Genomic DNA, 144,179 nt, shown 5'->3' on the forward strand with positions numbered 1-144,179 from the left:
GGTGGTGGTACTGTGTTACTAAGAGGAGGGGTGGTTGTACTGTGTTACTAGGTGGAGGGGTGGAGGTACTGTGTTACTAAGTGGAGGGGTGGTGGTACTGTGTTACTAAGTGGAGGGGTGGTTGTGCTGTGTTACTAAGTGGTGGGGTGGTGGTACTGTGTTACTATGTGGAAGGGTGGTTGTACTGTGTTACTAAGTGGAGGGGTGGTGGTACTGTGTTACTAAGTGGAGGGGTGGTGGTACTGTGTTAGTAAGTGGAAGGGTGGTGGTACTGTGTTACTAAGTGGAGGGGTGGTGGTACTGTGTTACTAAGTGGAGGGGTGGTTGTACTATGTTACTAAGTGGAGGGGTGGTGGTACTGTGTTACTAAGTGGAGGGGTTGGTGGTACTGCTTTACTAAGTGGAGGAGTGTTGGTACTGTGTTACTAAGTAGAGGGGTGGTGGTACTCTGTTACTAAGAGGAGGGGTGGTTGTACTGTGTTACTAAGTGGAGGGGTGGTGGTACTGTGTTACTAAGTGGAGGGGTGGTTGTACTGTGTTACTAAGTGGTGGGGTGGTGCTACTGTGTTACTATGTAGAGGGGTGGTGGTACTGTGTTACTAAGTGGAGGAGTGGTGGTACTGTGTTACTAAGTAGAGGGGTGGTGGTACTGTGTTACTAAGAGGAGGGGTGGTTGTACTGTGTTACTAAGTGGAGGGGTGGTGGTACTGTGTTACTAAGTGGAGGGGTGGTGGTACTGTGTTACTAAGTGGAGGGGTGGTGGTACTGTGTTACTAAGTGGAGGGGTTGGTACTGTGTTACTATGTAGAGGGGTGGTGGTACTGTGTTACTAAGTGGAGGAGTGGTGGTACTGTGTTACTAAGTAGAGGGGTGGTGGTACTGTGTTACTAAGTGGAGGGGTGGTGGTACTGTGTTACTAAGAGGAGGGGTGTTTGTACTTTGTTACTAAGTGGAGGGGTGGTTGTACTGTGTTACTAAGTGGAGGGGTGGTTGTACTGTGTTACTAAGTGGAGGGGTGGTGGTACTGTGTTACTAAGAGGAAGGGTGTTTGTACTTTGTTACTAAGTGGAGGGGTGGTTGTACTGTGTTACTAGGTGGAGGGTTGGAGGTACTGTGTTACTAAGTGGAGGGGTGTTGGTACTGTGTTACTAAGTGGAGGGGTGGTTGTGCTGTGTTACTAAGTGGTGGGGTGGTGGTACTGTGTTACTATGTGGAAGGGTGGTTGTACTGTGTTACTAAGTGGAGGGGTGGTGGTACTGTGTTACTAAGTGGAGGGGTGGTGGTACTGTGTTAGTAAGTGGAGGGGTGGTGGTACTGTGTTACTAAGTGGAGGGGTGGTGGTACTGTGTTACTAAGTGGAGGGGTGGTTGTACTGTGTTACTAAGTGGAGGGGTGGTGGTACTGTGTTACTAAGTGGAGGAGTGGTGGTACTGTGTTACTAAGTGGAGGGGTGGTGGTACTGTGTTACTAAGTGGAGGGGTGGTGGTACTGTGTTTCTAAGTGGAGGGGTGGTTGTACTGTGTTACTAAGTGGAGGGGTGGTGTTACTGTGTTACTAAGTGGAGGAGTGGTGGTACTGTGTTAGTAAGTGGAAGGTGGTGGTACTGTGTTACTAAGTGGAGGGGTGGTGGTACTGTGTTACTAAGTGGTGGGGTGGTGGTACTGTGTTACTAAGTGGAGGGGTGGTTGTACTGTGTTACTAAGTGGAGGGGTGGTTGTACTGTGTTACTAAGTGGAGGGGTGGTGGTACTGTGTTTCTAAGTGGAGGGGTGGTGGTACTGTGTTACTAAGTGGAGGAGTGGTGGTACTGTGTTACTAAGTGGAGGGGTGGTGGTACTGTGTTAGTAAGTGGAAGGTGGTGGTACTGTGTTACTAAGAAGAGGGGTGGTTGTACTGTGTTACTAAGTGGAGAGGTGGTGGTACTGTGTTACTAAGTGGAGGAGTGGTGGTACTGTGTTAGTAAGTGGAAGGTGGTGGTACTGTGTTACTAAGAAGAGGGGTGGTTGTACTGTGTTACTAAGTGGAGAGGTGGTGGTACTGTGTTATTAGGTGGAGGCGTGGTGGTACTGTGTTACTAAGTGGAGGGGTGGTTGAACTGTGTTACAACGTGGAGGGGTGGTGGTACTTTGTTACTAATTGGAGGGGTGGTGGTACTGTGTTACTAAGTGGAGGGATGGTTGTACTGTGTTACTAGGTGGAGGGGTGGTGGTACTGTGTTACTAAGTGGAGGGGTGGTGGGACTGTGTTACTAAGTGGAGGGGTGGTGGTACTGTGTTGCTAAGTGGAGGGGTGGTGGTACTGTGTTACTAAGTGGAGGGGTGGTGGTACTGTGTTAATAAGTGGAGGGGTGGTGGTCCTGTGTTACTAAGTGGAGGGGTGGTTGTACCATGTTACTAAGTGGAGGGGTGGTGGTACTGTGTTACTAAGTGGAGGGGTGGTGGTACTGTGTTACTAAGTGGAGGGGTGGTGGTACTGTATTACTAAGTGGAGGAGTGGTGGTACTGTGTTACTAAGAGGAGGGGTGGTTGTACTGTGTTACTAAGTGGAAGGGTGGTTGTACTGTGTTACTAAGTGGAGGGGTGGTGGTACTGTGTTACTAAGTGGAGGAGTGGTGTTACTGTGTTACTAAGTGGAGGAGTGGTGGTACTGTGTTAGTAAGTGGAAGGTGGTGGTACTGTGTTACTAAGAAGAGGGGTGGTTGTACTGTGTTACTAAGTGGAGAGGTGGTGGTACTGTGTTACTAAGTGGAGGAGTGGTGGTACTGTGTTAGTAAGTGGAAGGTGGTGGTACTGTGTTACTAAGAAGAGGGGTGGTTGTACTGTGTTACTAAGTGGAGAGGTGGTGGTACTGTGTTATTAGGTGGAGGCGTGGTGGTACTGTGTTACTAAGTGGAGGGGTGGTGGTACTGTGTTATTATGTAGAGGGGTGGTGGTACTGTGTTACTAAGTGGAGTGGTGGTTGAACTGTGTTACAACGTAGAGGGGTGGTTGTACTGTGTTACTAAGTGGAGGGGTGGTGTTACTGTGTTACTAAGTGGAGGGGTGGTGGGACTGTGTTACTAAGTGGAGGGGTGGTGTTACTGTGTTACTAAGTGGAGGAGTGGTGGTACTGTGTTAGTAAGTGGAAGGTGGTGGTACTGTGTTACTAAGTGGAGGAGTGGTGGTACTGTGTTAGTAAGTGGAAGGTGGTGGTACTGTGTTACTAAGAAGAGGGGTGGTTGTACTGTGTTACTAAGTGGAGAGGTGGTGGTACTGTGTTATTAGGTGGAGGCGTGGTGGTACTGTGTTACTAAGTGGAGGGGTGGTTGAACTGTGTTACAACGTGGAGGGGTGGTGGTACTTTGTTACTAATTGGAGGGGTGGTGGTACTGTGTTACTAAGTGGAGGGATGGTTGTACTGTGTTACTAGGTGGAGGGGTGGTGGTACTGTGTTACTAAGTGGAGGGGTGGTGGGACTGTGTTACTAAGTGGAGGGGTGGTGTTACTGTGTTACTAAGTGGAGGAGTGGTGGTACTGTGTTAGTAAGTGGAAGGTGGTGGTACTGTGTTACTAAGAAGAGGGGTGGTTGTACTGTGTTACTAAGTGGAGAGGTGGTGGTACTGTGTTATTAGGTGGAGGCGTGGTGGTACTGTGTTACTAAGTGGAGGGGTGGTTGAACTGTGTTACAACGTGGAGGGGTGGTGGTACTTTGTTACTAATTGGAGGGGTGGTGGTACTGTGTTACTAAGTGGAGGGATGGTTGTACTGTGTTACTAGGTGGAGGGGTGGTGGTACTGTGTTACTAAGTGGAGGGGTGGTGGGACTGTGTTACTAAGTGGAGGGGTGGTGGTACTGTGTTGCTAAGTGGAGGGGTATTGGTACTGTGTTACTAAGTGGAGGGGTGGTGGTACTGTGTTAATAAGTGGAGGGGTGGTGGTCCTGTGTTACTAAGTGGAGGGGTGGTTGTACCATGTTACTAAGTGGAGGGGTGGTGGTACTGTGTTACTAAGTGGAGGGGTGGTGGTACTGTGTTACTAAGTGGAGGGGTGGTGGTACTGTGTTACTAAGTGGAGGAGTGGTGGTACTGTGTTACTAAGAGGAGGGGTGGTTGTACTGTGTTACTAAGTGGAAGGGTGGTTGTACTGTGTTACTAAGTGGAGGGGTGGTGGTACTGTGTTACTAAGTGGAAGGTTGTTGGTACTGTGTTAGTAAGTGGAAGGGTGGTGGTACTGTGTTACTAAGTGGAGGGGTGGTGGTACTATTTTTCTAAGTGGAGGGGTGGTTGTACTGTGTTACTAAGTGGAGGGGTGGTTGTACTGTGTTACTAAGTGGAGAGGTGGTGGTACTGTGTTATTAGGTGGAGGCATGGTGGTACTGTGTTACTAAGTGGAGGGGTGGTGGTACTGTGTTACTAAGTAGAGGGGTGGTTGTACTGTGTTAGTAAGTGGAGGGGTGGTGGTCCTATGTTACTAAGTGGAGGAGTGGTGGTACTGTGTTACTAAGTGGAGGGGTGGTGGTCCTATGTTACTAAGTGGAGGAGTGGTGGTACTGTGTTAGTAAGTGGAAGGTGGTGGTACTGTGTTACTAAGAAGAGGGGTGGTTGTACTGTGTTACTAAGTGGAGAGGTGGTGGTACTGTGTTATTAGGTGGAGGCGTGGTGGTACTGTGTTACTAAGTGGAGGGGTGGTTGAACTGTGTTACAACGAAGAGGGGTGGTGGTACTTTGTTACTAATTGGAGGGGTGGTGGTACTGTGTTACTAAGTTGAAGGGGTGGTTGTACTGTGTTACTAAGTGGAGGGGTGGTGGTACTGTGTTACTAAGTGGAGGGGTGGTGGTACTGTGTTACTAAGTGGAGGGGTGGTGGTACTGTGTTATAAGCGGAGGGGTGGTTGTACTGTGTTACTAGGTGGAGGGGTGGTGGTACTGTGTTACTAAGTGGAGGGGTGGTGGGACTGTGTTACTAAGTGGAGGGGTGGTGGTACTGTGTTAGTAAGTGGAAGGTGGTGGTACTGTGTTACTAAGTGGAGGAGTGGTGGTACTGTGTTAGTAAGTGGAAGGTGGTGGTACTGTGTTACTAAGAAGAGGGGTGGTTGTACTGTGTTACTAAGTGGAGAGGTGGTGGTACTGTGTTATTAGGTGGAGGCGTGGTGGTACTGTGTTACTAAGTGGAGGGGTGGTTGAACTGTGTTACAACGTGGAGGGGTGGTGGTACTTTGTTACTAATTGGAGGGGTGGTGGTACTGTGTTACTAAGTGGAGGGATGGTTGTACTGTGTTACTAGGTGGAGGGGTGGTGGTACTGTGTTACTAAGTGGAGGGGTGGTGGGACTGTGTTACTAAGTGGAGGGGTGGTGTTACTGTGTTACTAAGTGGAGGAGTGGTGGTACTGTGTTAGTAAGTGGAAGGTGGTGGTACTGTGTTACTAAGAAGAGGGGTGGTTGTACTGTGTTACTAAGTGGAGAGGTGGTGGTACTGTGTTATTAGGTGGAGGCGTGGTGGTACTGTGTTACTAAGTGGAGGGGTGGTTGAACTGTGTTACAACGTGGAGGGGTGGTGGTACTTTGTTACTAATTGGAGGGGTGGTGGTACTGTGTTACTAAGTGGAGGGATGGTTGTACTGTGTTACTAGGTGGAGGGGTGGTGGTACTGTGTTACTAAGTGGAGGGGTGGTGGGACTGTGTTACTAAGTGGAGGGGTGGTGGTACTGTGTTGCTAAGTGGAGGGGTATTGGTACTGTGTTACTAAGTGGAGGGGTGGTGGTACTGTGTTAATAAGTGGAGGGGTGGTGGTCCTGTGTTACTAAGTGGAGGGGTGGTTGTACCATGTTACTAAGTGGAGGGGTGGTGGTACTGTGTTACTAAGTGGAGGGGTGGTGGTACTGTGTTACTAAGTGGAGGGGTGGTGGTACTGTGTTACTAAGTGGAGGAGTGGTGGTACTGTGTTACTAAGAGGAGGGGTGGTTGTACTGTGTTACTAAGTGGAAGGGTGGTTGTACTGTGTTACTAAGTGGAGGGGTGGTGGTACTGTGTTACTAAGTGGAAGGTTGTTGGTACTGTGTTAGTAAGTGGAAGGGTGGTGGTACTGTGTTACTAAGTGGAGGGGTGGTGGTACTATTTTTCTAAGTGGAGGGGTGGTTGTACTGTGTTACTAAGTGGAGGGGTGGTTGTACTGTGTTACTAAGTGGAGAGGTGGTGGTACTGTGTTATTAGGTGGAGGCATGGTGGTACTGTGTTACTAAGTGGAGGGGTGGTGGTACTGTGTTACTAAGTAGAGGGGTGGTTGTACTGTGTTAGTAAGTGGAGGGGTGGTGGTCCTATGTTACTAAGTGGAGGAGTGGTGGTACTGTGTTACTAAGTGGAGGGGTGGTGGTCCTATGTTACTAAGTGGAGGAGTGGTGGTACTGTGTTAGTAAGTGGAAGGTGGTGGTACTGTGTTACTAAGAAGAGGGGTGGTTGTACTGTGTTACTAAGTGGAGAGGTGGTGGTACTGTGTTATTAGGTGGAGGCGTGGTGGTACTGTGTTACTAAGTGGAGGGGTGGTTGAACTGTGTTACAACGAAGAGGGGTGGTGGTACTTTGTTACTAATTGGAGGGGTGGTGGTACTGTGTTACTAAGTTGAAGGGGTGGTTGTACTGTGTTACTAAGTGGAGGGGTGGTGGTACTGTGTTACTAAGTGGAGGGGTGGTGGTACTGTGTTACTAAGTGGAGGGGTGGTGGTACTGTGTTATAAGCGGAGGGGTGGTTGTACTGTGTTACTAGGTGGAGGGGTGGTGGTACTGTGTTACTAAGTGGAGGGGTGGTGGGACTGTGTTACTAAGTGGAGGGGTGGTGGTACTGTGTTGCTAAGTGGAGGGGTGGTTGTACTATGTTACTAAGTGGAGGGGTGGTGGTACTGTGTTACTAAGTGGAGGGGTGGTGGTACTGTGTTACTAAGTGGAGGGGTGGTGGTCCTGTGTTACTAAGTGGAGGGGTGGTTGTACTATGTTACTAAGTGGAGGGGTGGTGGTACTGTGTTACTAAGTGGAGGGGTGGTGGTACTGTGTTACTAAGTGGAGGGGTGGTGGTACTGTTTTACTAAGTGGAGGAGTGTTGGAACTGTGTTACTAAGTAGAGGGGTGGTGGTACTCTGTTACTAAGAGGAGGGGTGGTTGTACTGTGTTACTAAGTGGAGGGGTGGTGGTACTGTGTTACTAAGTGGAGGGGTGGTTGTACTGTGTTACTAAGTGGTGGGGTGGTGCTACTGTGTTACTATGTAGAGGGGTGTTGGTACTGTGTTACTAAGTGGAGGAGTGGTTGTACTGTGTTACTAAGTAGAGGGGTGGTGGTACTGTGTTACTAAGAGGAGGGGTGGTTGTACTGTGTTACTAAGTGGAGAGGTGGTGGTACTGTGTTACTAAGTGGAGGGGTGGTGGTACTGAGTTACTAAGTGGAGGGGTGGTGGTACTGTGTTACTAATTGGAGGGGTGGTGGTACTGTGTTACTAAGTGGAGGGGTGGTGGTACTGTGTTACTAAGTGGAGGGGTGGTGGTACTGTGTTACTAAGCGGAGGGGTGGTTGTACTGTGTTACTAGGTGGAGGGGTGGTGGTACTGTGTTACTAAGTGGAGGGGTGGTGGGACTGTGTTACTAAGTGGAGGGGTGGTGGTACTGTGTTGCTAAGTGGAGGGGTGGTTGTACTATGTTACTAAGTGGAGGGGTGGTGATACTGTGTTACTAAGTGGAGGGGTGGTGGTACTGTGTTACTAAGTGGAGGGGTGGTTGTACTGTGTTACTAAGTGGTGGGGTGGTGCTACTGTGTTACTATGTAGAGGGGTGGTGGTACTGTGTTACTAAGTGGAGGAGTGGTGGTACTGTGTTACTAAGTAGAGGGGTGGTGGTACTGTGTTACTAAGAGGAGGGGTGGTTGTACTGTGTTACTAAGTGGAGGGGTGGTGGTACTGTGTTACTAAGTGGAGGAGTGGTGGTACTGTGTTACTAAGTAGAGGGGTGGTGGTACTGTGTTACTAAGAGGAGGGGTGGTTGTACTGTGTTACTAGGTGGAGGGGTGGAGGTACTGTGTTACTAAGTGGAGGGGTGGTGGTACTGTGTTACTAAGTGGAGGGGTGGTGGTACTGTGTTACTAAGTGGAGGGGTGGTGGTACTGTGTTACTAAGCGGAGGGGTGGTGGTACTGTGTTACTAAGTGGAAGGGTGGTTGTACTGTGTTACTAAGTGGAGGGGTGGTGGTACTGTGTTACTAAGTGGAGGGGTGGTGGTACTGTGTTACTAAGTGGAGGGGTGGTGGTACTGTGTTAGTAAGTGGAAGGGTGGTGGTACTGTGTTACTAAGTGGAGGGGTGATTGTACTGTGTTACTAAGTGGTGGGGTGGTGGTACTGTGTTACTAAGTGGAAGGGTGGTTGTACTGTGTTACTAAGTGGAGGGGTGGTGGTACTGTGTTACTAAGTGGAGGGGTGGTGGTACTGTGTTAGTAAGTGGAAGGGTGGTTGTACTGTGTTTCTAAGTGGAGGGGTGGTTGTACTGTGTTACTAAGTGGAGGGGTGGTGTTACTGTGTTACTAAGTGGAGGGGTGGTGGTACTGTGTTACAACGTAGAGGGGTGGTGGTCCTATCTTACTAAGTGGAGGGGTGGTTGTACTGTGTTACTAAGTGGAGGAGTGGTGGTACTGTGTTACTAAGTGGAGGGGTGGTTGTACTGTGTTACTAAGTGGTGGGGTGGTGCTACTGTGTTACTAAGTAGAGGGGTGGTGGTACTGTGTTACTAAGTGGAGGGGTGGTGGTACTGTGTTACTATGTAGAGGGGTGGTGGTCCTGTGTTACTAAGTGGAGAGGTGGTGGTACTGTGTTATTAGGTGGAGGCGTGGTGGTACTGTGTTACTAAGTGGAGGGGTGGTTGAACTGTGTTACAACGAAGAGGGGTGGTGGTACTTTGTTAGTAATTGGAGGGGTGGTGGTACTGTGTTACTAAGTTGAAGGGGTGGTTGTACTGTGTTACTAAGTGGAGGGGTGGTGGTACTGTGTTACTAAGTGGAGGGGTGGTGGTACTGTGTTACTAAGTGGAGGGGTGGTGGTACTGTGTTACTAAGCGGAGGGGTGGTTGTACTGTGTTACTAGGTGGAGGGGTGGTGGTACTGTGTTACTAAGTGGAGGGGTGGTGGGACTGTGTTACTAAGTGGAGGGGTGGTGGTACTGTGTTGCTAAGTGGAGGGGTGGTTGTACTATGTTACTAAGTGGAGGGGTGGTGGTACTGTGTTACTAAGTGGAGGGGTGGTGGTACTGTGTTACTAAGTGGAGGGGTGGTGGTCCTGTGTTACTAAGTGGAGGGGTGGTTGTACTATGTTACTAAGTGGAGGGGTGGTGGTACTGTGTTACTAAGTGGAGGGGTGGTGGTACTGTGTTACTAAGTGGAGGGGTGGTGGTACTGTTTTACTAAGTGGAGGAGTGTTGGAACTGTGTTACTAAGTAGAGGGGTGGTGGTACTCTGTTACTAAGAGGAGGGGTGGTTGTACTGTGTTACTAAGTGGAGGGGTGGTGGTACTGTGTTACTAAGTGGAGGGGTGGTTGTACTGTGTTACTAAGTGTTGGGGTGGTGCTACTGTGTTACTATGTAGAGGGGTGGTGGTACTGTGTTACTAAGTGGAGGAGTGGTTGTACTGTGTTACTAAGTAGAGGGGTGGTTGTACTGTGTTACTAAGAGGAGGGGTGGTTGTACTGTGTTACTAAGTGGAGAGGTGGTGGTACTGTGTTACTAAGTGGAGGGGTGGTGGTACTGAGTTACTAAGTGGAGGGGTGGTGGTACTGTGTTACTAAGTGGAGGGGTGGTGGTACTGTGTTACTAAGTGGAGGAGTGGTGGTACTGTGTTACTAAGTAGAGGGGTGGTGGTACTGTGTTACTAAGAGGAGGGGTGGTTGTACTGTGTTACTAGGTGGAGGGGTGGAGGTACTGTGTTACTAAGTGGAGGGGTGGTGGTACTGTGTTACTAAGTGGAGGGGTGGTGGTACTGTGTTACTAAGTGGAGGGGTGGTGGTACTGTGTTACTAAGCGGAGGGGTGGTGGTACTGTGTTACTAAGTGGAAGGGTGGTTGTACTGTGTTACTAAGTGGAGGGGTGGTGGTACTGTGTTACTAAGTGGAGGGGTGGTGGTACTGTGTTACTAAGTGGAGGGGTGGTGGTACTGTGTTAGTAAGTGGAAGGGTGGTGGTACTGTGTTACTAAGTGGAGGGGTGATTGTACTGTGTTACTAAGTGGTGGGGTGGTGGTACTGTGTTACTAAGTGGAAGGGTGGTTGTACTGTGTTACTAAGTGGAGGGGTGGTGGTACTGTGTTACTAAGTGGAGGGGTGGTGGTACTGTGTTAGTAAGTGGAAGGGTGGTTGTACTGTGTTTCTAAGTGGAGGGGTGGTTGTACTGTGTTACTAAGTGGAGGGGTGGTGTTACTGTGTTACTAAGTGGAGGGGTGGTGGTACTGTGTTACAACGTAGAGGGGTGGTGGTCCTATCTTACTAAGTGGAGGGGTGGTTGTACTGTGTTACTAAGTGGAGGAGTGGTGGTACTGTGTTACTAAGTGGAGGGGTGGTTGTACTGTGTTACTAAGTGGTGGGGTGGTGCTACTGTGTTACTAAGTAGAGGGGTGGTGGTACTGTGTTACTAAGTGGAGGGGTGGTGGTACTGTGTTACTATGTAGAGGGGTGGTGGTCCTGTGTTACTAAGTGGAGAGGTGGTGGTACTGTGTTATTAGGTGGAGGCGTGGTGGTACTGTGTTACTAAGTGGAGGGGTGGTTGAACTGTGTTACAACGAAGAGGGGTGGTGGTACTTTGTTAGTAATTGGAGGGGTGGTGGTACTGTGTTACTAAGTTGAAGGGGTGGTTGTACTGTGTTACTAAGTGGAGGGGTGGTGGTACTGTGTTACTAAGTGGAGGGGTGGTGGTACTGTGTTACTAAGTGGAGGGGTGGTGGTACTGTGTTACTAAGCGGAGGGGTGGTTGTACTGTGTTACTAGGTGGAGGGGTGGTGGTACTGTGTTACTAAGTGGAGGGGTGGTGGGACTGTGTTACTAAGTGGAGGGGTGGTGGTACTGTGTTGCTAAGTGGAGGGGTGGTTGTACTATGTTACTAAGTGGAGGGGTGGTGGTACTGTGTTACTAAGTGGAGGGGTGGTGGTACTGTGTTACTAAGTGGAGGGGTGGTGGTCCTGTGTTACTAAGTGGAGGGGTGGTTGTACTATGTTACTAAGTGGAGGGGTGGTGGTACTGTGTTACTAAGTGGAGGGGTGGTGGTACTGTGTTACTAAGTGGAGGGGTGGTGGTACTGTTTTACTAAGTGGAGGAGTGTTGGAACTGTGTTACTAAGTAGAGGGGTGGTGGTACTCTGTTACTAAGAGGAGGGGTGGTTGTACTGTGTTACTAAGTGGAGGGGTGGTGGTACTGTGTTACTAAGTGGAGGGGTGGTTGTACTGTGTTACTAAGTGTTGGGGTGGTGCTACTGTGTTACTATGTAGAGGGGTGGTGGTACTGTGTTACTAAGTGGAGGAGTGGTTGTACTGTGTTACTAAGTAGAGGGGTGGTTGTACTGTGTTACTAAGAGGAGGGGTGGTTGTACTGTGTTACTAAGTGGAGAGGTGGTGGTACTGTGTTACTAAGTGGAGGGGTGGTGGTACTGAGTTACTAAGTGGAGGGGTGGTGGTACTGTGTTACTAAGTGGAGGGGTGGTGGTACTGTGTTACTAAGTGGAGGGGTGGTGGTACTGTGTTACTAAGTGGAGGGGTGGTGGTACTGTGTTACTAAGCGGAGGGGTGGTTGTACTGTGTTACTAGGTGGAGGGGTGGAGGTACTGTGTTACTAAGTGGAGGGGTGGTGGGACTGTGTTACTAAGTGGAGGGGTGGTGGTACTGTGTTACTAAGCGGAGGGGTGGTGGTACTGTGTTACTAAGAGGAGGGGTGGTTGTACTGTGTTACTAAGTGGAGGGGTGGTGGTAATGTGTTACTAAGTGGAGGAGTGGTGGTACTGTGTTACTAAGTAGAGGGGTGGTGGTACTGTGTTACTAAGAGGAGGGGTGGTTGTACTGTGTTACTAGGTGGAGGGGTGGAGGTACTGTGTTACTAAGTGGAGGGGTGGTGGTACTGTGTTACTAAGTGGAGGGGTGGTGGTACTGTGTTACTAAGTGGAGGGGTGGTGGTACTGTGTTACTAAGTGGAGGAGTGGTGGTACTGTGTTACTAAGTGGAGGGGTGGTGGTACTGTGTTACTAAGTGGAGGGGTGGTGGTACTGTGTTACTAAGTGGAGGGGTGGTGGTACTGTGTTACTAAGCGGAGGGGTGGTTGTACTGTGTTACTAGGTGGAGGGGTGGTGGTACTGTGTTACTAAGTGGAGGGGTGGTGGGACTGTGTTACTAAGTGGAGGGGTGGTGGTACTGTGTTACTAAGTGGAGGGGTGGTGGTACTGTGTTACTAAGTGGAGGAGTGGTGGTACTGTGTTACTAAGTAGAGGGGTGGTGGTACTGTGTTACTAAGAGGAGGGGTGGTTGTACTGTGTTACTAGGTGGAGGGGTGGAGGTACTGTGTTACTAAGTGGAGGGGTGGTGGTACTGTGTTACTAAGTGGAGGGGTGGTGGTACTGTGTTACTAAGTGGAGGGGTGGTGGTACTGTGTTACTAAGTGGAGGAGTGGTGGTACTGTGTTACTAAGTGGAGGGGTGGTGGTACTGTGTTACTAAGTGGAGGGGTGGTGGTACTGTGTTACTAAGTGGAGGAGTGGTGGTACTGTGTTACTAAGTGGAGGGGTGGTGGTACTGTGTTACTAAGTGGAGGGGTTGTGGTACTGTGTTACTAAGTGGAGGGGTGGTGGTACTGTGTTACTAAGCGGAGGGGTGGTTGTACTGTGTTACTAGGTGGAGGGGTGGTGGTACTGTGTTACTAAGTGGAGGGGTGGTGGGACTGTGTTACTAAGTGGAGGGGTGGTGGTACTGTGTTACTAAGCGGAGGGGTGGTGGTACTGTGTTACTAAGAGGAGGGGTGGTTGTACTGTGTTACTAAGTGGAGGGGTGGTGGTACTGTGTTACTAAGTGGAGGAGTGGTGGTACTGTGTTACTAAGTAGAGGGGTGGTGGTACTGTGTTACTAAGAGGAGGGGTGGTTGTACTGTGTTACTAGGTGGAGGGGTGGAGGTACTGTGTTACTAAGTGGAGGGGTGGTGGTACTGTGTTACTAAGTGGAGGGGTGGTGGTACTGTGTTACTAAGTGGAGGGGTGGTGGTACTGTGTTACTAAGCGGAGGGGTGGTGGTACTGTGTTACTAAGTGGAAGGGTGGTTGTACTGTGTTACTAAGTGGAGGGGTGGTGGTACTGTGTTACTAAGTGGAGGGGTGGTGGTACTGTGTTAGTAAGTGGAAGGGTGGTGGTACTGTGTTACTAAGTGGAGGGGTGGTTGTACTGTGTTACTAAGTGGTGGGGTGGTGGTACTGTGTTACTAAGTGGAAGGGTGGTTGTACTGTGTTACTAAGTGGAGGGGTGGTGGTACTGTGTTACTAAGTGGAGGGGTGGTGGTACTGTGTTACTAAGTGGAGGGGTGGTTGTACTGTGTTACTAAGTGGAGGGGTGGTTGTACTGTGTTAGTAAGTGGAAGGGTGGTGGTACTGTGTTACTAAGTGGAGGGGTGGTGGTACTGTGTTTCTAAGTGGAGGGGTGGTTGTACTGTGTTACTAAGTGGAGGGGTGGTGTTACTGTGTTACTAAGTGGAGGGGTGGTTGTACTGTGTTACAACGTAGAGGGGTGGTGGTCCTATCTTACTAAGTGGAGGGGTGGTTGTACTGTGTTACTAAGTGGAGGAGTGGTGGTACTGTGTTACTAATTGGAGGGGTGGTTGTACTGTGTTACTAAGTGGTGGGGTGGTGCTACTGTGTTACTAAGTAGAGGGGTGGTGGTACTGTGTTACTAAGTGGAGGGGTGGTGGTACTGTGTTACTATGTAGAGGGGTGGTGGTCCTGTGTTACTAAGTGGAGGGGTGGTTGTACTGTGTTACTAAGTGGAGGGGTGGTGGTACTGTGTTACTAAGTGGAGGGGTGGTTGTACTGTGTTACTAAGTGGTGGGGTGGTGCTACTGTGTTACTATGTAGAGGGGTGGTGGTCCTGTGTTACTAAGTGGAGGGGTGGTTGTACTCTGTTACTAAGTGGAGGGGTGGTGGTACTGTGTTACTAAGAGGAGGCGTGGTGGTACTGTGTTACTAAGAGGAGGGGTGGTTGTACTGTGTTACTAAGAGGAGGGGTGGTTGTACTGTGTTACTAAGAGGAGGGGTGGTTGTACTGTGTTAGTAAGTGGAGGAGTGGTGGTACTGTGTTACTAAGTGGAGGGGTGGTGGTACTGTGTTACTAAGTGGAGGGGTGGTGGTACTGTGTTACTAAGTGGAGGGGTGGTGGTACTGTGTTACTAAGTGGAGGGGTGGTGGTACTGTGTTACTAAGTGGAGGGGTGGTGGTACTGTGTTACTATGTAGAGGGGTGGTGGTACTGTGTTACTAAGTGGTGGGGTGGTTGTACTGTGTTACTAAGAGGAGGGGTGGTTGTACTGTGTTACTAAGAGGAGGGGTGGTTGTACTGTGTTACTAGGTGGAGGGGTGGAGGTACTGTGTTACTAAGTGGAGGGGTGGTGGTACTGTGTTACTAAGTGGAGGGGTGGTGGTACTGTGTTACTAAGTGGAGGGGTGGTGGTACTGTGTTACTAAGCGGAGGGGTGGTGGTACTGTGTTACTAAGTGGAAGGGTGGTTGTACTGTGTTACTAAGTGGAGGGGTGGTGGTACTGTGTTACTAAGTGGAGGGGTGGTGGTACTGTGTTAGTAAGTGGAAGGGTGGTGGTACTGTGTTACTAAGTGGAGGGGTGATTGTACTGTGTTACTAAGTGGTGGGGTGGTGGTACTGTGTTACTAAGTGGAAGGGTGGTTGTACTGTGTTACTAAGTGGAGGGGTGGTGGTACTGTGTTACTAAGTGGAGGGGTGGTGGTACTGTGTTAGTAAGTGGAAGGGTGGTTGTACTGTGTTTCTAAGTGGAGGGGTGGTTGTACTGTGTTACTAAGTGGAGGGGTGGTGTTACTGTGTTACTAAGTGGAGGGGTGGTGGTACTGTGTTACAACGTAGAGGGGTGGTGGTCCTATCTTACTAAGTGGAGGGGTGGTTGTACTGTGTTACTAAGTGGAGGAGTGGTGGTACTGTGTTACTAAGTGGAGGGGTGGTTGTACTGTGTTACTAAGTGGTGGGGTGGTGCTACTGTGTTACTAAGTAGAGGGGTGGTGGTACTGTGTTACTAAGTGGAGGGGTGGTGGTACTGTGTTACTATGTAGAGGGGTGGTGGTCCTGTGTTACTAAGTGGAGAGGTGGTGGTACTGTGTTATTAGGTGGAGGCGTGGTGGTACTGTGTTACTAAGTGGAGGGGTGGTTGAACTGTGTTACAACGAAGAGGGGTGGTGGTACTTTGTTAGTAATTGGAGGGGTGGTGGTACTGTGTTACTAAGTTGAAGGGGTGGTTGTACTGTGTTACTAAGTGGAGGGGTGGTGGTACTGTGTTACTAAGTGGAGGGGTGGTGGTACTGTGTTACTAAGTGGAGGGGTGGTGGTACTGTGTTACTAAGCGGAGGGGTGGTTGTACTGTGTTACTAGGTGGAGGGGTGGTGGTACTGTGTTACTAAGTGGAGGGGTGGTGGGACTGTGTTACTAAGTGGAGGGGTGGTGGTACTGTGTTGCTAAGTGGAGGGGTGGTTGTACTATGTTACTAAGTGGAGGGGTGGTGGTACTGTGTTACTAAGTGGAGGGGTGGTGGTACTGTGTTACTAAGTGGAGGGGTGGTGGTCCTGTGTTACTAAGTGGAGGGGTGGTTGTACTATGTTACTAAGTGGAGGGGTGGTGGTACTGTGTTACTAAGTGGAGGGGTGGTGGTACTGTGTTACTAAGTGGAGGGGTGGTGGTACTGTTTTACTAAGTGGAGGAGTGTTGGAACTGTGTTACTAAGTAGAGGGGTGGTGGTACTCTGTTACTAAGAGGAGGGGTGGTTGTACTGTGTTACTAAGTGGAGGGGTGGTGGTACTGTGTTACTAAGTGGAGGGGTGGTTGTACTGTGTTACTAAGTGTTGGGGTGGTGCTACTGTGTTACTATGTAGAGGGGTGGTGGTACTGTGTTACTAAGTGGAGGAGTGGTTGTACTGTGTTACTAAGTAGAGGGGTGGTTGTACTGTGTTACTAAGAGGAGGGGTGGTTGTACTGTGTTACTAAGTGGAGAGGTGGTGGTACTGTGTTACTAAGTGGAGGGGTGGTGGTACTGAGTTACTAAGTGGAGGGGTGGTGGTACTGTGTTACTAAGTGGAGGGGTGGTGGTACTGTGTTACTAAGTGGAGGGGTGGTGGTACTGTGTTACTAAGTGGAGGGGTGGTGGTACTGTGTTACTAAGCGGAGGGGTGGTTGTACTGTGTTACTAGGTGGAGGGGTGGAGGTACTGTGTTACTAAGTGGAGGGGTGGTGGGACTGTGTTACTAAGTGGAGGGGTGGTGGTACTGTGTTACTAAGCGGAGGGGTGGTGGTACTGTGTTACTAAGAGGAGGGGTCGTTGTACTGTGTTACTAAGTGGAGGGGTGGTGGTAATGTGTTACTAAGTGGAGGAGTGGTGGTACTGTGTTACTAAGTAGAGGGGTGGTGGTACTGTGTTACTAAGAGGAGGGGTGGTTGTACTGTGTTACTAGGTGGAGGGGTGGAGGTACTGTGTTACTAAGTGGAGGGGTGGTGGTACTGTGTTACTAAGTGGAGGGGTGGTGGTACTGTGTTACTAAGTGGAGGGGTGGTGGTACTGTGTTACTAAGTGGAGGAGTGGTGGTACTGTGTTACTAAGTGGAGGGGTGGTGGTACTGTGTTACTAAGTGGAGGGGTGGTGGTACTGTGTTACTAAGTGGAGGGGTGGTGGTACTGTGTTACTAAGCGGAGGGGTGGTTGTACTGTGTTACTAGGTGGAGGGGTGGTGGTACTGTGTTACTAAGTGGAGGGGTGGTGGGACTGTGTTACTAAGTGGAGGGGTGGTGGTACTGTGTTACTAAGCGGAGGGGTGGTGGTACTGTGTTACTAAGAGGAGGGGTGGTTGTACTGTGTTACTAAGTGGAGGGGTGGTGGTACTGTGTTACTAAGTGGAGGAGTGGTGGTACTGTGTTACTAAGTGGAGGGGTGGTGGTACTGTGTTACTAAGTGGAGGGGTGGTGGTACTGTGTTACTAAGTGGAGGGGTGGTGGTACTGTGTTACTAAGCGGAGGGGTGGTGGTACTGTGTTACTAAGTGGAAGGGTGGTTGTACTGTGTTACTAAGTGGAGGGGTGGTGGTACTGTGTTACTAAGTGGAGGGGTGGTGGTACTGTGTTAGTAAGTGGAAGGGTGGTGGTACTGTGTTACTAAGTGGAGGGGTGGTTGTACTGTGTTACTAAGTGGTGGGGTGGTGGTACTGTGTTACGAAGTGGAAGGGTGGTTGTACTGTGTTACTAAGTGGAGGGGTGGTGGTACTGTGTTACTAAGTGGAGGGGTGGTGGTACTGTGTTACTAAGTGGAGGGGTGGTTGTACTGTGTTACTAAGTGGAGGGGTGGTGGTACTGTGTTACTAAGTGGAGGGGTGGTTGTACTGTGTTACTAAGTGGTGGGGTGGTGCTACTGTGTTACTATGTAGAGGGGTGTTGGTACTGTGTTACTAAGTGGAGGAGTGGTTGTACTGTGTTACTAAGTAGAGGGGTGGTGGTACTGTGTTACTAAGAGGAGGGGTGGTTGTACTGTGTTACTAAGTGGAGAGGTGGTGGTACTGTGTTACTAAGTGGAGGGGTGGTGGTACTGAGTTACTAAGTGGAGGGGTGGTGGTACTGTGTTACTAATTGGAGGGGTGGTGGTACTGTGTTACTAAGTGGAGGGGTGGTGGTACTGTGTTACTAAGTGGAGGGGTGGTGGTACTGTGTTACTAAGCGGAGGGGTGGTTGTACTGTGTTACTAGGTGGAGGGGTGGTGGTACTGTGTTACTAAGTGGAGGGGTGGTGGGACTGTGTTACTAAGTGGAGGGGTGGTGGTACTGTGTTGCTAAGTGGAGGGGTGGTTGTACTATGTTACTAAGTGGAGGGGTGGTGATACTGTGTTACTAAGTGGAGGGGTGGTGGTACTGTGTTACTAAGTGGAGGGGTGGTTGTACTGTGTTACTAAGTGGTGGGGTGGTGCTACTGTGTTACTATGTAGAGGGGTGGTGGTACTGTGTTACTAAGTGGAGGAGTGGTGGTACTGTGTTACTAAGTAGAGGGGTGGTGGTACTGTGTTACTAAGAGGAGGGGTGGTTGTACTGTGTTACTAAGTGGAGGGGTGGTGGTACTGTGTTACTAAGTGGAGGAGTGGTGGTACTGTGTTACTAAGTAGAGGGGTGGTGGTACTGTGTTACTAAGAGGAGGGGTGGTTGTACTGTGTTACTAGGTGGAGGGGTGGAGGTACTGTGTTACTAAGTGGAGGGGTGGTGGTACTGTGTTACTAAGTGGAGGGGTGGTGGTACTGTGTTACTAAGTGGAGGGGTGGTGGTACTGTGTTACTAAGCGGAGGGGTGGTGGTACTGTGTTACTAAGTGGAAGGGTGGTTGTACTGTGTTACTAAGTGGAGGGGTGGTGGTACTGTGTTACTAAGTGGAGGGGTGGTGGTACTGTGTTAGTAAGTGGAAGGGTGGTGGTACTGTGTTACTAAGTGGAGGGGTGATTGTACTGTGTTACTAAGTGGTGGGGTGGTGGTACTGTGTTACTAAGTGGAAGGGTGGTTGTACTGTGTTACTAAGTGGAGGGGTGGTGGTACTGTGTTACTAAGTGGAGGGGTGGTGGTACTGTGTTAGTAAGTGGAAGGGTGGTGGTACTGTGTTACTAAGTGGAGGGGTGGTGGTACTGTGTTTCTAAGTGGAGGGGTGGTGGTACTGTGTTACTAAGTGGAGGGGTGGTGTTACTGTGTTACTAAGTGGAGGGGTGGTGGTACTGTGTTACAACGTAGAGGGGTGGTGGTCCTATCTTACTAAGTGGAGGGGTGGTTGTACTGTGTTACTAAGTGGAGGAGTGGTGGTACTGTGTTACTAAGTGGAGGGGTGGTTGTACTGTGTTACTAAGTGGTGGGGTGGTGCTACTGTGTTACTAAGTAGAGGGGTGGTGGTACTGTGTTACTAAGTGGAGGGGTGGTGGTACTGTGTTACTATGTAGAGGGGTGGTGGTCCTGTGTTACTAAGTGGAGAGGTGGTGGTACTGTGTTATTAGGTGGAGGCGTGGTGGTACTGTGTTACTAAGTGGAGGGGTGGTTGAACTGTGTTACAACGAAGAGGGGTGGTGGTACTTTGTTAGTAATTGGAGGGGTGGTGGTACTGTGTTACTAAGTTGAAGGGGTGGTTGTACTGTGTTACTAAGTGGAGGGGTGGTGGTACTGTGTTACTAAGTGGAGGGGTGGTGGTACTGTGTTACTAAGTGGAGGGGTGGTGGTACTGTGTTACTAAGCGGAGGGGTGGTTGTACTGTGTTACTAGGTGGAGGGGTGGTGGTACTGTGTTACTAAGTGGAGGGGTGGTGGGACTGTGTTACTAAGTGGAGGGGTGGTGGTACTGTGTTGCTAAGTGGAGGGGTGGTTGTACTATGTTACTAAGTGGAGGGGTGGTGGTACTGTGTTACTAAGTGGAGGGGTGGTGGTACTGTGTTACTAAGTGGAGGGGTGGTGGTCCTGTGTTACTAAGTGGAGGGGTGGTTGTACTATGTTACTAAGTGGAGGGGTGGTGGTACTGTGTTACTAAGTGGAGGGGTGGTGGTACTGTGTTACTAAGTGGAGGGGTGGTGGTACTGTTTTACTAAGTGGAGGAGTGTTGGAACTGTGTTACTAAGTAGAGGGGTGGTGGTACTCTGTTACTAAGAGGAGGGGTGGTTGTACTGTGTTACTAAGTGGAGGGGTGGTGGTACTGTGTTACTAAGTGGAGGGGTGGTTGTACTGTGTTACTAAGTGTTGGGGTGGTGCTACTGTGTTACTATGTAGAGGGGTGGTGGTACTGTGTTACTAAGTGGAGGAGTGGTTGTACTGTGTTACTAAGTAGAGGGGTGGTGGTACTGTGTTACTAAGAGGAGGGGTGGTTGTACTGTGTTACTAAGTGGAGAGGTGGTGGTACTGTGTTACTAAGTGGAGGGGTGGTGGTACTGAGTTACTAAGTGGAGGGGTGGTGGTACTGTGTTACTAAGTGGAGGGGTGGTGGTACTGTGTTACTAAGTGGAGGGGTGGTGGTACTGTGTTACTAAGTGGAGGGGTGGTGGTACTGTGTTACTAAGCGGAGGGGTGGTTGTACTGTGTTACTAGGTGGAGGGGTGGTGGTACTGTGTTACTAAGTGGAGGGGTGGTGGGACTGTGTTACTAAGTGGAGGGGTGGTGGTACTGTGTTACTAAGCGGAGGGGTGGTGGTACTGTGTTACTAAGAGGAGGGGTGGTTGTACTGTGTTACTAAGTGGAGGGGTGGTGGTACTGTGTTACTAAGTGGAGGAGTGGTGGTACTGTGTTACTAAGTAGAGGGGTGGTGGTACTGTGTTACTAAGAGGAGGGGTGGTTGTACTGTGTTACTAGGTGGAGGGGTGGAGGTACTGTGTTACTAAGTGGAGGGGTGGTGGTACTGTGTTACTAAGTGGAGGGGTGGTGGTACTGTGTTACTAAGTGGAGGGGTGGTGGTACTGTGTTACTAAGTGGAGGAGTGGTGGTACTGTGTTACTAAGTGGAGGGGTGGTGGTACTGTGTTACTAAGTGGAGGGGTTGTGGTACTGTGTTACTAAGTGGAGGGGTGGTGGTACTGTGTTACTAAGCGGAGGGGTGGTTGTACTGTGTTACTAGGTGGAGGGGTGGTGGTACTGTGTTACTAAGTGGAGGGGTGGTGGGACTGTGTTACTAAGTGGAGGGGTGGTGGTACTGTGTTACTAAGCGGAGGGGTGGTGGTACTGTGTTACTAAGAGGAGGGGTGGTTGTACTGTGTTACTAAGTGGAGGGGTGGTGGTACTGTGTTACTAAGTGGAGGAGTGGTGGTACTGTGTTACTAAGTAGAGGGGTGGTGGTACTGTGTTACTAAGAGGAGGGGTGGTTGTACTGTGTTACTAGGTGGAGGGGTGGAGGTACTGTGTTACTAAGTGGAGGGGTGGTGGTACTGTGTTACTAAGTGGAGGGGTGGTGGTACTGTGTTACTAAGTGGAGGGGTGGTGGTACTGTGTTACTAAGCGGAGGGGTGGTGGTACTGTGTTACTAAGTGGAAGGGTGGTTGTACTGTGTTACTAAGTGGAGGGGTGGTGGTACTGTGTTACTAAGTGGAGGGGTGGTGGTACTGTGTTAGTAAGTGGAAGGGTGGTGGTACTGTGTTACTAAGTGGAGGGGTGGTTGTACTGTGTTACTAAGTGGTGGGGTGGTGGTACTGTGTTACTAAGTGGAAGGGTGGTTGTACTGTGTTACTAAGTGGAGGGGTGGTGGTACTGTGTTACTAAGTGGAGGGGTGGTGGTACTGTGTTACTAAGTGGAGGGGTGGTTGTACTGTGTTACTAAGTGGAGGGGTGGTTGTACTGTGTTAGTAAGTGGAAGGGTGGTGGTACTGTGTTACTAAGTGGAGGGGTGGTGGTACTGTGTTTCTAAGTGGAGGGGTGGTTGTACTGTGTTACTAAGTGGAGGGGTGGTGTTACTGTGTTACTAAGTGGAGGGGTGGTTGTACTGTGTTACAACGTAGAGGGGTGGTGGTCCTATCTTACTAAGTGGAGGGGTGGTTGTACTGTGTTACTAAGTGGAGGAGTGGTGGTACTGTGTTACTAATTGGAGGGGTGGTTGTACTGTGTTACTAAGTGGTGGGGTGGTGCTACTGTGTTACTAAGTAGAGGGGTGGTGGTACTGTGTTACTAAGTGGAGGGGTGGTGGTACTGTGTTACTATGTAGAGGGGTGGTGGTCCTGTGTTACTAAGTGGAGGGGTGGTTGTACTGTGTTACTAAGTGGAGGGGTGGTGGTACTGTGTTACTAAGTGGAGGGGTGGTTGTACTGTGTTACTAAGTGGTGGGGTGGTGCTACTGTGTTACTATGTAGAGGGGTGGTGGTCCTGTGTTACTAAGTGGAGGGGTGGTTGTACTCTGTTACTAAGTGGAGGGGTGGTGGTACTGTGTTACTAAGAGGAGGCGTGGTGGTACTGTGTTACTAAGAGGAGGGGTGGTTGTACTGTGTTACTAAGAGGAGGGGTGGTTGTACTGTGTTACTAAGAGGAGGGGTGGTTGTACTGTGTTAGTAAGTGGAGGAGTGGTGGTACTGTGTTACTAAGTGGAGGGGTGGTGGTACTGTGTTACTAAGTGGAGGGGTGGTGGTACTGTGTTACTAAGTGGAGGGGTGGTGGTACTGTGTTACTAAGTGGAGGGGTGGTGGTACTGTGTTACTAAGTGGAGGGGTGGTGGTACTGTGTTACTATGTAGAGGGGTGGTGGTACTGTGTTACTAAGTGGTGGGGTGGTTGTACTGTGTTACTAAGAGGAGGGGTGGTTGTACTGTGTTACTAAGAGGAGGGGTGGTTGTACTGTGTTACTAAGTGGAGAGGTGGTGGTACTGTGTTACTAAGTGGAGGGGTGGTTGTACTGTGTTACTAAGTTGAGGGGTGGTGGTACTGTGTTACTAAGAGGAGGGGTGGTTGTACTGTGTTACTAAGTGGTGGGGTGGTGCTACTGTGTTACTAAGTAGAGGGGTGGTGGTACTGTGTTACTAAGTGGAGGGGTGGTGGTACTGTGTTACTATGTAGAGGGGTGGTGGTCCTGTGTTACTAAGTGGAGGGGTGGTTGTACTGTGTTACTAAGTGGAGGGGTGGTGGTACTGTGTTACTAAGTGGAGGGGTGGTTGTACTGTGTTACTAAGTGGTGGGGTGGTGCTACTGTGTTACTATGTAGAGGGGTGGTGGTCCTGTGTTACTAAGTGGAGGGGTGGTTGTACTCTGTTACTAAGTGGAGGGGTGGTGGTACTGTGTTACTAAGAGGAGGCGTGGTGGTACTGTGTTACTAAGAGGAGGGGTGGTTGTACTGTGTTACTAAGAGGAGGGGTGGTTGTACTGTGTTACTAAGAGGAGGGGTGGTTGTACTGTGTTAGTAAGTGGAGGAGTGGTGGTACTGTGTTACTAAGTGGAGGGGTGGTGGTACTGTGTTACTAAGTGGAGGGGTGGTGGTACTGTGTTACTAAGTGGAGGGGTGGTGGTACTGTGTTACTAAGTGGAGGGGTGGTGGTACTGTGTTACTAAGTGGAGGGGTGGTGGTACTGTGTTACTATGTAGAGGGGTGGTGGTACTGTGTTACTAAGTGGTGGGGTGGTTGTACTGTGTTACTAAGAGGAGGGGTGGTTGTACTGTGTTACTAAGAGGAGGGGTGGTTGTACTGTGTTACTAAGTGGAGAGGTGGTGGTACTGTGTTACTAAGTGGAGGGGTGGTTGTACTGTGTTACTAAGTTGAGGGGTGGTGGTACTGTGTTACTAAGAGGAGGGGTGGTTGTACTGTGTTACTAAGTGGAGAGGTGGTGGTACTGTGTTACTAAGTGGAGGGGTGGTTGTACTGTGTTACTAAGTTGAGGGGTGGTGGTACTGTGTTACTAAGTGGAGGGGTGGTGGTACTGTGTTACTAAGTGGAGGGGTGGTGGTACTGTGTTACTAAGTGGAGGGGTGGTGGTACTGTGTTACTAAGTGGAGGGGTGGTGGTACTGTGTTACTAAGTGGAGGAGTGGTGGTACTGTGTTACTAAGTGGAGGGGTGGTGGTACTGTGTTACTAAGTGGAGGGGTGGTGGTACTGTGTTACTAAGTAGAGGGGTGGTTGTACTGTGTTACTAGGTGGAGGGGTGGTGGTACTGTGTTACTAAGTGGAGGGGTGGTGGGACTGTGTTACTAAGTGGAGGAGTGGTGGTACTGTGTTACTAAGTGGAGGGGTGGTGGTACTGTGTTAAAAGTGGAGGAGTGGTGGTACTGTGTTACTAAGTGGAGGGGTGGTGGTACTGTGTTACTAAGTAGAGGGGTGGTTGTACTGTGTTACTAAGAGGAGGGGTGGTGGTACTGTGTTACTAAGTGGATAGGTGGTGGTACTGTGTTACTAAGTGGATAGGTGGTGGTACTGTGTTACTAAGTGGAGGGGTGGTGGTACTGTGTTACTAAGTGGAAGGGTGGTTGTACTGTGTTACTAAGTGGAGGGGTGGTGGTACTGTGTTACTAAGTGGAGAGGTGGTGGTACTGTGTTACTAAGTGGAGGGGTGGTGGTACTGTGTTACTAAGTGGAGGGGTGGTGGTACTGTGTTACTAAGTAGAGGGGTGGTGGTACTGTGTTACTAAGTGGAGGGGTGGTGGTACTGTGTTACTAAGTGGAGGGGTGGTGGTACTGTGTTACTAAGTGGAGGGGTGGTGGTACTGTGTTACTAAGTGGAGGGGTGGTTGTACTGTGTTACTAAGTAGAGGGGTGGTGGTACTGTGTTACTAAGTGGAGGGGTGGTGGTACTGTGTTACTAAGAGGAGGGGTGGTGGTACTGTGTTACTAAGTGGAGGGGTGGTGGTACTGTGTTACTAAGTGGAGGGGTGGTGGTACTGTGTTACTAAATAGAGGGGTTGGTACTGTGTTACTAAGTGGAGGGGTGGTGGTACTGTGTTACTAAGTGGAGGGGTGGTGGTACTGTGTTACTATATAGAGGGGTGGTGGTACTGTGTTACTAAGTGGAGGGGTGGTGGTACTGTGTTACTAAGTGGAAGGGTGGTTGTACTGTGTTACTAAGTGGAGAGGTGGTGGTACTGTGGTACTAGGTGGAGGGGTGGAGGTACTGTGTTACTAAGTGGAGGGGTGGTGGTACTGTGTTACTAAGTGGAGGGGTGGTTGTACTGTGTTACTAAGTGGAGGGGTGGTGGTACTGTGTTACTAAGTGGAGGGGTGGTGGTACTGTGTTACTAAGTGGAGGGGTGGTGGTACTGTGTCACTAAGTGGAGGGGTTGGTACTGTGTTACTAAGTGGAGGGGTGGTTGTACTGTGTTACTAAGTAGAGGGGTGGTGGTACTGTGTTACTAAGTGGAGGGGTGGTGGTACTGTGTTACTAAGTGGAGGGGTGGTGGTACTGTGTCACTAAGTGGAGGGGTTGGTACTGTGTTACTAAGTGGAGGGGTGGCAGTGGTCCACTGACCCAGACAAGGAGGAACGCACCCCACCCCCCCACCCTCCCTTCCTCCTCACCACCCAGCCAGGAATGCATCCTGTACACTCAGTCAGCCAGCCACAACTAACACTGAAGAGTTAGAATAATATATTTATAAATAAATATATAAGGGGATTGGAAATGATGCAGACAATTACATTGATAGAAGCCACAATATGTATGCAATATTAAAGCTGATCCACCCCCTCAAAAACAAAACAAATACACTGAAGAGTTAAGCTCTATTCCTATATACACACTAGATTTACATTTTAATCATTTAGCAGACGCTCTCATCCAGAGCAACTTACAAATTGGTGCATCCAATTTATGATAGCCAGTGGGACAAAAACATTTCATGGGGGGGGTGTGTTAGACAGACACATAGTTGACAGGCTACAGAAGAAGGCTACAATAATGTAAAGGAGATCGGAGTGAAACGAACTAAACATCTGGGAAAGCGAGAGAGCGGGGCCTCCCTCACTTACGTTTCACTGAAACACTCAAATATAACTCTCCCAACTTCCACTTTAGAAATTATAATTGTTGTAAACTACAGCGGTTCAATGTTTCTAGGAATAGAATAACTTAGTTTATTCAGCTAGCAACTTGGTACAGTATTCTTCCGTGAAAACCGTCCAGGGCACCGAATCCAATGACGCCAAAGCCAACTAGCATGCCAGCCTCCAATAACACGGTTTAGCACCAATACTCGGTTACAACAAACCACCAGTGTGTTAACACGCCAAGCAGATAATTTGTGTCCGTGTCTAACGTTGTGTAAAGTTTTGGGTTAGTTTTGACAGTTTGAGTGATTACGTCGTCAACTTATTGTCACGGTTTCGGCCGAGACTGCTCCTCCTCTTTGTTCGGGCAGGCTTCGGCGGTCGTCGTCCCCGGAGTACTAGCTGCCACCGTTCGATGTTTCATGTTTGTTTGGTTTTGTCTGTTTGTACACCTATCCCTTGTTAGTGTTTGATTTGGTTGCCTATTTAGTTTTCGTGTGTGGGGGCAGGTGTTATGTGGTATTGTTTATTTGTCAAGCTGTTGCTCTCTGGTATTACTCTCAGGATTGTTGTTTTCCGAGAGTCCGCACTGTGTGCGCTATCGTCAGTTTACGCACTGTGTGTTTTGTGCGTACTTTGTATTTTGCCTCCCGGTTGGGTTGGCTGTTCGCCTGTTTGGTGCTGTATTTTTGTTACTAAAGTCTGTTGACGAACGCCCGTGTTTCCTGCGCTTGATTACTCACCGCATCTACACTCAGCTACTGACAGAATACCACATCCCACCATGGAGTCAGCAGGAGCACCCGCGCCGACAGAGGTCATGGAGGACCGTCTTCGTGGACAGGAGGACCGGATTAACCAGATCGGTCACGCCTTGGACCGGGTGATGAACACTCTCCACCGATGGGAAAGCAGCGGGGTACCCACGCCCCCACCTACCGGACCATCCCCATCGGTCAGTCCTCCTGTTCACATTCCGGAACCCAGTGGGATTCGGCTCTCGCTCCCGAGGGCGTACGACGGCTCCGCTGCCGGGTGTCAAGGGTTCCTGCTACAGGTGGAGCTCTACCTCGCCACCGTACACCCGGCGCCCTCGGGACACGAGAGCGTCTCAGCCCTCATCTCCTGTCTCACCGGCAAGGCGTTGGAGTGGGCCAACGCCGAATGGAGGAGAATGGACGCCGCTACCATCACCTATGCGGAGTTCTCCGGAGCGTCTGTTCTTCCTCCGACAGGGGATGAGGAGCGCCCAGGATTTTGCCCTGGAGTTCCGGACTCTAGCGGCAGATGCAGGGTGGAATGAGCGGGCCCTCATAGACCACTTCCGTTGTAGCCTCCGGGAGGACGTCCAAAGAGAGTTGGCGTGCAGGGATACCATGTTGACGTTTGACCAACTAGTCGACATGGCCATTCGGTTGGACACCCTGCTCGCCATCCGTGGACGTCCCGGATGGGGGTCGCCCATTTCACCCTCCAGCACCTCCGAGCCGAGCCCTATGGAGCTCGGAGGTGCTGGCGCTAGAGAAAGGAGGAGTAGGAACCCGAGGGGGGCCGTCCCCTGCACCAACTGTGGCCGTGGAGGGCACACCGCGGCTAGGTGTTGGGGAAGGTCTCCCGGTGGAGGTGAAGGCAGGCCACGTATTGGGGAGTCCTCCCAGGTGAGTAGGCGCCCTACTTACCCAGAGCTTTCTGTCGTTCACATAACCTTGCCTGTTTGTTTTCCACAGGTAGCACCTCGTTCCCAGCATAAGGCGCTAGTCGATTCAGGCGCAGCTGGGAACTTTGTAGATCGCCAGTTCTGTGTAGAATTAGGGATTCCTCTCCTTCCCGTTGATAAGCCTTTCCCTGTACATGCCCTAGATAGCCGTCCGTTAGGATCTGGGTTGATTAGGGAGGTCACAGCGCCCCTTAAGATGGAGGCGCAGGGGGGTCATGAGGAGACGATTCAGCTCTATCTGATTGACTCTCCTGCGTATCCGGTGGTGCTGGGGCTTCCCTGGTTGATTACCCATGACCCTACTATTTCGTGGCGAGAGAAAGCTCTTAAAGGGTGGTCTGCTCAGTGTGAGGGGCGGTGTCTGGGTGTTTCCATAGGGGCGACCTCGGTGGAAAGTCTGAATCTAATGCCTGCACTGCACATTCCCCCCGAGTATGAGGATTTGACACTGGTGTTTAGTAAGACTAGGGCGGCGCAGCTGCCGCCTCATAGACAGGGGGATTGTGCGATAGATCTCCAGTTAGGAGCAGCCCTCCCGCGGAGCCATGTGTATCCCTTGTCTCAAGAGGAGAGGAAGGCGATGGAAACTTACATCGCCGAGTCTCTGAGACAGGGATACATACGGGCCTCCACTTCACCTGCTTCCTCAAGCTTCTTTTTTGTGAAGAAAAAGGATGGAGGTCTGCGCCCGTGTATTGATTACCGCGGTCTCAATCAGATTACGGTGAAGTACAGCTATCCACTTCCTCTGATTGCGACTATGACGGAATCATTACACGGTGCTCAGTTCTTCACAAAATTGGATCTCAGGAGCGCATATAACTTGGTGCGCATTAGAGAGGGCGATGAATGGAAGACAGCGTTTAGCACGACCTCCGGTCATTACGAGTATCTCGTCATGCCATATGGGTTAATGAATGCTCCCTCAGTCTTCCAATCCTTCGTCGATGAGATTTTCCGGGACATGCAGGGGCAGGGAGTAGTCGTGTACATCGACGATATTCTGGTGTACAGTTCTACCCGAGCAGAGCATGTAGCCCTGGTGCGCCGAGTGTTGAGGAGGCTGTTGGAGCATGACCTATATGTCAAGGCAGAGAAATGTCTGTTCTTTCAGAAGTCGGTCTCCTTTTTGGGTTATCAGTTGTCTGCGTCAGGGGTGAGGATGGAGGTTGACCGGGTGTCAGCTGTGCGTAATTGGCAAACCCCAACCCCTGTGAAAGAGGTGCAACAGTTCTTGGGTTTTGCGAATTACTACCGGAGGTTTATCCGGGGTTTTGGACAGGTGGCAGCTCCCATAACGTCTCTGTTGAAGGGGGGTCCGGTGCGCTTGCGGTGGTCAGCTGAGGCGGACAGGGCTTTCGGGAGACTGAGGGACCTGTTTACCTCGGCGCCGGTGTTGGCGCATCCGGATCCCGCTTTACCATTCCAGGTAGAGGTAGAAGCGTCCGAGGCCGGTATTGGGGCCGTTCTCTCACAACGGTCTGGCACACCACCTAAACTCCGCCCCTGTGCTTTTTATTCTAAGAAACTCAGTCCGGCGGAGCGGAATTATGACGTAGGGGACAGGGAGCTGTTAGCCGTGGTACAGGCCCTAAAGGTGTGGAGGCATTGGCTTGAGGGGGCTCAACACCCTTTCCTCATTTTGACTGACCACAGTAACCTGGAATACATCCGGGCAACTAGGAGACTGAATCCTCGCCAGGCCCGTTGGACTATGTTTCTAGCCCGGTTTGTGTTTAAAATCACTTACATCCCTGGGTCCCAGAACGGGAAGGCAGATGCCCTGTCTCGGCGGTATGACACGGAGGAGAGGTCCGTTGAGCCCACTCCCATACTACCAAAGTCTTGTCTGGTGGCACCGGTGGTATGGGAGGTTGATGCAGAGATCGAGCGGGCGTTACGCACCGACCCAAGTCCTCCACAGTGTCCAGTGGGTCGGACGTACGTTCCGCTCGAGGTACGCGATCGCCTCATTTATTGGGCTCATACGTCCCCCTCCTCTGGACATCCAGGTATCGGCCGGACAGTTCACTGCCTCAGCACTAAGTACTGGTGGCCAACGTTAGCCAGGGATGTGAGGGTTTATGTCTCCTCCTGTTCGGTGTGTGCCCAGTGTAAGGCGCCCAGACATTTGCCCAGGGGTAAGCTACAACCCCTGCCCGTTCCACAACGACCCTGGTCCCACCTCTCGGTGGATTTTGTTACAGACCTTCCCCCCTCACAGGGGAATACTACCATCCTGGTCGTTGTGGATCGGTTCTCGAAGGCCTGTCGTCTCCTTCCCATGCCGGGTCTCCCTACTGCCCTACAGACCGCTGAGGCTCTGTTTACCCATGTCTTCCGGCATTACGGGGTACCCGAGGATATTGTGTCTGATCAAGGCCCCCAGTTCACCTCCAGAGTGTGGAGAGCGTTTATGGAACGGTTGGGGGTTTCGGTGAGCCTTACCTCGGGTTACCACCCGGAGAGTAATGGGCAGGTTGAACGTGTCAACCAGGATGTGGGTAGGTTTCTGAGGTCTTATTGCCAGGGCCGGCCGGAGGAGTGGGCGAGATACGTTCCGTGGGCCGAGATGGCGCAGAACTCTCTCCGCCACTCCTCCACCCAACTAACCCCTTTCCAGTGTGTGTTAGGGTACCAGCCGGTTCTGGCACCTTGGCACGAGAGCCAGATCGAGGCCCCTGCGGTGGATGAGTGGGTGCGGCGCTCGGAGGAGACATGGAACGCTGCCCACGTTCATCTGCAGCGGGCCATCCGTCGGCATAAGACGAGCGCCGATCTCCACCGCAGTGAGGGGCCTGTGTACGCACCTGGAGATCGAGTCTGGCTCTCGACCAGAAACCTGCCCCTCCGCCTGCCCTGCCGGAAGCTGGGTCGGCGGTTTGTGGGGCCATTCAAAGTCCTGAGGAGGTTGAACGAGGTGTGTTACATGTTAGAACTGCCTATTGATTACAGGAATATTAACCCCTCGTTCCATGTGTCTCTCCTCAGGCCGGTGGTAGCTGGTCCACTCCAGGACTATGAGATAGAAGAGACTCCTCCGCCCCCATTGGACATCGAGGGGGCTCCGGCGTACACTGTGAGGTCCATCCTTGATTCGAGACGCCGGATGGGGGGTCTCCAATATCTCGTGGAGTGGGAGGAGTACGGCCCGGAGGAGCGGTGCTGGGTGCCGAGGATGGACATATTAGACCTGTCCCTGCTGACCGAGTTCCATCGGGGTCATCCTACGCGCCCTGCTCCGCGTCGTCCTGGTCGTCCCCGAGGCCGGGATCGGCGCACGGCTGGAGCCGCGCGTCAAGGGGGGGGTACTGTCACGGTTTCGGCCGAGACTGCTCCTCCTCCTTGTTCGGGCAGGCTTCGGCGGTCGTCGTCCCCGGAGTACTAGCTGCCACCGTTCGATGTTTCATGTTTGTTTGGTTTTGTCTGTTTGTACACCTGTCCCTTGTTAGTGTTTGATTTGGTTGCCTATTTAGTTTCCGTGTGTGGGGGCAGGTGTTATGTGGTATTGTTTATTTGTCAAGCTGTTGCTCTCTGGTATTACTCTCAGGATTGTTGTTTTCCGAGAGTCCGCACTGTGTGCGCTATCGTCAGTTTACGCACTGTGTGTTTTGTGCGTACTTTGTATTTTGCCTCCCGGTTGGGTTGGCTGTTCGCCTGTTTGGTGCTGTATTTTTGTTACTAAAGTCTGTTGACGAACGCCCGTGTTTCCTGCGCTTGATTCCTCACCGCATCTACACTCAGCTACTGACACTTATTCAGCCAGTTAGTTAGCTAGAATTCATTGTAGTTGGTGTTTTAGTATGGATGGTTTGGAAACACAGGTTTAAGGTGTCATTCATATATTATGACGACATTTTGTGACATATTGGTTTCCAGCAAGGGTTTTTTCGGCTGTGTGTGCCGATTCTGTACATCCTTCCTCTTTCTGGTGCATTGCATCGTGTTTTTGTGACATATTGGTTTCCAGCAAGGTTTTTTTCGGCTGTGTGCCGATTCTGTACATCCTTCCTCTTTCTGGTGCATTGCAGCGTTACCAAGTTGAAAACAACTGTGAGATAAAGATGGGTCCCTGTCATGCCTTGAACATTCAAACTGTAGATACAACAGGTCTGTAACTGTAGATACAACAGGTCTGTAACTGTAGATACAACAGGTCTGTAACTGTAGATACAACAGGTCTGTAACTGTAGATCCAACAGGTCTGTAACTGTAGATACAACAAGTCTGTAACTGTAGATACAACGGGTCTGTAACTGTAGATACAACAGGTCTGTAACTGTAGATCCAACAGGTCTGTAACTGTAGATACAACAGGTCTGTAACTGTAGATACAACAGGTCTGTAACTGTAGATACAACAGGTCTGTAACTGTAGATACAACAGGTCTGTAATTGTATTTGAAATGCATACTGTATTTAGTAACTTTTGAATGACTTTTGAGTATTTTGTCATTTGTTTAACACTGGCCTGAACTACAATCCAATGTATTTTGTAACAAGATACTTCGAGACCTGTCATTTGTATTGTCGAAATATTAAATACTGTTCAATACCTTTCATCCTGCATTGGTGTCAGTAGTCTGCTGGTTTTATGGTGTGAAAAGAGTGTCTGTTAAATGACCAACATTTAAATGTTTAAATGAACACTTGCAAAGCATGCTGGGTATTATTTTAATGAGCTCTGCCACTAAAACAAGGCCAATAATAACACCCAGTGTGCTTTGCATTTGTACATTTTGACATTAACATTTTGGTCATTTAGCATTTTTATTCAGAGCGTCTTACATTCAACCAAGGTAGATAAACAACCACATATCAAAGTCATAGCAAGTAAAACGTTTTATGTTCCCATTACTGAGAATGTTGTTGTAGTGAAGGTGTATATGAAACAGTGTTTCTTCCGTCTGTCACGGTTTCGGCCGAGGCTGCTCCTCCTCCTTGTTCGGGCAGGCTTCGGCGGTCGTCGTCCCCGGAGTACTAGCTATCACCGTTTGATGTTTTTGTTGTCTGTTTGGTTTTGTCTGATTGTGTACACCTGTTTCCTGTTTGGTTAATTATGTCTCCTATAAGTTTCTCGTTTGGTTAGTCTTGTGTTGTGTGTTATTGTTCGCCTGTCATCAGGTCGGCTCGTTGTTTGTTTGTTGTTTTCCCTGTCGTCGCACTGTACTGTTTTCGTGCGCCTTGGTATACTAGCCTTTTGCGAATTGTTGCGCATCGTCCGCCTCTTGTTTGTTTTGAGGCCAGTGTTTTGTATATTTTTGGTCGTGTTCAGTAAAGTATTGGACTTAGCTTCTGTGTCTGCGTTTGACTCCTTCACCACATCTACATCAGCCGTTGTGACACCGTCCCTACCTGGGCTTGAACCAGGGACCCTCTGCACACATCGACAACAGTCACCCTCGAAGCACCGTTACCCGTCGCTCCACAAAAGCCGCGGCCCTTGCAGAGCAAGGGAAACAACTACTTCAAGGTCTCAGAGCGAGTGACGTCACCGATTGAAATGCTACTAGCGCGCACCGCTAACTAGCTAGCCATTTCACACCGGTTACATATACTTGAAAAGGTATTTTAGATTTGGATTATTGTTTCATACAAAATACAGGTATTTTATCTAGCTACAATACATAGAACAATTATTTTGAATTTTAGTTTGATACATTGGTCTTTTTAGTATCTTGTATTTGTAACAAGTTACATGGTGATGTATCTTTTGCCCAGCTCTGGTTGCAGGTATATTTTATTTTAATATTGTGATAAAGGAAATGATAAAATAAAGAAAAAAGTATCCCATGGGTTGATAGAGTTGTAGATGAATGAGAGAGTCAAGGGTTGCATACCCTACAATGAACTTTCTGCTCTTCACTTTTATGACAGAAATAAACCACTATTTGTCATACAAGGAGGGAGTCATATGCCATCTGGAAATAGGTAAATGCCACAATATATTTTTGTTACATTGTTTCTTGTTTTGAGAAATTTTTAATTAATTTCCTACTTTTTGTGTTTCTTTGTGAACTAGCCTGTATATCATTAGATTACAGTTTGTTGTCCGTAGACACTACAGAAGGAATGATAAAGGCTACTCATCTAAAGTTGATTTGTCATACAAATAAGGAAGCAGCATTTCTCTAAATAAGTTATCAGTTGTCAACACATGCTTTTCTCTGCGTGTCTTGAAGTTGGAACCAAACCAAGTCATCCAATCACAAACCATTACAGCATTACACAACAGACCATCACACACATCTTTACAGCATTCCTATGTAAGTATGCTCATTGACTATAGCTCAGCATTCAACACCATAGTACCCTCCAAGCTCATCATTAAGCTCCAGGCCCTGGGTCTGAACCCCGCCATGGGTTAGGGTTAGGGTTAGGGTTAGGAATACCTATGTAAGTATGCTCATTGACTATAGCTCAGAATTCAACACCATAGTACCCTCCAAGCTCATCATTAATCTCCAGGCCCTGGGTCTGAACCCCGCCATGGGTTAGTGTTAGGGTTAGGGTTAGGAATACCTAACCTATGTAAGTATGCTCATTGACTATAGCTCAGCATTCAACACCATAGTACCCTCCAAGCTCATCATTAAGCTCAGGGCCCTGGGTCTGAACCCCGCCATAGGTTAGGGTTAGGGTTAGGGTTAGGAATACCTATGTAAGTATGCTCATTGACTATAGCTCAGAATTCAACACCATAGTACCCTCCAAGCTCATCACTAAGCTCCAGGCCCTGGGTCTGAACCCCGCCATGGGTTAGGGTTAGGGTTAGGGTTAGGAATACCTAACCTATGTAAGTATGCTCATTGACTATAGCTCAGCATTCAACACCATAGTACCCTCCAAGCTCATCATTAAGCTCAGGGCCCTGGGTCTGAACCCCGCCATGGGTTAGGGTTAGGGTTAGGGTTAGGGATGCCTATGTAAGTATGCTCATTGACTATAGCTCAGCCTTCAACACCATAGTACCCTCCAAGCTCATCATTAAGCTCCAGGCCCTGGGTCTGAACCCCGCCATGGGTTAGTGTTAGGGTTAGGGTTAGGAATACCTAACCTATGTAAGTATGCTCATTGACTATAGCTCAGCATTCAACACCATAGTACCCTCCAAGCTCATCATTAAGCTCAGGGCCCTGGGTCTGAACCCCGCCATAGGTTAGGGTTAGGGTTAGGGTTAGGGATGCCTATGTAAGTATGCTCATTGACTATAGCTCAGCCTTCAACACCATAGTACCCTCCAAGCTCATCATTAAGCTCCAGGCCCTGGGTCTGAACCCCGCCATGGGTTAGGGTTAGGGTTAGGGTTAGGAATACCTATGTAAGTATGCTCATTGACTATAGCTCAGCCTTCAACACCATAGTACCCTCCAAGCTCATCATTAAGCTCCAGGCCCTGGGTCTGAACCCCGCCATGGGTTAGGGTTAGGGTTAGGGTTAGGAATACCTATGTAAGTATGCTCATTGACTATAGCTCAGCCTTCAACACCATAGTACCCTCCAAGCTCATCATTAAGCTCCAGGCCCTGGGTCTGAACCCCGCCATGGGTTAGGGTTAGGGTTAGGGTTAGGAATACCTATGTAAGTATGCTCATTGACTATAGCTCAGCCTTCAACACCATAGTACCCTCCAAGCTCATCATTAAGCTCCAGGCCCTGGGTCTGAACCCCGCCATGGGTTAGGGTTAGGGTTAGGGTTAGGAATACCTATGTAAGGATGCTCATTGACTATAGCTCAGCCTTCAACACCATAGTACCCTCCAAGCTCATCATTAAGCTCCAGGCCCTGGGTCTGAACCCCGCCATGGGTTAGGGTTAGGGTTAGGGTTAGGAATACCTATGTAAGTATGCTCATTGACTATAGCTCAGCATTCAACACCATAGTACCCTCCAAGCTCATCATTAAGCTCGGGGCCCTGGGTCTGAACCCCGCCATGGGTTAGGGTTAGGGTTAGGGTTAGGGTTAGGAATACCTATGTAAGTATGCTCATTGACTATAGCTCAGCATTCAACACCATAGTACCCTCCAAGCTCATCATTAAGCTCCAGGCCCTGGGTCTGAACCCCGCCATGGGTTAGGGTTAGGGTTAGGGTTAGGAATACCTATGTAAGTATGCTCATTGACTATAGCTCAGCCTTCAACACCATAGTACCCTCCAAGCTCATCATTAAGCTCCAGGCCCTGGTTCTGAACCCCGCCATGGGTTAGGGTTAGGGTTAGGGTTAGGAATACCTATGTAAGGATGCTCATTGACTATAGCTCAGCCTTCAACACCATAGTACCCTCCAAGCTCATCATTAAGCTCCAGGCCCTGGGTCTGAACCCCGCCATGGGTTAGGGTTAGGGTTAGGGTTAGGAATACCTATGTAAGTATGCTCATTGACTATAGCTCAGCATTCAACACCATAGTACCCTCCAAGCTCATCATTAAGCTCGGGGCCCTGGGTCTGAACCCCGCCATGGGTTAGGGTTAGGGTTAGGGTTAGGAATACCTATGTAAGGATGCTCATTGACTATAGCTCAGCCTTCAACACCATAGTACCCTCCAAGCTCATCACTAAGCTCCAGGCCCTGGGTCTGAACCCCGCCATGGGTTAGGGTTAGGGTTAGGGTTAGGAATACCTATGTAAGTATGCTCATTGACTATAGCTCAGCATTCAACACCATAGTACCCTCCAAGCTCATCATTAAGCTCCAGGCCCTGGGTCTGAACCCCGCCATGGGCAACTGGGTCCTGAACTTCCTGACAGGCTGCCCCCAGGTGGTGAAGGTAGGAAACAACATCTCCACTTCGCTGATCCGCAACACTGGGGCCCCACAAGGGTGCGTGCTCAGCCCACTCCTGTACTCCCTGTTCACCCATGACTGCGTGGCCAAGCACGCCTCCAACTCAATCATCAAGTTTGCAGACAACACAACAGTAGTAGGCTTGATTACCAACAATGACGAGACCGCCTACAGGGAGGAGGTGAGGGCTCTGGGAGTGTGGTGCCAGGAAAATAACCTCTCACTCAACATCAACAAAACAAAGGAGATGATTGTGGACTTCAGGAAACAGCAGAGGGTGCACCCCCCTATCCACATCGACGGGACCGCAGTGGAGAAGGTGGAAAGCTTCAAGTTCCTTAGCGTACACATCACCGACAAACTGAAATGGTCCACCCACGCAGACAGTGTGGTGAAGAAGGCGCAACAGAGCCTCCTCAACCTCTGGAGGCTGAAGAAATTTGGCTTGGCACCTAAAACCCTCACAAACCTTTACAGATGCACAATTGAGAGCATCCTGTCGGGCTGTATCACCGCCTGGTACGGCAACTGCACCACCTGCAACCGCAGGGATATCTAAAGGGTGGTGCGGTCTGCCAAACACATTACCGGGGGCAAATTACCCGCCCTCCAGGACACATACAGCACCTGATGTCATAGGAAGGCCAAAAAGATCATCAAGGACATCAACCACCCGAGCCGCTGCCTGTTCACCCCGCTATTTATTTATATATATATTTTGTTTAATTAACCTTTATTTAACCAGGTAAGCGAGTTTAGAACAAGTTCTCATTTACAACTGCGACCTGACCAAGATAAAGCAAAGCAGTGCGATAAAAACAACAACACAGAGTTACATATGGAATAAACAAAACGTTCAGTCAATAACACAACAGAAAATATATATACAGTGTGTGCAAATGTAGCAAGTTATGGAGGAAAGGCAATAAATAGGCCATAGTGCAAAATAATTACAATTAGTATTAACACTGGAGTGATAGATGTGCTGAAGATGATGTGTAAATAGAGATACTGGGGTGCAAATTAGCAAAATAAATAACAATATGGGGATGAGGTGGTTGCAGAGCATATGAGCGGAGTGGAGCGGTGAGAATCTCAGCTCCTCGCTCACGGAGCTGTTCACCCCTCCGCTCCCCCCGCTCAAAGCCACATCAGGCCAGTCCGCTCATTATCACTCAGCGCTCAACGCAGTTTGCATCGCGCTCCACTCAAATCGCCCCCCGCTCACTCCAAAAAAGGAACAAAATCTGCATGTATTTCACTTTTAGCTTAAACCACAGCCTTACTTTATCTCCCCGAATGTGTTGCATACAGACTCATCTCGGATTATCCATTCTGTCTTGAAACGGGGATCTAACACTGACGCTAAAATGAGATGTTAATCAGTATAGTATATTCCATAGCGAATTGACACGTTGTTTGCCAATGTTTCTGCAAAAGCAGCGATGCCCATTGGAAGTGCAGCGTGAGTGTAATCGGTGAGCAGGGATTTGATTTCTGTGACAGCAGGGAGGATCATCCCCAGCTCCTTCTGCATTTTGTCTGTGAGGTCCGGTAGTGGTGTCAGCACACTAAATTGGTCATTTAGCAGACGCTCTTATCCAGAGCGACTTACAGGAGCAATTAGGGTTAAGTGCCTTGCTCAAGGGCACATCGACAGATTTTTCACCTAGTCGGCTTGGGGATTAGAACCAGCAACCTTTCGGTTACTGGTACAACGCTCTTAACCACTAAGCTACCTGCCGCCCCACACTGACAAGGTGCGTCAGCTGCCGTACTTGATTCAGGGTGATGTTAGCAACGTTAGACTTGAGTTTGTTTTGCCATAACGGGTCTTTTTGGAACAACCGGATGAACGACTGAATCATCCGCAGCTGGCTGCTCCATCGAATGGCGCAGGCATTTGTGGGGCGGACACCTAATTGGTCGGTTTCCTCTGTGCTCTTGCGTACACTTTTCACCAGGTGCCCGACTTTCACTAACAGCCTATTAATGTTGTCGTGCTCGTTAACGGCGTTTTTGATCGCCAGCTGAAGCATGTGAATGGGGCATCTCAGATGTAAATTTGACAGTAAAGTACTGATTTATCATATTTTCTTGGGGGGGGTGTAGCCCGGTTGAGCTGCGCTGGCGAAGTGTTGCATCCCTTCGCGTTCTCCTTTACTCAGCGGTTCATAGTCCATGAAAATCATTTCAAAAAATGCTACATCCAGCTCTCTTTTTCTCTCCCTTGCTATGGTTGGGCATTTGCGTGCAGTGAATAAACTTTTGAATTCCTCAACCCTTTTCTCTTGTTGCTGCTGCTGCTCCTCTCGCTCTATAAAATACAAATTCATGGACGACACAAATTAAATTAAACAGGGTTAGGGTTAGGGTTAGGGTTAGGAATACCTATGTAAGTATGCTCATTGACTATAGCTCAGCATTCAACACCATAGTACCCTCCAAGCTCATCATTAAGCTCGGGGCCCTGGGTCTGAACCCCGCCATGGGTTAGGGTTAGGGTTAGGGTTAGGAATACCTATGTAAGGATGCTCATTGACTATAGCTCAGCCTTCAACACCATAGTACCCTCCAAGCTCATCACTAAGCTCCAGGCCCTGGGTCTGAACCCCGCCATGGGTTAGGGTTAGGGTTAGGGTTAGGAATACCTATGTAAGTATGCTCATTGACTATAGCTCAGCATTCAACACCATAGTACCCTCCAAGCTCATCATTAAGCTCCAGGCCCTGGGTCTGAACCCCGCCATGGGCAACTGGGTCCTGAACTTCCTGACAGGCTGCCCCCAGGTGGTGAAGGTAGGAAACAACATCTCCACTTCGCTGATCCGCAACACTGGGGCCCCACAAGGGTGCGTGCTCAGCCCACTCCTGTACTCCCTGTTCACCCATGACTGCGTGGCCAAGCACGCCTCCAACTCAATCATCAAGTTTGCAGACAACACAACAGTAGTAGGCTTGATTACCAACAATGACGAGACCGCCTACAGGGAGGAGGTGAGGGCTCTGGGAGTGTGGTGCCAGGAAAATAACCTCTCACTCAACATCAACAAAACAAAGGAGATGATTGTGGACTTCAGGAAACAGCAGAGGGTGCACCCCCCTATCCACATCGACGGGACCGCAGTGGAGAAGGTGGAAAGCTTCAAGTTCCTTAGCGTACACATCACCGACAAACTGAAATGGTCCACCCACGCAGACAGTGTGGTGAAGAAGGCGCAACAGAGCCTCCTCAACCTCTGGAGGCTGAAGAAATTTGGCTTGGCACCTAAAACCCTCACAAACCTTTACAGATGCACAATTGAGAGCATCCTGTCGGGCTGTATCACCGCCTGGTACGGCAACTGCACCACCTGCAACCGCAGGGATATCTAAAGGGTGGTGCGGTCTGCCAAACACATTACCGGGGGCAAATTACCCGCCCTCCAGGACACATACAGCACCTGATGTCATAGGAAGGCCAAAAAGATCATCAAGGACATCAACCACCCGAGCCGCTGCCTGTTCACCCCGCTATTTATTTATATATATATTTTGTTTAATTAACCTTTATTTAACCAGGTAAGCGAGTTTAGAACAAGTTCTCATTTACAACTGCGACCTGACCAAGATAAAGCAAAGCAGTGCGATAAAAACAACAACACAGAGTTACATATGGAATAAACAAAACGTTCAGTCAATAACACAACAGAAAATATATATACAGTGTGTGCAAATGTAGCAAGTTATGGAGGAAAGGCAATAAATAGGCCATAGTGCAAAATAATTACAATTAGTATTAACACTGGAGTGATAGATGTGCTGAAGATGATGTGTAAATAGAGATACTGGGGTGCAAATTAGCAAAATAAATAACAATATGGGGATGAGGTGGTTGCAGAGCATATGAGCGGAGTGGAGCGGTGAGAATCTCAGCTCCTCGCTCACGGAGCTGTTCACCCCTCCGCTCCCCCCGCTCAAAGCCACATCAGGCCAGTCCGCTCATTATCACTCAGCGCTCAACGCAGTTTGCATCGCGCTCCACTCAAATCGCCCCCCGCTCACTCCAAAAAAGGAACAAAATCTGCATGTATTTCACTTTTAGCTTAAACCACAGCCTTACTTTATCTCCCCGAATGTGTTGCATACAGACTCATCTCGGATTATCCATTCTGTCTTGAAACGGGGATCTAACACTGACGCTAAAATGAGATGTTAATCAGTATAGTATATTCCATAGCGAATTGACACGTTGTTTGCCAATGTTTCTGCAAAAGCAGCGATGCCCATTGGAAGTGCAGCGTGAGTGTAATCGGTGAGCAGGGATTTGATTTCTGTGACAGCAGGGAGGATCATCCCCAGCTCCTTCTGCATTTTGTCTGTGAGGTCCGGTAGTGGTGTCAGCACACTAAATTGGTCATTTAGCAGACGCTCTTATCCAGAGCGACTTACAGGAGCAATTAGGGTTAAGTGCCTTGCTCAAGGGCACATCGACAGATTTTTCACCTAGTCGGCTTGGGGATTAGAACCAGCAACCTTTCGGTTACTGGTACAACGCTCTTAACCACTAAGCTACCTGCCGCCCCACACTGACAAGGTGCGTCAGCTGCCGTACTTGATTCAGGGTGATGTTAGCAACGTTAGACTTGAGTTTGTTTTGCCATAACGGGTCTTTTTGGAACAACCGGATGAACGACTGAATCATCCGCAGCTGGCTGCTCCATCGAATGGCGCAGGCATTTGTGGGGCGGACACCTAATTGGTCGGTTTCCTCTGTGCTCTTGCGTACACTTTTCACCAGGTGCCCGACTTTCACTAACAGCCTATTAATGTTGTCGTGCTCGTTAACGGCGTTTTTGATCGCCAGCTGAAGCATGTGAATGGGGCATCTCAGATGTAAATTTGACAGTAAAGTACTGATTTATCATATTTTCTTGGGGGGGGTGTAGCCCGGTTGAGCTGCGCTGGCGAAGTGTTGCATCCCTTCGCGTTCTCCTTTACTCAGCGGTTCATAGTCCATGAAAATCATTTCAAAAAATGCTACATCCAGCTCTCTTTTTCTCTCCCTTGCTATGGTTGGGCATTTGCGTGCAGTGAATAAACTTTTGAATTCCTCAACCCTTTTCTCTTGTTGCTGCTGCTGCTCCTCTCGCTCTATAAAATACAAATTCATGGACGACACAAATTAAATTAAACAGATGGATTCTGGGTCAGGCTTGAGCATGCTTCAGACTCGTGGTGTGAGCGAGCGAAATTGGAGCGGGACATAGGGCGACGCTCCGTCCTTTTAAAAATGCCGCTCTGCGCTCTGTTCAAAATCCATCCGCTCACGCTCCACGCTCGCTCCCGCTCCACTCCGCTCATATGCTCTGGGTAGTTGGGTGGGCTAATTACAGATGGGCTGTGTACAGGTGCAGTGATCGGTAAGGTGCTCTGACAACTGATGCTTAAAGTTAGTGAGGGAGATAAGAGTCTCCAGCTTCAGAGATTTTTGCAGTTCGTTCCAGTCATTGGCAGCAGAGAACTGGAAGGAATGGCGGCCAAAGGAGGTGTTGGCTTTGGGGATGACCAGTGAGATATACCTGCTGGAGCGCATACTATAGGTGGGTGTTGCTATGGTGACCAATGAGCTAAGATAAGGCGGGTATTTGCCTAGCAGTGATTTATAGATGACCTGGAGCCAGTGGGTTTGGCGACGAATATGTAGTGAGGGCCAGCCAACGAGAGCGTACAGGTCACAGTGGTGGGTAGTATATGGGGCTTTGGTGACAAAACGGATGGCACTGTGTTAGACTACATCCAATTTGCTGAGTAGAGTGTTGGAGGCTATTTTGTAAATGACATCGCCGAAGTCAAGGATCGGTAGGATAGTCAGTTTTACGAGGGCATGTTTGGCAGCATGAGTGAAGGAGGCTTTGTTGTGAAATAGGAAGCCGATTCTAGATTTAACTTTGGATTGGAGATGCTTAATGTGAGTCTGGAAAGAGAGTTTACGGTCTAACCAGACACCTAGGTATTTGTAGTTGTCCACATATTCTAAGTCAGACCCGCCGAGAGTAGTGATTCTAGTCAGGCGTGCGGGTGCAAGCAGCGTTCAATTGAAGAGCATGCATTTAGTTTTACTAGCGTTTAAGAGCAGTTGGAGGCTACGGAAGGAGTGTTGTATGGCATTGAAGCTCGTTTGGAGGTTTGTTAACACAGTGTCCAATGAAGGGCCAGATGTATACAAAATGGTGTCGTCTGCATAGAGGTGGATCTGAGATTCACCAGCAGCAAGAGCGACATCATTGATATACACAGAGAATAGAGTCGGCCCAAGAATTGAACCCTGTGGCACCCCCATAGAGACTGCCAGAGGTCCAGACAACAGGCCCTCCGATTTGACACATTGAACTCTATCTGCGAAGTAGTTGGTGAACCAGGCGAGGCAGTCATTTGCGAAACCAAGGCTATTTAGTCTGCCAATAAGAATGCGGTGATTGACAGTCGAAAGCCTTGGCCAGGTCGATGAAGACGGCTGCACAGTACTGTCTTTTATCGATCGCGGTTATAATATCATTTAGGTCCTTGAGCGTGGCTGAGGTGCACCCATGACCAGCTCGGAAACCAGATTGCATAGCGGAGAAGGTACGGTGGGATTGGAAATGGTCGGTGATCTGTTTGTTAATTTGGCTTTCAAATACTTTCGTAAGGCAGGGCAGGATGGATATAGGTCTGTAACAGTTTGGATCTAGAGTGTCACCCCCTTTGAAGAGGGGGATGACCGCGGCAGCTTTCCAATCTCTGGGGATCTCAGACGATACAAAAGAGAGGTTGAACAGGCTAGTAATAGGGGTTGCGACAATTTCGGCGGCTAATTTTAGAAAGAAAGGGTCCAGATTGTCTAGCCCAGCTGATTTGTAGGGGTCCAGATTTTGCAGCTCTTTCAGAACATCAGCTGTCTGAATTTGGGTGAAGGAGAGGGGGGGGCATGGGCAAGATGCAGCGGAAGGCGAAGTCAGTACAGGTGCATCAAAGCTGGGACCGAGAGAATGAAAAACAGCTTCTATCTCAAGGCCATCAGACTGTTAAATAGCCATCACTAGCACATTAGAGGCTGCTGCTGGCTATTGAACTCACTGGCCACTTTAAGAAATGGAACACTAGTCACTTTAATAATGTTTACATATCTTGCACTACTCATCTCATATGTATATACTGCATTCTATTCTATAATATTCTACTGTATCTTAGTCCATGCCGCTCTGTCATTGCTTGTCCATATATGTATATATTCTTAAATCCCATTCCTTACTAGTTTTGTGTGTATTGGGTATATGTTGTGAAATTGTTAGATATTACTTGTTAGATATTACTGCACTGTCGGAGCTAGAAGCACAAGCAGTTCGCTACACCCGCTATAACATCTGCTAAACACGTGTATGTGACAAATAACATTTGATTTGATTTGATTTGACATGCCATTTCAAAACCTGCTTCTATGATTAGATTACTGCAATTGTGGTTAGGGGATTTACATACTGTTCCTTTAAACAAGAGACACAGTGGAGCAGTCTGACAGTCAGAGATAGGGTTAGACAGACAGACAGACAGAGAGAGGGTTAGGGTTAGACAGACAGTCAAAGAGAGGTAGCATCAGAGTGAAGAGGAGAGCTCCACTGGAACTTAAGATACACTTATTTCTCCATATTATTTTACCCTCAACCTGCTCCTCCTACTACAATGCCATCAAGACTTGAGAGGCTGAGACTGGCTCTGGTCCGGTTCTGGTCCATGATGGTCCTGCTCTACACCTCGGACCACAGGAAGGGCTGGAGACATATCCTCCTCCACTTCCTCACCTGCCTGACCCTGAGCCTGGCCTTGGGGGGGGTCCTCTTACTGGGCCTCTACTTCTCTCTGGACTACAGCCTAGTGGGGTGTGGAGCCATCTCAGGCTGCTGCTCCCTCCTGGTGACGGCTGTCCTGTTCTGCTCCAAGAGAGTCCGCTGCTTCTTCTTGCTGTTCCTCATCTCCTGCACTATGAAGCAGGGCAGGAACCTGCTACTGTCGGCTGGCACTGGGCTGGTGCTCCTCTGGAACATCCAGAACACCTTAAGGTGGGTTAGGGTAAGGGGGTTAGGGTAAGGGATTAGGCTTAGGGTAAGGGTTATTAGGCTTACACTCTTAGAAATAAGGGTACGGTTAGGGTACAAATTGTTCCCTGGGGTAAAAAAATCAAAATACACGTCAAATTCAAATCAAAATGTACTAAGTGGAGGGGTGGTGGTACTGTGTTACTAAGTGGAGGGGTGGATGTACTGTGTTACTAAGTGGAGGGGTGGTTGTACTGTGTTACTAAGTGGAGGGGTGGTTGTACTGTGTTACTAAGTGGAGGGGTGGTGGTCCTGTGTTACTAAGTGGAGGGGTGGTGGTACTGTGTTACTAAGTGGAGGGGTTGGTACTGTGTTACTAAGTGGAGGGGTGGTGGTACTGTGTTACTAAGTGGAGGGGTGGTGGTACTGTGTTACTAAGTAGAGGGGTGGTGGTACTGTGTTACTAAGTGGAGGGGTGGTTGTACTGTGGTACTAGGTGGAGGGGTGGTTGTACTGTGTTACTAAGTGGAGGGGTGGTGGTACTGTGTTACGAAGTGGAGGGGTGGTGGTACTGTGTTACTAAGTGGAGGGGTGGTGGTACTGTGTTACTAAGTGGAGGGGTGGTGGTACTGTGTTACAAAGTGGAGGGGTGGTTGTACTGTGTTGCTAAGTGGAGGGGTGGTGGTACTGTGTTACGAAGTGGAGGGGTGGTTGTACTGTGTTACTAAGTGGAGGGGTGGTGGTACTGTGTTACGAAGTGGAGGGGTGGTTGTACTGTGTTACTAAGTGGAGGGGTGGTTGTACTGTGTTGCTAAGTGGAGGGGTGGTGGTACTGTGTTACGAAGTGGAGGGGTGGTTGTACTGTGTTACTAAGTGGAGGGGTTGGTACTGTGTTACTAAGTGGAGAGGTGGTTGTACTGTGTTACTAAGTGGAGGGGTGGTGGTACTGTGTTACTAAGTGGAGGGGTGGTTGTACTGTGTTGCTAAGTGGAGGGGTGGTGGTACTGTGTTACTAAGTAGAGGGGTGGTTGTACTGTGTTACTAAGAGGAGGGGTGGTGGGACTGTATTACTAAGTGGAGGGGTGGTGGTCCTGTGTTACTAAGTGGAGGGGTGGTTGTACTGTGTTACTAAGTGGAGGGGTGGTGGTCCTGTGTTACTAAGTGGAGGGGTGGTTGTACTATGTTACTAAGTGGAGGGGTGGTGGTCCTGTGTTACTAAGTGGAGGGGTGGTTGTACTGTGTTACTAAGTGGAGGGGTGGTGGTACTGTGTTACTAAGTGGAGGGGTGGTGGTACTGTGTTACTAAGTGGAGGGGTGGTGGTACTGTGTTACTAAGTAGAGGGGTGGTTGTACTGTGTTACTAAGAGGAGGGGTGGTGGGACTGTATTACTAAGTGGAGGGGTGGTGGGGTGGTTGTACTGTGTTACTAAGTGGAGGGGTGGTGGTCCTGTGTTACTAAGTGGAGGGGTGGTGGTACTGTGTTACTAAGTGGAGGGGTGGTGGTACTGTGTTACTAAGTGGAGGGGTGGTGGTCCTGTGTTACTAAGTGGAGGGGTGGTGGTACTGTGTTACTAAGTGGAGGGGTGGTGGTACTGTGTTACTAAGTGGAGGGGTGGTGGTACTGTGTTACTAAGTAGAGGGGTGGTGGTACTGTGTTACTAAGTGGAGGGGTGGTTGTACTGTGTTACTAAGTGGAGGGGTGGTGGTCCTATGTTACTAAGTGGAGGGGTGGTTGTACTGTGTTACTAAGTGGAGGGGTGGTTGTACTGTGTTACTAAGTAGAGGGGTGTGGTACTGTTTTACTAAGTAGAGGGGTGGTGGTACTGTGTTACTAAGTGGAGGGGTGGTTGTACTGTGTTACTAAGTGGAGGGGTGGTGGTCCTATGTTACTAAGTGGAGGGGTGGTTGTACTGTGTTACTAAGTGGAGGGGTGGTGGTACTGTGTTACTAAGTGGAGGGGTGGTGGTACTGTGTTACTAAGTGGAGGGGTGGTGGTACTGTGTTACTAAGTGGAGGGGTGGTGGTACTGTGTTACTAAGAGGAGTGGTGGTGGTACTGTGTTACTAAGTGGAGGGGTGGTGGTACTGTGTTACTAAGTGGAGGGGTGGTGGTACTGTGTTACTAAGTGGAGGGGTGGTTGAACTGTGTTACTAAGTGGAGGGGTGGTGGTACTGTGTTACTATGTAGAGGGGTGGTGGTACTGTGTTACTAAGTAGAGGGGTGGTGGTACTGTGTTACTAAGTGGAGGGGTGGTGGTACTGTGTTACTAAGTGGAGGGGTGGTGGTACTGTGTTACTAAGTGGAGGGGTGGTGGGACTGTGTTACTAAGTGGATAGGTGGTGGTACTGTGTTACTAAGTGGATAGGTGGTGGTACTGTGTTACTAAGTGGAGAGGTGGTGGTACTGTGTTACTAAGTGGAGGGGTGGTGGTACTGTGTTACTAAGAGGAAGGGTGGTGGTACTGTGTTACTAAGTGGAGGGGTGGTTGTACTGTGTTGCTAAGTGGAGGGGCTGTGGTACTGTGTTACTAAGTGGAGGGGTGGTTGTACTTTGTTGCTAAGTGGAGGGGTGGTTGTACTGTGTTACTAAGTGGAGGGGTGGTGGTACTGTGTTATTAGGTGGAGGCGTGGTGGTACTGTGTTACTAAGTGGAGTGGTGGTGGTACTGTGTTACTAAGTGGAGGGGTGGTGGTACTGTGTTACTAAGTGGAGGGGTGGTGGTACTGTGTTACTAAGTGGTGGGGTGGTTGTACTATGTTACTAAGTGGAGGGGTGGTGGTACTGTGTTACTAAGTGGAGGGGTGGTTGTACTGTGTTACTAAGTGGAGGAGTGGTGGTACTGTGTTACTAAGTGGAGGGGTGGTGGTACTGTGTTAAAAGTGGAGGAGTGGTGGTACTGTGTTACTAAGTGGAGGGGTGGTGGTACTGTGTTACTAAGTGGATAGGTGGTGGTACTGTGTTACTAAGTGGAAGGGTGGTGGTACTGTGTTACTAAGTGGAGGGGTGGTGGTACTGTGTTACTAAGTGGATAGGTGGTGGTACTGTGTTACTAAGTGGAGGGGTGGTGGTACTGTGTTACTAAGTGGAGGGGTGGTGGTACTGTGTTACTAACTGGAGGAGTGGTGGTACTGTGTTACTAAGTGGAGGGGTGGTGGTACTGTGTCACTAAGTGGAGGGGTGGTGGTACTGTGTTACTAAGTGGAGGGGTGGTTGTACTGTGTTACTAAGTGGAGGGGTGGTTGTACTGTGTTACTATGTAGAGGGGTGGTGGTACTGTGTTGCTAAGTGGAGGGGCTGTGGTACTGTGTTACTAAGTGGAGGGGTGGTGGTACTGTGTTACTAAGTGGAGGGGTGGTTCTACTGTGTTGCTAAGTGGAGGGGTGGTGGTACTGTGTTATTAGGTGGAGGCGTGGTGGTACTGTGTTACTAAGTGGAGGGGTGGTTGTACTGTGTTACTAAGTGGAGGGGTGGTTGTACTGTGTTACTAAGTGGAGGGGTGGATGTACTGTGTTACTAAGTGGAGGGGTGGTTGTACTGTGTTACTAAGTGGAGGGGTGGTTGTACTGTGTTACTAAGTGGAGGGGTGGTGGTCCTGTGTTACTAAGTGGAGGGGTGGTGGTACTGTGTTACTAAGTGGAGGGGTGGTGGTCCTGTGTTACTAGGTGGAGGGGTGGTGGTACTGTGTTACTAAGTGGAGGGGTGGTGGTACTGTGTTACTAAGTGGAGGGGTTGGTACTGTGTTACTAAGTGGAGGGGTTGGTACTGTGTTACTAAGTGGAGGGGTGGTGGTACTGTGTTACTAAGTGGAGGGGTGGTTGTACTGTTTTACTAAGTGGAGGGGTGGTGGTACTGTGTTACTAAGTAGAGGGGTGGTGGTACTGTGTTACTAAGTGGAGGGGTGGTTGTACTGTGGTACTAGGTGGAGGGGTGGTTGTACTGTGTTACTAAGTGGAGGGGTGGTGGTACTGTGTTACGAAGTGGAGGGGTGGTGGTACTGTGTTACTAAGTGGAGGGGTGGTGGTACTGTGTTACTAAGTGGAGGGGTGGTGGTACTGTGTTACGAAGTGGAGGGGTGGTTGTACTGTGTTGCTAAGTGGAGGGGTGGTGGTACTGTGTTACGAAGTGGAGGGGTGGTTGTACTGTGTTACTAAGTGGAGGGGTGGTGGTACTGTGTTACGAAGTGGAGGGGTGGTTGTACTGTGTTACTAAGTGGAGGGGTGGTTGTACTGTGTTGCTAAGTGGAGGGGTGGTGGTACTGTGTTACGAAGTGGAGGGGTGGTTGTACTGTGTTACTAAGTGGAGGGGTTGGTACTGTGTTACTAAGTGGAGAGGTGGTTGTACTGTGTTACTAAGTGGAGGGGTGGTGGTACTGTGTTACTAAGTGGAGGGGTGGTTGTACTGTGTTGCTAAGTGGAGGGGTGGTGGTACTGTGTTACTAAGTAGAGGGGTGGTTGTACTGTGTTACTAAGATGAGGGGTGGTGGGACTGTATTACTAAGTGGAGGGGTGGTGGTCCTGTGTTACTAAGTGGAGGGGTGGTTGTACTGTGTTACTAAGTGGAGGGGTGGTGGTCCTGTGTTACTAAGTGGAGGGGTGGTTGTACTATGTTACTAAGTGGAGGGGTGGTGGTCCTGTGTTACTAAGTGGAGGGGTGGTTGTACTGTGTTACTAAGTGGAGGGGTGGTGGTACTGTGTTACTAAGTGGAGGGGTGGTGGTACTGTGTTACTAAGTGGAGGGGTGGTGGTACTGTGTTACTAAGTAGAGGGGTGGTTGTACTGTGTTACTAAGAGGAGGGGTGGTGGGACTGTATTACTAAGTGGAGGGGTGGTGGGGTGGTTGTACTGTGTTACTAAGTGGAGGGGTGGTGGTACTGTGTTACTAAGTGGAGGGGTGGTGGTAATGTGTTACTAAGTGGAGGGGTGGTGGTACTGTGTTACTAAGTGGAGGGGTGGTGGTACTGTGTTACTAAGTAGAGGGGTGGTGGTACTGTGTTACTAAGTGGAGGGGTGGTTGTACTGTGTTACTAAGTGGAGGGGTGGTGGTCCTATGTTACTAAGTGGAGGGGTGGTTGTACTGTGTTACTAAGTGGAGGGGTGGTTGTACTGTGTTACTAAGTAGAGGGGTGTGGTACTGTTTTACTAAGTAGAGGGGTGGTGGTACTGTGTTACTAAGTGGAGGGGTGGTTGTACTGTGTTACTAAGTGGAGGGGTGGTGGTCCTATGTTACTAAGTGGAGGGGTGGTTGTACTGTGTTACTAAGTGGAGGGGTGGTGGTACTGTGTTACTAAGTGGAGGGGTGGTGGTACTGTGTTACTAAGTGGAGGGGTGGTGGTACTGTGTTACTAAGTGGAGGGGTGGTGGTACTGTGTTACTAAGAGGAGTGGTGGTGGTACTGTGTTACTAAGTGGAGGGGTGGTGGTACTGTGTTACTAAGTGGAGGGGTGGTGGTACTGTGTTACTAAGTGGAGGGGTGGTTGAACTGTGTTACTAAGTGGAGGGGTGGTGGTACTGTGTTACTATGTAGAGGGGTGGTGGTACTGTGTTACTAAGTAGAGGGGTGGTGGTACTGTGTTACTAAGTGGAGGGGTGGTGGTACTGTGTTACTAAGTGGAGGGGTGGTGGTACTGTGTTACTAAGTGGAGGGGTGGTGGGACTGTGTTACTAAGTGGATAGGTGGTGGTACTGTGTTACTAAGTGGATAGGTGGTGGTACTGTGTTACTAAGTGGAGAGGTGGTGGTACTGTGTTACTAAGTGGAGGGGTGGTGGTACTGTGTTACTAAGAGGAAGGGTGGTGGTACTGTGTTACTAAGTGGAGGGGTGGTTGTACTGTGTTGCTAAGTGGAGGGGCTGTGGTACTGTGTTACTAAGTGGAGGGGTGGTTGTACTGTGTTGCTAAGTGGAGGGGTGGTTGTACTGTGTTACTAAGTGGAGGGGTGGTGGTACTGTGTTATTAGGTGGAGGCGTGGTGGTACTGTGTTACTAAGTGGAGTGGTGGTGGTACTGTGTTACTAAGTGGAGGGGTGGTGGTACTGTGTTACTAAGTGGAGGGGTGGTGGTACTGTGTTACTAAGTGGTGGGGTGGTTGTACTATGTTACTAAGTGGAGGGGTGGTGGTACTGTGTTACTAAGTGGAGGGGTGGTTGTACTGTGTTACTAAGTGGAGGAGTGGTGGTACTGTGTTACTAAGTGGATAGGTGGTGGTACTGTGTTACTAAGTGGATAGGTGGTGGTACTGTGTTACTAAGTGGAAGGGTGGTGGTACTGTGTTACTAAGTGGAGGGGTGGTGGTACTGTGTTACTAAGTGGATAGGTGGTGGTACTGTGTTACTAAGTGGAGGGGTGGTGGTACTGTGTTACTAAGTGGAGGGGTGGTGGTACTGTGTTACTAAGTGGAGGAGTGGTGGTACTGTGTTACTAAGTGGAGGGGTGGTGGTACTGTGTTACTAAGTGGAGGGGTGGTGGTACTGTGTTACTAAGTGGAGGAGTGGTGGTACTGTGTTACTAACTGGAGGAGTGGTGGTACTGTGTTACTAAGTGGAGGGGTGGTGGTACTGTGTTACTAAGTGGAGGAGTGGTGGTACTGTGTTACTAACTGGAGGAGTGGTGGTACTGTGTTACTAAGTGGAGGGGTGGTGGTACTGTGTCACTAAGTGGAGGGGTGGTGGTACTGTGTTACTAAGTGGAGGGGTGGTTGTACTGTGTTACTAAGTGGAGGGGTGGTTGTACTGTGTTACTATGTAGAGGGGTGGTGGTACTGTGTTGCTAAGTGGAGGGGCTGTGGTACTGTGTTACTAAGTGGAGGGGTGGTTGTACTGTGTTGCTAAGTGGAGGGGTGGTGGTACTGTGTTACTAAGTGGAGGGGTGGTGGTACTGTGTTACTAAGTGGAGGGGTGGAGGTACTGTGTTACTAAGTGGAGGGGTGGTTGTACTGTGTTATTAGGTGGAGGCGTGGTGGTACTGTGTTACTAAGTGGAGGGGTGGTTGTACTGTGTTACTAAGAGGAGGGGTGGTTGTACTGTGTTACTAAGAGGAGGGGTGGTTGTACTGTGTTACTAAGTAGAGGGGTGGTGGTACTGTGTTACTAAGTGGAGGGGTGGTGGTACTGTGTTACTAAGTGGAGGGGTGGTTGTACTGTGTTATTAGGTGGAGGCGTGGTGGTACTGTGTTACTAAGTGGAGGGGTGGTTGTACTGTGTTACTAAGAGGAGGGGTGGTTGTACTGTGTTACTAAGAGGAGGGGTGGTTGTACTGTGTTACTAAGTAGAGGGGTGGTGGTACTGTGTTACTAAGTGGAGGAGTGGTGGTACTGTGTTACTAAGTGGAGGGGTGGTGGTACTGTGTTACTAAGAGGAGGGGTGGTTGTACTGTGTTACTAAGTGGAGGGGTGGTGGTACTGTGTTACTAAGTGGAGGAGTGGTGGTACTGTGTTACTAAGTGGAGGGGTGGTGGTACTGTGTTACTAAGAGGAGGGGTGGTTGTACTGTGTTACTAAGTAGAGGGGTGGTGGTACTGTGTTACTAAGTGGAGGGGTGGTGGTACTGTGTTACTAAGTGGAGGAGTGGTGGTACTGTGTTACTAAGTGGAGGGGTGGTGGTACTGTGTTACTAAGTGGAGGAGTGGTGGTACTGTGTTACTAATTGGAGGGGTGGTGGTACTGTGTTACTAAGAGGAGGGGTGGTTGTACTGTGTTACTAAGTAGAGGGGTGGTGGTACTGTGTTACTAAGTGGAGGGGTGGTGGTACTGTGTTACTAAGTGGAGGGGTGGTGGTACTGTGTTACTAAGTGGAGGGGTGGTTGTACTGTGTTACTAAGTGGAGGGGTGGTGGTACTGTGTTACTAAGTGGAGGGGTGGTGGTACTGTGTTACTAAGTGGAGGGGTGGTGGTACTGTGTTACTAAGTGGAGGGGTGGTTGTACTGTGTTACTATGTAGAGGGGTGGTGGTACTGTGTTACTAAGTGGAGGGGCTGTGGTACTGTGTTACTAAGTGGAGGGGTGGTTGTACTGTGTTACTAAGTGGTGGGGTGGTGGTACTGTGTTACTAGGTGGAGGGGTGGTTGTACTATGTTACTAAGTGGAGGGGTGGTGGTACTGTGTTACTAAGTGGAGGGGTGGTGGTACTGTGTTACTAAGTGGAGGGGTGGTGGTACTGTGTTACTAAGTGGAGGGGTGGTTGTACTGTGTTACTATGTAGAGGGGTGGTGGTACTGTGTTACTAAGTGGAGGGGCTGTGGTACTGTGTTACTAAGTGGAGGGGTGGTTGTACTGTGTTACTAAGTGGTGGGGTGGTGGTACTGTGTTACTAGGTGGAGGGGTGGTTGTACTGTGTTACTAAGTGGAGGGGTGGTTGTACTGTGTTGCTAAGTGGAGGGGTGGTGGTACTGTGTTACTAAGTGGAGGGGTGGTGGTACTGTGTTACTAAGTGGAGGGGTGGTGGTACTGTGTTACTAAGTAGAGGGGTGGTGGTACTGTGTCACTAAGTGGAGGGGTGGTGGTACTGTGTTAGTAAGTAGAGGGGTGGTGGTACTGTGTTACTATGTAGAGGGGTGGTGGTACTATGTTACTAAGTGGAGGGGTGGTGGTACTGTGTTACTAAGTGGAGGGGTGGTGGTACTGTGTTACTAAGTGGAGGGGTGGTGGTACTATGTTACTAAGTGGAGGGGTGGTGGTACTGTGTTACTAAGTGGAGGGGTGGTGTTACTGTGTTACTAAGTGGAGGGGTGGTTGTACTGTGTTACTAAGTGGAGGGGTGGTGGTACTGTGTTACTATGTAGAGGGGTGGTGGTACTATGTTACTAAGTGGAGGGGTGGTGGTACTGTGTTACTAAGTGGAGGGGTGGTGGTACTGTGTTACTAAGTGGAGGGGTGGTGGTACTGTGTTACTAAGTGGAGGGGTGGTGGTACTATGTTACTAAGTGGAGGGGTGGTGGTACTGTGTTACTAAGTGGAGGGGTGGTGGTACTATGTTACTAAGTGGAGGGGTGGTGGTACTGTGTTACTAAGTGGAGGGGTGGTGGTACTGTGTTACTAAGTGGAGGGGTGGTGGTACTATGTTACTAAGTGGAGGGGTGGTGGTACTGTGTTACTAAGTGGAGGGGTGGTGGTACTGTGTTACTAAGTGGAGGGGTGGTGGTACTGTGTTACTAAGTGGAGGGGTGGTGGTACTGTGTTACTAAGTGGAGGGGTGGTGGTACTATGTTACTAAGTGGAGGGGTGGTGGTACTGTGTTACTAAGTGGAGGGGTGGTGGTACTGTGTTACTAAGTGGAGGGGTGGTGGTACTGTGTTACTAAGTGGAGGGGTGGTGGTACTGTGTTACTAAGTGGAGGGGTGGTTGTACTGTGTTACTAAGTGGAGGGGTGGTTGTACTGTGTTACTAAGTGGATAGGTGGTGGTACTGTGTTACTAAGTGGAGGGGTGGTGGTCCTATGTTACTAAGTGGAGGGGTGGTGGTCCTATGTTACTAAGTGGAGGGGTGGTTGTACTGTGTTACTAAGTGGAGGGGTGGTTGTACTGTGTTACTAAGTGGAGGGGTGGTTGTACTGTGTTACTATGTAGAGGGGTGGTGGTACTGTGTTGCTAAGTGGAGGGGCTGTGGTACTGTGTTACTAAGTGGAGGGGTGGTTGTACTGTGTTACTAAGAGGAGGGGTGGTGGTACTGTGTTACTAAGTGGAGGGGTGGTGTCTACTGTGTTACTAAGTGGAGGGGTGGTGGTACTGTGTTACTAAGTGGAGGGGTGGTGGTACTGTGTTACTAAGTGGAGGAGTGGTGGTACTGTGTTACTAAGTGGAGGGGTGGTGGGACTGTGTTACTAAGTGGAGGGGTGGTGGTACTGTGTTACTAAGTGGAGGAGTGGTGGTACTGTGTTACTAAGTGGAGGGGTGGTTGTACTGTGTTACTAAGAGGAGGGGTGGTTGTACTGTGTTACTAAGAGGAGGGGTGGTGGTACTGTGTCACTAAGTGGAGGGGTGGTGGTACTGTGTTACTAAGTGGAGGGGTGGTGGTACTGTGTCACTAAGTGGAGGGGTGGTGGTACTGTGTTACTAAGTGGAGGGGTGGTGGTACTGTGTTACTAAGTGGAAGGGTGGTTGTACTGTGTTACTAAGTAGAGGGGTGGTGGTCCTGTGTTACTAAGTGGAGGGGTGGTGGTACTGTGTTACTAAGTGGAGGGGTGGTGGTACTGTGTTACTAAGTGGAGGGGTGGTTGTACTGTGTTACTATGTAGAGGGGTGGTTGTACTGTGTTACTAAGTGGAGGGGTGGTGGTACTGTGTTACTAAGTGGAGGGGTGGTTGTACTGTGTTACTAAGTGGAGGGGTGGTTGTACTGTGTTACTAAGAGGAGGGGTGGTTGTACTGTGTTACTAAGAGGAGGGGTGGTGGTACTGTGTCACTAAGTGGAGGGGTGGTGGTACTGTGTTACTAAGTGGAGGGGTGGTGGTACTGTGTCACTAAGTGGAGGGGTGGTGGTACTGTGTTACTAAGTGGAGGGGTGGTGGTACTGTGTTACTAAGTGGAAGGGTGGTTGTACTGTGTTACTAAGTAGAGGGGTGGTGGTCCTGTGTTACTAAGTGGAGGGGTGGTGGTACTGTGTTACTAAGTGGAGGGGTGGTGGTACTGTGTTACTAAGTGGAGGGGTGGTTGTACTGTGTTACTATGTAGAGGGGTGGTTGTACTGTGTTACTAAGTGGAGGGGTGGTGGTACTGTGTTACTAAGTGGAGGGGTGGTGGTACTGTGTTACTAAGTGGAGGGGTGGTTGTATTGTGTTACTAAGTGGAGGGGTGGTGGTACTGTGTCACTAAGTGGAGGGGTTGGTACTGTGTTACTAAGTGGAGGGGTGGCAGTGGTCCACTGACCCAGACAAGGAGGAACGCACCCCACCCCCCCACCCACCCTTCCTCCTCACCACCCAGCCAGGAATGCATCCTGTACACTCAGTCAGCCAGCCACAACTAACACTGAAGAGTTAGAATAATATATTTATAAATAAATATATAAGGGGATTGGAAATGATGCAGACAATTACATTGATAGAAGCCACAATATGTATGCAATATTAAAGCTGATCCACCCCCTCAAAAACAAAACAAATACACTGAAGAGTTAAGCTCTATTCCTATATACACACTAGATTTACATTTTAATCATTTAGCAGACGCTCTCATCCAGAGCAACTTACAAATTGGTGCATCCAATTTATGATAGCCAGTGGGACAAAAACATTTCATGGGGGGGGTGTGTTAGACAGACACATAGTTGACAGGCTACAGAAGAAGGCTACAATAATGTAAAGGAGATCGGAGTGAAACGAACTAAACATCTGGGAAAGCGAGAGAGCGGGGCCTCCCTCACTTACGTTTCACTGAAACACTCAAATATAACTCTCCCAACTTCCACTTTAGAAATTATAATTGTTGTAAACTACAGCGGTTCAATGTTTCTAGGAATAGAATAACTTAGTTTATTCAGCTAGCAACTTGGTACAGTATTCTTCCGTGAAAACCGTCCAGGGCACCGAATCCAATGACTCCAAAGCCAACTAGCATGCCAGCCTCCAATAACACGGTTTAGCACCAATACTCGGTTACAACAAACCATCAGTGTGTTAACACGCCAAGCAGATAAATTGTGTCCGTGTCTAACGTTGTGTAAAGTGTTGGGTTAGTTTTGACAGTTTGAGTGATTACGTCGTCAACTTATTCAGCCAGTTAGTTAGCTAGAATTCATTGTAGTTGGTGTTTTAGTATGGATGGTTTGGAAACACAGGTTTAAGGGTTCATTCATATATTATGACGACATTTTGTGACATATTGGTTTCCAGCAAGGGTTTTTTCGGCTGTGTGTGCCGATTCTGTACATCCTTCCTCTTTCTGGTGCATTGCAGCGTTACCAAGTTGAAAACAACTGTGAGATAAAGATGGGTCCCTGTCATGCCTTGAACATTCAAACTGTAGATACAACAGGTCTGTAACTGTAGATACAACAAGTCTGTAACTGTAGATACAACAGGTCTGTAACTGTAGATACATCAGGTCTGTAACTGTAGATACAACAGGTCTGTAACTGTAGATACAACAGGTCTGTAACTGTAGATCCAACAGGTCTGTAACTGTAGATACAACAGGTCTGTAACTGTAGATACAACAGGTCTGTAACTGTAGATACAACAGGTCTGTAACTGTAGATACAACAGGTCTGTAACTGTAGATACAACAGGTCTGTAACTGTAGATCCAACAGGTCTGTAACTGTAGATACAACAGGTCTGTAACTGTAGATACAACAGGTCTGTAACTGTAGATACAACAGGTCTGTAACTGTAGATACAACAGGTCTGTAACTGTAGATACAACAGGTCTGTAACTGTAGATACAACAGGTCTGTAACTGTAGATACAACAGGTCTGTAACTGTAGATACATCAGGTCTGTAACTGTAGATACAACAGGTCTGTAACTGTAGATACAACAGGTCTGTAACTGTAGATACAACAGGTCTGTAACTGTAGATACATCAGGTCTGTAACTGTAGATACAACAGGTCTGTAACTGTAGATACAACAGGTCTGTAACTGTAGATACAACAGGTCTGTAACTGTAGATACAACAGGTCTGTAACTGTAGATACAACAGGTCTGTAACTGTAGATACATCAGGTCTGTAACTGTAGATACAACAGGTCTGTAACTGTAGATACAACAGGTCTGTAACTGTAGATACAACAGGTCTGTAACTGTAGATACATCAGGTCTGTAACTGTAGATACAACAGGTCTGTAACTGTAGATACAACAGGTCTGTAACTGTAGATACAACAGGTCTGTAACTGTAGATACAACAGGTCTGTAACTGTAGATACATCAGGTCTGTAACTGTAGATACAACAGGTCTGTAACTGTAGATACAACAGGTCTGTAACTGTAGATACAACAGGTCTGTAACTGTAGATACAACAGGTCTGTAACTGTAGATACAACAGGTCTGTAACTGTAGATACATCAGGTCTGTAACTGTAGATACAACAGGTCTGTAACTGTAGATACAACAGGTCTGTAACTGTAGATACAACAGGTCTGTAACTGTAGATACATCAGGTCTGTAACTGTAGATACAACAGGTCTGTAACTGTAGATACAACAGGTCTGTAACTGTAGATACAACAGGTCTGTAACTGTAGATACAACAGGTCTGTAACTGTAGATACAACAGGTCTGTAACTGTAGATACAACAGGTCTGTAACTGTAGATACAACAGGTCTGTAATTGTATTTGAAATGCATACTGTATTTAGTAACTTTTGAATGACTTTTGAGTATTTTGTCATTTGTGTAACACTGGCCTGAACTACAATCCAATGTATTTTGTAACAAGATACTTCGAGACCTGTCATTTGTATTGTCGAAATATTAAATACTGTTCAATACCTTTCATCCTGCATTGGTGTCAGTAGTCTGCTGGTTTTATGGTGTGAAAAGAGTGTCTGTTAAATGACCAACATTTAAATGTTTAAATGAACACTTGCAAAGCATGCTGGGTATTATTTTAATGAGCTCTGCCACTAAAACAAGGCCAATAATAACACCCAGTGTGCTTTGCATTTGTACATTTTGACATTAACATTTTGGTCATTTAGCATTCTTATTCAGAGCGTCTTACATTCAACCAAGGTAGATAAACAACCACATATCAAAGTCATAGCAAGTAAAACGTTTTATGTTCCCATTACTGAGAATGTTGTTGTAGTGAAGGTGTATATGAAACAGTGTTTCTTCCGTCTGTCACGGTTTCGGCCGAGGCTGCTCCTCCTCCTTGTTCGGGCAGGCTTCGGCGGTCGTCGTCCCCGGAGTACTAGCTATCACCGTTTGATGTTTTTGTTGTCTGTTTGGTTTTGTCTGATTGTGTACACCTGTTTCCTGTTTGGTTAATTATGTCTCCTATAATTTTCTCGTTTGGTTAGTCTTGTGTTGTGTGTTATTGTTCGCCTGTCATCAGGTCGGCTCGTTGTTTGTTTGTTGTTTTCCCTGTCGTCGCACTGTACTGTTTTCGTGCGCCTTGGTATACTAGCCTTTTGCGAATTGTTGCGCATCGTCCGCCTCTTGTTTGTTTTGAGGCCAGTGTTTTGTATATTTTTGGTCGTGTTCAGTAAAGTATTGGACTTAGCTTCTGTGTCTGCGTTTGACTCCTTCACCACATCTACATCAGCCGTTGTGACACCGTCCCTACCTGGGCTTGAACCAGGGACCCTCTGCACACATCGACAACAGTCACCCTCGAAGCACCGTTACCCGTCGCTCCACAAAAGCCGCGGCCCTTGCAGAGCAAGGGAAACAACTACTTCAAGGTCTCAGAGCGAGTGACGTCACCGATTGAAATGCTACTAGCGCGCACCGCTAACTAGCTAGCCATTTCACACCGGTTACATATACTTGAAAAGGTGTTTTAGATTTGGATTATTGTTTCATACAAAATACAGGTATTTTATCTAGCTACAATACATAGAACAATTATTTTGAATTTTAGTTTGATACATTGGTCTTTTTAGTATCTTGTATTTGTAACAAGTTACATGGTGATGTATCTTTTGCCCAGCTCTTGTTGCAGGTATATTTTATTTTAATATTGTGATAAAGGAAATTATAAAATAAAGAAAAAAGTATCCCATGGGTTGATAGAGTTGTAGATGAATGAGAGAGTCAAGGGTTGCATACCCTACAATGAACTTTCTGCTCTTCACTTTTATGACAGAAATAAACCACTATTTGTCATACAAGGAGGGAGTCATATGCCATCTGGAAATAGGTAAATGCCACAATATATTTTTGTTACATTGTTTCTTGTTTTGAGAAATTTTTAATTAATTTCCTACTTTTTGTGTTTCTTTGTGAACTAGCCTGTATATCATTAGATTACAGTTTGTTGTCCGTAGACACTACAGAAGGAATGATAAAGGCTACTCATCTAAAGTTGATTTGTCATACAAATAAGGAAGCAGCATTTCTCTAAATAAGTTATCAGTTGTCAACACATGCTTTTCTCTGCGTGTCTTGAAGTTGGAACCAAACCAAGTCATCCAATCACAAACCATTACAGCATTACACAACAGACCATCACACACATCTTTACAGCATTCCTATGTAAGTATGCTCATTGACTATAGCTCAGCATTCAACACCATAGTACCCTCCAAGCTCATCATTAAGCTCCAGGCCCTGGGTCTGAACCCCGCCATGGGTTAGGGTTAGGGTTAGGGTTAGGAATACCTATGTAAGTATGCTCATTGACTATAGCTCAGCCTTCAACACCATAGTACCCTCCAAGCTCATCATTAAGCTCCAGGCCCTGGGTCTGAACCCCGCCATGGGTTAGGGTTAGGGTTAGGGTTAGGAATACCTATGTAAGTATGCTCATTGACTATAGCTCAGCCTTCAACACCATAGTACCCTCCAAGCTCATCATTAAGCTCAGGGCCCTGGGTCTGAACCCCGCCATGGGTTAGGGTTAGGGTTAGGGTTAGGAATACCTATGTAAGTATGCTCATTGACTATAGCTCAGCATTCAACACCATAGTACCCTCCAAGCTCATCATTAATCTCCAGGCCCTGGGTCTGAACCCCGCCATGGGTTAGGGTTAGGGTTAGGGTTAGGGTTAGGAATACCTATGTAAGTATGCTCATTGACTATAGCTCAGCCTTCAACACCATAGTACCCTCCAAGCTCATCATTAAGCTCAGGGCCCTGGGTCTGAACCCCGCCATGGGTTAGGGTTAGGGTTAGGGTTAGGAATACCTATGTAAGTATGCTCATTGACTATAGCTCAGCATTCAACACCATAGTACCCTCCAAGCTCATCATTAAGCTCCAGGCCCTGGGTCTGAACCCCGCCATGGGTTAGGGTTAGGGTTAGGGTTAGGAATACCTATGTAAGTATGCTCATTGACTATAGCTCAGCCTTCAACACCATAGTACCCTCCAAGCTCATCATTAAGCTCCAGGCCCTGGGTCTGAACCCCGCCATGGGTTAGGGTTAGGGTTAGGGTTAGGAATACCTATGTAAGTATGCTCATTGACTATAGCTCAGCCTTCAACACCATAGTACCCTCCAAGCTCATCATTAAGCTCAGGGCCCTGGGTCTGAACCCCGCCATGGGTTAGGGTTAGGGTTAGGGTTAGGAATACCTATGTAAGTATGCTCATTGACTATAGCTCAGCATTCAACACCATAGTACCCTCCAAGCTCATCATTAATCTCCAGGCCCGGGGTCTGAACCCCGCCATGGGTTAGGGTTAGGGTTAGGGTTAGGGTTAGGAATACCTATGTAAGTATGCTCATTGACTATAGCTCAGCCTTCAACACCATAGTACCCTCCAAGCTCATCATTAAGCTCAGGGCCCTGGGTCTGAACCCCGCCATGGGTTAGGGTTAGGGTTAGGGTTAGGAATACCTATGTAAGTATGCTCATTGACTATAGCTCAGCATTCAACACCATAGTACCCTCCAAGCTCATCATTAATCTCCAGGCCCTGGGTCTGAACCCCGCCATGGGTTAGGGTTAGGGTTAGGGTTAGGATTAGGAATACCTATGTAAGTATGCTCATTGACTATAGCTCAGCCTTCAACACCATAGTACCCTCCAAGCTCATCACTAAGCTCCAGGCCCTGGGTCTGAACCCCGCCATGGGTTAGGGTTAGGGTTAGGGTTAGGAATACCTATGTAAGGATGCTCATTGACTATAGCTCAGCATTCAACACCATAGTACCCTCCAAGCTCATCATTAAGCTCCAGGCCCTGGGTCTGAACCCCGCCATGGGTTAGGGTTAGGGTTAGGGTTAGGAATACCTATGTAAGGATGCTCATTGACTATAGCTCAGCCTTCAACACCATAGTACCCTCCAAGCTCATCATTAAGCTCCAGGCCCTGGGTCTGAACCCCGCCATGGGTTAGGGTTAGGGTTAGGGTTAGGAATACCTATGTAAGGATGCTCATTGACTATAGCTCAGCCTTCAACACCATAGTACCCTCCAAGCTCATCATTAAGCTCCAGGCCCTGGGTCTGAACCCCACCATGGGTTAGGGTTAGGGTTAGGGTTAGGAATACCTATGTAAGTATGCTCATTGACTATAGCTCAGCCTTCAACACCATAGTACCCTCCAAGCTCATCACTAAGCTCCAGGCCCTGGGTCTGAACCCCGCCATGGGTTAGGGTTAGGGTTAGGGTTAGGAATACCTATGTAAGGATGCTCATTGACTATAGCTCAGCCTTCAACACCATAGTACCCTCCAAGCTCATCATTAAGCTCCAGGCCCTGGGTCTGAACCCCGCCATGGGTTAGGGTTAGGGTTAGGGTTAGGAATACCTATGTAAGTATGCTCATTGACTATAGCTCAGCATTCAACACCATAGTACCCTCCAAGCTCATCATTAAGCTCCAGGCCCTGGGTCTGAACCCCGCCATGGGCAACTGGGTCCTGAACTTCCTGACAGGCTGCCCCCAGGTGGTGAAGGTAGGAAACAACATCTCCACTTCGCTGATCCGCAACACTGGGGCCCCACAAGGGTCCGTGCTCAGCCCCCTCCTGTACTCCCTGTTCAGCCATGACTGCGTGGCCAAGCACGCCTCCAACTCAATCATCAAGTTTGCAGACAACACAACAGTAGTAGGCTTGATTACCAACAATGACGAGACAGCCTACAGGGAGGAGGTGAGGGCTCTGGGAGTGTGGTGCCAGGAAAATAACCTCTCACTCAACATCAACAAAACAAAGGAGATGATCGTGGACTTCAGGAAACAGCAGAGGGTGCACCCCCCTATCCACATCGACGGGACCGCAGTGGAGAAGGTGGAAAGCTTCAAGTTCCTTAGCGTACACATCACCGACAAACTGAAATGGTCCACCCACGCAGACAGTGTGGTGAAGAAGGCGCAACAGAGCCTCCTCAACCTCGGGAGGCTGAAGAAATTTGGCTTGGCACCTAAAACCCTCACAAACCTTTACAGATGCACAATTGAGAGCATCCTGTCGGGCTGTATCACCGCCTGGTACGGCAACTGCACCGCCTGCAACCGCAGGGATATCTAAAGGGTGGTGCGGTCTGCCAAACACATTACCGGGGGCAAATTACCCGCCCTCCAGGACACATACAGCACCTGATGTCATAGGAAGGCCAAAAAGATCATCAAGGACATCAACCACCCGAGCCGCTGCCTGTTCACCCCGCTATTTATTTATATATATATTTTGTTTAATTAACCTTTATTTAACCAGGTAAGCCAGTTGAGAACAAGTTCTCATTTACAACTGCGACCTGACCAAGATAAAGCAAAGCAGTGCGATAAAAACAACAACACAGAGTTACATATGGAATAAACAAAACGTTCAGTCAATAACACAACAGAAAATATATATACAGTGTGTGCAAATGTAGCAAGTTATGGAGGTAAGGCAATAAATAGGCCATAGTGCAAAATAATTACAATTAGTATTAACACTGGAGTGATAGATGTGCAGAAGATGATGTGTAAATAGAGATACTGGGGTGCAAATTAGCAAAATAAATAACAATATGGGGATGAGGTGGTTGAAGAGCATATGAGCGGAGTGGAGCGGTGAGAATCTCAGCTCCTCGCTCACGGAGCTGTTCACCCCTCCGCTCCCCCCGCTCAAAGCCACATCAGGCCAGTCCGCTCATTATCGCTCAGCGCTCACGGAGCTGTTCACCCCTCCGCTCCCCCCGCTCAAAGCCACATCAGGCCAGTCCGCTCATTATCGCTCAGCGCTCACGGAGCTGTTCACCCCTCCGCTCCCCCCGCTCAAAGCCACATCAGGCCAGTCCGCTCATTATCGCTCAGCGCTCACGGAGCTGTTCACCCCTCCGCTCCCCCCGCTCAAAGCCACATCAGGCCAGACCGCTCATTATCGCTCAGCGCTCACGGAGCTGTTCACCCCTCCGCTCCCCCCGCTCAAAGCCACATCAGGCCAGTCCGCTCATTATCGCTCAGCGCTCACGGAGCTGTTCACCCCTCCGCTCCCCCCGCTCAAAGCCACATCAGGCCAGTCCGCTCATTATCGCTCAGCGCTCACGGAGCTGTTCACCCCTCCGCTCCCCCCGCTCAAAGCCACATCAGGCCAGTCCGCTCATTATCGCTCAGCGCTCACGGAGCTGTTCACCCCTCCGCTCCCCCCGCTCAAAGCCACATCAGGCCAGTCCGCTCATTATCGCTCAGCGCTCACGGAGCTGTTCACCCCTCCGCTCCCCCGGCCCAAAGCCACATCAGGCCAGTCCGCTCATTATCGCTCAGCGCTCACGGAGCTGTTCACCCCTCCGCTCCCCCGGCCCAAAGCCACATCAGGCCAGTCCGCTCATTATCGCTCAACGCTCACAGAGCTGTTCACCCCTCCGCTCCCCCCGCTCAAAGCCACATCAGGCCAGTCCGCTCATTATCGCTCAGCGCTCACGGAGCTGTTCACCCCTCCGCTCCCCCCGCTCAAAGCCACATCAGGCCAGTCCGCTCATTATCGCTCAGCGCTCACGGAGCTGTTCACCCCTCCGCTCCCCCCGCTCAAAGCCACATCAGGCCAGTCCGCTCATTATCGCTCAGCGCTCACGGAGCTGTTCACCCCTCCTCTCCCCCCGCTCAAAGCCACATCAGGCCAGTCCGCTCATTATCGCTCAGCGCTCACGGAGCTGTTCACCCCTCCGCTCCCCCGGCCCAAAGCCACATCAGGCCAGTCCGCTCATTATCGCTCAGCGCTCACGGAGCTGTTCACCCCTCCACTCCCCCCGCTCAAAGCCACATCAGGCCAGTCCGCTCATTATCGCTCAGCGCTCACGGAGCTGTTCACCCCTCCACTCCCCCCGCTCAAAGCCACATCAGGCCAGTCCGCTCATTATCGCTCAGCGCTCAACGCAGTTTGCATCGCGCTCCACTCAAATCGCCCCCCACTCACTCCAAAAAAGGAACAAAATCTGCATGTATTTCACTTTTAGCTTAAACCACAGCCTTACTTTATCTCCCCGAATTTGTTGCATACAGACTCATCTCGGATTATCCATTCTGTCTTGAAACGGGGATCTAACACTGACGCTAAAATTAGATGTTTAATCAGTATAGTATATTCCAAAGCGAATTGACACGTTGTTTGCCAATGTTTCTGCAAAAGTAGCGATGCCCATTGGAAGTGCAGCGTGAGTGTAATCGGTGAGCAGGGATTTGATTTCTGTGACAGCAGGGAGGATCATCCCCAGGTTCCCCAGCTCCTTCTGCATTTTGTCTGTGAGATCTGGTAGTGGTGTCAGCAGACTGACAAGGTGCGTCAGCTGCCGTACTTGATTCAGGGTGATGTTAGCAACGTTAGACTTGAGTTTGTTTTGCCATAACGGGTCTTTTTGGAACAACCGGATGAACGACTGAATCATCCGCAGCTGGCTGCTCCATCGAATGGCGCAGGCATTTGTGGGGCGGACACCTAATTGGTCGGTTTCCTCTGTGCTCTTGCGTACACTTTTCACCAGGTGCCCGACTTTCACTAACAGCCTATTAATGTTGTCGTGCTCGTTAACGGCGTTTTTGATCGCCAGCTGAAGCATGTGAATGGGGCATCTCAGATGTAAATTTGACAGTAAAGTACTGATTTATCATAGTTTCTTGGGGGGGGTGTAGCCCGGTTGAGCTGCGCTGGCGAAGTGTTGCATCCCTTCGCGTTCTCCTTTACTCAGCGGTTCATAGTCCATGAAAATCATTTCAAAAAATGCTACATCCAGCTCTCTTTTTCTCTCCCTTGTTATGGTTGGGCATTTGCGTGCAGTGAATACACTTTTGAATTCCTCAACCCTTTTCTCTTGTTGCTGCTGCTGCTCCTCTCGACACAAATTAAATTAAACAGATGGATTCTGGGTTAGGCTTGAGCATGCTTCAGACTCGTGGTGTGAGCGAGTGAAATTGGAGCGGGACATAGGGCGACGCTCCGTCCTTTTAAAAATGCCGCTCTGCGCTCTGTTCAAAATCCGTCCGCTCACGCTCCACGCTCTCTCCCGCTCCACTCCGCTCATATGCTCTGGGTAGTTGGGTGGGCTAATTACAGATGGGCTGTGTACAGGTGCAGTGATCGGTAAGGTGCTCTGACAACTGATGCTTAAAGTTAGTGAGGGAGATAAGAGTCTCCAGCTTCAGAGATTTTTGCAGTTCGTTCCAGTCATTGGCAGCAGAGAACTGGAAGGAATGACGGCCAAAGGAGGTGTTGGCTTTGGGGATGACCAGTGAGATATACCTGCTGGAGCGCATACTATGGGTGGGTGTTGCTATGGTGACCAATGAGCTAAGATAAGGCGGGTATTTGCCTAGCAGTGATTTATAGATGACCTGGAGCCAGTGGGTTAGGCGACGAATATGTAGTGAGGGCCAGCCAACAAGAGCGTACAGGTCACAGTGGTGGGTAGTATATGGGGCTTTGGTGACAAAACGGATGGCACTGTGTTAGACTACATCCAATTTGCTGAGTAGAGTGTTGGAGGCTATTTTGTAAATGACATCGCCGAAGTCAAGGATCGGTAGGATAGTCAGTTTTACGAGGGCATGTTTGGCAGCATGAGTGAAGGAGGCTTTGTTGTGAAATAGGAAGCCGATTCTAGATTTAACTTTGGATTGGAGATGCTTAATGTGAGTCTGGAAAGAGAGTTTACGGTCTTACCAGACACCTAGGTATTTGTAGTTGTCCACATATTCTAAGTCAGACCCGCCGAGAGTAGTGATTCTAGTCAGGCGTGCGGGTGCAAGCAGCGTTCGATTGAAGAGCATGCATTTAGTTTTACTAGCGTTTAAGAGCAGTTGAAGGTTACGGAAGGAGTGTTGTATGGATTTGAAGCTCATTTGGAGGTTTGTTAAAAAAAGGGTCCAATGAAGGACCAGATGTATACAAAATGGTGTCGTCTGCGTAGAGGTGGATCTGAGATTCACCAGCAACAAGAGCGACATCATTGATATACACAGAGAATAGAGTCGGCCCAAGAATTGAACCCTGTGGCACCCCCATAGAGACTGCCAGAGTTCCAGACAACAGGCCCTCCGATTTGACACATTGAACTCTATCTGCGAAGTAGTTGGTGAACCAGGCGAGGCAGTCATTTGCGAAACCAAGGCTATTTAGTCTGCCAATAAGAATGCGGTGATTGACAGTCGAAAGCCTTGGCCAGGTCGATGAAGACGGCTGCACAGTACTGTCTTTTATCGATCGCGGTTATAATATCATTTAGGTCCTTGAGCGTGGCTGAGGTGCACCCATGACCAGCTCGGAAACCAGATTGCATAGCGGAGAAGGTACGGTGGGATTCGAAATGGTCGGTGATCTGTTTGTTAATTTGGCTTTCAAATACTTTCGTAAGGCAGGGCAGGATGGATATAGGTCTGTAACAGTTTGGATCTAGAGTGTCACCCCCTTTGAAGAGGGGGATGACCGCGGCAGCTTTCCAATCTCTGGGGATCTCAGACGATACAAAAGAGAGGTTGAACAGGCTAGTAATAGGGGTTGCGACAATTTCGGCGGCTAATTTTAGAAAGAAAGGGTCCAGATTGTCTAGCCCAGCTGATTTGTAGGGGTCCAGATTTTGCAGCTCTTTCAGAACATCAGCTGTCTGAATTTGGGTGAAGGAGAGGGGGGGGGGGCATGGGCAAGATGCAGCGGAAGGCGAAGTCAGTACAGGAGCATCAAAGCTGGGACCGAGAGAATGAAAAACAGCTTCTATCTCAAGGCCATCAGACTGTTAAATAGCCATCACTAGCACATTAGAGGCTGCTGCTGCCTATTGAAATCACTGGCCACTTTAAGAAATGGAACACTAGTCACTTTAATAATGTTCACATATATTGCACTACTCATCTCATATGTATATACTGCATTCTATTCTATAATATTCTACTGTATCTTAGTCCATGCCGCTCTGTCATTGCTTGTCCATATATGTATATATTCTTAAATCCCATTCCTTACTAGTTTTGTGTGTATTGGGTATATGTTGTGAAATTGTTAGATATTACTTGTTAGATATTACTGCACTGTCGGAGCTAGAAGCACAAGCAGTTCGCTACACCCGCTATAACATCTGCTAAACACGTGTATGTGACAAATAACATTTGATTTGATTTGATTTGACATGCCATTTCAAAACCTGCTTCTGTGATTAGATTACTGCAATTGTGGTTAGGGGATTTACATACTGTTCCTTTAAACAAGAGACACAGTGGAGCAGTCTGACAGACAGAGAGAGGGTTAGACAGACAAACAGTCAGACAGTCAGAGAGAGGGTTAGGGTTAGACAGACAGACAGACAGACAGAGAGAGGGTTAGGGTTAGACAGACAGACAGTCAAAGAGAGGGTTAGACAGACAGTCAGACAGTCAAAGAGAGGTAGCATCAGAGTGAAGAGGAGAGCTCCACTGGAACTTAAGATACACTTATTTCTCAATATTATTTTACCCTCAACCTGCTCCTCCTACTACAATGCCATCCCGACTTGAGAGGCTGAGACTGGCTCTGGTCCGGGTCTGGTCCATGATGGTCCTGCTCTACACCTCGGACCACAGGAAGGGCTGGAGACATATCCTCCTCCACTTCCTCACCTGCCTGACCCTGAGCCTGGCCTTGGGGGGGTCCTCTTACTGGGCCTCTACTTCTCTCTGGACTACAGCCTAGTGGGGTGTGGAGCCATCTCAGGCTGCTGCTCCCTCCTGGTGACGGCTGTCCTGTTCTGCTCCAAGAGAGTCCGCTGCTTCTTCTTGCTGTTCCTCATCTCCTGCACTATGAAGCAGGGCAGGAACCTGCTACTGTCGGCTGGCACTGGGCTGGTGCTCCTCTGGAACATCCAGAACACCTTAAGGTGGGTTAGGGTAAGGGGGTTAGGGTAAGGGGTTAGGCTTAGGGTAAGGATTATTAGGCTTACACTCTTAGAAATAAGGGTACGGTTAGGGTACAAATTGTTCCCTGGGGTACAAAAATCAAAATACACGTCAAATTCAAATCAAAATGTACTAAGTGGAGGGGTGGTGGTACTGTGTTACTAAGTGGAGGGGTGGTGGTACTGTGTTACTAAGTGGAGGGGTGGTTGTACTGTGTTACTAAGTAGAGGGGTGGTGGTACTGTGTTACTAAGTGGAGGGGTGGTGGTACTGTGTTACTAAGTGGAAGGGTGGTGGTACTGTGTTACTAAGTGGAGGAGTGTTGGAACTGTGTTACTAAGTGGAGGGGTGGTGGTACTGTGTTACTATGTAGAGGGGTGGTGGTACTGTGTTACTAAGTAGAGGGGTGGTGGTACTGTGTTACTAAGAGGAGGGGTGGTTGTACTGTGTTACTAAGTGGAGGGGTGGTGGTACTGTGTTACTAAGTGGAGGGGTGGTGGTACTGTGTTACTAAGTTGAAGGGGTGGTTGTACTGTGTTACTAAGTGGAGGGGTGGTTGTACTGTGTTACTAAGTGGAGGGGTGGTGGTACTGTGTTACTAAGTGGAGGGGTGGTGGTACTGTGTTACTAAGTGGAGGGGTGGTGGTACTGTGTTACTAAGTGGAGGGGTGGTGGTACTGTGTTACTAAGTGGAGGGGTGGTGGTACTGTGTTACTAAGAGGAGGGGTGGTGGTACTGTGTTACTAAGTGGAGGGGTGGTTGTACTGTGTTACTAAGAGGAGGGGTGGTTGTACTGTGTTACTAAGTGGAGGGGTGGTGGTACTGTGTTACTATGTAGAGGGGTGGTGGTACTGTGTTACTAAGTGGAGGGGTGGTGGTACTGTGTTACTAAGAGGAGGGGTGGTTGTACTGTGTTACTAAGTGGAGGGGTGGTTGTACTGTGTTACTAAGTGGAGGGGTGGTGGTACTTTCAAATCAAAATGTTTTTGTCACATGCGCCGAATACAAAAGGTGTAGACCTTATCGTGAAATGCTTACTTACAAGCCCTTAACCAACAATGCAGTTTTAAGAAAATAGAGTTCAGAAAATATTTACCAAATAAACTAAAGTAAAAAAATATATATATATATTTTTTAAAACATACACAATAAAATAACAGTAATGAGGCTATATACAGGGGGTACCAGTACCAAGTCAATGGGCGGGGTACGGGTTAGTCGAGGTAATTTGTACATGTAGGTAGGGGTAAAATGAAGTTATAAAGTCCTTTTTAAATCAGCAGATGTCACAAAGTGCTTATAAAGAAACACAGCCTAAAACCCCAAGAGCAGCAATGCAGATGTAGAACCACATAATGATCTCACATGGTACTGTTTGGATAATCTAGTATAATGGCACATGTTTGTACCCAATATTTTGAATATAACAAAGGTACAATCATCACACTATGGTAAAGATACAGTGGGTATAGAAAGTCACCACCCCATTTAAAAATGTTCACCTTTTGTTGCCTACAGCCTGAAATGAAAACACATCAAATCCTACTTTTTCCGGCATTATTTAGACACAGTAACCCACAATATCCAAGTGCAAAAAAAAAAAAAAAGTTACAAACTCTACAAATTATTTTAAATTAAAACTGTAAAAGACCCTATTTGGATAAGTGAACACCCCCCTGAGTTAATACTTGGTGGAACCACCTTTTGCTTGAATTAAAGCCATGAGTCTCTTTGAATACGTCTCTACTACCTTTACACCCCTAGACTGTCCAATATTTGCCCATTCTTCCTTGTTCAAGCTCAGTCAAATTGCATGGTGACCGCTCATGGACTGCACTCTTCAAGTCATTCCACAGATTCTAGATGGGATTTAGGTCGGGCTCTGACTAGGCCACTCAAGGACATTCACCTTCTTGTCCTTCAGCCACTGTATGGTTGCTTTGGCGGTGTGCTTTGGGTCATTGTCATGTTGAAACGTGAACCATCTTCCCATTTTCAACTTCCTGGCAGAGGGCTGCAGGTTCTCCTCAAGAATCTGTTGGTATTTTGCACTGTCCATTTTCCCTTCTATCCTGACAAGTGCTCCAGTCCCTGCTGAAGAGAAACACCCCCACAACAGGATGCTGCCACCGCCGTGCTTTACTGTAGGCATGGTGTTCTTTGTGTGGAAAGATGTATTGTGTTTTCGCTAGGCATATCGTTTTGCGTTCAGGCCAGAAAGTTCAATGTTGGTCTCATCTGATCACAGCACCTTTTGCCACTTGGCATCGGAATCTACAATGTGCTTTTTGGCAAAGCTCAAACGAGACTTGAGTGGTTTTATTCTTGCTACCAACCCATAGAGGCCAGATTTGTGGAGCGCTATTGTGGTCACATCCACACATTGACCAGCCTTTGCCATAAAGGCCTGAAGCTCCTTCAAAGTCGCCATTAGCTTCTTGGTAGCCTCTCTGATCAGTCTCCTCCTTGCCCGGTCATCCAGTTTGGAGGGACGGCCTGATCTATGCAGGGTCTGGGTGGTGCCCGGTCATCCAGTTTGGAGGGATGGCCTGATCTATGCAGGGTCTGGGTGGTGCCCGGTCATCCAGTTTGGAGGGACGGCCTGATCTATGCAGGATCTGGGTGGTGCCCGGTCATCCAGTTTGGAGGGACGGCCTGATCTATGCAGGATCTGGGTGGTGTCCGGTCATCCAGTTTGGAGGGACGGCCTGATCTATGAGGGTCTGGTTGGTGTCCGGTCATCCAGTTTGGAGGGACGGCCTGATCTATGCAGGGTCTGAGTGGTGTCCGGTCATCCAGTTTGGAGGGACGGCCTAATCTATGCAGGGTCTGGGTGGCCCGGTCATCCAGTTTGGAGGGACGGCCTGATCTATGCAGGGTCTGGGTGGTGCCCGGTCATCCAGTTTGGAGGGACGGCCTGATCTATGCAGGGTCTGGGTGGCCTGGTCATCCAGTTTGGAGGGACGGCCTGATCTATGCAGGGTCTGGGTGGTGTCCGGTCATCCAGTTTGGAGGGACGGCCTGATCTATGCAGGGTCTGGGTGGTGCCCGGTCATCCAGTTTGGAGGGACGGCCTGATCTATGCAGGGTCTGGGTGGTGTCCGGTCATCCAGTTTGGAGGGACGGCCTGATCTATGCAGGGTCTGGTTGGTGTCCGGTCATCCAGTTTGGAGGGATGGCCTGATCTATGCAGGGTCTGGGTGGTCCGGTCATCCAGTTTGGAGGGACGGCCTGATCTATGCAGGGTCTGGGTGGTGCCATACGGCTTCTAAATAATGGTCTTAACTGTGCTCCGAGGGATAGAGAAAGCCTTTGATATCTTTTTATATCCATCCCCTGACTTGTGCCTTTCCACAACTTTATAATTTTGAATATCTGTTTTTTTGCATGTACATTGGTTGATTGATTAATCTGATGTTACATATAGATAAATGTTTCAATCAGTTAGTTGGATGTTTTGTACTGAAATGTCCGAGGTGTTCCAGAACTCCCGGTTGGACGACTCCTGGAAGCGGGAAGTCCGAGGTGTTCCAGAACTCCCGGTTGGACGACCCCTGGAAGCGGGAAGTCCGAGGTGTTCCAGAACTCCCGGTTGGACGACTCCTGGAAGCGGGAAGTCCGAGGTGTTCCAGAACTCCCGGTTGGACGACCCCTGGAAGCGGGAAGTCCGAGGTGTTCCAGAACTCCCGGTTGGACGACTCCTGGAAGCGGGAAGTCCGAGGTGTTCCAGAACTCCCGGTTGGATGACTCCTGGAAGCGGGAAGTCCGAGGTGTTCCAGAACTCCCGGTTGGACGACCCCTGGAAGCGGGAAGTCCGAGGTGTTCCAGAACTCCCGGTTTGGACGACTCCTGGAAGCGGGAAGTCCGGCATTCTCTTAACCAGCTTCACCTGGAATGCTTTTCCAACAGTCTTGAAGGAGTTACCACATATGCTGAGCACTTGTTGGCTGCTTTTCCTTCACTCTGCCGTCCGACTCATCCCAAACCATCTCAATTGGGTTGAGGTCGGGGGATTGTGGAGGCCAGTTAATCTGATGCGGCACTCCATCACTCTCCTTCTTGGTAAAATAGCCTTTACACAGCCTGGAGGTGTGTTGGATCATTGTCCTATTGAAAAACAAATGATAGTCCCACTAAGCACAAACCAGGTGGGATGGTGTTTCGCTGCAGAATGCTGTGGTAGCCAAGCTGGTTAAGTGTGCCTTGAATTCTAAATAAATCACAGACGGTGTCACCAGCTAAGCACCCCTACACCATAACACCTCCTCCTCCATGCTTTACGGTGGGAAATACACATGCGGAGATCATCCGTTCACCCACACCGCGTCTCACAAAGACACGGTGGTTGGAACCAAAAATCTAAAATTTGGACTCCAGACCAAAGGACAAATTTCCATCGGTCTAATGTCCATTGCTCATGTTTCTTGGCCCAAGCAAGACTCTTCTTCTTGTTGGTGTCCTTTAGTAGTGGTTTCGTTGCAGCAATTCAACCACGAAGGCTTGATTCACAGTCTCCTCTGAACAGTTGATGTTGAGATGTGTCTGTGACTTGAACTCTGTGAAGCATTTATTTGGGCTGCAATTTCTGAGGCTGGTAACTCTAATGAACTTATCATCTGCAGCAGAGGTAACTCTGGGTCTTCCATTCCTGTGGCGGTCCTCATGAGAGCCAGTTTCATCATAGCGCTTGATGGTTTTTGCGACTGCACTTGAGGAAACGTTTAAAGTTCTTGATATTTTCCGTATTGACTGACGTTCATGTCTTAAAGTAATGATGGACTGTCGTTTCTCTTTGCTTATTTGAGCTGTTCTTGCCATAATATGGACTTGGTCTTTTACCAAATAGGGCTATCTTCTGTATACCACCCCTACCTTGTCACAACACAACTGATTGGCTCAAACACATTAAGAAGGAAAGAAATTCCACAAATTAACTTTTAAGAAGGAACACCTGTTAATTTAAATGCATTCCAGGTGACTACCTCATGAATCTGGTTGAGAGAATGCCAAGAGTGTGCAAATCTGTCATCAAGGCAAAGGGTGGCTATTTGAAGAATCTCAAATATAAAATACATTTTGATTTGTTTAACACTTTTTTGGTTACTACATGATTCCATATGTGTTATTTCATAGTTTTGATGTCTTCACTATTATTCTACAATGTAGAAAATTATGAAAATAAAGAAAAACCCTTGAATGAGTAGGCGTGTCCAAACTTTTGACCGGTAGTGTATGTCCTCTTGAGGTGACAGCCCTTTTGCACTGTTTTCACTATGGCTGTATTCATCTAAGAAGAGGGCAATCTTTTGAATAATGTAGTGGTGTCCCCCCTTTCCCCCAGAAACGTATGACGTTTGGCTTTCACCTGGAAATGTTTGTCTAAGAAAAAAATAATTTTCACACCGTTAAATCTAATACACAACAAAAGTATAATAACCACATACCAATATGATGATATCTGATGTGAATCCATGAAATGGGAATATGATGATATCTGATGGGAATCCATGAAATGGGAATATGATGATATCTGATGGGAATCCATGAAATGGGAATATGATGATATCTGATGTGAATCCATGAAATGGGAATATGATGATATCTGATGGGAATCCATGAAATGGGAATATGATGATATCTGATGGGAATCCATGAAATGGGAATATGATGATATCTGATGGGAATCCATGAAATGGGAATATGATGATATCTGATGTGAATCCATGAAATGGGAATGATGATATCTGATGGGAATCCATGAAATGGGAATATGATGATATCTGATGGGAATCCATGAAATGGGAATATGATGATATCTGATGGGAATCCATAAAATGGGAATATGATGATATCTGATGGGAATCCATGAAATGGGAATATGATGATATCTGATGGGAATCCATGAAATGGGAATATGATGATATCTGATGGGAATCCATGAAATGGGAATATGATGATATCTGATGGGAATCCATGAAATGGGAATATGATGATATCTGATGTGAATCCATGAAATAGGTATAGGGTGAACGCACCAATTGGTGAGTCGCTCTGGATAAGAGCGTCTGCTAAATGACGTAAATGTGCCCTTGAGCAAGGCACTTAACCCTAATTGCTCCTGTAAGTCGCTCTGGATAAGAGCGTCTGCTAAATGACTAAAATGTAATGTAAATGTAATGGAATATGATGATATCTGATGTGAATCCATGAAATGGGAATATGATGATATCTGATGTGAATCCATGAAATGGGAATATGATGATATCTGATGTGAATCCATGAAATGGGAATATGATGATATCTGATGTGAATCCATGAAATGGGAATATGATGATATCTGATGTGAATCCATGAATACCAATATGATGATATCTGATGGGAATCCATGAAATGGGAATATGATGATATCTGATGTGAATCCATGAAATGGGAATATGATGATATCTGATGTGAATCCATGAAATGGGAATATGATGATATCTGATGTGAATCCATGAAGTGGGAATATGATGATATCTGATGTGAATCCATGAAATACCAATATGATGATATCTGATGTGAATCCATGAAATACCAATATGATGATATCTGTTGTGAATCCATGAAATGGGAATAAACAAGCCTTTTCATATTTTTATGTCTATATATAGTTACAATCATTTTTTGAAACCCAAAATGTTTTACCTTTTCTACTTTACCAAAAATATCATGACATTAGTGATGGTCAAAATGTGTCACATTTGTGAGGCTCCAAATCAACATTTTGCCCATTTAAATAGAGTATGTTTTCGCTAAGAACAAGGGGGATGTTTTTGACTTCTTTTTTTATTTTAGGTTTAAGGAAGTATGTAGGTGGCATTCTTTGTTGTAGAGCTATGAAAGTTATTTATTCAGATCAATGTGGTCAAGACAAGTCGAACGAGTTAAACATCACAACTCTGCAATTATTTTGAAAAAATATCTGTCAAATAATTTGCATTCGGGGAAATCTGGTCACAATGCAGAAACAGTGGAAGGACAAGAAACATTTTAATACCATGTGTAGATGCAACGGCTAAAAAGTTGGGCACAATCAGAATGTGGATAAGATTAGGACAAAGGACGCATTTTAGCTCCAGGTATAAACAGGGCTTACTGTATATGTATTTTAAAAGTGTCCAATCAATTCATTAATTTATGAATGAATTAATTAATTAATCCATGCATCCATCCATTTATTCATCAATTTATTTATCCATTCATTCAACAGAAACCTCAGAGGGGTGTCCAGCAGTCTGGTGTGTAACTTGGAGAAGAGAGTGTTGTTGGATCTCAGTCCATTAAATAACTATGTCAAACTGCTGAGGTGGGTGGGCGAGAAGCTCAAGAAGTTCGATGGATTATCCGAAATCAACTCCAACGTCAGACACAGCGTTGAGTCCAACGATCTGACGGTGAAACTTCAGGAAGCTGTCCGGATGCTGAACACCACAGCGAAGAGCGCTGAGGAGAGCATTGACCTGGTGATGGCCGTGTTCCAGAGAGCAGTCCCGTTACTAGGGGTTACCCTGGTCATCATCACCACTACCCTGTTCCTCAGAAAATTCTTATTCAACCTCAAGTACCAGAACAAGTTCATCACCAGCAGGTTTATTAGATACGATGATCAGCAGAGAGCTGAGGGGAAGCCCCACCTCCTCCCTCTGAGCTCAGAGGAGGCAGATCAGTTCCACTCTATCCCCTCCACCCGCTTCACACAGAGAGAGGGCTACACCATTCTCTTGTTCCTGGTTCCAGTGCTCACCCACCTCCTACCCTGGCTCTTATTCATCTCCCTGGACGCACTGCTCTACTGGCTCATTCTGACTATCAACAAACACCTTCTGGAACTGGAACCAGTCCGCATTGACCTAAAGACGTACCCAAAGGTGAGTAGACCTGGAACCATTCAGCATTAACCTAAAGATTAACCTAAACGTGAGTAGACCTGGAACCATTCAGCATTAACCTAAAGATGTACCTAAACGTGAGTAGACCTGGAACCATTCAGCATTAACCTAAAGATTAACCTAAACGTGAGTAGACCAGGAACCATTCAGCATTAACCTAAAGATTAACCTAAACGTGAGTAGACCTGGAACCATTCAGCATTAACCTAAAGATGTACCTAAACGTGAGTAGACCTGGAACCATTCAGCATTAACCTAAAGATGTACCTAAACGTGAGTAGACCTGGAACCATTCAGCATTAACCTAAAGATGTACCTAAACGTGAGTAGACCTGGAACCATTCAGCATTAACCTAAAGATTAACCTAAACGTGAGTAGACCTGGAACCATTCAGCATTAACCTAAAGATGTACCTAAACGTGAGTAGACCTGGAACCATTCAGCATTAACCTAAAGATGTACCTAAACATGAGTTGCCATGCTTGGAGGTTCAGAAAACCATACAGTGTCATGTCGGTACCAGTACCCCCTGTATATAGTCTCATTATTGTTATCTCATTGTGTTATTATATTATTTTTTACTTTACTTTATTTAGTAAATCTTTTCTTAATTCTATTTTCTTAAGGCTTCATTGTTGGTTAAGGGCTTGTAAGTAAGCATTTCACTGTAAGTTCTACACCTGTTGTATTAGGCGCATGTGACTAATAAAATGTGATTTTATTTTATTTGAAATTTTTGATTTTAATAGGCTGATGAAGCTCTTGGTAACACTTTAATGAGATACTCCTCTAGAGACGGTTTAAACCCTAACCTAATTCTAGCTACAACCCTAACCCTAATGCTAGCTAGGTTAGGTCAAAGGCTGGCATCAATCTCTCTTTTTATCTCTTTCCCATTCATCAGGTTGGGTTTGTCTCTTTCGTATTGGGACACAGCTCGGGGGATTTCTCCTACACCTTCACCCTATTTCAGGAGGATTGTCTTCACCAGCCCTCCCTGCTCCTCTCCAGGTCTGTGGTCGACCTGCCTGTTATCTATTTGTCCTAGACCTGCTAACCCTAACCCCAACCCTAACCCTAACCCTAACCCCAACCCTAACCCTAACCCTAACCCTAACCCTAACCCCAACCCTAACCCCAACCCCCCGATCCTCTGCAGGCAGGGCGTCCAGTCGTCCCGGGGACGATAAAGAAAAATGCTTGGGAAGGTTCAGAACAGACATTGAGACAGATGCAGGACGATAGGCCAGAAAAATATCAAATGCATACAACAGTGGTTCCGTACTAAAATGTTTAAACACAAAGACAAGGCTGATGAAACAGATCACAACATTAGCTTAAAAGTTGATAAACTATTAATTATTCACATTACAAGTGCAGCAATGTGTTCACTCGTCTCGGCCATATGCTTGAATGTTATTATGCGAGAACACCATTACTGGAGAACACCATTTCTCAAACACGCACCTGATGCGAGCGGTTTTTATAACGCTACAGAGATGGATATACAGCCTAATGGTACAAATTTAGAACGAGGGAATATCTGAAGATGCAACAATAGGATTGTGCCTCACTGCCTTTGGACAGTAGAATAAGAAATGCTGTTTTCATATCAGGAAATCTGTCTCTAGGCTATTAAAAGCAAGGTAAGATGTAAAACGTCAAGGTTTCAAACAATGATATGGCTGGCTAGGCATCGCATATGTAAATATTTAGGTTATGGAAATGTATAATATTAGAATATCATTCCAATGTTGGGCAAATAGGCCTATTAGAATGCACATTTGACTAGCTCCCAGCCTGTCTGCAGGCCCGGAGCTGAGATTTTGTGTGCCGGGAGTTGCCGGTACAAAGCCTCTGTATGGACACATCGATAGCCTACAGACAATGTAAATGCCACAGCAACTCCCGGCACACGAAACCTCAGCTCCGGGCCTGCAGACAGGGCTCCCATTGGTCGCCAGCAGCTGGGACTTGAGTGGCAGCTGCTCTCGGCAGACCCCTGTGTGACTGAGCAGCTCTATTTAGGAGCCACACTGCTCACCCCAGCTGGGGAGAGGCCTAGAAAAGGTGGCCTAAATATTGCCCACTCACTCCATCCTGGAAAGGCTACCGCACCTATAGGGAGTTCCACTCAGCGGTGGAAAAATACTAAAGAAAATAATTCCCCTGAAACTGGCGACATGGAACATCAGAACTCTTTTGGACACTGACGATAATAGCGATAGACCCCATGGGAGAACAGCTCTGATTGGTGCAGAACTAAGACGCTACAACATTGACATTGCTGCCCTGAGTGAGACAAGTTTCCTGGATGAAGGTTCTCTGAAAGAGGAGGGAGAAGACTACACCTTCTTCTGGAAAGGTTACCCTCCGGGTGAACAACATCAGCACGGTGTGGGACTGGCAATTAAGAACAGCCTTTTACTCAGCCTAACCGAAACACCTGTCGGAATAAGTGAAAGACTCATGTCTCTCCGTATTCCCCTAGCCAAGATGTGTTATGCTGTTGCCAGCAAGGCCCTGGCCAAGGTGATGCTACACAGGCTGGTGAGCAACATCACAGAGGAACTGCTGCCGGAGTCACAATGCGGCTTCAGAAAGAACAGGAGTACGGTCGACATGATATTCACGGCACAACAACTCCAGGAGAAGTGCCGTGAACAACATCCAGACCTTTTCATGGCCTTTGTCGACCTTGCCAAGGCCTTCGACACTGTGAGCAGAGAACTACTATGGGGTATTATACTCAAATTTGGCTGTCCGGACAAATTTGCCAAAATTCTTTGGCTCGGGTGGCCATAGGAGGGCAGGAGTCAGTGCCCTTTGGAGTAAGCATCGGTGTGAGGCAGGTGTATGTGCTGGCATCTGTACTCTTTAACATCTTTCTCCTATGTGTCACCAAGCTTCTCCACAAGGAGCTTGAGAGCAGCAGCGGGGTTGCAGTGGGACTTCTGGCTGGATGGAAGCCTATTCAACATCCGGAGGCTCCAAGCAACCACCAAGGTTTTGACGGAGCGGGTTCTTGAGCTGCAGCATGCTGATGACTGTGCTCTTGTGGCCCACACTCCGGAAGACCTTCAGTCCGTCCTTGTAGCGGCTGTGAGGGTCTATAGCAGGATGGAACTGTCTATCAACACCACCAAGACAGAGGTGGTCTGCCAATGGAGATCCAGCCCTCCACCCACCATGCCTGTCTTCACCATTGAACACAAATCACTGCCAATAGTCCCGTCCTTCAAATACTTGGGCAGCGTCCTCTCGGAGGACTGCAGCATCGACCTCAAAATTCAAAATAGGATCAAGCAAGCATCAGCTGCCTTTGGGAAACTCAGACGCAGGGTCTTCCAAAACAGGGACCTCCACCTCCACACCATAGTCACCATCTATCAAGCCATCTGCATCACCCAGTGAAGCTTGGGTCACTTACAGCCGCCACAACAAGCAGCTAGAGCGATTCCACATAGGATGCCTGAAGCACATCCTGGGAATCACTTGGTGCGACCATGTGCCCCACACAGAAATACTTGCTAAGACCAACTGCAAAAAAAAAATCACCATTAACTCAGAAGTGGAAGTCATCATCAGATACAATGGACTACTGAAGAAGAAGAAGGCTATGGCTAGCTACTATGGTATTCTACAGAATATGTTTATATCTCCCTGGCCTAAACAGAATGCACACTGTAAAGTGTGCAAAGTATTTCTGCCTCGCGCTGCAACACTGCCTGGCTGGGGGCTGTGCGCGTGCGCACGTGAAGAGCTGAATGACAGATTCATTTTCAGAAGCGCTGCGCACAGGCATACATTTTTTATTTATTTACTTGAAATGAAAGTCTACTAAAGAGAGACTTTGTCCGTGTGTTTCTTGGCTATTTACATTGTTTTGTTCACAAGCTAGGTTGTTTTTTATGTTTGAGTTTCAACTGCTAGGGAAGAGAAGCAATGCAGATACTACTCAGACTCAATCTCACAGGCACAAACATGACTCTGAGTTGCATTACCACGGTAACCTCCCTCCCTTAAAGGGGCAGGTCATTTTTGTTGTCTCATCTGTGATATTTTTGTTAAAAGACTCAGGTCACATAAATGTAATGAAATTAAACAACATACCACATTACTTCTTACTAGTAATACATTTCTTGTTTTAAAAACATTACAAAGCATGTGCATCCATTTTTTTGTGTTTTGTTGGTGTAATTCTATTTTGGCTGGTAAAAAATCTGAGTGGCTGGTGGACCAAAAAGTACATTTGAGGCCCTGGCCGTTATGCAAATGGTGGCGTTCAAAAAGGTAAAGGCGACCATTCTTCAGGCTGGGAACACACGTTCTGTATTGTATATTGTTGTGTTATGTTGTTTAATGGGGCAGCTGTGGTGGAACGTAATATCTCTAACTTAAGTTTATTCAGGTTCACAATAACATTGTATACATGTGGATAACATGTTCAATTAATGAATTATAATTATTAATAATGATTTTTTTTTTACATTTACATTTTAATAATTTAGCAGACACTCTTATCCAGAGCGACTTACAAATTGGTGCATTCACCTTATGATAGCCAGTGGGACAACCACTTTACAATATGTTTTTTGTCTTCAACTGGAAGCCAGTGGAGTGTGCGGAAGAGCGGGGTGATGTGAGAGAACATGGGAAGGTTGAACACCAGACGGGCTGAGGCGTTCTGGATGAGTTGTAGGGGTTTAATGGCACAGGCAGGGAGCCCAGCCAACAGCGAGTTGCAGTAATCCAGACGGGAGATGATAAGTGCCTGGATTAGGACCTGTGCTGCTTCCTGTGTAAGGCAGGGTCGTACTCTCCGAATGTTGTAGAGCATGAACCTACAGGATCGGGTCACCGCCTTGATGTTAACGGAGAACGACAGGGTGTTGTCCAGGGTCATGCCAAGGCTCTTTGCACTCTGGGAGGAGGACAAAACGGAGTTGTCAACCGTGATGGCGAGATCATGGAACGGGCAGTCCTTCCCCGGGAGGAAGAGCAGCTCCGTCTTGCCGAGGTTCAGCTTGAGGTGGTGATCCGTCATCCACACTGATATGTCTGCCAGACATGCAGAAATGCGATTCGCCACCTGGTTATCAGAAGGGGGAAAGGAGAAGATGTATTATGTGTCGTCTGCGTAGCAATGATAGGAGAGGCCATGTGAGGATATGACAGAGCTAAATGACTTGGTGTATAGCGAGTATAGGAGAGGGCCTAGAACTGAGCCCTGGGGGACACCAGTGGTGAGAGCACGTGGTGCGGAGACGGATTCTCGCCACGCCACCTGGTAGGAGCGACCTGTCAGGTAGGACGCAATCCAAGAGTGAGCCGCGCCGGAGATGACCAACTTGGAGAGGGTGGAGAGGAGGATCTGATGGTTCACAGTATCAAAGGCAGCAGATAGGTCTAGAAGGACGAGAGCAGAGGAGAGAGAGTTAGCTTTAGCAGTGCGGAGAGCCTCCGTGACACAGAGAAGAGCAGTCTCAGTTGAATGACCAGTCTTGAAACCTGACTGGTTTGGATCAAGAAGGTCATTCTGAGAGAGATAGCAAGAGAGTTGGCTAAAGACGGCACGCTCAAGAGTTTTGGAGAGAAAAGAAAGAAGGGATACTGGTCTGTAGTTGTTGACATCGGAGGGATCGAGTGTAGGTTTTTTGAAAAGGGGTGCAACTCTCGCTCTCTTGAAGACAGAAGGGACATAGCCAGCGGTCAAGGATGAGTTGATGAGCGAGGTGAGGTAAGGGAGAAGGTCACCGGAAATGGTCTGGAGAAGAGATGAGGGGATAGGGTCAAGCGGGCAGGTTGTTGGGCGGCCGGCCGTCACAAGTCGCAATATTTCATCTGGAGAGAGAGGGGAGAAAGAAGTCAAAACATAGGGTAGGGCAGTGTGAGCAGGACCAGCAGTGTCATTTGACTTAACAAACGAGGATCGGATGTCGTCAACCTTCTTTTCAAAATGGTTGACGAAGTCATCCACAGAGAGGGAGGAGGGGGGGGGGGGGGGGGGGGGGGGTTCAGCAGGGAGGAGAAGGTGGCAAAGAGCTTCCTAGGGTTAGAGGCAGATGCTTGGAATTTAGAGTGGTAGAAAGTGGCTTTAGCAGCAGAAACAGAGGAAGAAATGTAGAGAGGAGGGAGTGAAAATATGCCAGGTCCGCAGGGAGTCTAGTTTTCCTCCATTTCCGCTCGGCTACCCGAAGCCCTGTTCTGTGAGCACGCAATGAGTCGTCAAGCCACGGAGCAGGAGGGGAGGATTGGGGACATAGAGAGTCAAAGGATGCAGAAAGGGAGGAGAGGAGGGTTGAGGAGGCAGAATCAGGAGATCGGAGGGAGAAGGATTTAGCAGAGGGAAGAGATGATAGGATGGAAGAGGAGAGAGTAGCGGGAGAGAGAGAGCGAAGGTTGCGACGGCGCATTACCATCTGAGTAGGGGCAGAGTGAGTAGTGTTGGAGGAGAGCGAGAGAGAAAAGGATACAAAGTAGTGGTCGGAGACTTGGAGGGGAGTTGCAGTGAGATTAGTAGAAGAACAGCATCTAGTAAAGATGAGGTCAAGCGTATTGCCTGCCTTGTGAGTAGGGAGGAACGGTGAAAGGATGAGATCAAAAGAGGAGAGGAGTGGAAAGAAGGAGGTAGAGAGAAATGAGTCAAAGGTAGACGTAGGGAGGTTAAAGTCACCCAGAACTGTGAGGGGTGAGCCATCCTCAGGAAAGGAACTTATCAAGGCGTCAAGCTCATTGATGAACTCTCCAAGGGAACCTGGAGGGCGATAAATGACTGTGACAGCATGGAATTCAAATGAGGAGATAGACAGATGGGTCAGGGGAGAAAGAGAGAATGTCCACTTGGGAGAGATGAGGATTCCTGTGCCACCGCCGCGCTGACCAGATGCTCTCAGGGTATGCGAGAACACATGGTCAGACGAGGAGAGAGCAGTAGGAATAGCAGTGTTTTCTGTGGTAATCCATGTTTCCGTCAGCGCCAAGAAGTCTAGGGACTGGAGGGTAGCATAGGCTGAGATGAACTCTGCCTTGTTGGCCGCAGAACTGCAGTTCCAGAGGCTGCCGGAGACCTGGAACTCCACGTGGGTCATGCGTGCAGGGACCACCAGGTTAGAGAGGCAGCAGCCACGCGGTGTGAGGCATTTGTATGGCCTGTGCAGAGAGGAGAGAACAGGGATAGACAGACACATAGTTGACAGGCTACAGAAAAAGGCTACACTAATGCAAAGGAGATCGGAATGAAATTAACTAAACATCTGGGATGTTTGTTTTCATTAAGATGCAAAATATTTTTTCTTAACAAATTAAGTTTATGTAATATAGACTGTATCTGTCTCAGAAATACACAAAATACTTTAAAAGCACTGCAAATGACCTAGACCCATGTTGGCATATCAAAACATTAAATGTATTTTCATTTTGGGACTGTTCAAGTTCATTTGAAATTGCACTTTGGGACGGTACCGGCACGGTGAGGAAAAAAGATAGTCGCGAGTCCTGTCTCCTGTTCTGTTATATACTTGTCCTACACCTGATAACCCCAACCCTCCCTGTTCTTCTCCATGTCTCTGGTCCCCCTGTCTGTTATCTACTGGTCCTAGACCTGCTAATGCTGACCCCAACCCTCCCTGATCCTCTCCAGGTCTCTGGTCCCCCTGTCTGTTATCCTGGTTGTTCTACTGGTCCTAGGCCTGCTGTCTGCAAAGATGGGTCAGCTCAAACTACTGGTCTCAGAACAGTTCTACTACGACAATGCAGACCAGCGGGTGCAGCAGCTCCATGCTAAGATCAGCCACAAGAGAGCCAAGACGAGGCCTCCAAAGAAGAGGACTGGTCTGCTGAGACTGCTAAAACAAGTACGGGTTTGTTATGTGAATTATTTAACAAACTATTTTAGTGTCTCTGTGCGTCTCCCAAAAGGTTGTAAGTCTTTTGGGATTTAAGTAACGGCCAGAGTCCCGGTCTGCATAGTCAGAGATATTTATTCATTGAGAATTCTGCCATCACAATTTCAGAGTCCATCTTTTATACTCATACGTCATACAAAAAGAAATCCCTCCCCTCTGTAGGCGGGCTGTAGTTTTCCACTCTAAAACTGCTCTACTGACCTTCAGTTCACACACACACACATATACACACATGCATACACACATACATACACACACACACACACATATCCTACTCCCTGCATTACTCAGTTATTGCCGTTCTCACAATATTCTGCACCATGTTTTCATAACAGTTTCTCCCCTCCCTAAATTGGGAGGCCTCTTTATCTTAGTTTCTCAGTTGTCTTTGTTGTCTGGCCTAACTCTTACTCACATTGCTAAATAGTGGCTCAATGCCATAGCCTTTACTGGTCCTACACTCACACATTTCTAACACATTATACACAGTTTCAGGGTGTAATAATTAGTCATTAATAATTAATCTATCAATTCCACCCTTTGACTAAATATTACACACATACAAAATATATGTTGTTATGGAAATGAATCACACTCATTGAAGTATATAAGTTGGTTTGCATATAAAAACATTACAGGTTCATCAGGGTTACCCCATGATTAAAAGCATAACGTTACTTTTTAGCAATGGTAACTAGTACATCATACTTAAAATGAGACTTTAATACACAAAAGATCATTACAATAACTTTTAAACTAGAGATTTATAGTTCTAGGAAAACATCCAGTCTCAAATTATCTGGATCGTCGTCGTCCTCCACCAAGCCTGGTAGGTCATATCCTTCATTCCTTAGGTTGGAGTCCGGGATTGGGCCGTATCTCACCATCTGTTGGGAAACCGCCTTGCTCACCAACCCTCAGACACAGGGAATAAGACAACATCCACAAAGAACAAGTATACCCATAGAAGCTATAACTTCACCCAGAATAGTTACAACAATAGTTTTCCATTTACCAAATATGTTATCAAACTAACCGTTTAGGGAGCTATCAATACCAGAGTTCTCAGCCAGTTCGTTCGCCAGCGTGGTGAGTCCCTGAAGCGCTTTGGTCACGGACCCGTCCGGTGCTGTGTTGTTGGAGATGAAAGTACAGCACATAGATCCAAACAGAACACAAACTCCATCCCGCTCAGCCAAAAGCATATCTAAAGCTATTCTATTCTGCCATGTCATTAAGCTAGTTGCCGCTGTCTGCTCAGCTAATCCCTTTATTGCATCACGAGTGTGGTTTATAAATCTTTGCTGGTTATAGTACATATCATTTATCCAACCTACGCTTTTATTAATTGTTGACCACCAGAAAATACTTGATTCAAACCCAGCTGCGATTTGATTCCTAGCTTTGAATTCTTCTGGAACCCCTCGAGGTACTCCTATCCCATCAATATATATCCTTTCATCAAAGGATCCCGGGAGGAGGTCCCACTTTCTACGTGACAACTCACCAGTCTCTGACACGTTTGATTGTTTGCGTATGTAGGGGAGTTCACAATCTGTTATCACCACACAACCATCAGATGTCAGCACGGGCCTGGTTTTGGTACCTAAAATCCTCTGGCTGCAACAAAGAGGAGAGATTAGTCATGGTCTCTTTAGTTGTGACATTCTCTGTGTGGGAGCAGGAGCTAAGATGCCCAACCCTGCATCCTATCTTACTAGTCCTAGAAAAACAATAAGAATCCCCTGAGACTTCAAACGGAGGCAACCTAGGTCGGGGTGACTTTGTTATCGGGGGATACAGATAGTGCAAGTTACTACAAGACTCCTTCACCACAGCCCCGGTCTGACTACCTCCCTCAGAGAGGTTTACAATATAGGGTGCCCCAGTTGAAGAGGATATCTCACTTGTTCAGGTCTGTAACCTGTTTTAGCGTAATTCAGACTTTCAGACAGTACCTACCCTTATATGGGTCGCACTGCCATTTCTGGTAATTCCCTACTTTCACAATACTACACCTGTCCTTAAACTGTGTATGGAGATTGACATATCCCCCCCGCTTGGTATGAGCAACTACATAGTCCCAGGATATACATGGTGACATACATATGGTGATGTCCTTCCCTACAGTCCCTAGTACTTCCCCTTTCCCTACGTCTAGCTGTCTCCTATGCCTTCATAGACTGTGTTAAGGTATTATTTTATCAACTTGTTGTTAGGTTAACTACTACTTCTGGCGGATCAGGAGGGTTTGAGTGTGTTAGGAATATGGCCCCCACAATCAGACAGCTACCTACCGTCAGGAGACCTGTGAATCCCCACCCTCGCCCTGAGAACATGTCAGACGCCAGAGGCCAACCCATTGCTTTACCTTCTATCGAACTCACACAGGGATGATCAGACAGGGTAAGGGAATCTTCGTTAAGGAGCCAACCCCCGAGCCCTAGTGGTGATCGGTTCTTTCTCCTAACTCTGTGTTTGTTCGTCAGGTGTAACTGGGTTTACCTTTTTGCAGTGAGTGACATGCACCAAGGTGGATCTTTCGGCGATTCTTACAGCGAAGGCCGTCACCAACAGGACCTGATATAGACCTTCCCTACGGGGCTGCTTCCAGTTTTTCTTCTTTAGGGACTGGATCCACACCCAGTCTCCTGGTTAGATAGAGTGGGTCACCTTCTCCTTTAGTTCACCTGTGGGGCACAAAACCTCTGACATACAGGTGTGGTTAATAAACTACCTTCTCACGTGTTCTGCTAGGGTGCTCTCTAGTTCTATGTCTGCCTGTCTGGTCCTGCCAACTGGCATTCTGTAAGGTCTTCCAAACACTTTCTCAAAGGGGGATAACCCATCTTTATCTGGGGTTACTCTAAATTTCTTCCCTTCACTCCGTGATAACTCTATAAAATCAATTTCCAATTGCTGGAAAGGGTACTTAGCCGGAGGATACTCACCCTGAGGTGCCCTTTGTCTGCCCTGGTGATTATTTTGAGCACAGATAACACATCTTGAACATTTTTTTTAAATGATTTTTTTATTAGTAATCCCATATGCAACAAAGTGTTGTCTAATCTGCTCTAACATCCATCCCTCCTATTGACACATGTCACTGCCCATGTGTCAATATTACCACCTACCTAAACAATCACTTAGGTAATATTGGTAATTAATCATCCAATTGCCATCCCTTATTTTTATTTATTGGTAAAATAAACTATCTTAAAGTCCTCCTCTCATGCCTTTAGAATTTACCAGTGTGGATGATTAATTAACACCAGAAAGTTAAAACAGAGTTCAGAGGCAATTGAAATTCCATCCCATAGTATACCAAACATTACCATTATTCTAAATATTTCATAAATGTTACTTATCCCAAGTGTTCATTAGTCCTCATGACATTCATTCTCATAAGAAATCATATATACCCCAAACTCAGCCAAAACCTAAAAAACTCCATAAAATTCACTGTGCATGCTCCTCTAAGACCTATCACCCTTGACCTGCTGAAAACCCCCCAAAATTGAAACAACAAGGCTTTATAAACATCATACTAGGTGTGTTGTTTTTTATTTGAAAACCCCAATTAAAAAACAACAACCAAACAGCCAGGTCATGAGGACTCCTGATTTCTCTCTTCCCCTTCTGCCTACAGTTTCTTAACTGGTGCCCTTTCCTTGCACAGTAACTACACGGTTCCTCACATTCTCTAGCAAAATGTCCCGTTTTGTCACAATTGTAACACTTCCACTCACTCCTGTCTCCACTATTACCATTTCCTTCTTGTCTGTATTTGCTACCGTAACCTCTCTTCTCTCCTAGGTATTGACTAATAGTCTCACTGTCTCTAATTCAACACAAAACCCCATCATCCAATGTACTCCCAGCAGAACTGAAAAAAACAAAACAGACTGTGATTTCCAGGACACTGCACCTTTGTTTCTGGCCTCACTATCTCCCCGAGAATTGGCCCTCCCTCAAGGTCCCTCACAATCTGCTCTTGGTAAACTGCAAACCTTTTATTGCTTCTGGTTTCATAGGGTATTGCTTCTGATACGGCCTATGATTAGATTTGGGTATCACCTGTACTGGAATTACCCCTTTTATTAATCCTACGTATGCTGGACCCCGGGACCACAAATGCTCTGGAACTTCTTTTAAGTCTGACTCCTGTTGTTCTGTCAACAGGTATTCCTCTCCTCAGCATCTGCTATTCTCATCTAAATGTACTATCTGTGGATGGGCTGTGTTAATCGCCACTCACAATATTGACCCAATCAGTGATCCTCTTACCCTTGGATACCCACTGGCCCATGTCTTTCCAGTCCTCTGCTGGCTCCTTTGCTAGGGACACATGTGGGCTCCATATTTCCCTGAACAGTCTCTGACATTGGGGCCCTAGTTCCACCTCCACTACTGCGTGGGTGTTGTCATGGTGAAACCATTTCAAGGCTATAGTCCTTTCTGTGGTTTTAAATAATGCTTCCTCATATATTGCATCTGGACCTGGGTGTTTGTTATACCAGAGAGTACAGTGTAGGTCATCGGGGGACATTTTAGTGGGGCCTGGTACTACATCATCAGCAAGTTCCATCAAGGTTCGGGGAATATCAATTATTCCATCCCTTAACAAATCTTGCCTACACCAATAACATGGCTCCTCTTCCCCACAGACCACCATATTGTCTCTGACTATGTGTACTTTCATTCCCCTCTCAGCGGAAATGACAGCCACATTCAATTTACTTTCCAAGATGGCGTAGTAGTGCAGTTCTGTTTTTGTCGTGTGTCTGTAAATAGCCTGTAAATACCCTGTTTTTTTGTATTTTTCATACATATTTCCCTATCAGACTTTTCATCCTTCTACAAAATATACTTTCCTGCAACCCGCCTCACTCAATGTGGAACGGATTCTATTATTGACTTACCTTTTATCTAGAATCTCCAGTTGAAACTAGCTAGCCAGCTAGCTAGCTACTTACTATTAGCCACAGTTAGCGGTATTTCACCCAGAACATTGGATTTTTTTTTCTGCGGGATTAATTTAATCACTGGACATTAATCACCGGATATTCGGCCAGTCTGCACAGCGCGTTATCGACCCAGAACATATCAGTTTTTCTGCCGGAATCACTGAATCACTGGACCTTTAACTCCGGATTCATCGCTACCAGCTAGCTGCAACAAAATGGACGCTGTGGTCTGGCTAATCATCCTGAGCTAGGCCCATCTCCCGGCTATCTACCTCTCTGTCAACCGGACGGGACCACCTAGTGTTGACACGGAGCCCCGCCGATCCTACACGACTGGTCTGCCGACGAAATCGTCTGTGGTGGTTACGACGTCGACCACGAAGATTCCATCTGCTAGCCCCGGCCCGCTAGCACACGCTAGCCGTGGCCTCTTACTCGCTAGTGCTTTAGCAGCCTCCGAACTATCCTATTGCTGTTCACCGGACCTTATGATAACTCAGCTATACAGCTGATGTCTGCTGGACTGTTCCTTTTTACGGTACTACATCCTGTTTATGTTTAGCCTCAGCCCAAACATGGTTAGCTTATTGTTGTTTCGGTTATTTCTAATTGTACTATTTCACTGTAGACCCCCCAGCCCAGCTAAACCTGCCTTAGATAGCTCCTTTGTCCCACCCCCCATACACGCGGAGACCGACTCAATTGATGCCTCCAGTGATGCTATCTCTTTCATTGTTACCCAACGCTTAGGTTTACCTCCACTTTACTCATATCCTTCCATATCCTTGTCTGTACATAATGCCCTGAATTTTTTCTACAACACCCGGAAATCTGCCCCCTTTATTCTATGTACCCAACGCACTAGAAGACCAGTTCTTAAAGCCTTTAGCCGTATCCTTATTCTAGTCCTCCTCTGTTCCTCTGGTGATGTAGAGGCTAACCCAGGCCCTGCAGCCCTCAGTATCACTCCTACTCCCCAGGGGCTATCATTTGCTGACTTCTGTAATCGCAAAAGTCTTGGTTTCTTGCACATAAATATCAGAAGTCTACTTCCTAAATTTGAGTTATTCACTGCGTTAGCACACTCCGCCAACCCTGATGTTCTAGCAGTGTCTGAATCCTGGCTCAGGAAGGCCACCAAAAATTCTGACATTTCCATCCCCAATTATAACATTTTCCGTCTAGATAGAACTGCCAAAGGGGGTGGAGTTGCAATCTACTGTAGAGATAGCCTGCAGAGCTCTATCATACTATCCAGGTCTGTGCCCAAACAGTTTGAGCTTCTACTTCTAAAAATCCACCTTTCCAGAAATAAGTCTCTCACTGTTGCCGCTTGCTACAGACCCCCCTCAGCCCCCAGCTGTGCCCTGGACACCATATGTGAATTGATTGCCCCCCATTTATCCTCAGAGTTCGTACTGCTTGGTGACATTAATTGGGATATGCTTAATACCCCAGCCATCCTACAATCCAAACTAGATGCCCTCAACCTCACGCAAATTATCAACGAACCTACCAGGTACAACCCTAAATCCGTAAACATGGGTACCCTCATAGATATCATCCTGACTAACATACCCTCTAAATACACCTCAGCTGTCTTCAACCAGGATCTCAGCGATCACTGCCTTATTGCCTGCGTTCATAACGGGTCCGCGGTCAAACGACCACCCCTCATCACTGTCAAACGCTCCCTAAAACACTTTAGCGAGCAGGCCTTCCTAATTGACCTGGCCCAGGTATCCTGGATGGATATAGATCTCATTCCGTCAGTAGAGGATGCCTGGTTGTTCCTTAAAAGTAATTTCCTCTCAATCTTAAATAAACATGCCCCATTCAAAAAATACAGAACTAAGAACCGATATAGCCCCTGGTTCTCCTCAGACTTGACTGCCCTTGACCAGCACAAAAACATCCTGTGGCGTACAGCATTAGCATCAAATAGCCCCCGCGATATGCAACTTTTCAGGGAAGTTAGGAACCAATATACACAAGCAGTCAGGAAAGCAAAGGCTAACTTTTTCAAACAGAAATTTGCATCCTGTAGCACTAACTCCAAAAAGTTTTGTGACACTGTAAAGTCCATGGAGAATAAGAGCACTTCCTCCCAGCTGCCCACTGCACTGTGGCTAGGAAACACTATCACCACCGACAAATCTACAATAATCGAGAATTTCAACAAGCATTTTGCTACAGCTGGCCATGCTTTCCATCTGGCTACCACTACCCCGGCCACCAACTCTGCACCCTCCGCTGCAACTTGCCCATGCCCCCCTCGCTTCTCCTTCACACAAATTCAGACAGCTGATGTTTTGAAAGCGCTGCAAAATCTGGACCCCTACAAATCAGCTGGGCTAGACAATCTGGACCCTTTCTTTCTAAAACTAGCCGCCGAAATTGTCGCAACCCCTATTACTAGTCTGTTCAACCTCTCTTTCATAACGTCTGAGATCCCCAGAGATTGGAAAGCTGCCGCGGTCATCCCCCTCTTCAAAGGGGGTGACACTCTAGATCCAAACTGCTACAGACCTATATCCATCCTGCCCTGCCTTTCGAAAGTATTTGAAAGCCAAGTTAACAAACAGATCACCGACCATTTCGAATACCACCGTACCTTCTCCGCTATGCAATCCGGTTTCCGAGCTGGTCATGGGTGCACTTCAGCCACGCTCAAGGTCCTAAACGATATTATAACCGCGATTGATAATAGACAGTACTGTGCAGCCGTCTTCATCGACCTGGCCAAGGCTTTCGACTCTGTCAACCACCGCATTCTTATTGGCAGACTAAATAGCCTTGGTTTCTCAAATTACTGCCTCGCCTGGTTCACCAACTACTTCTCAGATAGAGTTCAGTGTGTCAAATCGGAGGGCCTGTTGTCTGGACCTATGGCAGTCTCTATGGGGGTGCCACAGGGTTCAATTCTTGGGCCGACACTTTTCTCCGTGTATATCAATGATGTCGCTCTTGCTGCTGGTGACTCTCAGATCCACCTCTACGCAGACGACACCATTTTGTATACATCTGGCCCTTCATTGGACACTGTATTAACAAACCTCCAAACGAGCTTCAATGCCATACAACACTCCTTCAGTAGCCTCCAACTGCTCTTAAACACTAGTAAAACTAAATGCATGCTTTTCAATCGAACGCTGCTGGCACCCGCCCACCCGACTAGAATCACCACTCTCGACGGGTCTGACCTAGAGTATGTGGACAACTACAAATACCTAGGTGTCTGGTTAGACTGTAAACTCTCCTTCCAGACTCACATAAAGAATCTCCAATCCAAAGTTAAATCTAGAATCGGCTTCCTATTTCGCAACAAAGCCTCCTTCACTCATGCTGCCAAACATGCCCTCGTAAAACTGACTATCCTACCGATCCTTGACTTCGGCGATGTCATTTACAAAATAGCCTCCAACACTCTACTCAGCAAATTGGATGTAGTCTATCACAGTGCCATCCGTTTTGTCTCCAAAGCCCCATACACTACCCACCACTGTGACCTGTACGCTCTTGTTGGCTGGTCCTCACTACATGTTCGTCGTCAAACCCACTGGCTCCAGGCCATCTATAAATCACTGCTAGGCAAATCCCCGCCTTATCTTAGCTCATTGGTCACCATAGCAGCACCCACCCGTAGTCTGCGCTCCAGCAGGTATATCTCACTGGTCATTCCCAAAGCCAACACCTCCTTTGGCCGCCATTCCTTCCAGTTCTCTGCTGCCAATGACTGGAACGAATTGCAAAAATCTCTGAAGCTGGAGACTCTTATCTCCCTCAATAACTTTAAGCATCAGTTGTCAGAGCACCTTACCGATCACTGCACCTGTACACAGCCCATCTGAAATTAGCCCACCCAACTACCTCATCCCTATATTGTTATTTATTTTGCTCTTTTGCACCCCAGTATCTCTATTTGCACATAATCTCTTGCACATCTAGCATTCCAGTGTTAATACTATTGTAATTATTTTGCACTATAGCCTATTTATTGCCTTACCTCCATAACTTGCTACATTTGCACACACTGTATATATATTTTCTGTTGTATTTTTGACTTTATGTTTTTTACCCCATATGTAACTCTGTGTTGTTTTTATTGCACTGCTTTGCTTTATCTTGGCCAGGTCGCAGTTGTAAATGAGAACCTGTTCTCAACTGGCTTACCTGGTTAAATAAAGGTTAAATAAAAAAAATAAAAAATAAAAAAGTCATTACATTACGTCCTAGTAAATTTACCCGACACAGCTTAGATATCAGGATGGGTATGGTTGCCTCTCATCCTGTTTGGTCATGTTTTAGGGTTATTGGGGCTGATAACCTTTCAATAAATTGATGACCAGAGGCAGATCAATCCTGACTCCATCTGGCTTGTCTGTTGCACAGATTGCTGTCCTGCAGGCTCCCGTATCACAAAGGAATTTAATTTTCATACCCATTACTGTCAATGTCAAATAAGGTTTCTGTTCCTGTTGAAGTGCTAAGTCAATAGTAGCCAATTCAAACACCTCACAATTTGGATCAAAGGGTTCCTTAGTCTTCCCCCCACTAGAGTCTACTATTTCTCCCTCAAGGACTAGTCACGCCTTATCTTCCTCTTCCTCACGCTCAAAGCTGGGGGATGGACTTCTCTCTCTCTCTCTTCTCTCTTTTCTCTCTTTTCTCTCCCCGGTTTCCCTTCTTGCCCTCTCCTTTATGTTTGCAGCGGGAAAAGTTATGGCCTATCTTGCCACAGTATTTATACGGGGCCTCACATTCTTTGGCGAAGTGCCCTCCCTTGTTACAGTTAAAGCCCCTATTCTCCCCCCCCCCCCCCCCCCCCCGTGGCCTTCACTCTTTCCTGCCTTATCTCCTCTCTCTCCTAAGTTCTACCCGCCATCTCTCCCAGAGTGGCAATTAGTAACTCTGCATCTTCCTCTTCTTTCTTGGCTCTGTCCTGTCTGTTATTCTGCTCATGATGGATTGCATATCTCTCTGATGCTATTACACAATTCAGTTATTTTCCCAACATACTCTCCGTGATCGGCCCATGGCAAAAGTGTCCTCTGGGCATCCCCTGAAACCCACTGCCCTCTAACGGCAGCCCAAACCTTACCATTCCTGTTTTGGGGTGGGTCATTCCTTCTACCGCTCTGGCCACGTCCTCTGTGTTCATGGCCTGTCTGCTAAATGGCATATTATTATTATTACTGTATACATCTAAGGTTGCTGGGGCCCCTTTCATTCCCCGCCAATAGATTAGGTAAGGCTATCAGTGGGTACTGGCCCCTTCCTACTCTCTCTCTCTCTCACTGCTTATTTCTCCTTTACACACCTTATGTATCTGTTTAAGTATGGATTCGAGTTTATCTGCATCTAGACGTCCCTCAAAACCATACCTCTCCCTCCACCTGGTTACATAATGGAGATTTCTTCTATCCCTTGATTCCATTTTAATTACATCAAGTATTTCTCATCCCCAGTAAATTCTGGGACCTCTTGTGAGGATTTGCCCCCCCATGGTTGGTACTGTTAAAAATCCCTTAGCCACCTCTTCTATATAACAAGTCAATTTAACAAGTAATTCAAAATAGCTTCACACAACAACACCTTGAATCACCCCTTCCTGTATATGTAATCTTGACTAGTCCCCCAGAATTATCTCATACTTTTACAGAGGGATTTATCCCCACAATGTAATCTTGATAATTCCTGACAGTCTCATACAACAGGAATGGGTTCTCCCTCCTCTATACAACCACCTTGAATCACCCCTTCCTGTATATGTAATCTTGACTAGTCCCCCAGAATTATCTCATACTTTTACAGAGGGATTTATCCCCACAATGTAATCTTGATAATTCCTGACAGTCTCACACAACAGGAATGGGTTCTCCCTCCTCTATACAACCACCTGGAATTATTCATGTAACTTTTGAGCAAACATTAGGTCTCACACGTATACAACCTTACATGATTATTGGTGTTGTATCGGTAACCTGGAGTTTATAAGGCTCCAGAACGGATAGAGTTACAGCAAAATCTACAGTTGTTTGTGACTTTTGACTTTACTAATATTCTATTTCTCACACATGCTATTTTAATTCCTTCTGGTGTACTTTTTGTATTTGTTTAACCCGGATTATTTGTTGACTGTTCAATAATCTCTTACAGGTTCCATCCCATAGGTGTACTTTTAATAGTTCCTTCTATTTCAACACCGGGTAGTTTCTTTTGGTAATGGCCTATTACCGTGAATCGTTACGGACCCACCAACAGGTTGACTAGTCCCCCAGAATTATCTCCTACTCTACGGAGGAGTCTATCCTCACAATGTAATCTTGATAATTCCTGACAGTCCCCTACATTTCACTTAAAATGGCTACGCATTGATCAATTTGCTACTTTTCAATATTTAGCAAGTTCTCAAATCAATTTCACCAAGTAATGAATAAAGACTACTGACCTTATCCTTGCAGCCGAGATTCAATGTAGGTTTGGATTCTGTCACCGTCTCTGTCATTAATCAGGTGTCCTCTGGCCTGTTTTAACCCTTAATGTCAAAGGGCAGGACTTTCTATTTACGAATGTATTATTCGCCCGTCGACGGTTTTCAGAGTTACCTGGAATGACAGAAACAGGGTATTGGAGTCCGGCTCAGAAGGACCAAGCTGTTATGTGAATTATTTAACAAACTATTTTAGTGTCTCTGTGCGTCTCCCAAAAGGTTGTAAGTCTTTTGGGATTTAAGTAACGGCCAGAGTTCCGGTCTGCATAGTCAGAGATATTTATTCATTGAGAATTCTGCCATCACAATTTCAGAGTCCATCTTTTATACTCATACGTCATACAAAAAGAAATCCCTCCCCTCTGTAGGCGGGCTGTAGTTTTCCACTCTAAAACTGCTCTACTGACCTTCAGTTCACACACACACACATATACACACATGCATACACACATACATACACACACACACACACATATATCCTACTCCCTGCATTACTCAGTTATTGCCGTTCTCACAATATTCTGCACCATGTTTTCATAACAGTTTCTCCCCACCCTAAATTGGGAGGCCTCTTTATCTTAGTTTCTCAGTTGTCTTTGTTGTCTGGCCTAACTCTTACTCACATTGCTAAATAGTGGCTCAATGCCATAGCCTTTACTGGTCCTACACTCACACATTTCTAACACATTATACACAGTTTCAGGGTGTAATAATTAGTCATTAATAATTAATCTATCAGGGTTCTATCATATTAGCTTCCTATAACTTCATATCATATCAGTTTCATATAACTTCATATCATATTAGCTTAATTTAACATATTAAAACAAATCAAATCAAAATGTATTTGTCACATGCGCCGAATACAACAGCTGTAGACCTTACAGTGAAATGCTTACTTACAAGCCCTAAACCAACGATGCAAGTTTAAGAAAGAATACCCCAAAAATACAAAGAAAACATTAAATAAAAAATAAGAAGAAATAAAAGTAACAAATAATTAAAGAGCAGCAGTAAAATAACAATAGCGAGGCTATATACAGGGGGTACCGGTACAGAGTCAATGTGTTGGGGCACCGGTTAGTCGAGGTAATTGAGGTAATATGTACATGTAGGTAGAGTTATTAAAGTGACTATGTATAGATAATAATAACAGAGAGTAGTAGCAGCGTAAAATAGGGGGGGGGGGGCAATGCAAAGGGGGAAGAAGCTGGGTAGCCATTTGATTAGATGTTCAGGAGTCTTATGGCTTGGGGGTAGAAGCTGTTTAGAAGCCTCTTGGACCTAAACTTGGCACTCCAGTACCGCTTGCCGTGCGGTAGCAGAGAGAGCAGTCTATGACTAGGGCGGCTGGAGTCTTTGACAATTTTTAGGGCTTTCCTCTGACACTGCCTGGTGTAGAGGTCCTGGATGGCAGGTAGCATGGTACAAGTGATGTACTGGGCCGTACGCACTACCCTCTGGTATTCAGGATGCTCTCAATGGTGCAGCTGTAGAACCTTTTGAGGATCTGAGGACCCCCTCTTCATGACTGTCTTGGTGTGCTTTGACCATGTTAGATTGTTGGTGATGTGGACACCAAGGAACTTGAAGCTCTCAAGCTGCTCCACTACAGCCCCATCGATGAGAATGGGGGCATGCTCAGTCCTCTTCTTTTCCTGTAGTCCACAATCATCTCCTTTGTCTTGGTCACGTTGAGGGAGAGGTTGTTATCCTGGCACCACACGGCCAGGTCTCTGACCTCCTCCCTATAGGCTGTCTCATCGTTGTCGGTGATCAGGCCTACCACTGTTGTGTCATCGGCAAACTTAATGATGGTGTTGGAGTCGTGCCTGGCCATGCAGTCATGAGTGAACAGGGAGTACAGGACGTGTCTCGTCGAAAACGATTACGTATTCCTGCGCCTGTCTTCTATCAGTATACAACGTGACAGTAGAAGTAATTTAGCTCGTCTGGTAGGCTCGTGTCACTGGGCAGCTAGCAGGCTGTGCTTCCCTTTGTAGTCTGTAATAGTTTGCAAGCCCTGCCACAACCAACGAGTGTCGGAGCCGGTGTAGTATGATTCGATCTTAGTCCTGTATTGACTCTTTGCCTGTTTGATGGTTCGTCTGAGGGCATAGCGGGATTTCTTATAAGCGTCCAGGTTAGAGTCCCGCTCCTTGAAAGCGGCAGCTCTACCCTTTAGCTCAGTGCAGATTTTGCCTGTAATCCATGGCTTCTGGTTGGGGAATGTACGTACAGTCACTGTGGGGACGACGTCATCGATGAACATTGATGAATCCAGTGACTGATGTGGTGTACTCCTCAATGCCATCGGAAGAATCCTGGAACATATTCCAGTCTGTGCTAGCAAAACAGTCCTGTAGCTTAGCATCTGCTTCATCTGACCACTTCCTTATTGACCGAGTCACTGGTGCTTCCTGATTTAGTTTTTGCTTGTAAGCAGGAATCAGGAGGATATAATTATAATCAGATTTGCCAAATGGAGGGCGAGGGAGAGCTTTGTACATGTCTCTGGTTGCACATTTAACATGCTGGTAGAAATTAGACAAATGGATTTAAGTTTCCCTGCATTAAAGTCTAAGGCCACTAGGAGCACCGCCTCTGGATTATTATTTTCCTGTTTGCTTATGGCTGTATACAGTTAATTGAGTGCGGTCTTAGTGCCAGCATCGGTTTTTGCTGGTAAATAGACAGCTACGACCAATATAGATGAAAACTCTCTTGGTATATAGTGTGGTCTACAGCTTATCATGAGACACTCTACCTCAGGCAAGCAAAACCTAGAGACTTCCTTAGATATCGTGCACCAGCTACATACATAGACCGCCACCCCTTGTCTTACCAGAGGCTGCTGTTCTATCCTGCCAACACAGTTTATAACCCGCTAGCTTTATGTTATTCATGTCGTCGTTCACGACTCGGTGAAACATAAGATATTACAGTTTTTAATGTCCCGTTGGTAGGATACATAACTTCATATAACTTAAATGGATACTTTGGGATTTTGGTCAGATAAACTCGTGGATACCATTTTTATGTCCCTGCGTGCAGTTTGAATGAAGTTGCTAACTAGCGTTAGCGAAATTGCTAACTAGCGTTAGCACAATGACTGGAAGTCTATGGTAACAGTTTGTCTATAATAACAGGAAGTGTTGGGGAGTAGTGGACTACATGTAGTTCAAAGAGTAATTTAACTACATTTTGCAGTAGCTTGGCGGTAGTTGAACTAAATTCAAATCTTGGTTGTTTTTTCAGTAGTTAATGGCCATGTAGCGGTGTAGCTATCTACTGGAACTACAGTAAAATAAAATATGGGTGAAGTAGGCGAGAACTTCCTTTCTTTTAAGGTCATATCATATTATCTTCATATAACGTCATATCATATTAGCTTCATATCAAATTAGCTTCATATAACGTCATATCATATTAGCTTCGTATAGCGTCTTATATTAGCTTCATATAACTTAATATCATACACTACATGACCAAAAGTATGTGGAAACCTGTTCGTCGAACATCTCATTCCAAAATCATGGGCATTAATATGGAGTTGTTCCCCCCTTTGCTGCTATAACAGCCTCCACTCTTCTGGGAAGGCTTTCCATTAGATTTTGGAACATTGCTGTGGTGACTTGCTTCCATTCAGCCACAAGAGTATTAGTGAGGTCGGGCACTGATGTTGGGCGATTAGTCATGGCTCGCAGTCGGCGTTCCAATTCATCCCAAAGGTGTTCGATGGGGTTGAGGTCAGGGCTCTGCAGGCCAGTCACGTTCTTCCACACCGATCTCGACAAACCATTTCTGTATGGACCTCGCTTTGTGCATGGGGGCATTGTCATGCTGAAACAGGAAAGGGCCTTCCCCAAACTGTTGCAACAAAGTTGGAAGCACAGAATTGTCTAGAATGTCATTTTATGCTGTAGCGTTAAGATTTCCCTTCACTGGAACTAAGGAGCACGAAACATGAAAAACAACCCCAGACCATTATTCCTCCTCCACCAAACTTTACAGTTTCCACTATGCATTGGGGCAGGTACTGTTCTCCTGGCATCCGCCAAACCAACCTGTAAGCAATGGGTGTGGCTGAAATAGCAGAATCCACTAATTTGAAGGGGTGTCCACATGCTTTTGTATATATAGTGTATGTCCAACAACAGTATAGTGTATCAACTTTCTTTACCTCTGAAGTGGCATTCTGAAGTATCCCTTTAATATCATATCAACTTCATACAACTATATATCATATTAGCTTTATGTCATATTAGGTTCATGTCAGTTAATATCATATCAGCTTCCTATAACTTCATATAACATCATATTAGCTTCGTATAACGTCATATCATATTAGCATCATATAACTTCATATAACATCATATTAGCTTCGTAAACGTCATATCATATTAGCTTCATATAACATCATATTAGCTTCATATAGAGTCATTACACTTCATATAACGTCTTATCGTAATAATTTCATATAACGTCATATCATATCTATTTTATATAACGTCATATAATATCATATTAGCTTTATATAACGTCATGTCATATTAGCTTCATGTAGCGTCATATCATATCTACTTGATATTATGTATTGTAATAGCTTCATATAACATATCATAATAGCTTCATATAACATCACATTAGCTTCATATAGAGTCATTACACTTCATATAACGTTATATCATAATAATTTCATATCATATTAGCTTCATATAACATCATATTAGCTTCATATAGAGTCATTACACTTCATATAACGTCTTATCATAATAATTTCATATAACGTCATATCATATCTATTTCATATAACGTCATATCATATTAGCTTTATATAATGTCATATCATATTAGCTTCATGTAGCGTCATATCATATCTACTTGATATAATGTATTGTAATAGCTTCATATAACATATCATATTAGCTTCATATGACATCATATTATATTAGCTTCACTTTACAGCTCTCATTAGCTTCTTTAATATCATATCTACTAAATATAACATATTATATTTGCTTCATAACTTCATACAACATATCATATTACCTTTATATAACGTCATATAATAATAATAATAATAATATGCCATTTAGCAGACGCTTTTATCCAAAGCGACTTACAGTCATGCGTGCATACATTTTTGTGTATGGGTGGTCCCGGGGATCGAACCCACTACCTTGGTGTTACAAGCGCCGTGCTCTACCAGCTGAGCTACAGAGCACATATCATATCAGCTTTAAATAACTTCATATAATATTAGTTTGAAGTAGCATATTATATTACCTTCATATACTGTAACTTAATATCTACTTCATAAAACATCACATTATATTACCTTCACATCAGATTTCCTTCATATAACTTCGTAAAACTCCTTATCATATACAGTTGAAGTCGAAGAATACATACACCTTAGCTAAATACATTTAAACTCAATTTTTCACAATTCCTGACATTTAATCCTAGTAAAAATCCCCTGTCTTAGATCAGTTAGGATCACCACTTTATTTTAAGAATGTGAAATGTCAGAATAATACTAGAGAGAATGATTTATTTCAGCTTTTATTTCTTTCATCACATTCCCAGTGGGTCAGAAGTTTACATACACTCAATTAGTATTTGGTAGCATTGCCTTTAAATTGTTTAACTTGGGTCAAACGTTTCGGGTAGCCTTCCACAAGCTTCCCACAATAAGTTGGATGAATGTTGGCCCATTCCTCCTGACAGAACTGGTGTAACTGAGTCAGGTTTGTAGGCCTCCTTGCTCGCACACGCTTTTTCAGTTCTGCCCACACATTTTCTATAGGATTGAGGTCAGGGCTTTGTGATGGTCACCAATACCTTGACTTTGTTGTCCTTAAGCCATTTTGCCACAACTTTGGAAGTATGCTTGGGGTCATTGTCCATTTGGAAAACCCATCTGCGACCAGGCTTTAAGAACTGCTTCTCTTACAGCTAGAGCATGATCGTGTTAAATATGAAAAGGATTTGGAATTTAAACAGGATTTGGAGCTGAAATCAAGCTGCAACAAGAGCGGCTAGAATTGGTTAGGGAAGGATATAACATATTTTATTATATTAAAATAATGGCATATCATAATAGCTTCATATAATTTCATGAAACATCATATCATATTACCTTCATATATCATCATATTAACTTCTTATAACATCATAATTTTAGCTTCATATATCGTCATATCATATCAATGTCATGTAACATCATATCATAGTTTCAAATAACTTCATATTGTATCAACTTCATAAAATGCCATATCATATTAGTGCCGGATGGGATGGTTGCCGTTTTACGGGCTCCTAACCAACTCTGCTATTTTGTTAGTTTTTTGTTTTGTTTGTAACTTAGTTTGTAGATGAAGTTGCTGCTACCGTCTCTTATGACTGAAAACAGCTTCTGGACATCAGCGATTACTCACCTTGAACTGGACTAAGAGTTTTTCTTTAATGAGTCCGACATGAAGGATATACTGCTTTCCGGAGACCAGGCCCAAATCCCTGTCATTCGCGTGAAGAAAAGGCGGAGATACAGAGGGAGAAGTTTGGGGTGCCTTGTGAGGATTCGTAGGTGAGTGAGTAAATCCCCACTACCATCGGTTCTATTGGTCAATGTGCAATCACTGGAAAACAAACTGGATGATCTACGGCTGAGACTATCCTACCAACGGGACATTAAAAACTGGATGATCTACGGTGGAGACTATCCTACCAACGGGACATTAAAAACTGGATGATCTACGGTTGAGACTATCCTACCAATGGGACATTAAAAACGGTAATATCTTATGTTTCACCAAGTCGTGGCTGAACGACGACACGGATAATATAGAGCTGGCTGTGTAGGACAGAGCAGCTACATCTGGTGAGACGAGGGGCGGGGGTGTTTGTCTATTTGTTAATAACTGCTGGTGCGCGATGTCTAATGTTAAAGAAGTCTCAAGGTATTGCTCGCCTGAGGTAGAGTACCTCATGATAAGCTGTAGACCCACTATCTACCAAGAGAGTTCTCATCTATATTATTCGTAGCCGTCTATTTACCACCACAAACCAATGCTGGCACTAAGACCGCACTCAACCAGCTGTATAAGGCCATAAGCAAACAAGAAAATGCTAATCCAGAAGCGACGCTCCTTGTGGCAGAGGACTTTAATGCAGGCAAACTTAAATCCATTTTACCTCATTTCTACCAGCATGTCACATGTGCAACCAGAGGGGAAAAAAACTCTAGACCACCTTTACTCCACACACAGAGACATATAAAGTTCTCCCTCACCCTCCATTTGGCAAATCTGACCATAATTCTATCCTCCTGATTCCTGCTTACAAGCAAAAACTAAATCAGGAAGTACCAGTGACTCCCTCAATATGGAAGTTGTCAGATGATGCAGATGCTACTCTAGAGGACTGTTTTGCACAGACTGGAACATGTTCCGGGATTCATCCAATGGCATTGAGGCGTATACCACCTCAGTCATCTGCTTCATCAATAACTTCCGGCGATGATGTGGCGAGGAGCAGCAGCTAACTAAAGAGGCTGTGTAGCTCCAACTATATTTTAACTAATTGTTCAATGCCTAGTTACACATTTTGTTTACTTATTGTCGGTTACATGGAAAAACGACTTAGAAACGCACAAAAGCAGACACTTTTGACGAAAAACAGGAAAATGTTGTCTACCTGCAGCTGCTGCTAGTAAGGAAAATGGAGGAGAAGAACAGCCTGATGACCCAGTTCTAAATGAGATTTGTAAAATGAACAAAAATTGCGAAAGTGAGCGAAGATGTGGCTGAAATTAAACATACAGTGGGCACACTGAAAACAAAAGTGGACACTCTAGACAACCAAGTTACAAACGCAGAAGAGAGGATATCAATCCTGGATGACAAGAACACACACCTAAATGACACTGTTGAAAAAATTGAGACTATGATCGAAATACTCCAAGAATTACTTAAATACCAGGAAAATTACAGTATGAGAAACACACTTCGGATCAGAGGGGTTCCGAAATCCACATAAATACGGGAGGTGTGAAAGACATTTTACGCAACCTACCCCCCGCCAAAGAGCTTAGTACTTTTCACTGAAAAGGGACAAAGGTGGAGTTTATCCTTGACTTTTCCAAGGAGGTTCAGGACAAGAGAAATGCGTTCATGGAGGTGAGGCATATGTGCATGAAACGGGGACTGAAATACTCGTTGCAATATCCTGCTGTGTTCTGGGTTACTGTGAGAGGATCACTATGTCGTTTCATAGACCCAAAGGAGGCAAAGAAGTGTGTCATGGACGTCAATGAGGCCGAACAAATTGAGTAGCATGGTAGGCTATAGAAGATCCGCATGGTGGCAGTGGTTCATCACAGATGGGCAACCATTTTTTTCTAAGGTGATAGAATCTCCCATGTTGTGAGTAATAATGGGAGATATAATTGATCTTTCTGGTTTACAGTTGACATCATTATAGTACTAGGTTAAGCAGGAATATAATCCAAGCATATAATTCTGTATTATGGTTATAGTGGGGATAAACATATATATTATTTTAAGTTTTCACTCTAATAACAGCAATAGTGGGTCAATATAGGCCATAACAGGTGTGTTTGTGCCATGCGTGATGGGCACAACACAAAGTGTTAGTCAGTTTATTCTATTTGATCATTATTATGGCCTATACCGGTCTCCCTTGTGACGCCCCTCCCACTCTGTCTGCCGAGGGAGGACGGGACACCCCTCCCACTCTGTCTGCCGAGGGAGGACGGGACACCCCTCCCACTCTGTCTGCCGAATTCTCTTTGTTCTTGTTTTCCTTAATAGGATGTCGGTGGGCGGAGCCGGGAGTGTCGTCAGAGAAATGGGACACACCTGGGCTCGGGTGTGTCCCAGGGTAAATACACCTTTCCCCCATTCATTGTGGAGACTCTCTCCATGCAGACACACTGTTGGATTTTGGTTGTGGCATTTTTGTGGCTGTATTGTTTATTTGCTTTTGCACCTTTCAACACTCCTCATTATCACATCTATGCAAGCATCCACTCACTGACACTACTGACTACACACACCATTGTTAATTTTATGTAGTTTGCTTTAGTTAAGGAATAACAAAATATATTTATCTCCACGTTGTCTCCCCATTTGTTACGGACTACTAGCCGGTTCGTGACACCCTTTTGTGTTTAACCTCAGTTTACATCCCCTGTCTTTTGGAATTAGACAGTTCATGTATCAGTCTACATGAAAGGTAATCTCTTCTCTTTGCGAGAATAATGATCAGCCTGTCGTTATGTTCAATGTTTTTGGTTGATCAAAATGTATATTGTCATGACTATATTTGGTCAAATGTTGTTATTCTAGCTGGAGCGTCAGTGGAGGAAGACCTCAGGACACTTCACACAGATGAAGGCCTGGTTTAGGGGGAGGGAGATTTGGTTTAGGGGGAGGGAGATTTGGTTTAGGGGGAGGGAGACATATTTGTTCTATGGGAAGTTTAGTGTTCTAGGTGGGGGGCATTATCAGTTGTTCACTTTCATTGATTCACTAAGCAGTGGCTATCAAACACATTGATTTCAAATATTCGAACACTCGTCACGTTTTGGTAATAATATATTTACAACCTTTCAGATATAATGACCAATGTGATTAAAGTTACATCGTGGAATGTGAACGGATTAGGTTCATATTTAAAAAGACGAAAGGTATTGAATTATCTTAAACAAAAAAACTCAGACGTGATTATGCTCCAAGAGACCCACCTGCTGGAAAAGGATGCTCCTAGGGTGGGAGACAGATGGGTGGGCAGTGCTTACCAAAAGGATGCTCCTAGGGTGGGAGACAGATGGGTGGGCAGTGCTTACCAAAAGGATGCTCATAGGGCAGTGCTTCTCAATTATTTTCTGTTACGCCCCCCCCTAGGAAGAAGTAAACATTTCGCGCCCCCCAACTCTCCGCCGCGACTGTAAATAGTATCATTTGTCTATAAAATTGTTATATGTACACCTCTGCATAACATTGTATCCTTATTAACATTAAAGAAAATAAAAAAGAAAGAAATATAGATCAACTTACAACAAAGAATAACTTTATTAACATTGTAACAGAAAAGACTTAAAGTGCATCAATTTGCCTGAAATTTAAAAAAAAATGCAACCCTTATTTAAACTGTAATTTTTTTTTGACCATTTGATGCAGAAAAATGCAATTAAATATAATCAATAAATATTAATAAATTCAAATTGATCAGCAACATTAACTCAGGAGCACAACATATGAAACACTTTGACCTATAAAACAAAAATGAATAAAACAATTTGTGCTGATTCCTCGTCTCCCACCGTAGTCACAGTGAAGCCAAGCGCTACATACGCTTCGTCATATTTCCTTGTCTTAGCTTTCGGGAGAATTTGTCTCATTATCTCCGTCTCTCTCCGCCTTTCTTTTCATCCCTGTTAAATATGTTTCCATGGTGTCTCCTAAGGGTTTGTTATCTGCACTTCATATCTCCTGCTCTGTGCTGTGTGCTCTTGTTCGGTGCAAAAAAAACCTACTCCCTGCGGCAAAAAAAAGCATGTTCCCCGGGGTCACACGCACCCCCCCTGGCATCGCTCCGAGCCCCCCCAGGGGGGCGCGCCCCACTATTTGAGAAGGACTGTCCTAGGGTGGGAGACAGATTAGTGGGCAGTGCTTACCAAAAGGATGCTCCTAGGGTGGGAGACAGATGGGTGGGCAGTGCTTACCATAATATATTCAACCAAAAAATAGGGTTCTCTATTCTATTTTCCAAAAGTATACATGTTCAAGTGGAAAAACAGTTTAAGGACAGAGGGACGAATCTTGATTTTACTTGTAAAGATTCAGGACAAAACATAGTACTGGGAAATATTTATGCTCCAAATGAGGAGGCCCCAGACTTCTTCCTACAACTTAAGAAAATAATACTGGATTTCGGTGATTTTCCTCTGGATTATAATATGGTCCCTGACGCTTTCTTAGATAAATCCAAAACTGGTCTAACCAGGACCTCAAAATCAAGAAGCAATAAAACACTGTGTAAAGATGCTGGTCTTTATGATATATGGAGATTGATCAATCCAACCGCTCGTGATTACACATTCTTTTCAAATAGGCACACTGTTTATTCACGCATGGACTACTTTCTGATCTCACCCTCTCATAGATAAAGTGGGTGCTTGCAGTGTGGACATGATAGCTATGACAGATCAAGCACCCATAGGAGAAGAAAGAAAAATGTAAATGTTGGCGAATGAACACCAGTCTCTTACAGGACAAGGCATTTTGTGAATTCCTTAAAACACATGATATTCTTTTGAACAAAAATAGTGCAAAACAGGTACATGTCTGGGAAGCTTTTAAAGCTTACATATGCAGAGTAATGATACAACGATCAGCTACTATTAAGAAACTAGATAAACAGAGCTCAAAACGCTGGAGAGGGAATATTGGTCCAATCCTAACAACATTTCTCTGGTAAATCTGACGAATACCAAATACGAGCTGAATATTTTATTTAGTAAAAAAGCTGAATATTCACTGTACAGGCTGAAGCAGAGATGGTACGAATCAAGTGAAAAGGCAGGAAAACCATTGGCCAGTCAATTGAAATCTAGAGAAACAGATCGGCAACTAGGTGGAATCAGAAATAAGACAGGCAAGCTGATTACCAATCATAAAGAAATAAACAATATATTTCGAGACTTCTATCAGGAACTGTATACTTCAGACGGTCCTTTAGACATGCAGAAAGCAGAGGCAATCTTTCTGAATTTGAACCTTCCTAAACTAACTGAAGAAGACAGGAATTGGCTCAACCACCCTATTACTTTGGAGTAATAGACCGAAACTATAAGACAAGCACTCAGTGGTAAAACTCCAGGGTTGGATGGGATACCCAGTGGTAAAACTCCAGGGTTTGATGGGATACCCAGTGGTAAAACTCCAGGGTTGGATGGGATACCCAGTGGTAAAACTCCAGGGTTGGATGGGATACCCAGTGGTAAAACTCCAGGGTTGGATGGGATACCCAGTGATTTCTATAAAAGGTTTGCAGAGCAGCTTAGCCCAGAAATATTGAAAACATTTAACACATCAATTGACACAGGTGAGCTCCCACCTTCTATGAGTGATGCAGTAAACTCCCTAATCCTCAAAAAGGGAAAGGATCCCCATGAGTGTGGGTGCTACGGATCCCCATGAGTATGGGTGCTACCGTCCAATTTCTTTGGTAAATTGTGATGGAAAATTGTTTACAAAACTTCTGGCTATGAGGGTAAATCAAATCATTAAGAAAATCATAAATCCAGACCAGGTGGGATTTGTAAAAGGCAGAACTCCATCTGATAATCTTAGACGCCTATTGCATGTCATCTGGAAGGCAAAGGATTTGGATACTTCAGTGGCAGCCTTATCCCTAGCTGCAGAGAAAGCCTTTGATAGGGTGGGCTGGGACTCCCTGCATTATACAATAAATACATTTGGATTTGGACAGGCCTTTCAGAATATTATAAAACTTTTGTACAACGACCCCAAATCCATATTAGTCACTAACAGACTACGATCAGCTCCATTTTCAGCAGGACGAGGCACGAAACAAGGTGACTGTCTCTCTCCTCTCCTATTCATTATAGCATTAGAACCATTAACCAAACCATTAGGCTGCATCAGTCAATCAAAGGGATTAATATGGGAGGTAGGGAGAATAAACTACTGCTTTATGCAGACGACATATTACTATTAATGTCATACCACCTTCACTGGACCTAGTAAATGCGTTCTCAGAGATTTCCGGGTGCACTGAATATTCATGTCTGTCAAATTATTGTTTAATGCCAAATGTAATTCAATTGTATTTTTGTTATATCGTGAAAGGAAACAATAAAAACTATAACTACAATAAGTGCATCGACAGCATCGTCCCCACAGTGACGGTACGTACATATCCCAACCAGAAGCCATGGATTACAGGCAACATCTGCACCGAGCTAAAGGCTAGAGCTGCCGCGTTCAAGGAGCGGGACCTTAATCCGGAAGCTTATAAGAAATCCCGCTATACCCTCAGACTAACCATCAAACAGGCAAAGCGTAAATACAGGACTAAGATTGAATCCTACTACACTGGCTCTGACGCTCGTCGGATGTGGCAGGCTTGAAAACTATTATGGACTACAAAGGGAAACCCAGCCGCGAGCTTCCCAGTGAACTGAGCCTACCAGACGAGCTAATTGCCTTTTATGCTCGCTTCGAGGCAAACAACACTGAAGCATGCATGAGAGCACCAGCTGTTATGGACGACTGTGTGATCACGCTCTCCATAGCCGATGTGAGCAAGACCTTTAAACAGGTCAACATTCACAAGGCCCGGGGCGTGTACTCAGAGCATGCGCTGACCAACTGGCAAGTGTCTTCACTGACATTTTCAACCTCTCCCTGACCGAGTCTGTAATACCTACATGTTTCAAGCAGATCACCACAGTCCCTGTGCCCAAGAATGCAAAGGTAACCTGCCTAAATGACTACCGCCCCGTAGCACTCACGTCGGTAGCCATGAAGTGCTTTAAAAGGCTGGTCATGGCTTACATCAACACCATCATCCCGGAAACCCTAGATCCAATCCAATTCGCTTACCGCCCCAACAGATCCACAATCTCAATCGCACTCCACACTGCCCTTTCCCACTTGGAGAAAAGGAACACCTATGGGAGAATGCTGTTCATTGACTACAGCTCAGCGTTCAACACCATAGTGCCCACAAAGCTCATTACCAAGCTGATCCTCAACACCGGGGCCCCTCAGGGGTGCGTGCTTAGTCCCCTCCTGTACTCCCTGTTCACCCACGACTGCGTGGCCAAGCATGACTCCAACACCATCATTAAGTTTGCTTACGACACAACAGTGGAAGGCCTGATCACCGACAACGATGAGACAGCCTATAGGGAGGAGGTCAGAGACCTGGCAGTGTGGTGCCAGGACAACAACCTCCCCCTTAATATGAGCAAGACAAAGGAGATGATCGTGGACTACAAGAAAAGGAGGGACTATCAGGCCCCCATTAACAGAGAGTTTCAAGTTCCTTGGTGTCCACATCACCAACAAACTATCATGGTCCAAACACACCAAGGCAGTCGTGAAGAGGGCACGACAACACCTTTTCCCCACAGGAGACTGAAAAGATTTGGCATGGTCCCCAGTTCCTCAAAAAGTTCTACACCTGCACCATCGAGAACATCCTGACCAGCTGCATCACCGCCTGGTATGGCAACTCCTCGGCATCCGACCGTAAGGCGCTACAGAGGGTAGTGCGTACGGCCCAATACATCACTGGGGCCAAGCTTCCTACCATCCAGGACCTATATACTAGGTAGTGTTAAAGGAAGGCCCAAAAAATTGTCAAAGACGCACGGCAAGCAGTATCGGAGCGCCAGGTCTAGGTCCAAAAGGCTCCTTGACAGCTTCTACCCCCAAACTATAAGACTGCTGAACAGTTAATCAAATGGCCACCCAGACTATTTACATTGAACCCCCACCCCCACCCCCCCGCCCCCCCTTTGTTTTTACACTGCAGCTACTCACTGTTTATTATCTATGCATAGTCACTTTACCCCTACCTACATGTACAAATTACCTCGAATAACCTGTACCTCTGCACATTGACTCGGTACCGGTACCCCCTGTATATAGCCTCATTATTGTTATGTAATTTTATTGTGTTACTTTTAATTTGTAACTTTAGTTTATTTAGTAAATATTTTTTTACTCTTTCTTGAAATGCATTGTTGGTTAAGGGCTTGTAAGTAAGCATTTCACGGTTAGGTCTACATCTGTTGTATTCGGCACATAAAATGTGATTTGATTTGATCTCATATTTGCTTCATATAGCGTCATAGCATATCTACTTCATATTATGTCATATTATATTAGCTTCATATAACATATCATATCAACTTCATATAACATCATTTCATTTTAGCTTCATATAATGTCATATCATATTAGCTTCATATAATGTCATATCATATTACGCTTCATACAATATCATATTAGCTTCACATGACATCATATCATATTAAATTAATATAAGATCATATCATCTAAATAAAATGCTGTATCATATTAGATTCATATAAGGTAATGTTGTATTAGCTTAATATAATATATTAGCTTCATATGAAGTCATATCATATTTACTTCATATAAGATCATATCATATTAGCATCACATAATATCATATCATATTAGCTTCATATAACATATTAGCTTCATATAACATCATATCAACTTCATATAATGTCATATCATATTCACTTTATATAACATCATAACATATTAGCTACATATTACTTCAAGTCATATTAGCTTCATATAACTTCATATCATTTCATATCATATTAGCTTCATGTAAACATCTTATTAGCTTCATTTAAATTAATATAATCTCTGCTTCATATAACATATTATATTAGATTAATATAACATGATATCCTTAGCTTCATATAACTTCATAAAATGTGATATCACATTACCTTCATATAATCTCATATCATATTTACTTCATATAACATGTCGTAATTTTAGCTTCATGTACCTTTATATCATTATAGCTTCATATAACATCATATCAACTTAATATAATGTCATATAATATCAATTTCATGTAATATCATATCATATTAGCTTTATATAACGTCATATAATATTAGCTTCATTAAAGTTATATCACATCAACTTCATATAACGTAATATCATATTAGTTTCATATAACTTCAAATCATATTAGCTTCATATACAGTACCAGTCAAAAGTTTGGACACGCCTTCTCATTCCAGGGTTTTTCTTATTATTAAGAAAATATTTTCTACATGCCTTGATGACAGCTTTACACACTCTTGGCATTCTCTCAACCAGCTTCACCTGGAATGCTTTTCCAAAAGTCTTGAAGGAGTTCCCACATATGCTGAGCACTTTTTGGCTGCGTTTCCTTCCCTCTGCCGTCCGACTTTTTAAATTGTTTTAATACCTTTATTTAACTAGGCAAGTCAGTTAAGAACAAATTCTTATTTACAATGACGGCCTACACCGGCCAAACCCGGACGACGCTGGGCCAATTGTGCGCTGACCTATGGGACTCCCAATCACGGCCGGTTGTGATATGCGCCACTCAGGACTCATCCCAAACCATCTCAATTTGGTTGAGGTCGGGGGATTGTGGAGGCCAGGTGATTTGATGCAGCACTCCATTACTCTCCTTCTTGGTAAAATAGTCCTTACACAACCTGGAGGTGTGTTGGGTCATTGTCCTGTTGAAAAACAAATGATAGTCCCACTAAGCCCAACCAGATGGGATGGCGTATCGCTGCAGAATTCTGTGGTAGCCATGCCGGTTAAATGTGCCTTTGAATTCTAAATAAATCATAGACAGTGTCACCAGCAAAGCACCCCCACACCATAACAACACCTCCTCCATGCTTTACGGTGGGAACTACACATGTGGAGAACATCTGTTCACCCACACCGTGTCTCACAAAGACATGGCAGTTGGAACCAAAAATCTCCAATTTGGACTCCAGACCAAAGGACAGATTTCCACCGATCTAATGTCCATTGCTCGTGTTTCTTGGCCCAAGCAAGTCTCTTCTTCTTATTGGTGTCCTTTAGTAGTGGTTTCTTTGCAGCAATTCGACCATGAAGGCCTGATTCACACAGTCTCCTCTGAACAGTTGATGTTAAGATGCGTCTGTTACTTGAACTCTGTGAAGCATTTATTTGGGCTGCAATTTCTGAGGCTGGTAACTCTAATGAATTTATCCTCTGCAGCAGAGGTAACTCTGGGTCTTCCATTCCTGTGGTGGTCCTCATGAGAGCCAGTTTCATCATATCGCTTGATAGATTTTGCGACTGCACTTGAAGAAATGTTCAAAGTTCTGGACATTTTCCGTATTGACTGACGTTCATTTCTTCAAGTAATGATGGACTGTCGTTTCTCTTTGCTTATTTGAGCTGTTCTTGCCATAATATGGACTTGGTCTTTTACCAAATAGGGCTATCTTCTGTATACCCCCCTATAAATAATAAATAATATGCCATTTAGCAGACGCTTTTATCCAAAGCGACTTACAGTCATGCGTGCATACATTTTTTGTGTATGGGTGGTCCCGGGGATTGAACCCACTACCTTGGCGTTACAAGCGCCGTGCTCTACCAGCTGAGCTACAGAGGACCTTGTCACAACACAACTGATTGGCTCAAACACATTAAGAAGGAAATAAATTCCACAAATTAACTTTTAGGAAGGCACACCTGTTAATTGAAATGCATTCCAGGTGACTACCTCATGAATCTGGTTGAGAGAATGCCAAGAGTGTGCAAAGCTGTCATCAAGGCAAAGGGTGGCTATTTGAAGAATCTCAAATAAAAAATATATTTTCATTTGTTTAACACTTTTTTGGTCACTACATGATTCCATGTGTGTTATTTCATAGTTTTGTTGTCTTCACTATTATTCTACAATGTAGAAAATAGTAAAAATAAAGAAAACCCCTTGAATGAGTAGGTGTTCTAAAACTTTTGACTGGTAGTGTATATATATATATCTCACCAGGTCAGGATATTTAAGCCTCCAACGGTCCATTGAGGTATTTCAATCCGTATTATAATCTCCCACCATAATAATAGAGTATTGTATTGCTTGTAGGTCTTGATAAATTATTATGTATATTTTCAAAGAAGCGTGGATCATCATTATTTGGACCTAACCCTAACCCTAACCCTAACCCCCCCCCCCAAGCCATTACTGTGATTCATCTTGTAATGTCCCTAGCATCATTACCCCATAGCAACATATGTGGGATACACACACACACACAGAGCTGTTTGAGAAGGCATGCAAAATGTAGCAAGAATGGGGAGATTTGATTAACCAATGTCAAGTCCAATCTGATGGAGCTCAGATACACCCCCCTACCCTGAAACACACACATGCTGGTCCCCCGTTGTGACCATTTTTCCCAAGCATCTCTGTGCGGTCAGAACGTTTGATTATTTTGTGCCACCAGGGTCACAATAATTTGCCCCCTCTCTGATTGTCTGAGTGTGATCCCCTCCCCATGGGTTACTGCAGCTACTGTTGCCAGCACTGCCCCTAACTGGGTGGGGGCACCCCACCGGAATTCCCACCGGGTAGTTACAAGGACGTTAAGGTTCTCATTAGCAGCTATTAGAAATTCCTTATATATTATGCTCACCCATCCGGGGGCTTTGTAGGACCAACCCTGCCAGGCAGGCTCAGACTCCTGAGGGTACAGTGTTTCTTTAGTAGGTCTCTGACCACGTTTATCTTTCTGGCGGCTGTGTACAGGCTACTTGCAGTAGGCCTATAAAACAGATAAGGACTTCTCCTTAGTGTGTGGGTCGCTCAGCTGGGTGTCTAGGGTATAGGGTCGGGGACCGTTCTATCATGATAGGACAATAAATAAATAAACTATATTTATAATTTATTTTAAAATGTATATCCCATATCTGCACAAAATTGAAAACTCTCTCTGTCACAACTCCTGCTCGCAGACACACATGGGCTCTAGCTTTTGCAACCATTTTCCTTTTTCACTCACTTAAATCCACACTTCTCCTAACATAAAAACACACACCCCACCTTCCATCACAACACACTCGCACATACCCACATCCTGTGCCTTCTATGTCCTCTGTTTGCTGTGTTTTTATCCCTACCATGTTGATTCCTACCTCATTCCGGGCTTTTGAGTGCATTTTTTGTTCCAGTTCTGATATTAGAAGATGTATTATTTAAATAATGATCCCTTCTCGTAATGCTGTCTTTTATCTATTTATAAATAGAAAGTTGAATACTAATTATATGATACCATTCCCTGTTTTGAATGGTATAGTGTATCTGTAGTTTATTTATTTATAAATTGTTGTATTTGATTGTTTTCCAGAGTTTTTTTTTATTATTACGATCCCTACCATGGGTAGTATTGGGTGTTCCATTATTCCACTCCTCTATAGGAACTTTGTATTATTTAGAACAGCCATGGAGTAGTCTTGGTGTCTCCGAACAGTTGGTTATCAATGTACAGTTTATCGACTACAAGAGCTACACGTTTCCCTTTAAGTCTATTCACCTTGAAGAGTGGGTACAGAACTTTGTGCCGTTCTGTGATTTCCTTCGGGAACTGATCATTCATGCCTATTTACGTGCCAGCAAGTCTTTTGCCTTTAACAATTATTATATCTTTAAAGGATGCACATTTGGCAACGATTGGGTGCTCGTATCACTGTCCTCTCTGTCAGAAACGGTGTACCTATTAGCTTCATATGTCACATCACACTTGCTTCAAATAACGTCATATCATATCAACTTAATTTAACATCATATCATAATAGCTTTTATATAACTTCATATCATATTACCTTCATGTAACATCTTATTTTAGCTTCATATAACTTAATATCATATCTACTTCATAAAACGTCATATCATATTAACTACATTTAACTCCATATAACGTCATATCGTATTACCTTCATTTATAAGTTCATACCATATTAGCTTCATATAACGCCATATATCAATTTCATATAATGTCATATCAACTTTATGAAAAATGTATGCACTAACTGAAACTGTCAGTAGATCTGGATAAGAGTGTCTGCTAAATGACTAAAATGTAAATATAACTACATATCATATTAGCTTCATGTAACTACACATGAAATCAACTTCATATAACGTCATATCATATTAGCTTCATGTAACTACATATGAAATCAACTTCATATAACGTCTTATATTAGCTTCATATAACATCGTATCATAATAGCATCATATAACGTCTGATATTGGCTTCATATAACGTCTTATATTAGCATCATATAACGTCTTATATTAGCATCATATAACGTCTGATATTAGCATCATATAACGTCTTATATTAGCTTCATATAACGTCTTATATTAGCATCATATAACATATTATATTAGCATCATATAACGTCTTATATTAGCATCATATAACATCTTATATTAGCATCATATAACGTCTTATATTAGCATCATATAACGTCTTATATTAGCTTCATATAACGTCTTATATTAGCATCATATAACATCTTATATTAGCATCATATAACGTCTGATATTAGCATCATATAACGTCTTATATTGGCATCATATAACGTCTTATATTAGCATCATATAACGTCTTATATTAGCATCATATAACATCGTATCATATTAGCATCATATAACGTCTGATCCAGGCTCTGTCGCAGCTGGCCGCGACCGGGAGACTCATGGGCGGCGCACAATTGGCCCAGCGTCGTCCAGGGTAGGGGAGGGAATGGCCGGCAGGGATGTAGCTCAGTTGATAGAGCATGGCGTTTGCAACGCCAGGGTTGTGGGTTCGATTCCCACGGGGGGCCAGTATAAAAAATATTATGTTTTCACTATCTGTAAGTCGCTCTGGATAAGAGCGTCTGCTAAATGACTAAAATGTAAATGTAATGTATTAACATCATATAACGTCTTATATTAGCATCATATAACGTCTTATATTAGCTTCATATAACGTCTTATATTAGCATCATATAACGTCTTATATTAGCTTCATATAACGTCTTATATTAGCATCATATAACGTCTTATATTAGCATCATATAACGTCTTATATTAGCTTCATATAACGTCTGATATTAGCATCATATAACGTCTTATATTAGCATCATATAACGTCTTATATTAGCTTCATATACCGTCTTATATTAGCTTCATATAACGTCTGATATTAGCATCATATAACGTCTTATATTAGCATCATATAACGTCTTATATTAGCATCATATAACGTCTTATATTAGCATCATATAACATCTTATATTAGCATCATATAACGTCTTATATTAGCTTCATATAACGTCTTATATTAGCATCATATAACGTCTCATATTAGCATCATATAACATCTTATATTAGCATCATATAACGTCTTATATTAGCATCATATAACGTCTTATATTGGCTTCATATAACGTCTTATATTAGCATCATATAACGTCTTATATTAGCATCATATAACGTCTTATATTAGCTTCATATAACGTCTTATATTAGCATCATATAACGTCTTATATTAGCATCATATAACGTCTTATATTAGCTTCATATACCGTCTTATAATAGCTTCATATAACGTCTTATATTAGCTTCATATAACGTCTTATATTAGCATCATATAACGTCTTATATTAGCATCATATAACGTCTTATATTAGCTTCATATAACGTCTGATATTAGCATCATATAACGTCTTATATTGGCATCATATAACGTCTTATATTAGCATCATATAACGTCTTTTATTAGCATCATATAACGTCTGATATTAGCATCATATAACGTCTTATATTAGCATCATATAACGTCTTATATTAGCTTCATATAACATCTGATATTAGCATCATATAACGTCTTATATTAGCATCATATAACGTCTTATATTAGCATCATATAACGTCTTATATTAGCATCATATAACGTCTTATATTAGCATCATATAACGTCTGATATTAGCATCATATAACGTCTGATATTAGCATCATATAACGTCTTATATTGGCATCATATAACGTCTTATATTAGCATCATATAACGTCTTATATTGGCATCATATAACGTCTTATATTAGCTTCATATAACGTCTTATATTAGCATCATATAACGTCTTATATTAGCATCATATAACGTCTTTTATTAGCTTCATATAACATCTGATATTAGCATCATATAACGTCTTATATTAGCATCATATAACGTCTTATATTAGCATCATATAACGTCTTATATTAGCATCATATAACGTCTGATATTAGCATCATATAACGTCTGATATTAGCATCATATAACGTCTTTTATTAGCATCATATAACGTCTTATATTAGCATCATATAACGTCTTATATTAGCATCATATAACATCTTATATTAGCATCATATAACGTCTTATATTAGCATCATATAACGTCTTATATTAGCATCATATAACGTCTTATATTAGCATCATATAACGTCTTATATTAGCATCATATAACATCTTATATTAGCATCATATAATGTCTTATATTAGCATCATATAACGTCTTATATTGGCTTCATATAACGTCTTATATTAGCATCATATAACGTCTTATATTAGCATCATATAACGTCTTATATTAGCATCATATAACGTCTTATATTAGCTTCATATAACGTCTTATATTAGCTTCATATAACGTCTTATATTAGCATCATATAACGTCTTATATTAGCATCAAATAACGTCTGATATTAGCATCATATAACGTCTTATATTAGCATCATATAACGTCTTATATTAGCATCATATAACGTCTTATATTAGCATCATATAACGTCTGATATTAGCATCATATAACGTCTGATATTAGCATCATATAACGTCTTATATTAGCATCATATAACGTCTTATATTAGCATCATATAACGTCTTATATTAGCATCATATAACATCTTATATTAGCATCATATAACGTCTTATATTAGCTTCAAATAACGTCTTATATTAGCATCATATAACGTCTTATATTAGCATCATATAACGTCTTATATTAGCATCATATAACGTCTTATATTAGCATCATATAACATCTTATATTAGCATCATATAACGTCTTATATTAGCATCATATAACGTCTTATATTAGCATCATATAACGTCTGATATTAGCATCATATAACGTCTTATATTAGCATCATATAACGTCTTATATTAGCATCATATAACGTCTTATATTGGCTTCATATAACGTCTTATATTAGCATCATATAACGTCTTATATTAGCTTCATATAACGTCTTATATTAGCATCATATAACTTCTTATATTAGCATCATATAACGTCTTATATTATGGAGGACTAAAAGTGCCACAATTAAATAAATAAATACACCATTAAATAATTACTTAAATGTGTCATTAATTAATTAAAATTAGAATTAAATACATAAATGTGTTATTAAATGTGTCATTAATTAATTCAAATACCGATTCATTTTATGTAAAATACATATATAATAATTTCACTATTTACATTTACATTTCATGGTCCTGCGTTGGAGTGCTTCCTGAATTACTTAAAACTGTCAAACTGACCCATCAAAAGTTGGTAGGCGGAACCTAACGCCTGATTGGTTACCCTCTGCATCAAGCCAAGACAAATCAATTCCGGATAATGTCAGCAGGTCCTGCTTCTACATCCTCTGCTAAGTTTAAAATGTCTCTAACCAACTCCCTGGAAAGTTCACGGAGATCCTCCATTGTCTCTATCCAGGTTGGCCTACTCTACTTCAGACCAAAGCAATGGATCAGACTAGATTCGCGTTAGCCCCGCCCACTGACTTTGATGGGTCAGTTTGACAGTTTTAAGTAATTCATGAATCACTGCAATGCAGGATCATGAAATGTAAATGTAAATAGTGAAATAATTATATATGTATTTTACATAAAATGAATCGGTATTTGAATTAATTAATGATACATTTAATTACACATTTATGTATTTAATTCTAATTTGAATTAATTAATGACACATTTAAGTAATTATTTAATGGTGTATTTATTTATTTAATTGTGGCACTTTTAGTCCTCCATATTATATTACCATCATATAACGTCTTATATTAGCATCATATAACGTCTTATATTAGCATCATATAACGTCTTATATTAGCATCATATAACGTCTTATATTGGCTTCATATAACGTCTTATATTAGCATCATATAACGTCTTATATTAGCATCCTATAACGTCTTATATTAGCATCCTATAACGTTTTATATTAGCATCATATAACGTCTTATATTAGCATCATATAACGTCTTATATTAGCATCATATAACATCTTATATTAGCATCATATAACGTCTTATATTAGCATCATATAACGTCTTATATTAGCATCATATAACGTCTTATATTGGCTTCATATAACGTCTTATATTAGCATCATATAACGTCTTATATTAGCTTCATATAATGTCTTATATTAGCATCATATAACATCTTATATTAGCATCATATAACGTCTTATATTAGCATCATATAACATCTTATATTAGCATCATATAACTTCTTATATTAGCATCATATAACGTCTTATATTAGCATCATATAACGTCTTATATTAGCATCATATAACGTCTTATATTAGCATCATATAACGTCTTATATTGGCTTCATATAACGTCTTATATTAGCATCATATAACGTCTTATATTAGCATCATATAACGTCTTATATTAGCATCATATAACGTCTTATATTAGCTTCATATACCGTCTTATAATAGCTTCATATAACGTCTTATATTAGCTTCATATAACGTCTTATATTAGCATCATATAACGTCTTATATTAGCATCATATAACGTCTTATATTAGCTTCATATAACGTCTGATATTAGCATCATATAACGTCTTATATTAGCATCATATAACGTCTTATATTGGCTTCATATAACGTCTTATATTAGCATCATATAACGTCTTATATTAGCTTCATATAATGTCTTATATTAGCATCATATAACATCTTATATTAGCATCATATAACGTCTTATATTAGCATCATATAACATCTTATATTAGCATCATATAACTTCTTATATTAGCATCATATAACGTCTTATATTAGCATCATATAACGTCTTATATTAGCATCATATAACATCTTATATTAGCATCATATAACGTCTTATATTAGCATCATATAACATCTTATATTAGCATCATATAACTTCTTATATTAGCATCATATAACGTCTTATATTAGCATCATATAACGTCTTATATTAGCATCATATAACGTCTTATATTGGCTTCATATAACGTCTTATATTAGCATCATATAACGTCTTATATTAGCATCATATAACGTCTTATATTAGCATCATATAACGTTTTATATTAGCATCATATAACGTCTTATATTAGCATCATATAACGTCTTATATTAGCATCATATAACATCTTATATTAGCATCATATAACGTCTTATATTAGCATCATATAACGTCTTATATTGGCTTCATATAACGTCTTATATTAGCATCATATAACGTCTTATATTAGCATCATATAACGTCTTATATTAGCATCATATAACGTTTTATATTAGCATCATATAACGTCTTATATTAGCATCATATAACGTCTTATATTAGCATCATATAACATCTTATATTAGCATCATATAACGTCTTATATTAGCATCATATAACGTCTTATATTGGCTTCATATAACGTCTTATATTAGCATCATATAACGTCTTATATTAGCATCATATAACGTCTTATATTAGCATCATATAACTTCTTATATTAGCATCATATAACGTCTTATATTACCATCATATAACGTCTTATATTAGCATCATATAACGTCTTATATTAGCATCATATAACGTCTTATATTAGCATCATATAACATCTTATATTAGCATCATATAACGTCTTATATTAGCATCATATAACGTCTTATATTAGCATCATATAACGTCTTATATTAGCTTCATATAACATCTTATATTAGCATCATATAACGTCTTATATTAGCATCATATAATGTCTTATATTAGCATCATATAACGTCTTATATTAGCTTCATATAACGTCTTATATTAGCATCATATAACATCTTATATTAGCATCATAAAACTTAACATCAACTTTCTTTATCTCTAAAGTTGCATTCTAGTCATTCATTGAAATGGTTCAATAACGAGAAGAAGTGATGGCTTATTCTTTCTTTTATTGCAGAAAAGCTTCTGGTTTCCACTGTTCTTCCACACTGCGAAGGAGAAAAATGTGTCTCACCTAAAGTTGAAGAAACCAAAACAGTGATCATCTGGGCAATAGCTTTTTGCTTTGTCATGCATTCAAGCAATCACCTTAAAGACCTAGATTCAAAAAAAAAATGACCTTGCTATTTTGTGTAAATGTTGCAGAAAGATTTATTATAATTGCGATGAATATGTCTTGTATTATAAACCAATTTCTATAGTTAGTGTGTGAAAAGGTTTATTTTACAAAGGATTGTGCTCTAACACTCATAAATATGCCTTTTGATTTCATTAAATTAAACCTCAATGTAAAGCAATCTTCTCTTTTTTTATTGTCTTTATATTCATTACAATGACAAATGCAATGTCTTCCAACTGCAAGAAGTCCTCCAGCAATATCTGAACTTTTACTTTTGAAAAGCGATATCCCAACTATAAATACACTAAAGTACACACACTAAAGGGTAAAAAATACATTTCTAACAAAAGTGATGTCATCTTGCTTGAGGAACAATAGAGAACAAAAGAGGAAATCCCCCACTTGTGCTATGACATTACTTATCTGGACCACCTATTGAGATGTGCCTCTTGTTCAGTAAATCAGGTGTTACACGAGGTGAAAAGGAGACGAGAGCCATTTTAAGGAAATAAAAAGCAATGTATTTACATTCACATATCAAACTGTTTACACAAAACAGACCTGAAACAACTATCTAGGTTTGTTGCATGAAGAAATTAATAAATAGGTGTTGATCAGGAATCATGTAACTGCCGAGGTAGAATATTGAAAGTGAAACTTTCCATTTTGTGTTTATCTTCAGATTTAGCTTTAGTTGTAACTTCCTTAGTTAGGGTTAGGGTTAGGGTTAGGGTTAGGGTTAGGTACAGGGATAAAAATTCAATTGGACAACCCTGTCCAATTCTGTATGTGGAGAAGGTAATGTCGTGGGGAGCTGGGGTTTGTTTTGTTGTACTCCTGGGAGGCCGTAGATGTCCATCGATGTGCTTTGGAGGGGGCTAGGTGGATTTCAAAATGTGGTTATGTTTTTTGCACATAGGTACAGGGTTAGGGTTAGGGTTAGGGTTAGGTTTTGAATTAGGGTAGGGTTAAAAAGAGACTGGTTTGTCTTGTGGTGCGCAGGCCTATTGTTGTGTGCCCCTCCAATATAATGCTATAAACCATTCAACTGTTAAAATTATCTAGATTACCCCCTCCAAACCTTACCAAAAGTAAGTAGGTTATTATTGTTTCTAAATGATAGTCTGAGTGGTTATCTAGGACCATGAAGGGACTGAGATATTAAAATATACAAGGGATCAGGGGATAGATGCTTTAATAATACATATACAAACACAATTATATACACATATATAAGCGCTAGAAGACAAAGTGCTAAGAGATAAAGTGCTAAAATGTCAAAACAAAATCAAATACCTAAAAAAGGAAGGAATAAAACTATTTAAGATAAGCATGCAAATATTAAATATTAGACAAACCCACTTAAACTTTATTTTTTGTTTGAATAGTGCATCCTTCTTTCACCTCCTTGAGATCCCTGTAAACAAGTGCTATCCCTTTCGATTGATCCCATCTAACTGGTTAAAAACGCTCATTCAGACCGGTGGGTGTAATTGTTTGAAGATCTCTTATCCACCCACGTTCCACTGCTTTTCGCCGCCCACTGGTCCACCCAGAACATGACTGTAAGCCGGATATATTGAGGTAAGTGATGGGGTGATCCTGGAAATGAGTGACTAGTTCTGTGTGTAGATGGGCCCGTTTGATGTTGTATAGATGTTGTTTAAGTCTAGTTTCTATTGTATACTGAGTTTCCCCGATGTAGTGTTTTTTGCATAATGTACAGGTAATTATATAAATGACATTTGGAGTGTTGAGTGAGATAGAGTCTAGAACTGGAGTGGAGGTCTTGCTGTGTGGATTTGAAATGAATTTTCTTGGTTTGAAGTGGGCCGTGTGAGGTTTGGGTGGTTGTGGGGGCTTAGTGCTGTATTTTGCTTTGATTAGGACGTCTTTGAGACTCTTATTCCTTCTGAATGCTGAGATAATTCTATATGGCTGGAAGGGTGTGTATGCCTGTTGAGTAATGAGAAAATTATGTTTGAATGCCTGATGTAGCGGTCTGATCCTATGTGAGAATGTAGTGACTAAGGGGATAAGGATTGTCTGCTGATTGGAAGAGGAATCAGAGGAGGAGAGAAGGTTGTGATTCAGAGGGGGGGGGGTTTTGGTGGGGTTAGGGTTAGGAGTAGGGTTAGGGGTGGGAACAGGATACGAACCCGGGTTAGGGTAAGGGTTAAGGTTAGGGTCAGGGGCGGGAGCAGGATACGAACCCAGGTTAGAGTAAGGGTTAAGGTTAGGGTTAGGGTTAGGAGTAGGGTTAGGAGTAGGGTTGGGGGTAGGGTTGGGGGTAGGGTTAGGGTTGGGGTTAGGGTTGGGGGTGGGGTAAGGAGTTGGAACAGGATACGAACCCGGGTTAGGGTAAGGGTTAAGGTTAGGGTCAGGGGCGGGAGCAGGATACGAACCCGGGTTAGGGTAAGGGTTAAGGTTAGGGTCAGGGTTAAGGTCAGGGGAAGGGGGGGATTTGGAAGTGCCTCCAGAACCTGTGTAATGAAAGTTGTGGTCAGAAAGAGTAATTGACAGACTTGTGTTTTGTGGGTGTGTTAGCTGAATGGGAGAGAGGGCCGCCAAGGTACTGGTTTTTATGGTTCTGAGGTATCGTTTTGAGTAGCCTCTTTGTCTAAGTGCATGAAATAGTGTTTGAATTGCTGTGTCCAGATCCTTTTTACAGGAGGATATCCTATGGAACCGTATAATTTGGGATTTGACGATGCCTTTAAATGTATGTTTGGGATGATAACTCTGTTTATGGAGTAGAGCATGTGTATCTGTTGGTTTGAAATAAACTTTATTGAGTAATGTTTTTTGGGATTGATTTATCTGATTAAAGAATACTGTGGTATCCAAGAAATGTACTTCACATGGATCTATTGTGTATTTAACCTTAATGGACGGGTGATGACTGTTGAGAATGCTGATGAATTCAGTGAATAGTTGGATATCATGAGGCCAGGCTCCTATGATGTCGTCTAGAAAACTGTAATAAAATGTGGGTCGATGTGGGCACTTGGCCAATGCCTCTCTCTCCCATTCAGCCATGTAGATGTTTGCATATGCAGGGGCAAATTTCTTCCCCATAGCCGTTCCCTCCACCTGCAAGTAGTGCCTATCATTGAATATAAAATCGTTGTGTGTGAGACTAATTTCTAATAATTGTAGTAATTCATTGTCTGGTCTATTCCTATCTGGGTGTGCATGGAGTAGATTTCTAACCGTCTGTATTCCTGTTGCTGTATTTATGTTGGTATATAAGCTATCAATGTCTATAGTGAATATGTATGTTTGGGAGGGAACAACTATGGGTTTAATCTTCTCAAGGAAGTGGTAAGTGTCTCTGAGGTAGCTGGGGTGTCTAGTGGAGAGAGGGTTGATATGATGGTCAATATATTGAGCTATGTTGTACGATTCACTATTGCAGTCTGATACGATGGGCCTTCCAGGAGGAACTTCATGGGGAATTGTCCAGGTGTCTGGTTCTTTGTGAATTTTACAAAGTAGGTAAAACAGTCTGGGTCGTGGGGTGTCTGGTCCAAATAGAAAGTCTCGTTGTTTCTTATTGATGTACCGTTTATCATAAAGTGTTTGTATGATTCGGCGTAGCTTAGTCTGAGTCTGTGGTTGTAGGCTGTCTTCTATTGGTACATAGTACTTGGTGTTGGATAACTGTCTGTTTGCCTCATATGTGTATTGATGTTTGTCTAGGATCACTGTTTTTGATCCCTTATCTGCTGGTTTCAATATTATGTGAGGGTTGTTTATAAGTTATTTTATGGCTTGTCTTTCTATACTAGTGAGGTTGTCCTGTCTATCTGCCTGGGTGTGGTAGTTGTGAAGGGTGTCTTTGTCTGTTCTGATTAGATTCTGGACCCTCCTGTCTACCTGGGACAGTTTAGGTTCCCAGGTCGAAGGAAGGGTGAATGGTAAGTAGTTGTCATTTGTCCGATAGTCAAAAAGTTTGAGTCATCTATGGTATTTGTGGGTGTCCCTATGAAGTTCCTCCCAGTCGAATTTGATTGGACGGGGAATGAATGACAACCCTCTCTCCAGGAGTTGGGCCTGCGGTTCTGTAAGTTGAAAAGACTTTGACAAGTTCATGATGTTGGATAAGGAGGGGGGAACTGCCACCTCTACTGGAGGATCTAAGGAAGGAACTGGAGGAGGTAGGGAGGGGGAGAGGGAAGGGGGTTGGGGAGAAATCAAAATGGTGCAGCTTGGTTGTTCCAAGTTGTGGTTAGAACCTATTATAAATTTAACTGATCACACCAATTTTCAAAAATGAGATCTGCTGTGGTTGTTGTCCAGTGTATCAGGTCTGCTGTTGTGTGAAATGTGTCATGGGGTATCTCCAAGAGAAATGGGCAATGTGTAGTGATGTAACCATTAATAACTTTAAGGTTTCGTTTCTGGTCTGGAGAAAGGAGGTGTGAGTGGTTAATAATGGGGATGTAGATGATTGCGTTAGGGAAAGTAACTCTGGCTTCCTTGTGCATTGCTGCAATCTGCTTAATTGAGGTTTTGTATGGGTCATTATCCATATTGTTTATGCCCACCGAGAGAACCACTATACTGGTGTCCACGTGAACCTCTGTTTTCTCCAGGACCTTTGTGAAATGATAAAAAGTTGCCCCGGGGTAGCTGTCCACTTGTATGTCTGGGTTGTGGAATGGAGGGATTCTGTTCACGTTGGAGTCTCCCAACACCAGTATTGGTTTGTTTCCCTGAAAATTCCAATCCACCACCTTGTATTTAGGTCTGGCTTTGTGATACAATGGTTTCTGTAGGGTTGCTGGGAATGGGGGTTGATGCTGGGATTGTGGCTGAGGCTGGGGCTGTGATTGAGACTGGGGTGGGTGTATTGAGGCGCCAGTTATACAGGGGTCTTGGACTGGCAGTGGCATGCTGTCTTTTTTGGAGGGCTCAGATTGGATGTTTTTGGGGTGTTGCCCATTGTTTGACGAATCAATCGTCATTTGCCCCTGGAGCTGCCCAGTCCTAGTCTTACCCCCTGATCTGGCGCCTCCTGTTGGTGAGAAAGATAGAGGTGAAATCCTGTCCAAGACTTTAACAGAAACATTGCTATATATATATAGCTTGGTAGTAGGAGTGCTAGCCAAAGGATTGGGGAGTATTGCTGTGACCCCAAGGGTTCCTGGCTGGCTGCAAGCCCTATGGTGGAACTCAACTGGGGTCTGGATTAAATTAAGGGACCTCATGGTTGTGAGTTCAGGATTGGAGTCTATGGTGGGGGATGGGGGACCCATAATGCTAGGAATGCTGTGCTCCTGAGTGGTCAATAGGTTGTTTAATCTCTGTGGGCTGTGAGGGGAAGTGGAGGTGGGGGTTCTCATAATCTCCTCTCCTTTTGATTTGGGAGAGGTAGGTGGAGTGGGTGCCGTGTTGTTCTTAGAATGTGATGGGGGGTTGGTTGGAGCGATGTTGCTAACATCTATCAGTGTCTGCGAAGGAGCAATGGGGGATGAGGGTGTTGAGGTACGGATCCCTCTCTCGGCAGAAGATTGTGTCTGAGGAGGAGGATGCTGAGGAGTGGGGTTCTTGGTTGAAGAGCACTGTGCTAGGGCAGGGCGTGGCCCCAATGAGAGTGACCGTTTGTAAGAGGCCTGGGGCTTGGCTAGAAGAGGGAGCTTGGGTAGAGGAGGGAAATCCTCCATTGAGGATGAGTAGGCAGCTGGCGCTGAGGTGGTGGGCACAGAACTCATCTGTGGTAGGACCTCGGCTTGAGCTGAGGCTTTATGCCAGGGGTTCTGTCGTGGCGCCAGTTGACCGGTAGCCAATGTGGTTATTGGCTGGGGAGAGGCTGAGGATGAGGGGAAGAGGGGCTCTGTGGTGGGGTGAGACAGGGTAGCCCTAGGGGGTTGTCTAAAGTGAGTTTCTAGGGGAATGTTCAAAAATGTTTCAACTGTAGTGATGGTGGTGTATGTCAGTTTATGTGTGTATCTCTTCTGTGCCCAGCCCACAGCTATGTACAGTGCAAGAGGGTTGAATGTGTTGGGTGGTTGTGTGAGTGATTGGATAATTGACTGGTAGTGTATTTGTAATATGTTCATGTTATTGTTCATCCATTGCTGTGTGTTCTGTAGTACTTGGGCTGCAGTGTGATCTGTGGGTGAAGATGGCTTGATAAAATTGGTGAGTCTGTTCACCTGTCTCATCATGCCGCTAGGGAACCTTTTGTCTGAAATGGCTTTATCAATGACCTCCTTATGATGGATGACCTGTATCAACTTGAAATACAGTTTTGAGGCTTGCCTGGTAGCTTCATCGGGGGGTTGGTTTAGGCGTGGCTGTCTGCTGGGAGGGGGGTGTGGGACTCTATTGTTAAGGGGTTGTGAGACTTCATTGGTGAGGGGTTGTTGTGCTCTATTGCTACGTTGCTGCGTTACTATACTCATAAGGGGCTGCATGGCTGCCTATACTTGTTGGGGTGGGTGTCTCTCACTAGTAGGGGCAGGACAGCGTGCAACAACCGGGTGGGTGTATGTTTTAATGCAAGATGTGGATTTCCGAGCAGCACGAGACGCTGTACTGCTCAGTGTGGTTCTCACCGCCTTGTTGTTGTTGAGGCTGGGGTTAGAGATGGAGGTTGAGTCTGGGGGTTGAAGATGGAGGTAGAGGCTGTAGATGTTGTAGCCAGTTCCTTGATGTCTTTTTGTCACTCCTGGGGTAGATGTTATCCAACTCTGTGGGCTCAGATGCGCAGATTGAAAAGTTCTAGTTTGCAGTTTTGACTGCAAATTCTCCAGTTGGATTGTTTTTCCCCGTTACTCTAAAACCCTCCACATCTTCAATTAAAACGTAGCTTTTATTATATTTATAGTTTTTAAAAAAACAAATCAAACAGTATTATCAAAACCCTTTCTCCAATTTGATGCCCGCTGTGTTGTCCCGTTAAAAATCCCTTACGTTTCGCAGTATTCCTGCTTCTTCAGAGGGTATTTTTTTCCTAGTGGGAAACACCCCAGTGCTTAAAAAGGGGGGTCAGTTGGAAAGGGGAAGACCTTCCCACTGCTCCAAGTGCTTGAATATCTATTCCTTGATTTTCATTGGTTGAATCTGTTGTCACTCACTCTACTCTGTTCTGAGTATCCTTCCTATAGGCTAATACATGACTGTGTCTATTCTATTGGCCACTTTTGAATTTGAATCTAAATCTTAAAGACTGCTGATTGGTAGAAAATATGGAGGGAAAATCTGTGGGAGTTTCTAATGGGGAGAGAAGAGGGGGAAGAGAGAGAGAAAAGGGGTGGGGAATATTTAAGGCCTTCTAAGTTGATTTAGATATAATATATAAGTATATATCTCCCTGTTATTTTCTGCTATGAAAATCATTGCCGTAAAAAGTGGGGAATAGTGAAACCATTGCCATTTCTGTTGACCATCAGGATCCTTTGTGGCTCAACTATCAGATCACAGCTCCCCCAACACCATGGTTGTGGGTTCGATCCCCGCTGGGTACCAGAATGCAAGTGCAAGTCCCACCTGACAACTGTGTACACCCAGTGACTGTGATGCTAATTGTTAACCCTAAAGTTTTCCCTATCTTTCCCTATTCTCTACTGTTCCTATCTTTCCCTATTATGACCCTGTTCTGTCCTTATTCTGACCCTACTCTCTATCAATTCTACCACTTCTTTCAGATCATGTGTCTGTCACTCTATGTATTTTATTTGGTTAGCTGTTTGGCATCTGTGAGGTTCCTGTGGCACAATGAGACAAAATCAAAGAAATAAACAAAATTAAATGACAGAGGAAATGGGCATTGTGATTGGGGTTCCATATTGTTCTGGTGTTGGACTCCTTTGGTGTGGTTCTGTTGTGGAAAGAGTTGTTAATCACAGTGGAAACATAATTGTTTTCTCGGTGGGCACAAACCTGGGTCCCCAGTAGGCAGCGAACATCCAATGTGAAAAGCATTCAATGTGAAAAGCATTTACAACGGTGGAGGGTCACCACAACAATGGCACGGGCTTGGGTTAGGTTTTGAATTAGGGTAGGGTTAAAAAGAGACTGGTTTGTCTTGTGGTGCGCAGGCCTATTGTTGTGTGCCCCTCCAATACAATGCTATAAACCATTCAACTGTTAAAATTATCTAGATTACCCCCTCCAAACCTTACCAAAAGTAAGTAGGTTATTATTGTTTCTAAATGATAGTCTGAGTGGTTATCTAGGACCATGAAGGGACTGAGATATTAAAATATACAAGGGATCAGGGGATAGATGCTTTAATAATACATATACAAACACAATTATATACACATATATAAGCGCTAGAAGACAAAGTGCTAAGAGATAAAGTGCTAAAATGTCAAAACAAAATCAAATACCTAAAAAAGGAAGGAATAAAACTATTTAAGATAAGCATGCAAATATTAAATATTAGACAAACCCACTTAAACTTTATTTTTTGTTTGAATAGTGCATCCTTCTTTCACCTCCTTGAGATCCCTGTAAACAAGTGCTATCCCTTTCGATTGATCCCATCTAACTGGTTAAAAACGCTCATTCAGACCGGTGGGTGTAATTGTTTGAAGATCTCTTATCCACCCACGTTCCACTGCTTTTCGCCGCCCACTGGTCCACCCAGAACATGACTGTAAGCCGGATATATTGAGGTAAGTGATGGGGTGATCCTGGAAATGAGTGACTAGTTCTGTGTGTAGATGGGCCCGTTTGATGTTGTATAGATGTTGTTTAAGTCTAGTTTCTATTGTATACTGAGTTTCCCCGATGTAGTGTTTTTTGCATAATGTACAGGTAATTATATAAATGACATTTGGAGTGTTGAGTGAGATAGAGTCTAGAACTGGAGTGGAGGTCTTGCTGTGTGGATTTGAAATGAATTTTCTTGGTTTGAAGTGGGCCGTGTGAGGTTTGGGTGGTTGTGGGGGCTTAGTGCTGTATTTTGCTTTGATTAGGACGTCTTTGAGACTCTTATTCCTTCTGAATGCTGAGATAATTCTATATGGCTGGAAGGGTGTGTATGCCTGTTGAGTAATGAGAAAATTATGTTTGAATGCCTGATGTAGCGGTCTGATCCTATGTGAGAATGTAGTGACTAAGGGGATAAGGATTGTCTGCTGATTGGAAGAGGAATCAGAGGAGGAGAGAAGGTTGTGATTCAGAGAGGGGGGGTTTTGGTGGGGTTAGGGTTAGGAGTAGGGTTAGGGGTGGGAACAGGATACGAACCCGGGTTAGGGTAAGGGTTAAGGTTAGGGTTAGGGTTAGGGTTAGGGTTAGGGGTAGGTTTAGGGTTAGGTTTAAGAGGGTTTATGTTTGTACTGGTTTCAAACCTTTAGGTTGCACGGGCCTATTGCACCTTTGTCCGGTCTCGAGAACTCAAAAGTGTTAATGTTTTTTATTTATTCCTTGATATTCATCCCCAGTGGAGCCAAAGTATTACGTTTTGAAATCCACCTCCAGACCGGATTTCATCTCCAGACCAGTAATATGGAGGGAGGTTGTTGGGTGAATCTGAAAATGTTGGACCAGGTGTGTTTGTAATATGTTTTTTCTAATTGTGTAGAGGTGCTGTTTGAGGCGTGTCAGGACTGTGTGACCGGTTTCTCCTATATAAATGTTGTGGCATAGTGTGCATGTTATGGCATAGACAATATTGGTACCATGGATGGTCATGAGTTGTGAAATAGGACTGGAGGTTTGTGCATGTGGATTTTGAATGTGTGAAAGTTGTCTATGATACTGTTGTTCAACGGGTAGTTTAGGAGTAGGTTTATTGGAAAACTTTGCAAAAATTAAGAGATCCCTTAAATTGGGGTTTCTGCGGAAAGCTGATATGGGTCTGAATTCCTGAAGTGGGGGGAATGTGCGTTGTGTTTGGGTGAAAGCGAATTTGAATCTAGAGTGAAGGAGTCTGTTTACGTTGGAGAAGGTGCTGATAATGGGTATAATCTGGGGTTCTGTGTCTGTTGGGGGAATAGGAACAGGGGGTCTGGGAAAGGTCTGAGAGTGGAGGACCGGGATAGGATGGGGGGGATAGGGAAGGTTAAGGTTAGAGGTAAGGTTAAGGGTAGGGTTAAGGTTAGGGGTAAGGTTGGGGTTAAGGTTGGGGTTAAGGTTGGGGTTAAGGTTAGGGGTAAGGTTAGGGGTAAGGTTAGGGGTAAGGTTAGGGGTAAGGTTAGGGGTAGGGTTAAGGTTAGGGTTAAGGTTAGGGTTAAGGTTAGGGTTAGGGTTAGGGTTAAGGTTAGGGTTAATGTTAGGGTTAAGGTTAGGGTTAAGGTTAAGGTTAGGGTTAAGGTTAAGGTTAAGGTTAGAGGTAAGGTTAAGGTTAAGGTTAGGGTTAAGGTTAGGGTTAGGGTTAGGGTTAGGGTTAGAGGTAGGGTTAGGAGGATCAGGCAATCTGTTCTGGGTGAAGCCCGCCAGTGTGTTAGCCTTTATGTATCTCAGTGATCGCTTTGAATATCCCCTCTTTCTCAGTGCACTAAAAAGAGTCTGTGTGGCTAGATTAAAGTATTTATGTTGTGTACATAATCTATGAAATCGAATGAGTTGTGATTTTACAATACCAGTGAATGTATGTTTTGGGTGATAACTGGACTTGTGAAGTAAGGCATGTGTGTCTGTGTCTTTAAAGTATACTTTTGTTTGTAAAGAGACTATGTGTGTGTCAGTCTCTGGAAAGAATATTGTTGTATCCAGGAAGTTAATTGTATGTGGGTGAATGACATATTTAACAGTTATGGTTGGGTGATGGTTATTGAGTATTTCAATAAACGTTTTGAAATTTACCAGATCATGTTCCCACACTCCGAAGATATCATCCAGGTATCGTCTATAAAACATGGGACGCAATGGGCATTTATCTAAGGCTGTCAACTCCCAGTCCGCCATATAAATATTAGCATAGGCTGGGGCAAACTTTTTGCCCATCGCCGTCCCATGAATCTGTAAGTAGTGTTTATTATTGAATGTGAAATCATTGTTTCTTAATCCAAGCTCTAGAAGCTGTAGGAGGTGTGAGTCTGGTCTATCTGGATCTGGATATCTCCGGAGTGCAGATTTCACTGCTGCTAAACCTGACAAGATATCTATGTTGGTGTAGAGAGAATCTATATCTATAGTGAATAGGTATGCGTTTGCTGGGACTGGAATGTTGTGAAGCGTGTCTATGAAGTGGTATGTGTCCTTCAGATAGCTGGGGTGCCTTTGTGAAATGGGGTTGAGGAAATAGTCAATAAACTCCGCTGCTGGCGAGGACTCACTCCCACAGTCCGACACAATAGGTCTTCCCTTCGGGACCTCAAAAGGGACTGTCCAGGTATCTGGTGTTTGATGTATCTTAGGGAGGAGATAGAAGAGTCTCTGTCTGGGTAAGTCTGGTCCATCTAGATATTCCTTTTGTCTATATGTAATGTATTTCTTTTTATAAAGATCTAATATTATGTGTCTAATTTTTATTTGTGTCTGGATCTGTGTAGAGGCAGGAATAGGGGTATAGTGTTGTGTGTTAGAGAGTTGGCGGTGAGCTTCAAAGAGGTACTGTTGGTTGTCCATAATAATTATCTTTGAGCCTTTGTCTGCTGGTTTTATAGTTATATGTTTGTGTTTCCTTAATTTAGCTATGGCTTGTCTTTCTTCTACTGTGATATTCTGTTGTGAAGTTATGGTAGCGGTATGGAATTCTCTGATGATGTGGGTATTAGTTTTAATGAGTTTCCTAATGGGTGCTGATATTGTCTGTGATTTTGGTTCCCATCTGGATGGAGCTGTGAACGGTAGGGTTCGGTAATCCGATTTATAATCAAAGTGGTCCAAAAGTTTCAGAGCTCTATGATACCTGTAGATGTCCCTCTGGAGGTCCCCATAGTCAGAATGCAGTGGTGTGGGGATAAAAGTGAGTCCCCTCTCCAGCAGCTGAGTCTCAGAGGGTTAGGGTTAGGGTTAGGGGTTAGGGTTAGGGGTTAGGGTTAGGGGTAGGGGTAGGGGTTAGGGGTTAGGGTTAGGGGTTAGGGGTTAGGGGTTAGGGTTAGGGTTAGGGTTAGGGTTAGGGTTAGGGTTAGGGTTAGGGTTAGGGTTAGGGTTAGGGTTAGGTTTAAGAGGGTTTATGTTTATACTGGTTTCAAACCTTTAGGTTGCACGGGCCTATTGCACCTTTGCCCGGTCTCGAGAACTCAAAAGTGTTAATGTTTTTATTTATTCTTTGATATTCATCCCCAGTGGAGCCAAAGTATTAAGTTTTGAAATCCACCTGGATTCGGCCGCTTTTCTCTGGCCTCTGGTCCAGGTGGATTTCATCTCCAGACCGGTAATATAGAGGGAAGTTGTTGGGTGAATCTGAAAATGTTGGACCAGGTGTGTTTGTAATATGTTTTTTCTAATTGTGTAGAGGTGCTGTTTGAGGCGTGTCAGGACTGTGTGACCGGTTTCTCCTATATAAATGTTGTGGCATAGTGTGCATGTTATGGCATAGACAATATTGGTACTATGGATGGTCATGAGTTGTGAAATAGGACTGGAGGTTTGTGCATGTGGATTTTGAATGTGTGAAAGTTGTCTATGATACTGTTGTTCAATGGGTAGTTTGGGAGTAGGTTTATTGGAAAACTTTGCAAAGATTAAGAGATCCCTTAGATTGGGGTTTCTACGGAAAGCTGATATGGGTCTGAATTCCTGAAGTGGGGGGAATGTGCGTTGTGTTTGGGTGAAAGCGAATTTTAGTCTAGAGTGAAGGAGTCTGTTTACGTCGGAGAAGGTGCTGATAATGGGTATAATCTGTGGTTCTGTGTCTGTTGGGGGAATAGGAACAGGGGGTCTGGGAAAGGTCTGAGGGTGGAGGACCGGGATAGGATGGGGGGGATAGGGATACATACCCAGAATCGGGAAAGGGATAGGGATAGGCGTGGGCTGTTCCCCCAGGTCAGGAGTCAGTACCTGGTCAAGAGTTCTCCCGGGAGAGTTATGGAGGTTAAGGTTAAGGTTGAGGTTAGGGTTAAGGTTAGGGTTAGGGTTAGGGTTAGGGTTAGGGTTAGGGTTAGGGTTTAGGGTTAGGGTTAGGGTTAGGGTTAGGGTTAGGGTTTAGGGTTTAGGGTTAGGGTTAGGGTTAGGGTTAGGGTTAGGGTTAGGGTTAGGGTTAGGTTTAAGAGGGTTTATGTTTGTACTGGTTTCAAACCTTTAGGTTGCACGGGCCTATTGCACCTTTGCCCGGTCTCGAGAACTCAAAAGTGTTAATGTTTTTATTTATTCTTTGATATTCATCCCCAGTGGAGCCAAAGTATTAAGTTTTGAAATCCACCTGGATTCGGCCGCTTTTCTCTGGCCTCTGGTCCAGGTGGATTTCATCTCCAGACCGGTAATATGGAGGGAAGTTGTTGGGTGAATCTGAAAATGTTGGACCAGGTGTGTTTGTAATATGTTTTTTCTAATTGTGTAGAGGTGCTGTTTGAGGCGTGTCAGGACTGTGTGACCGGTTTCTCCTATATAAATGTTGTGGCATAGTGTGCATGTTATGGCATAAACAATATTGGTACTATGGATGGTCATGAGTTGTGAAATAGGACTGGAGGTTTGTGCATGTGGATTTTGAATGTGTGAAAGTTGTCTATGATACTGTTGTTCAACGGGTAGTTTGGGAGTAGGTTTATTGGAAAACTTTGCAAAAATTAAGAGATCCCTTAAATTGGGGTTTCTACGGAAAGCTGATATGGGTCTGAATTCCTGAAGTGGGGGGAATGTGCGTTGTGTTTGGGTGAAAGCGAATTTTAGTCTAGAGTGAAGGAGTCTGTTTACGTCGGAGAAGGTGCTGATAATGGGTATAATCTGTGGTTCTGTGTCTGTTGGGGGAATAGGAACAGGGGGTCTGGGAAAGGTCTGAGGGTGGAGGACCGGGATAGGATGGGGGGGATAGGGATACATACCCAGAATCGGGAAAGGGATAGGGATAGGCGTGGGCTGTTCCCCCAGGTCAGGAGTCAGTACCTGGTCAAGAGTTCTCCCGGGAGAGTTATGGAGGTTAAGTTTAAGGTTAAGGTTGAGGTTAGGGTTAGGGTTGGGGTTGGGGTTAAGGTTAGGGTTAAGGTTAGGGTTAGGGTTAAGGTTAGAGGTAAGGTTAGGGTTAGGGTTAGGGTTAAGGTTAAGGTTAGAGGTAAGGTTAGGGTTAAGGTTAGGGGTAAGGTTGGGGTTAAGGTTAGGGTTAGGGTTAAGGTTAAGGTTAAGGTTAAGGTTAGGGTTAGGGTTAGGGTTAGGGTTAGGGTTAGGGTTAGGGTTAGGGTTAGGGTTAGGGTTAGGGTTAGGGTTAGGGTTAGAGGTAGGGTTAGGAGGATCAGGCAATCTGTTCTGGGTGAAGCCCGCCAATGTGTTGGCCTTTATATACCTCAGTGATCGCTTTGAATATCCCCTCTTTCTCAGTGCACTAAAAAGAGTCTGTGTGGCTAGATTAAAGTATTTATGTTGTGTACATAATCTATGAAATCGAATGAGTTGTGATTTTACAATACCAGTGAATGTATGTTTTGGGTGATAACTGGACTTGTGAAGTAAGGCATGTGTGTCTGTGTCTTTAAAGTATACTTTTGTTTGTAAAGAGACTATGTGTGTGTCAGTCTCTGGAAAGAATATTGTTGTATCCAGGAAGTTAATTGTATGTGGGTGAATGACATATTTAACAGTTATGGTTGGGTGATGGTTATTGAGTATTTCAATAAACGTTTTGAAATGTACCAGATCATGTTCCCACACTCCGAAGATATCATCCAGGTATCGTCTATAAAACATGGGACGCAATGGGCATTTATCTAAGGCTGTCAACTCCCAGTCCGCCATATAAATATTAGCATAGGCTGGGGCAAACTTTTTGCCCATCGCCGTCCCATGAATCTGTAAGTAGTGTTTATTATTGAATGTGAAATCATTGTTTCTTAATCCAAGCTCTAGAAGCTGTAGGAGGTGTGAGTCTGGTCTATCTGGATCTGGATATCTCCGGAGTGCAGATTTCACTGCTGCTAAACCTGACAAGATATCTATGTTGGTGTAGAGAGAATCTATATCTATAGTGAATAGGTATGCGTTTGCTGGGACTGGAATGTTGTGAAGCGTGTCTATGAAGTGGTATGTGTCCTTCAGATAGCTGGGGTGCCTTTGTGAAATGGGGTTGAGGAAATAGTCAATAAACTCCGCTGCTGGCGAGGACTCACTCCCACAGTCCGACACAATAGGTCTTCCCTTCGGGACCTCAAAAGGGACTGTCCAGGTATCTGGTGTTTGATGTATCTTAGGGAGGAGATAGAAGAGTCTCTGTCTGGGTAAGTCTGGTCCATCTAGATATTCCTTTTGTCTATATGTAATGTATTTCTTTTTATAAAGATCTAATATTATGTGTCTAATTTTTATTTGTGTCTGGATCTGTGTAGAGGCAGGAATAGGGGTATAGTGTTGTGTGTTAGAGAGTTGGCGGTGAGCTTCAAAGAGGTACTGTTGGTTGTCCATAATAATTATCTTTGAGCCTTTGTCTGCTGGTTTTATAGTTATATGTTTGTGTTTCCTTAATTTAGCTATGGCTTGTCTTTCTTCTACTGTGATATTCTGTTGTGAAGTTATGGTAGCGGTATGGAATTCTCTGATGATGTGGGTATTAGTTTTAATGAGTTTCCTAATGGGTGCTGATATTGTCTGTGATTTTGGTTCCCATCTGGATGGAGCTGTGAACGGTAGGGTTCGGTAATCCGATTTATAATCAAAGTGGTCCAAAAGTTTCAGAGCTCTATGATACCTGTAGATGTCCCTCTGGAGGTCCCCATAGTCAGAATGCAGTGGTGTGGGGATAAAAGTGAGTCCCCTCTCCAGCAGCCGAGTCTCAGAGGGTGATAAGTGAAATGTGGATGAAAGATTAAGGATGTTTGTGTCTTGGTGGAGGGGCTGTGATGTAGGCATACCCTCCCCCACTATTTTAGCTGTTCCATCCAATGTTGGAGTATTTTTGCCCCTGTATCTGCTGTCCAGTGTATATTGTCTTTCTCTGTGTGGAAATCTGAATGGTGGATTTCTAATAGGGGGTTGTAGTGTGTGGCGATGTGGGAGTTGATATATTTCAACATGGTTTGTTGTTTCTCTGACAGGTGGGGAGAGTAGTTAATGATGGGGAAGTAAATGGTTGCATTAGGATACATCGCTGTTGCTTTACTGTGAAGTGATTGTAGTTGTCCTATGGGTGTTTGTTTCTGTGTTTGATCTTTGTTGTTCAGCCCCAGAGACAGCACAACCACCTTGGTGTTAGGATTTGGGGTAGATTTTGCCAATACCCCAGTAATGTGGTGGAACTGTGCTCCAGGATAACTGTCAATTTGGATGTGTTTGTACGGATGGTAGGGTATTCTTTTCAAATTTGAATCTCCAATGATAGCAATCGGTTTGAGAGATTTTATTTTCCAGTCATAGATTTTTCTGTTTGTCATGTCATGTCTAGTTGGCTGGTACAAGAATGGGGGGGTGGCTGGGGATGTTGGGGTAGAGTGTCTGGGTGAAGGCAGAGGGGTGAGTCTCACAGTGGGCTCTGAAGGAACCCTATTTTTTGGAGACAGACTAAGTGGGGTGGGTAAGAGGTATCTGGTGTGTGGAGAGGTTAGTATTGGGGAAGGTTCAGACAGGAAACTATTGGGATTGATTTTCCCTTTGGTTTCTGCCATCATCACAACTTTTTCCACCTTTACTCCTCTTTCCATAGTCACCACCTCAGCAGGGTTTTGGTGTTTATTTAGTTGAACCTCTGTTGGAACAAGAGTGGAGCTGTTAGTGTCTGACCCAGAGAGGTCAGAAATGTTTAGATCAGATTGAATCGCTACATTGCTGATAATTGGTGTTTGGGGTGGTTGTGTGGTCTCCGTGGCCCTAGTCAATGTGGGGGCACTCCTGGAATCAAGTTGGCTGCAGGGTCTGTGTATCACCTGCGCCTGGACTGTGATGGTCTTAGTCTGGGCTATGGTGTGCTTTGTCTTTACCATAATTGACTGGAGAGTGGGAAATTCCTCCTCTCTAAGTTCAAAGTCTACTATAAATTCATCAGGGTCAGGTGGTGGGGAGGTGAACTGAGGATAAGCAAGGGTATCCCTATTAGGAGTTGGGGAAGGTACGGGTGGTATGTTATCTGGAGCCTTAGTCAGTGTCGAAGCTACGGGTATGGTAACAGTGCCCCTTGAGGACCAAGCCAAATCTGGAGAGGATGTTGGTTTGCTCCTAACAGACCTAGGAGCCAAAGTTGGGGCTTTAATTGCTTCAAGTCTCGGAACTGGTCGTGGTACCCTTCCTAAGGAGGATTGAGTCAGCCTGGAGGCCAGAGTGGATGGTAGTGTCCCGGCTAGGACGTGTGGGGAAGACCCTGAAGTTGGTAAGCTGGTCTTGGCTCTGGCTGTGGCTGTGGAACATGGCCATGAGGCTAGAGTAGGTCGTCTGGCCTGTGCTAAAGCTGGATTTGGTTCTAAAGCACTAGTGGATGGTGAGTCCTCTAACAGTGATTGCACTATGGGGACTGTACTGTCACGTAATTTGTGCCTGTACCTGTGTTGGGCCCAACGAGCTGCTGTCTGGAAGGCACTACTGTTAAACGGGAAGCCTGTAGGGGATAGAGTGTTTAGTATTGCCTGGTAGTGTTCATGCAAGATATGCATATTTGCTGACATCCAATTTTTTGTATTATCAGCTACTTTCTGCTTTGTCTCTATGTTGGGGGATGATGGTTTAATAAAGTCTGTGAGTTTAGTGACCTGTTTCATCATCCCCACTGGAAATGTCTGAGTGTTGAGTGCATGTTCAATGATTTGTTTGTGGTGTATGGCTTGTATCAGTTTGAAGTAGGTCTTAGTTGTGTGTTGAGTGGAAGGTGTGTTAGGCATTGTGTGTTGTGCTGTAGTGTGGGTGTTTGTCTCCCCCTCCTGCGGAAGGGTGTTCAAAACAGTGAATCTATTGCTAAGCATATTTAACCCAGCTAATGTTCAGTCACATACAGATAGTGGTTGTTGAATTATGCTTACCACATTCTGTGGGTGATAAAGCCTGGAAAGAGGGGTATTAGCACAGGTGGATGTTACAACCAACTTGACTGTTATACCGTTGAAGTGATAAATTCCTTTAAAGTTTTATTGATTCATTATCCTTTTTGTACCGGCTGGGAGCGACCCAGGTAGCTTATGTTGTTCGTTGTCTTCTTATCTTCTTGATTTCTGGATTGTCTTTTAAAGTTTTCCGTTGTTGGTTCTTCAGTTGTCTTCGGTTGTTAGTTCTTAAGTTGTATCTTGTTTCCTCCCAATAGCTGGATTAAAATGTACCTTTATTATTAAAAAACTTTCAAAAGCAAATGTCAATAAGTTCACTGTATCAAACAAAAGGAAAAGGGAAAAAAAAGGCCTGACGTTTCGCATGTATAATGCTTCTTCAGAGGCTAAGAAGAGCTGTCTTTGAGGAAGGGATATAAATCCTGGTTGGAAGGGGAGAGGGGTGGGTTCTCAACCCATTAAAAGAAGACTATTGGTTCATATAGTCTGAGTGGATCTTAAAATAGTGTTTGCTAGTATGCTAGGTTGAGAGGGCATAAGTCAAAAAGGCTTAGGCTGATGTGTCAATGTCTGATTGGTCCTTGGCTGATATTAGCTAGTATGGTAGGTTGAGAGTACAATGGAACCCACTTATATCGGAAAATAGAGGGGCAAATAGGGTAAAACTGTAAATAAAAGGAGAATAAGAGAGAGAAAAAAAGAAAGGGGGGGAGGGGGAGACGTTTAAATCAGTATATATTGTAAGAACAATGATTGTTTCCCTCCATTTGGGTATTGTGAGTTGCCACACCATTGCTATTTTTTTATTTTAAAAAATGATATTTTTGGAAATAATCAGAAAATTATACAAATACAAAATAAAAATTATACTACGATAGAATAGAATGTACCTACATAGAAGTAGAATCTATCTAGGAAGGGATCATTAAAATGTACTAAAATGCCTACATAATCTACCTGGGTTCTAGTGGGTGCGGTTATGTAAATATATGTAGGTGTTGCATCATGGGTCTATCTATTCGGGGGGGGGGGGGGGGAAACCACGAATGGAATCCATGTCTTTGTCCGTCACTAGCATCAGGAGGGATACTTGTTGGGTTGTTAAAAACACAAACCACCAACCTGGAAACTATTTAAAAGAAATAAATCAAATAAAAACAATATCTTGTCGGTTAAAATGTATCCCTACAGAAGCTTGTCAGTAAGTCAGCTTTCTGGAGTACAATATTGTCAATGTTTCCTTTATCATACGTGGATGGTGAGTGTGTGTTTGATCTCTCCAATAGGTGGAACTTGTGTATTGAATATGTATAATCTACAAGATAAAAAAAAGTGTAAAACTTTGATTTCTGTAGGGTCTAATGCCAAGAATTCACCAAGAGTCTGTCAGTAAAATAAGTGTGGAGGGGGTGGACCGAGGGTGTATAAAATAAAACTGTAATAATAAAAATTGAAATTTTTACTAATTATTCTGCAGAGTACCGGGCAGATAAGTGGGAGCAATGGCACTGGCTAGGTTAGGTTTAAGAGGGTTTATGTTTGTACTGGTTTCAAACCTTTAGGTTGCACGGGCCTATTGCACCTTTGCCCGGTCTCGAGAACTCAAAAGTGTTAATGTTTTTATTTATTCTTTGATATTCATCCCCAGTGGAGCCAAAGTATTAAGTTTTGAAATCCACCTGGATTCGGCCGCTTTTCTCTGGCCTCTGGTCCAGGTGGATTTCATCTCCAGACCGGTAATATGGAGGGAAGTTGTTGGGTGAATCTGAAAATGTTGGACCAGGTGTGTTTGTAATATGTTTTTTCTAATTGTGTAGAGGTGCTGTTTGAGGCGTGTCAGGACTGTGTGACCGGTTTCTCCTATATAAATGTTGTGGCATAGTGTGCATGTTATGGCATAAACAATATTGGTACTATGGATGGTCATGAGTTGTGAAATAGGACTGGAGGTTTGTGCATGTGGATTTTGAATGTGTGAAAGTTGTCTATGATACTGTTGTTCAACGGGTAGTTTGGGAGTAGGTTTATTGGAAAACTTTGCAAAAATTAAGAGATCCCTTAAATTGGGGTTTCTACGGAAAGCTGATATGGGTCTGAATTCCTGAAGTGGGGGGAATGTGCGTTGTGTTTGGGTGAAAGCGAATTTTAGTCTAGAGTGAAGGAGTCTGTTTACGTCGGAGAAGGTGCTGATAATGGGTATAATCTGTGGTTCTGTGTCTGTTGGGGGAATAGGAACAGGGGGTCTGGGAAAGGTCTGAGGGTGGAGGACCGGGATAGGATGGGGAGGATAGGGATACATACCCAGAATCGGGAAAGGGATAGGGATAGGCGTGGGCTGTTCCCCCAGGTCAGGAGTCAGTACCTGGTCAAGAGTTCTCCCGGGAGAGTTATGGAGGTTAAGTTTAAGGTTAAGGTTGAGGTTAGGGTTAGGGTTGGGGTTGGGGTTAAGGTTAGGGTTAAGGTTAGGGTTAGGGTTAAGGTTAGAGGTAAGGTTAGGGTTAGGGTTAGGGTTAGGGTTAGGGTTAGGGTTAGGGTTAGGGTTAGGGTTAGGGTTAGGTTTTGAAATAGGGTAGGGTTAAAAAGAGACTGGTTTATCTTGTGGTGCGCAGGCCTATTGTTGTGTGCCCCTCCAATATAATGCTATAAACCATTCAACTGTTTAAATTATCTAGATTACCCCCTCCAAACTTACCAAAAGTAAGTAGGTTATTATTGTTTCTAAATGATAGTCTGAGTGGTTATCTAGGACCATGAAGGGACTGAGATATTAAAATATACAAGGGATCAGGGGATAGATGCTTTAATAATACATATACAAACACAATTATATCCACATATATAAGCGCTAGAAGACAAAGTGCTAAGAGATAAAGTGCTAAAATGTCAAAACAAAATCAAATACCTAAAAAAGGAAGAAATAAAACTATTTAAGACAAGCATGCAAATATTAAATATTAGACAAACCCACTTAAACTTTATTTTTTGTTTGAATAGTGCATCCTTCTTTCACCTCCTTGAGATCCCTGTAAACAAGTGCTATCCCTTTCGATTGATCCCATCTAACTGGTTAAAAACGCTCATTCAGACCGGTGGGTGTAATTGTTTGAAGATCTCTTATCCACCCACGTTCCACTGCTTTTCGCCGCCCACTGGTCCACCCAGAACATGACTGTAAGCCGGATATATTGAGGTAAGTGATGGGGTGATCCTGGAAATGAGTGACTAGTTCTGTGTGTAGATGGGCCCGTTTGATGTTGTATAGATGTTGTTTAAGTCTAGTTTCTATTGTATACTGAGTTTCCCCGATGTAGTGTTTTTTGCATAATGTACAGGTAATTATATAAATGACATTTGGAGTGTTGAGTGAGATAGAGTCTAGAACTGGAGTGGAGGTCTTGCTGTGTGGATTTGAAATGAATTTTCTTGGTTTGAAGTGGGCCGTGTGAGGTTTGGGTGGTTGTGGGGGCTTAGTGCTGTATTTTGCTTGGATTAGGACGTCTTTGAGACTCTTATTCCTTCTGAATGCTGAGATAATTCTATATGGCTGGAAGGGTGTGTATGCCTGTTGAGTAATGAGAAAATTATGTTTGAATGCCTGATGTAGCGGTCTGATCCTATGGGAGAATGTAGTGACTAAGGGGATAAGGATTGTCTGCTGATTGGAAGAGGAATCAGAGGAGGAGAGAAGGTTGTGATTCTGAGAGGGGGGGGTTTTGGTGGGGTTAGGGTTAGGAGTAGGGTTAGGGGTGGGAACAGGATACGAACCCGGGTTAGGGTAAGGGTTAAGGTTAGGGTCAGGGTCAGGGTTAGGAGTAGGGTTGGGGGTAGGGTTAGGGTTAGGAGTAGGGTTAGGGTTAGGGTTAGGAGTAGGGTTGGGGGTAGGGTTAGGGTTAGGAGTAGGGTTGGGGGTAGGGTTAGAAGTAGGGTTAGGGTTAGGAGTAGGGTTGGGGGTAGGGTTAGGGTTAGGAGTAGGGTTGGGGGTAGGGTTAGGAGTTGGAACAGGATACGAACCCGGGTTAGGGTAAGGGTTAAGGTTAGGGTCAGGGGTGGGAGCAGGATACGAACCCAGGTTAGGGTAAGGGTTAAGGTTAGGGTTAGGAGTAGGGTTAGGTGTAGGGTTGGGGGTAGGGTTAGGGTTAGGGTTAGGGTTGGGGTTAGGGTTAGGAGTAGGGTTGGGGGTAGGGTTAGGGTTAGGAGTAGGGTTAGGGTTAGGGTTAGGAGTAGGGTTGGGGGTAGGGTTAGGGTTAGGAGTAGGGTTGGGGGTAGGGTTAGGAGTAGGGTTGGGGGTAGGGTTAGGAGTTGGAACAGGATACGAACCCGGGTTAGGGTAAGGGTTAAGGTTAGGGTCAGTGGCGGGAGCAGGATACGAACCCAGGTTAGGGTAAGGGTTAAGGTTAGGGTTAGGGTTAGGAGTAGGGTTAGGGTTAGGGTTAGGGTTGGGGTTAGGGTAAGGAGTTGGAACAGGATACGAACCCAGGTTAGGGTAAGGGTTAAGGTTAGGGTCAGGGGCGGGAGCAGGATACGAACCCGGGTTAGGGTAAGGGTTAAGGTTAGGGTCAGGGTTAAGGTCAGGGGAAGGGGGGGATTTGGAAGTGCCTCCAGAACCTGTGTAATGAAAGTTGTGGTCAGAAAGAGTAATTGACAGACTTGTGTTTTGTGGGTGTGTTAGCTGAATGGGAGAGAGGGCCGCCAAGGTACTGGTTTTTATGGTTCTGAGGTAT

General features: G+C 45.2%; 1 protein-coding gene across 1 annotated transcript; it reads left to right on the forward strand.

Annotated features, from left to right (window-relative positions):
• Positions 1-67,961: 67,961 nt before the first annotated feature.
• LOC311121590 (dendritic cell-specific transmembrane protein-like) lies at positions 67,962-121,430 on the forward strand. Its single transcript, XM_084196051.1, has 5 exons — positions 67,962-68,086; positions 75,354-76,011; positions 76,938-77,044; positions 83,676-83,889; positions 121,283-121,430. Exons 1-5 carry the CDS (start codon positions 68,010-68,012, stop codon positions 121,364-121,366), a joined length of 1,140 nt encoding a protein of 379 aa, XP_084052177.1. The 5' UTR covers positions 67,962-68,009; the 3' UTR covers positions 121,367-121,430.
• The last annotated feature ends 22,749 nt before the right edge of the window (positions 121,431-144,179 follow it).

The sequence above is a fragment of the Coregonus lavaretus genome, assembly GCF_964263955.1.
Source record: "Coregonus lavaretus genome assembly, contig: HAP1_SCAFFOLD_154, whole genome shotgun sequence".
Lineage (NCBI taxonomy): Eukaryota > Metazoa > Chordata > Actinopteri > Salmoniformes > Salmonidae > Coregonus > Coregonus lavaretus.

What these genes read in the sequence shown, in the direction of transcription:
- LOC311121590 (XM_084196051.1), top strand. Translation starts at nt 68,010, where the DNA reads ATGAAGCAGGGCAGGAACCTGCTACTGTCGGCTGGCACTGGGCTGGTG. An exon ending in CCCTCCCTGCTCCTCTCCAG is followed by an intron (nt 77,045 to 83,675) that starts GTCTGTGGTCGA and finishes GATCCTCTCCAG; the next exon opens with GTCTCTGGTCCCCCTGTCTG. An exon ending in TGCTGAGACTGCTAAAACAA is followed by an intron (nt 83,890 to 121,282) that starts GTACGGGTTTGT and finishes CTTTTATTGCAG; the next exon opens with AAAAGCTTCTGGTTTCCACT.